The 144,179-nt window shown below is 42.5% G+C and overlaps 2 protein-coding genes across 4 annotated transcripts; both read left to right on the forward strand.

Annotated features, from left to right (window-relative positions):
• Nucleotides 1-22,804: 22,804 nt before the first annotated feature.
• DSP (desmoplakin) lies at nucleotides 22,805-67,774 on the forward strand. Of its 2 annotated transcripts, none has more exons than XM_518227.7 (24): nucleotides 22,805-23,378; nucleotides 36,976-37,078; nucleotides 39,361-39,509; nucleotides 40,473-40,647; nucleotides 43,883-44,011; nucleotides 44,963-45,013; nucleotides 46,588-46,749; nucleotides 47,604-47,708; nucleotides 48,586-48,681; nucleotides 49,013-49,138; nucleotides 49,669-49,821; nucleotides 50,418-50,572; nucleotides 51,668-51,794; nucleotides 52,608-52,809; nucleotides 53,067-53,293; nucleotides 55,306-55,472; nucleotides 55,877-56,015; nucleotides 56,516-56,709; nucleotides 57,516-57,678; nucleotides 58,180-58,263; nucleotides 59,000-59,107; nucleotides 59,660-59,758; nucleotides 60,471-62,765; nucleotides 63,833-67,774. In XM_518227.7, exons 1-24 carry the CDS (start codon nucleotides 23,209-23,211, stop codon nucleotides 67,067-67,069), a joined length of 8,616 nt encoding a protein of 2,871 aa, XP_518227.4. In that variant the 5' UTR covers nucleotides 22,805-23,208; the 3' UTR covers nucleotides 67,070-67,774. The 2 variants fall into 2 exon arrangements, with proteins under 2 accessions (XP_518227.4, XP_001165361.1); XM_001165361.6 differs by having other exon boundaries at nucleotides 60,471-60,968.
• Nucleotides 67,775-69,070: 1,296 nt separating this feature from the next.
• Nucleotides 69,071-93,334, forward strand: SNRNP48 (small nuclear ribonucleoprotein U11/U12 subunit 48). Of its 2 annotated transcripts, none has more exons than XM_001165716.7 (10): nucleotides 69,071-69,200; nucleotides 71,352-71,611; nucleotides 74,842-74,955; nucleotides 75,207-75,267; nucleotides 76,137-76,211; nucleotides 82,777-82,965; nucleotides 84,064-84,185; nucleotides 86,853-86,941; nucleotides 87,486-87,650; nucleotides 90,290-93,334. In XM_001165716.7, exons 2-10 carry the CDS (start codon nucleotides 71,456-71,458, stop codon nucleotides 90,336-90,338), a joined length of 1,020 nt encoding a protein of 339 aa, XP_001165716.3. In that variant the 5' UTR covers nucleotides 69,071-69,200; nucleotides 71,352-71,455; the 3' UTR covers nucleotides 90,339-93,334. The 2 variants fall into 2 exon arrangements, with proteins under 2 accessions (XP_001165716.3, XP_054542589.1); XM_054686614.2 differs by having other exon boundaries at nucleotides 69,102-69,200; nucleotides 71,207-71,611.
• Nucleotides 93,335-144,179: the final 50,845 nt, after the last annotated feature.

The following is a 144,179-nucleotide window of genomic DNA, read 5'->3' on the forward strand; positions in this document are numbered from 1 at the left end:
CATGGAGGACACCCCGTTCCATCGGGGAACCCAGATCAAGGAGTAGTTTTATAAATAATTTTAGTAAAAGACAAGGGAATAAAGCTAAGCAGTATAAAATGTTTATAAGTTAAATGCATGATTACAACTTTAAATTGCCATTGGATTGTGTTTTTTGTTGTTGTTGTTGTTTTGGGTTTTTTTTTGAGACAGGGTTTCCTTCCGTGGCCCAGGCTGGAATTCAGTGACCTGGTGCGATCTCAGCTCACCGCAACCTCTGTGTCCCGGGCTGGGGTGATTCTCTTGAGTAGCTGGGACTACAGACGCGCACTACCACGCCCGGCTAATTTTTCTGTTTTTAGTAGAGACAGGGTTTTTCTATGTTGCCCAGGCTGGTCTCAAACCCCTGGGCTCAAGTGATCCACCCACCTTGGCCTCCCAAGGGGCTGGGATTAGAGACACACACCACCACACCCAGCCTGATTGTGCTTCTTGTAATGGGATGTTGGAAACTGCCAGCACGGTTTCCACCACCTCCCCTCCCCCACCCTCAGACTATAGTCAATGTCTCCGTTAATTCGATTTCCACTTATTCTATGAATAGCTAAATTGAAAAATGTATGATGTATATGGAAAAATATACAACCAGGGTGGGGAAGGGGCACTAAATAAAAGGAAAAGAAATCTAACCCCAGGCCATGAGCTTACTTCTTTAAAAAAGTATTTACCCTTATCAAAAACAATTTTTTTTTTAAGGGAAGGGGTAGGTTTCCTGCTTCTTACAAGTGTGTTTCTAGAACTATTAAAAACTTGCCTTTACAAAATAGTTGGTAAAATGGCTCTTCTGGCTTCTGCAAGAAGGCAATGCTGAGATAATCGAGGGTACTCGGTTGAGGATACTCACCAGATTTGGCTGCTTTCTCTCCTGCTTCCCCAGAGTCTGGCCTCTTCTGGTTTTAGCATCTTCATTTTCTGCAGGTGAGTCTGATTTCATAGTTTTGCTCCCCCTTTCCCTTTTGTTTACACTTTCTTACTTTTATTGTTTGTATATTTTAAAATCAGTTTCAGCATCTGCAGGAACAGGTTTGGATACCATCTTGCCAGTCTCTCCATGACTGTCTCTTGAGCTGAACTGCTCCTTTTCCCCGGCTTCCTGGCAGTGTTCCGGGCCGGCACTGCGAGGGCCTTTGCAGAGCTGTCCTGGCTGCAATTCTTGCCACCCCTAAGCTGCTGGGACCCTTAAAACTTCTTAAAAGCATCAAAACTCCTTTTTTACTTGCGAAATCTTGCACAGAATCCTGATATTTCATAGGGATAGAGATGTAATTGTCCCTGCTGAAGTGGGAGTAAGTACACTTTTGTGGAATGCTCATACCCTTGATCTGGAAATTCCACCAGTCATCACATGATGCTGACAGATTTTTACCTTTGAATATGAAAAATGATTAAGAATACTTTGGGGGATTTTCTTTTCATAAAGAGAAATTACCAGTCACTTCTCCCAATTCTTTTTATTTTTTATTTGTATTAATCTAATTTTACAGAGATGGAGTCTCACCGTGTTGCCCAGGCTGGCCTCAAACTCCTGAGCTCAAGGAATCCTCCCACCTTGACCTCCCAAAGTGCTGGGATTATAGAAATGAGCCACCATGCCTGGGCTCCCAATCCTCGAAGTTGGAGAAAACGGAAAAAAGGTGATATTGATGGTGAGGAGTTTGGGAACAAATAGCCCTCATGGTCCTGTCTGCTCATGTCAATGAGGGAGGGGATCCCTGGTGGAATACCTCACGGGAGAGGCAGGAGTCAAAATCTGACTGGGTAAGAATACACGACCCCGGCAGGCCCACGTTGTATTGGCCTCCTTTATCCATAAAGGGTGAGGTGGAAAGTGAGAGGAAGGAGCATTTCCTCCTGAGAGAATAGAGTTGTGACCCAGCCATATTTGACCTGGTCATCTCTGATGGTCTATCAGGTGCTACGTAAGACCAACAGAAACTACTCACTGAGCCATCCCTATTAGGTGACCCATGACCTTAATTAATGACCACTAATCTGTGTTCATTGTTTACCAGCAGGTTAATAAGCCCTTTAGTAATACCAGAGAAGAAAACAATTAGGAAAGTACAGGCTAGATGACTGTATGACCTGCAGAGAGCCTAGACTTTTATCTGGCCCATCAGTTTGGGCTCCATAGTAAGTGTAGCACAATATTTCCTTTAATAATTATGTAGGACTAACGTCTCATCTCCCTGGGAAGCTCCAAACACTTGACTTATGAATAGGCTCTCTTTCTCTTCATTGCTAGAATTCCATCCATCACCACCCTCATTAAAGAAAATATATATAAGTTTTGAAATTGCTTGTGTTTTTATAGAGATTCAATTGCCAATGAAATAATCTTGAAATTTCTAGATAGCACTGGGCATGGTGGCTCACGTCTATAATCCATGCACTTTGGGAGGCCGAGGTGGGAGGATTGCTCGAGCCCAGGAGTTAGAGACCAGCCTGGGCAATATGGCAAAACCTATCTCTACAAAAAATACAAAAATTAGCCAGATGTGGTGGCAGGCACCTGTAGTCCCAGCTCCTTGGGAGGCTGAGATAGGAGGGATCACCTGAGCCCAGAGAGGTTGAGGCTGCAGTGAGCTCTGATAGTGCCACTGCACTCCATTGGGCGACAGAGTGAGACCCTATCTCAAAACAAAACAAAACAAATGTCTATGTAGGCATTTTGAGTAAGCTTTTTACTAAAGTGTAATATTCATATAGAAATACATACAAACCGTAAGCACAGAGTGGGATGAATTTCCTCACTCATCAACACACCATGTCCCCAGGTCAAGAAACAAAACATTACTGTCATCCCAGAAGTCCCCTCTTTGGACCCTTTTGGTCACTCCCTACCCAAGGTAACTATTACCCTAATTCTTTTTTTTTTTTTTTTTTGAGACAGAGTCTCACTCTGTCACCAGATTGGCGTGCAATGGTTCAATCTTGGGTCACTGCAACCTCCGCCTCCCAGGTTCAAGTGATTCTTGTGCTTCAGTCTCTTGAGTAGCTGGAATTACAGGTGCATACCACCACACCTGGCTAATTTTTGTATTTTTTGTAGAGACAGGGTTTCACCATGTTGGGCAGGCTGGTCTCAAACTCCTGGCCTCAAGTAATCCGCCTGCCTCAGCCTCCCAAAGTGCTAGTATTACAGGCGTGAGCCATTGTGCCTGGCCACCACTACCCTAATTCTAACGCCATGTATTCATATCATCTGTTTTTGAATGTTTCCTTTTCAAGTTAACCAGTTTAAGTTTGTTCCTGTGGACAGAAAGCTGTCTTGTCAGTATTTTTATCTCATCATCAGTTATAATGATAAAGAATGCTATTTTTTTTTCATCTTTTTCCTTAGTGCCCTAGAGTGATTGGACGAGCTTGATATAAAGCTGTAGAGCTCAAAGGCTAAAACATCTTTCCCACAGATGCCATCAGTCTTTTCGTTTAATCGTTTGACCTAGAGGGGCTGTGAACATCTCTGTTCTGGTGTATTTTACAGAGAACATCTCTGTAGCTGGTGTATTTTAGTGCTTATTTGTGGATCCAATTCAAGTCATATATATTTGCATATTTTACTTTTATGCACGTGTGAAATGTGCACATACACACACAGAGCTTCCTGTTCTTCCTGCATTGATTTCTCCTTTCCTATTTCTATCCTCAGTAGACATCCTTCTCTACCCCACGCTATCCTTGCCTTGGGCTCCTCGTACAAACCTTCCTCAACAAATCCCACTCTCCAGAATCAGCCACCCCTGTACACACTGCCTTAAAATGATTGACTATTTATCATTCAAAAGGTGCACACAACCATGGAGAATCCGCTTTCACTTCTACTTTTGACGTAAAGACCATAAGAAATCCAAGTTTGGAAGGGGAAACAGTGCAGTTAAAGCAACTGGGAGAATGTGTGGTTTTCACCATCTGCCTGAAGTTCCATTCTGAGTTTTTCCTGAATGAGGATGGGATGTCTGTGTTCATACATTTTTTTCTTTTTAAAATATGTCTCAGGCTGGAGTGCAGTGGCTATTCACAAGTGCAATCATAGTGCACTATAGCCTCAAACTCCTGGGCTCAGGCAATCCTCCCACTTCAGCCTCCCGAGTAGCTGGGCCTACAGGCAGACACCACTGCTTGTGGTTTTGTGTTGAGACATTTGTTTGCTGAAGTGACAGGCACCCCATTCATGAGCTCATTCATTCACTCACTCACTCATTCATTCATTCAACACATCTTTCCTGAGTCCTATTATGTGCCTGACATTGTTTGAGAAGCTGAACTTCTCAAGGGAGAGATCTGTTCTTCAGACCAGAGGGAAATTTGGAAGCCCAAATAGAGAACAGTATTTCTAGATCTGACCTTTAGACTGTAAGAGGCACCTAATTCCTTAAAATAGAATATTGTTGCTTTTCATTATGCCATGCACATGATAAGGGCTCTGTATGTATTTTGGGATGAGGGCAATAGTATTGTCCATGTTTCTCTAAAATAAACTGGTAAAACTCTGAATTGTTTAGATTGAAATGAATAAGATCATTATTACTTTTTAAATTAAGTCTAATCTCTTAGTTAAGTCACCACAACGTATTTGCAGTTGTTTGTGTATGGGCCTGTTTCTTTCTTGGAATAATACTCCTTTTTAGGCTGCCACCTTTCCTGTTAGTTCTACAATGATGGTGAGCATCATATTCTACCTTTGTGTATTGCCTTCCATTTTAAAGGCTTATGGCAGAAGGATCTGAGGCATCCTTAAGGAAGAATTAGGTAGATGTATGAACAAAATACTACATATCCTTTTTGTGTTATGCAATAAATCATATAGTTCTTGCTTCAGATGATTTCTTCCAGACTCACTCAGCAACACTCTTTACCCAGACTATATAGCCTTGACTTTCAATAAAAAACAAAGATGAGGCCAGGTGTGGTGGCTCACGTCTGTAATCCCAGCACTTTGAGAGGCCGAAGTGGGAGAATCACCTGAGGACAGGAGTTCAAGCCCTGCCTGGCCATCGTGGTGAAACCCCCTCTCTACTAAAAATACAAAAATGAGCTGGGTGTGGTGACACATGCCTGTAATCCTAGCTACTTGGGTGGTTGAGGCACAAGAATCACTTGGACCCAGGAGGCAGAGGTTGCAGTGAGCCAAGACCACTCAAGGGTGGTGCCTGGGTGACAAAGTGAGACCCTGCCTCAAAAAAAAAAAACAAAAACGAAAACCAAAGATGAGTTACCAAAAAAGTTTTAACAAAGGGCACAGGGGAGAAACTCCTCGTCTTCCCGTGGCCAGCATTCTGTTACCAGTTGATAGTTTGCACACAGCCAGCTTTGACTGAACTCACCCCTGTTAGTTCAAATTTCTCTGAGATCTGAACTGGAAAGAGGAAAGAGACATTAAAAATGAGCTCACTGAGTTGTTTTTAAATTTGTCGCACTGAACCCACGACTGTTAATCCCAATCCCGGCTGTGGTAATTATATCGCATAATCAGTGAGGGGAGACCCTCCCCCTTTTGTACTCTTATTGAATAGAGAAGACAGAAAAATGTCAGAGCTCCGCCGTAAACTAAGATTCCTTCCCACAAAAGAATTCTGGACTCAGAAGGGAAGCATGATCCTTTACAAGGTGAGCTCACCCTGTCCACTCTCAGCTCAGGGGTAGCGAACTCATAAATCAGTGATTCCTAGTCTATAGGACATGGATGCCTGATGAGGCATTTAAAATTGTGGGGCTGCAAGCATTATCTATAGACTGCATGCATAATATTTTACACCTACTCATACTATTCTAAAACATGGGGAAGTGTAATTGCAATTAATAAAATACAAGTTTGCTCGAAGGCATCACTAAATTCATGACAGTTTTAAAAATAATACTAATACATAATATTTATTCCATTAGTTATTGTCAGAAGCTTTTCTTTGCTTAGAAGCAAATTAGGAGTTTCTAATAACAAGATGGCCCTTGTAATTTAAAAGTTTGGGGGTCACTGTTTGAGACTATTGGTGATCTATGTTTAACTCACGGATGACCTCCTCCTAGTTCTATAAAATATTGAGGTGTTGACATCCCAAACCTGTTTTAACTGGAACATACATATGAATCCCACTCTGCACAAGGCATGATATTCTTGATTTCATCCTTTCCTAACTCCCTTTGTCTCATGGCATTTACAAATCTTTTTATTTGAGACGGAGTCTCGCTCTGTCGCCAGGCTGGAGTGCAATGGCATGACCTCGGCTCACTGCAACCTCCGCCTCCCGTGTTCCAGCGATTCTCCTCCCTCAGCCTCCCAAGTAGCTGGGACTACAGGTGCACACCACCACGCCCAGCTAATTTTTTTGTATTTTTAGTAGAGATGGGGTTTCACCATGTTGGCCAGGATGGTCTTGATCTCTTGACCTTGTGATCCGCCTGCCTTGGCCTCCCAAAGTGCTGGGATTACAGGCGTGAGCCACCGCGCCTGGCTCAGCATTTACAAATCTAATTGAAGAAATATGAAATAAGTGCACACAGAAGTTACCTAATGAGTTAAGAAAATGCAAGGAGAAAACATATAGTACATGATCAATTGCGAAATGCTGTGAACTCAAAGAGACAGCAGGAGGGAAAGGTAGAGAGAGAGGGAGAGGAAGGTGAGTGGTATGGTGAGAGGAAGCGTGTTCCCAGGGCGGACATCAGAGCAGGTTTTTATAGACTCGCATTCCTGGCTCTGCTGATTGCCACCCGAGTGACCATGGATAGATAACCTGACCCCGCTAAGCCTCTGTTTTATCGTCAATAAAATCAAGATTATAATTATAATACCTCTCATATTGTGTTATTGTGAAGATAATTTATGACAAAAGATATTAAATGCTTTGTACTATAGCTAGTGTATAATATGTGCAAACTAAATGGTAACTAGTGTTTATTCTATTAGACTGTGAATCCCTCCGGGATGGGAAGTATGACTTACTTATTTTTGCTTCCACAGAATCTAGCACAATGCTTGACTCATAAGTACTCAGTAAAAGGAAAACATTTGTTGAATGAAGGGAAGGATAAATGGATAGATGGCAGGATGAATTTTTTTTAAATGAACTATGGGCTTTGGTGACATGGAAGGGTGTCATGGAGAGCAAGAGGTGAATCTAACCGTGCATGGAGAAGAGAGGAGGGCACTGCAGTGGGAGAGGGCAGGAACCAAAGCACAGAGGCAGGAAGGCACCTGGGATTGAGTATTGGGATTCGGCTGTGGAGGGAGTGGCCTGCCAGGCTGCGGAGTGTGTATCTTACCTGTGGATAGTGGGAGCCAATGAAGATTCGTGAGGAGGAGAATGGCATGAGGAGGGAACTTTTCAGAGGGTTAGCCTGGTGCTGGTGTGGAAAGGAAGGGGGCAATCCATACTAAGCCAGAAGTGGTCAAGTTCCTGACCAGAGTGACAACTATGGAAATAGAGACAAAGGACTGACTGTGGAGAGGTCAGAGGTCTCACATCTCAATTCATTTGGAATTGGTAAGGTGGTCACTTAAACCATCTACCAACACGCCTGCTGACTCTTGAAAGGCCACATTTTTGGCTGGGCACAGTGGCTCATGCTTGTAACCCCAGCACTTTGGAAGGTCAAGGTGGGCGGATCACCTGAGGTCAGGAGTTCGAGACCAGCCTGGCCAACATGGTGAAAGCTTGTCTGTACTAAAAACACAAAAATTAGCTGGGCGTAGTGGCACACTCCTGTAATCCCAGGAGGATGTACTCGGGAGGCTGAGGCAGGAGAATCGCTTGAACCTGGGAGTCGGAGGTTGCCGCGAGCCAAGATCATGTCATTGCACTCTGGCCTGGGCAACAAGAGCAAAACTCCGTTTCAAAAAAACAAAAAGAGAAAGAAAGACCACACTTTTGAAAATCACTGTGGGTGAGTACTGAGTTAGAGAAGAGACATTGGAGGGATGGATTGATGAGAAGTGTGGAGCCTGCTGCATGAACTGAGTCAAGGAAAGGTGATTTGAGGGGTAGGCTTTCTTTTGTTTTTGTTTTTGTTTTTTTTTTAGAGACTTGGGAAGATCAACAGCGGTGAGTATTAGAATGGGCAATGGAGAGGGAATAATCTATAAACGTGGAACTGAACTCGGGGCTAAACTGCCAATGATGGAGACTCACTTGCCTGAACAAAAGTGAACTGGAAGTCCAGCAACGGGGGCAGAGCCTGACGGCTCTGCCTGTGGTGGGGCCGAGGGCACAGGTGAAGCCTGGTGGTTGGAGCCACACTGGGCCACTCCCCTTCCCTGAGGAGGAAGCAGAGCTGTGGTCACCTCCCTTCCCCCTCCAGCCTCCATGGAGATCTCCCCTCCCTCCTCCACATCCCGCGGATACTTCCCTTCCCCTCCACGGTGCACGGAGACCTCCTCTGCCCCCTTCAATTTCACTTGACTAGGAAGACACAGTGGAGCTAGCGCAGGTGGCCTGCTTCTTTTATGTTTTTGGAAAAGCGGTCTGTCTTTCTGGAGGAAGTTATTTTTTCTTAGATAAAGGGACTATCTCTGGGGGAAAAATGATTCCAAAAAAAAAAGAAATAAAGAACAAAGAAAAATAAGGACTCTCCTTTCTCCTACCCTTGGGGGGAATTCACTCATTCATTACCACATTTAACTAAATTGAAAAAATAGCCACTTTCTTCTTCCAATAACTACTATTGTCGGTGACTACTTGATGTTGTCTTCTGTTAACCACATGACATCCTCTGTGAGTTTGTGGAGCACCAGGGAAGAGGTAAGAACACCCAACTCAGTACTGCTTTTCCGTAACACAGGAAGATGCTGTTAGGGCTAGGTATTCTCTGGGGTTCTTAAAAATTAGATCAATCCAAGAAGACTGAGAAAAATCACATGTATTTCCCCAAAGAACTTTACAAAGGGTAAGATGCTCTAGCCCGGAACTAGAACTTTAGCATAAATCTGGTCTGAAACCTTGGTTAAGGATGTAACAGTTTATATTGGGGAATCTGTATGTGGATCTGAAAAGCAGGCAGCTTTCTAGGTTTCTTATTCACAACTGGTGCAGATATAAAGTGGTGCCACCATCTGAGATGACACTTTGGCCTTTTTGTGTGTGAAAATTGACATACTCTATGTGAAAATTCATATATTCTATGGTCTAACCTTCCATCCTTGGGTATATACCAACAAGAAAACCCAGGAGACATATCTAAAGATGTTCAGAGTAGACCTTTTTGTAATAGCAAAAATGTATAAATCAACCAGTTGTCCATCAACAGCAGAAAAGATAAATCCAATGTAATACATTCATACAATGGAAGGTTATTAAATCATTAAATGGCAGATGGTCTTATAGTGACACGCAACAAAGTGGATAAATCTGAATAATATAATAGTGAGAAAGTTAAAGCCGGGTGCAGTGGCTCATGCCTGTAATCCACTTTGGGAGGCCGAGGCAGGCAGATCACTTGAGGTCAGGAGTTTGAGACCAGCCTGGCCAACCTAATTAAACCTAACTCTACTAAAAATACAGAAATTAGCTGAATGTGGTGGCGGGCATCTAATCCCAGCTACTCAGGAGGTTGAGGCACGAGAATCACTTGAACCCACGAGGTGGAGGTTGCAGTGAGCTGAGATCACACCATTACACTCCAGCCTGGGTGACAGAACAAGACCCCATCTCAAAAACAAACAAACAAAAAAACAAAAATAAAAAAAGCAAGTTAAGTCCAAGAATTACACACGACATTAAGCTCCCTTCACAATGTTAAAAACAACTAAAATGAAACAACAAAGTTTTCCAGAATAGGTATATTTATGATAAAACTATAAAACACACATATACTTAATAGGAAGTGAATAGTAAACCAAAAACTCAATATCCAGGAGAGTTCGCTCAGGTGAGCAGATGGATATAAATTACACTTGTTTTGGGTGGTGAGCTGGTGGATGTTCTTTATCTTGTTTTACAAATAGGGTGATGGGGAATGCAGGGACCGGTGATGAGTGTGTCATGAGCCATGACGTATGATTAATCCAGTTCTGCACATCTGAGTGGGGTAGGGGTTGTGGGAAACCATCGCAGGTCTTGTGGGACACAGACAGACCTGATGACTTTTCAGATAGAATTGCAGGCTGAGTAGGCGGAGGAATGGAGTAGATATATTATTAGAGTTTGTCATCCAGGGCCTGGCAGGATAATCAGTGTCATGAAGGGCAGCACTCCTGCCTGGAGGAGTTTTCAGCTTATTCCAGACAAAACAACAATGGAGACATTGAGTCTGAGTTAAACATTATGGCCATGGAGTCTACTGTTTTTATTTTTCTAAAGATAAAGATATTGTAACTCAAATGTCTTTATTTTATTTTTTCTGTCAAGAAAGTTATTGCAGAGACAAAAATTTGGAAAATAAAGGATAAAAAAGAAAATATTATTCCAATATCCAGAGATCATCACTGTCAGCCTTTTGGTGTGTTTGCCTCCTGTGGACTGTGATAGATAAGAACCACTAACTACCCACCCGTTGTATATTTTCTGACCGAGGCGACCTAGCAAAACTGTTTAGAGCTTAATTCTATGGAGTGAGAAGAACTGAATTTGAATCCCAGCTTTGCACTTACCAGCTCATGGCAAGCCAACAGCCTTCCGTAAACCCCAGCTCGGTGATGGCACTAGTGGGATTTGTTTTGAGGATTAACCAAGAGGAAACGTTTACAGTGTCTGGCACACAGTCAACCTTCAATGAGAGTTGTGAGTTATTATTAAGATGATGTGCCTGGTTTGGGGCAGTGAGGTTCATTTAGTTAAAAGATGGGGAACTCCAAAAAACACCCAAACAGTGGAAGGGATCCTAGGGTTGTGAAGGTGGAAAGGGCTGTGTTATGTTTGATTTGAAGACAACCTGACGGGTGACTTCCAATGTGTGAAGAATGAAGGCTGTCTCAGAGGATTTGAGAACCCAGAAAATAAGCTTAATCCTGCTCTTTCAGCATAATAGAAAGTTTATTTATCCTCCTCCAGTGAGAAAAAAAAAAATTAACTTCAACATGAGAAGAGGAAAGGGCAGGGGAGGAAATGACAGGGACAAGCAGTATCATCTTTTGAGCCTTTGTCTTGGCCACAGCAACTCTCTGAGAATAATAATATACTCTATTTCTCCTGCACTGGGGACCGAACAAGGGGGTATCTAGGTTGAATGCCTCCAAATTTATGTTCTAAAAGTGATGGGACATCCTCACCACTGAAGGTTTTATAAAATGTACAACGGACCAGAGTGGCCTTGGGCTTCTCAACAGCAATTCTGCAAACAGCAGATAATGGAGCAATGCTTCCAATAGTCTGAGGGGCCATTATTTCCAAACTTAAATTTGATATCTGGCCAGATGATCAATGAAGTTTGTAGTGGAATAAAGACACTTTCAAACACACAGGTTCTCAAAAACTTTACCTCCCATGTCAGTGGAAGATGTGTGCCACCCCACTGAAGGAGTAAACCAAGAAAGCAAAAGACACTGGACCCAGAAAAGAGAGGATCCAACCAACACGCAGCAGGCAGAGGGGATGACGGTGAAGGAGACCCCACCTCAGCAGCTGAGAATCAGGTCAGGTCTGGAGAGCAACCAGTTCAGATTGGAGCCAGCCAGAAGATGCCAGGAAAGATTGCTTTGAGCAATGAAATTAATAGAATAACTGATACGAATGTATTGAGAAAATCTTTACTCAACTAGGGGAGAGTGTGGGGATAAATTAATAATAGTAACAGACTACTAAGCAAAAGGGGAAAAAAAGACAGTTCTTAACACTGGGTGATGGGGAAATTGTAATGAAAAGGAAAGTTAAGGCTGGGCGCGGTGGCTCATGCCTGTAATCCCAGCACTTTGGGAGGCCGAGGTGGGTGGATCACCTGAGGTTGGTGGATCACCCAAGGTTAGGAGTTCAAGACCAGCCTGGCCAAAATGGTAAAACCCATCTCTACTAAAAATACAAAAAAAAAAATTAGCCCGGTGTGGTGGTACGTGCCTGTAATCCCAGATACTCCAGAGGCTGAGGCAGGAGAATCGCTTGAACTCGGGAGATGGAGGTTGCAGTGAGCCGAGATTGTGCCATTGCACTCCAGCCTGGGCAACAAGAGTGAGACTCTGTCCCCCCCAAAAAAAGAAAAAAAAGGTAAAGTTTATAGTAATTTTACTACTTAGAAACAACATAGCAGTGTTATTTACAGTATCCAAAAAGTGGAAGCAATCCAAATGTCCATCAATTGATGACTGGTAAAAAAAAATGTGGTGTATTCATACAGTGAAATGTTATTTAGCCTTAAAAAGGAGAGAAATTCTGACACATGATATAACAAGGATCAACCTTGAGGACGTTGGGCTAAGTGAAATGAGCCAGACACAAAAGCACAAATACTGTGTGATTCCGTGTTCATATGAGGTCCCTGGAGTAGTCAAATATATTATAGAGACAGAAAGTAGAATGGCAGTTACCAGGGGTGGTTGAAGTTGGGGAATGGGGAGTTTGTGGTTTTTGTTTTTGAGACAGGGTCTCACTCTCTCGCCCAGGCTGGAGTACAGTCACAGCTCACTGCAACCTCCGCCTCCTGAGCTCAAGTGATCCGCCCGCCTCAGCCTCCGAAGTAGCTGGGACTACAGGTGCACACCTGTATTTCTGTAGAGACGGGGGCTTGCCCTGTCATCCAGGCTGGTCTCAAACTCCTGAGCTCAAGTGGTCCGCCCGCCTCAGCCTCCCAAAGTGCTGAGATTACAGGTGTGTGCCATCGCGCCTAGCTGTGAGTTAGTGTTTAATGGGGACAGTTTCTATTTGAGATGATGAAAAAGTTCTAGAAATGGATCGTGGTGATGATTGCACAACAATGTGAATGTACTTAAAGATCACAGAACTGTACACTTAAAATGATTAAAAAGATAAATTGTGTTATTTATATTTTACTGCAATAAAATATCTGTGCAGAAAACCCCAAAACACCCGGTAAGGTGCTGTACAAATGAATTGAATTACAATTATTTTTCTCATAGTGATATCAGATTTTAAAGACTCAGATATTAGTGAGATCCCAATACCTCACTTTGGTAAGGAAAAGGAAATTACCTTTTCCCAACAAAATCACATATCTTTATTTTTAAAATCTATAATTCGAAAGGCATACCCTAACAAATAATCCTGTATATCCATCTTCCAGTGATAACCCCTATGCCTCAAGATCCTTTATCTGTCTCTTCTAACATATAATTTTCAGTGTAAAAAAAGTCTGACCATACTACATATATGGTTTAAAAATTGCTTTCTAAACAACTTTACAATATATTTTGCCTTCTTTCCACATCTATGTTTATATGAACACACTCATTTTTTAACTTATTTTTGGGAACTCTGGGATCAAGGTATATTTTATATTAATGTAAGTCCCTCTTCTAAAGACAAGCCCCTCTGTAGTTAGAGGTTTTCAAAAGCCTCCTTTGTATGTTTTCTATTGTCTCAGAGACACATGAAATAAAAATATTTATTTTTGTTTTAAGAACACAGAAATTCCAATTTTAGATCATGAGATTATTTTTTCCTTATTCAGTAAAGCAAAATAAAAACCTGTTTAGAGATGATGGTGATGTTTCTTCTGTGTGCCTTGGTGGGAAAGGACTCCGAGTTGCTTTGTTCATTTCCACCTGAAGCCAAACTGCTAAGCAGTTAAAACTCAAGGAGCCGTCGGACAGGTTTAACGAGAGTGAAGTGTGCCGCTCCACACCCACCTTTGCAAGACAGAACTGCTTCACGGGTTTGTTGAAACTGCTGTGGAACTGTGCTATAACTTCTTCCTATATTGGAAATGTTTCTGTCTCAAGCCAGCATGGTTTAAATGTTTCAGATTAAAATTCTGCAAATTAGTAAAAAATGCACACATTGAATCAGGTTAAATCTGCTGTCACGTATATTAACTTATTATTGGAGAAGAAACAATCCCTGGGTCTGTTCTCCTGATTTGCACGACTTTTTCTTGAATCCAGCTCTTGCTGAAGGGAGGCTTTCTCATTTGGAGGTTAATTTATTAAATTGTGAGGAGCTGGTTAAAGAAAGTAGAAGTATGCCGGTTTTCTTAGAGTTTCCTAAGTATGAATGGCTGGTGAATTTCTCAAAGTTTAAGGAGGAAACTCTCCTGTTTCTGACGTTTGCAACCCACCCTTCATTGAGGTCTAAGGAAGCATTGCTGGGAAGATTCTACAAGGAATTGTCTGCACCCCGCAGGGCTGGATTGTTTTCCTGAACACCATTTGGTGGTGGTTGTAACTCCCACCACTCAGTGATTGCCACTGCCTCACCCCTTCCTGTTTCCCATCCATAGCGAATGCTATTTGCCATTGATGTGAAAAGTTCTAGAACAGGAGTGGATCACTCGCATGGAAAGCTCCAGGACCGGCTGGGTGTGGTGGCTCATGCCTGTAGTTCCAGCACTTCGGTGGTATCGCTTGAGCTCGGGAGTTTGAGACCAGTCTGGACAACACGGCAAAACCCTGTTTAAAAAAAAAAAAAAAAAAAAAAAAGTTCCAGGATCTGTACCTTGTCACTTTCAGAGCCTTTTTAAAAAATCAAATGCCACCAGGAAATATTATGCACCTTTAAAAGCAATGCTAACAAGACATTTACACGAGGTTGGAAAATGCTCATGATATTATGATCAACTAAGAAGCTGAGGCTGGGCGTGGTGGCTCACACCTGTAATCCCAGCACTTTGGGAGGCTGAGGCAGGTGGATCACCTGAGGTCAGGAGTTTGAGACCAGCCTGGCCAACATAGTGAAACCCTGTCTCTACTAAAAATACAAAAATTAGCCGGGCATGATGGCAGGAGCCTGTAGTCCCAGCCACTAGGGAGGCTGAGGCAGAAGAATTGCTTGAACCTGGGAGGCGGAAGTTGCAGTGAGCCAAGATCATACCACTGTACTCCAGCCAGGGTGACAGAGCGAGACTCTGTCTCCAAAAAAAAAAGAGCTGAATACAAACTTGTATATAACCTGACATTGGTTGGTTAAAAAGTTCATTAGGGGAAAAAACTGGAAGGAACCTTCCAAAAATATTTAGAATGATCACCTTGTCTGGTTGATAATTTGCTTTGCTTTTCTTTGCTTCTCTCCATTCCCTTCTGCCTTTTCTGAGTATTTTACAGCAAATACATAGACTTTTATAAGCAGGAGGGAAAAAAATCCTAACTTCAGGTACATCCTTCTAAGCAAGCCTCTTAATTGATTTGCTGAGTGAGCTCTCAGCTCCAATCTGGGCTTTGCCCTTTACAGACTTGAGCCTTGGCAAGTAATGCAGGTTCTTTCTCATGGCCTCACTTTTCTTAGCCAGTGTATGATAAGATGAGGAGTTTGAATAGGGTTTCTTCCCTGTGATCTGTGATCTTACCAAGCTTCTGACAAAAACAAAAACAAACAAAAAAACAAAACAACCATAAAAACAAAAACAAACCAAAAACCCCAAACTTTTTGGGACCCTAGATGAGGGGAGTCAGTTGAAACTTGAAACTAAAGACGACCTTCCCCCAGCTCCTGCTCTATTTAAATGATCACTTTCTTTTTTCTTTTCTTTTCTTTGAGACAGGGTCTTGCTCTGATGCCCAGGATGGAGTGCAGTGGTGATCTCAGCTCACTGCAGCCTCTGCCTCCCAGGCTCAGGTGATCCTCCTGAGTAGCTGGGCCCACAGGTGCGTGCCACCATGCTAGCTGATTTTTGTATTTTTTGTAGAGATGAAGTCTCGCTATGTTGTCTAGGATGCTGTCAAACTCCTGTCCTCAAGTGATCTGCCTGCCTTGGCCTCCCAGTGTTGGGATTATAGGCATGAGCCACTGCACCTGGCCTAGATGTTCATTTTCTGTGTGTTGCTATTATAACCAGTGGGTTGTTTGATATTTTGTCTCCTGCTTTAAATGTTAAGATCAGTGAAGACAGAAATCTGGACGTTTTTCTTATTCTTTAGTCTCCCGTATACCTACACCTCTATCTGTAGCAGGGAAACAATGTATGTGCAATAACTAGCTCATGATGATAAGATACAAATGGTTTATGAAATTTGTTGTTGCTGATGCCTAAGATTTTGAAAGGTGGTCACTTTGGAAACCAGGTTACATTTCGTTGGCATTACAATCATCCAAAGTCAGATCATTTATGGCTTAGTGTCCATTTTGATTTCATGTTGTTTAGTATATGAATCTCTAATTTCATTTTTTCTTAACAATGGAAGCTACATTCAAACAAAACAAAACAAAACATGCAAATACATGCACTGTGATTTGAGGACACCAAGAAAATCACCACAGCTTTGGGAATACAACTAAAAAAAATAAGAGTAGCTGGATGTGGGAAGATCACTTGAGCCCAGGAGTTTGAAGCCAGCCTGGGCAACATAGTGAGATCTCTAAAAATAGGTAATAAATAAATAAATTCATTAATTCAATAATAACTGTAATGCATTTTGGTGTGACTTCTGCAAAGCAGGCTTATTACTCTAGTGGAGGAAAATAACAATTGAGGTTGGGTGTAGTGGCTCATGCTTGTAAACTCAGCACTTTGGAAGGCTGAGGCAGGAGGATCACTTGAGGCCAGGAGTTCAAGACCCGCTTGGGCAACATAGTGAGACCTCACCTCTACCAATAATAAAAAAATTAGCTGGAGGTGGTGGCACATGTCTGTGGTCCCACCTACTCAGGAGGCTAGGTGGGGGAATCGCTTGAGCCTAGACAGTTAGGGTGCAGTGAATCCTGATTGCCCCATTGAACTCCAGCCTGGGCAACAGAGCAAGACCCTGTCTCCAGAAAAAAAGAAAGAAAATAACAATTGATGGGATAATTTCTTGGTTTCAAGTTGATACCAAATCATTGCTCAGAAATGTGTTCTTTCATGACTGATGGGACAGGAATTTTGACATAATGGAAAGGGCATGAGACTAGAAACAGATGGAATTCTGCTATTTTAGGTATCAAGTAACTCACGGACGTTTCTTAACTTCTTCAGGACTCACTATTTTCTGTTTAATTAAAAGGTGAGTTCTGGTTTATATAGTGCTTATGTTGGGGACATGCCTTCCTGGCCAGAGCATGTGTGGTCCAGGTGCAGCGGGTGGGAAGTGTCCTACAACCACTCTGGCACCACCATGATCTGTTTCCACTGGTGGCCATGCTCAGGGGGTTTCATTTGGAGAATGAGTTCTGAGGCTTTACAAGTTTTTAAATAACTGGTGCAAAAGTGTTTTAAGCAAGCTTCTGTTTCTGAAATTCTCTATGGAATATAAATGTTGAGTGCCTTCAGTAAAGGATGATTAGCTATTCAAAAGTTTCTTCATGTAACCATTAGCACATTATATCTCCACGTGGTGTTTGCTGATAACTGGGTTTACTAGCAATAATCTGCATCTTGCATTTGTATATATATAAGTTTGAGTACGTGTTCCAATCCTAGCATGTTCTATAGATTGACAGTCCCTCACAATCATGATAAGCTTAGAAAATTACTTCCAAAGTATTTTTAAAAGGTAAACTTACTTGGCTGTTGTATTATATTTATTGACTGTGTGGCTTACCCACTAAAGTAAGTGGGAGTTATTGTTTAGCTTTAGATGTCACTTGGCCATGGGTGTGAGTGGCTCCTCTGTGGTCCATAGCGGTACTTGCCCTCACCGGGAACTTTAACCTCCAGCCTCGCATCTTGCAAATCTGGGTGCTACATGAAAACAGGATCAGGCAGGAAAGTATGGATGAATCCCCAATATCCATGCTATCCAATGAAAGGCAGTCAAAAACTTACTCTATTTTTTTTCTTTTTGGAGACAGGGTTTCACTCTGTCACCCAGGCTGGAGTGCAATCGCTCAATCTTGGCTCACCGCAGCCTCAACCTCCTAGGCTCAAGCGATCTTCCCACTCTAGTCTCCCCAGTAGCTGGTGTATACGGCCATGCCAGGCTAAGTTTTGTATTTTGTATTTTTGTAGGAAGGGGGTCTAACTATATTGCCCAGGCTGGTCTCAAACTCCTGGGCTCAAGTTATCCTCCTGCTTCGGCTTCCCAAAGTGCTGAGCTTACAGGCATGAGCCACCGTGCCCGGCCCAAAAAACATATTCTTAAAGCACAATGGATAGCACAATTTACCTGTGCCAAACACAAACCAAATGGCAACAACAATAACAATAAAAACTCATCACTTCAGTGACAAAAAATGAGAAGTTCCTTTGAGCTATTTAATTTCCACAAAGTTAAGTACCCTCCCCCAGCAAAAATGAAAAATCACTGCAAACAGACAAACTCCCCTGTTCCTGAATGACACTTAAACCAAGTAAACCAAAGATAGTTTGGGGTTAATGTATATATTTTACAAACATTTTCCTATTTTTGAAACGAGCTTTGTCAAACAGCTTTCTTCATTTTCACAATTTTAATTAGGAGAGGCCAATCTTATTTTTGTGATAATTCAGATCCTAGATTCATTATTTCTGGAGGATTCTAATTTATTCAGACAAATGGAAGAGAAAAGAAAGAGTAAAATATACATATCCATTTTATTATTAAGATTTTAATTGTCTGACATTTTAATAGGCATTTTCTTTTCCTTCACATTATGGTTCCAATCCTAGCTTCTGCCTGTAATTTTGACTTATTAAAATACTACTCCTTGGCCGGGCACTGTGGTTCATGCCTGTAATCCCAGCACTTTGGGAGGCCAAGGTGGGTGGATTGCTCGAGCCCAGGAGTTCCAGATCAGCTTGGGCAACAAGGTGAAATCCTGTATCTACAAAAAATACAAAAATTAGTCCAGTGTGGTGGTGTGCGCCTATTGTCTCAGCTACTGGGGAGGCTGAGGCAGGAGGATGACTTGAGCTCAGAAGGCAGAGGTTGTAGTGAGCCAAGATCATGCCACTGCACTCCAGGCTGGGCGACAAGAGTGAGACTGTCTCAAACAAAACAGAACAAAACAAAAACCCCAGAACTACTCCTCTGTTAGGCAGAACAGTTATTTTAACTCATGGGCTATAAATCTTCTTGTGATGAAGAGATATCATTTACCAACACAAAGATATAGAGAGTTCCCATGGGATTTTGAGCAAGTAAATGATTCTTCTTAATCTCACTGAAATCGAAGTGTCGTTTTCTTTTAAAAATCTGCTCTGAATATGACTGATTCGTCTTTCCTAACTGCAAGGTGATTTCTAAGGTCAGCCAGAGAGAAAGTTGCCTGTCAGTGATCTGTTTTATCATTACAAGGGGAGCTATCTATGAGTGGCAGGGAAAAAATAGCTGACCTTAGGTCAGCCAGTGAAGACTCTGCCAGACTTTGGATTCTGATTTTTTAAACCAAGTTGTAGGAAAACAAGCTACTTTTAAACCTCTTTGCTGCGCTTTCAAAATTCTATAAATGTATCTTCATTATAGCATACTTAATGTTGTATTGTAATTATTTGTTTTGCTACTGCAGACTTTGATATCCTGCAGAAAAAGAGTCATGCTTTATTCATCTTCATGTGTCTAGCATTGAATCTGTTGTGTAACATGGTAGATGTTCAATAACTGCTTTCTAAATGAATGCATCTTAAATGTGTCCAAGAGGGAGGTTTACTGATTTACATGTGGGATAAAGACAGGAACATTAACGGTTAAAATTTCGCATCCAGCAAAGAACTTTTGGCTTAACAGGTGGTACCTTAAGCTTTATATGTTTCACAGTGTTCAAGAATGTTCACGTATTTTATCTCATTTGACCCTCACTGTGGATTTGGAAGGTTGGCAGAGCAAGTGTTATTTCCATTATACACATGAAGAAATTGAGCTCTTGCATAAGTAAATTGTAGCACTAAGATTATAACTATGGGCAAGTTATCCTCGCTCTTCACTGTGTGATGAGCCAACCTGGACAACTGATGTGTGTGTGTGTGTATGTGCATGTGTGTGTGTGTGTTGAGGTGGGGGGGGTTCCATCTGTCGGGCATGTCAATCTGTTTATTTTATCCTCTTATCTTTCTTTATCACCCTTAGAGAAAGATAAATGAAAGCCACTGTCTTCCTAGAGCAGGCATGTTTGGTAGCTGGAAGCCGTTCGTGTTCTTGGGGATGCCTGGAGAAGCCCAGGAAGCAGTAAGATGGGTGAGGAAGCAACACAGCCAGAGGTGTGATTGGTGGCGTGGGCTCTTCGCCTCCTCCTCTGTTTTGCCTGCAGATTGAACAGTTTTGTGAGTCTGGGTGGTGTTTGGGTCTGTGTGGAGCCTGGTTCCTATGACCGTAAGGGGACCCTTGGCTAACAAGAGCTTTTGTTACCACTGGGGGGTGGTTAATAGATATGTGGTTTTTTTTTAAAGGATAATTCTACCGTGCAATTGTGTAGCCTTTTTATTACACATTAGGGAAGAATAATCCCTGAATTTTTTTTTTTTTTTTTTTTTTTTTTTTTTTTTTTTTTTGAGACAGAGTCTTGCTCTGTTACCCGGGCTGGAGTGCAATGACACGATCTCTGCTCAATATAATCTCCACCTCCTGGATTCAAGCGATACTCGTGCCTTTGCCTCCCAAACAGCTAGGATTACAGGCGCCTGCCACCACACCCAGCTAATTTTTGTATTTTTAGTAGAGATGGGGTTTCATCATGTTGGCCAGGCTGGTCTCGAACTCCTGACCTCAAGTGATCCACCCGCCTCTGCCTCCCAAAGTGCTGGGATTACAGGCATGAGCCACCGCACGGGCCCCTGAATTTCTTAAATCAAAGTTTTACTATGATATATTTAAGGGCAGTGACTGGACCCTATTTATCTTTATATGCTGCAGAGTATTTCCATATCCTAGGTTATAATTATTTGCTGAACAAATGAGATGTATAGAGGGAAAACATCCTAAATGAAATGTTGTACATTATGCACTGACATCTTCCCTCCATGCATGTCTTTCTCTCCTCCACCAATGGATGTTATGGGCCGTTTGTGCAGAGGCTGACTTCCAGCCATTGATTTTGTTTGAGAAAAACCACTGTCTTGTCTATAGATCAGTGTTTGTACAGGTTGAGCATCCCTAATCTGAAAATCTGAAATCCAAAATGCTCCCAAATCCAAACTTTCTGAGTACTGACATGATGACCACAAGTGGCGAATTCCACACCTGACCTCATGTGATGACTTGCAGTCAAAGTGCAGTCAAAACTTTGTTTCATGCACAAAATTATCTAAAATATTGTATAAAATTACCTTCAGGCCATGTGTATAAGGCATATAGAAAACATAAATAAATTTCATGTTTAGGCTTGAGTTCCATCCCCAAAGATCTCTCGTTACGTCTATGCAAATATTGCAAAATCCAAGAAAATCCAGAATCCAAAATATTTCTGGTCCCAAGCATTTTGGATAAGGGGTACTCAATCTGTATAATCATTTAAACACTTGACCACTTTGGTTTTATTAAAGATTCGAGGAAATTGAGACTACGATGCAAATTACTGGTTGTGCTAACAGTGATAAACTTTTATCTCATTATATGTGTTTACTCCTTGAATTTAAGACGTTCAGCTGTAAAAAGAAAAAGAACAAGACATTTTGTCAAAAATTATGCCTAAAGGGTCAAGTTGTCATGAGAAGTGCTATAATACGACAAATTTTAGAAAGTCCCCCCCACTCCCTTTACAACATAAAAATGTAGTTTTTTATTTTTGTTTTCAGTTCATAAACATTTTGGAAACGCACTGTATCAGAAGGTAATTAGCGGCATTGTTTGGAAAGATGAAAAATTTATTAGAAAAGATCTTTAAATGGCTTTTACTAAAGCGTCATTTAACAATTTTCCATATTATAGAAACAGCTTTTCATGGATGGTGTGACTGGGTCTGTATCCAAACCCGGTTCGGTTCCTGGAGCCAACGGTGTAGTTAACACTCAGCCTCTTGCAGTTAACACTCAGCCTCTTAACTGGGAGTGGCCCTGGAGCAAGTCGCTGGAATGTTCAAGCTCCGCGTCACTCATCGGTACCAAGTTGATGATCTCTGCCTAGGGTTCTTTGCCACCCTCAGGCTCAAGTCCCAGGAGGCCTCCTCCGCTGACTTGGGTGAACAGCTCTGAGTTCCGGAGAGGGTTCGGTCTGCGGAGAAGCGCGCGAGAGACAAGCATCCGCAAGGTTCTGGTACAAAATTTGGAAACGACCTGGCGTTGAAATCTTTACTCCTCGTTTAAAAAGACCATCGAAAGGGAAAAAATAAAAGAAATTGCAACTTATATTTTTGTTATCCCATGAAAAATTAGCAGCAGTGTTTTCCTCTTCATGCCAAAGAGATTAATATTTACGGTGAAGACTTTTCCAGGAAGTCGTGGTTTTCTGTAAAAAAAGGTTTTACACATCAGAAATCGGACTTCTGGGGCAATTTCCTGAATTCCTGGAATAAAACAAAACAAAACAAGCCCCCAAACAAAACTCTATCATCTAAAGCGTTCCCTCCTCACTGTGGTCCCTAGTCAATGCGTGGTAGGCAGCGTTTCCAGTGATCAACAAAAGTAAATATTTGACCAGTAAGTCTCCAATCGAGAGGCCCCTCCATTCCAGCTATTTCCGCCCGGGGACCGAGGAAATCCTCAAAAGCCGGGCCACGCATTCCCAGCCCGAGAGGCCCCAGCGCAGAGCGCAGCAGCCCCCGCGAGCGCACGTCCTCCCCGGGGTGGCTTCGCCCAGGGCGCTTGGGTCTCGGGGACCCCGCCTCCGCCCCGCCCGGTGTTACTCAGGCCTCGGTGGCGCAGGGCGGAGTCGCGGGCGGCGGGCGCAGGTGGGGAGGGGCGGCCGGAGCGCGTCGGTGACACCCGCGGGGGGGCGGGGAAGGCGCGGCGGCCGCACCCCACCCTGGGAAGAAACCGGCCAGGTGTGGCCTAGGCGCCCAGTGCCAGCGGGGAGGAGACTCGCTCCGCCGCCGACCAACACCAACACCCAGCTCCGACGCAGCTCCTCTGCGCCCTTGCCGCCCTCCGAGCCACAGCTCTTCCTCCCGCTCCTGCCCCCGGCCCGTCGCCGTCTCCGCGCTCGCAGCGGCCTCGGGAGGGCCCAGGTGGCGAGCAGCGACCTCGCGAGCCTTCCGCACTCCCGCCCGGTTCCCCGGCCGTCCGCCTATCCTTGGCCCCCTCCGCTTTCTCCGCGCCGGCCCGCCTCGCTTATGCCTCGGCGCTGAGCCGCTCTCCCGATTGCCCGCCGACATGAGCTGCAACGGAGGCTCCCACCCGCGGATCAACACTCTGGGCCGCATGATCCGCGCCGAGTCTGGCCCGGACCTGCGCTACGAGGTGACGAGTGGCGGCGGGGGCACCAGCAGGATGTACTACTCGCGGCGCGGCGTGATCACCGACCAGAACTCGGACGGCTACTGGTGGGTACCTGCCCGGAGAGCGCGGGCTGCGGGGCTCGCGGGACAGGGAGGGACCATCCTCCTCTGGACGACTGGGAGACTCGAGTCCCGAAGGTGGAAAGGTTTTTTTGCCCCAGGTCCCGAAAGAACTTCCCGGCCGCGCTGGGAGCAGGACCGGGTGTCCTGACGCGTGCGGGGACAGGTTGGCCCCTGTCCTGCGAACAGGAACTCGGTCCTACCTTTCTCCCCTCCCGCGAGCCCGGGCGGGTGGTCAGAGGGGGCGTCGGGCCCGCGCGGGGCTGTCCCCTGCCTGCTGGACACGGCTGCAGCCGCCTTTGTCCCAGCCCGCGAATGGGAGGTCAGGCGAGGTGGGGCTGCGACCACAAAACCCAACCTCTCCAACCGTAATCAAAGTAAAAGAGGAAAGGAGCGGGGCCCCGGTCCTGTCTGGTGGCCGAGTGGTGCTCGGGGCTCCGCAGTCTCTACCGGCTCACCCCCAATCCCCAGTAACCCCGAGACCACGACTGCAACGACTCCTGGACTCCTCGGCCACCCAAGGACGTTTGTATCAAGGCTGCGCGTCCCGGTGGCGCGGGGTCCTGTCCCGAGGAGGCGCTTCGGCTTCCCCTGTCCGGGAAACGAAACTTCCCCGCCGGGGCGGCTGCCGGGCCCGGGTCTCGAGGTTCGGCCGGGACGTGCCTGTTCCCTTCGGTCGTCCGCGCCGCAGCCCCCGCGGGCGAGCGCACCTGGGGCCCTGCCTCTGAGCCTTTTGTTTCCTCCTTTTTAAAAACACCGGATGAAAGACCCCAGTGTGCCTTGGATCGCAGAGCGCCGGCCGCATGTCTGCTTTGATCCAGAATGTGTGGGCAGGGGAGTGGGGGGGTGGGGGAGGACGACGCTGGGGGTCCGCCCTGGCCTAGGTGCCCCGGGAAGACCCCCCGGTGAGAGGGTCAGCTTCTCCGGATCCTAGCGGAAACAGACCGAGGGCGTCATTTGGGTGGGTGGGGAAGAGATCCTGTCCCTGCTTTGACCGGGTCTCGGGAGCTGGACTAGATGCCCACGTGAGCCGTGCGCGTTTTGCAGCCCGCCCCACCTCCCCGCCCCCTGCTAGTTGTTCCCACGTCGGGCGTTTGGGAAAGAGGCCCTGAGCGCCGGGACGTTATTTACCAGGCGTTGTGGCCCTAGGCCTGGGAGGAGCAACCTGAATGCGCTCCAGGGAGTTTTGTTTTGCAAGCAGTTTTGAAGGCAGGGACTACTCGAGTTGCAACCTGTTTTCTGCTTAGATTCATTTATTTATTTCTGGGGCATCCTGAAAATCTATTTTCGCTTTTTTTTTTTTTTTTTTTTTGAGTTAGCAAAGAATTGTCTCAATCGTGGAGTTCTTTGTTTCCTGAACAAAATGTGTCTGGGGATTTCCAGGGAAAATGTGCCAAGCAATAGGAGGAATGAAAACTTGGGTTTTCATTACATTTGTTTTAAAATTTTGCCAGCCATTTAAATCTGAAATTTAAATTTTCTCTCGCAGTCCTCCAGGATTTGAGACGCACATCCTTTAAATGTGTGGGTTACACACAGTTTAAATCCAAGTCAGAATAGAATGTGAAGGACTCTTTAGTAGCTCTTTTTGGCGTTTTCATGAACCAAGTATTTATTTTGATTATTATTTATAACTATGCTTTTGCTAGCCTGGATTTCTTATCTTTTAAATAGACAATAATCAGTACTATTAATCGAATGTTTCACTCCCTTGGCTTCTTATACCTTTCGTAGGGAAGTAAAACTTTAATAAATTAATTGGTTAATGAACTGCATCAAGATACATGTTTTATTAGGATTCCCCATTGAAACATTTAATTTTGGGCAGGCTCCATGTTTTTTCCTTGTGTAGTATCATCTCTTGTGCTCTGTTTTTCCAACTTAAAGCCTACTTATAAACTTGTCAAGTCTCACATCTCTCTGGGAAGGGGAAAGAGACCCAAGTGAAAAATTACCTGACTTTGAGGAAGGATGTTTTTTCTTCTCATTAATGTTGCTCTGCCCGGCAGCAGGGCGTCAAGCTCAGGGCTTGAGTCGGGAGGCGGTCATTCTTTCTGGGGATCCTGGCAATGGAGGTTCCTCTCGAGCTTGACCCAGCCTGCAGTGGTGCTACTGACTACAAAATAGCCCACAAATGCTGACTTCTGCGTTTTCAAATAATAGCGACTGCCTGAAGGCAGGGCATGTCGCAGTTTTTCTGGTGGCATTCTGGTTTTGTGTGGAGGGATATGTTTGGCTGTGGCGTGCACTTTGTAGAAGCAGGGTGCCCTCTGTGCCCAAGGGAGCCACTGCTCTCTGCTAAGTGAATGATGATTAAGAATTTCATAAGTATTTTTCTGACCCGAAGGTTTTCTAAATAAAGGTTTTTGTGGTTTTCTTTTCTTTCTTTCTTTTTTTAGCATGAAAATTAGTATAAAAACTATTGGTTGACTTTAAACTCATTTATTTCAAAAACTGCTACTTTATGGCTGAATTATTAATAGATTGGTGATTTTTGAGATGAGTGTTTTGTATCTAGCCCTTCCCTGAATAAAGAAATTTGAATGTGTGGAGGGCCCAACTCTTAGTTTTCCTTTGAAAATGACTTTAAAACATCTCTCTCTCTCTGTCCTTTCCACGAACAGCACTTACCCGTTTTTAGGACAGTATTAGATCTCATTGTATCCTAATTCCCTCTTTTTCCCCCCCGACCACCTACCTGTTCTTTGTGTCTTTGTTTTAGATTGAATGGAATCTGCAACTACTTAATTTTGTTAACATTTGGTAAATGTTACAACCTTGATAATGAAATAATAGACATGTACATGTTTTGAAATGTAAATTTTGGATTCTTCTTGGATAGGACGTTATATTAATACTGTTTTCAATTACAGCAGAATTACTCTAGTCTTATTCCTGTCATTAAAACAAATTACAAATAGTGAAATTTGTTACCAAAGTAACAAAGTCTCACAGTTAGATCTTTCTTTCACCCATCAAAGGGTGAATTTGTGGGAGGATTAAAAGCAGAAAATAGTCATTAAGTTTCAGAAATATGTGGTTATAATATTAATGCTTATTTTTCTTCAGATCTCATGATTTCAAAACTGAGATACATGTGATCATTATTTCATATACATTTTAAAGTTAGTCTTAAATTAGGTTTTAAGAGAAGCTTATTTCTTACTATGAGACAAACAGGTCAGTTTGCCTGAATTTTAGAGCAAGGGGGACCCCTAAGGATCACTTAGCCTAGGCAGAAACCCCACACGCACACGTCAGAGACAGGAAGCTGAGGACGTGCCCAAGATCCTAGAATCCACTTAGGGCTGGGTTGGCCTGAGGACCCAAGGATCCTCACCTTGGTTTTCCCTGTGCCTTCACAGCCTGACTTTTAGAATGGACAGGCCTGTAATTACACCATGAAAGTATCTCAAATTCCATTAATTCCTTAATTCAGCAAGTATTTACCGAGCATTGGCTGCATTCTGTGTTAAGTGTCAGGGGAGATCAAGGCGGAAATCTATAGCCTTGAAAGGAGTGTAGGCCCTTCCAAGGAAGATAAGTACAGGAAGACTAGCACGCAAAAGCGGAATGCACAGGAGGGGTGGACGTGACTTCAGAGACTTCACAAGGAGGTGAGAGAACATCTGTCCTGGGGGCACTGGGAAGACTTTATAAAGGAAGTGGTGTCGAACTAGACTTTGGAGTATTTCAGCTGTGTCAAGATGGGTGGGCAGAGAGCCTTCCAGGGGGAGAGAAGAGCATGAGAAAAGTCTGTGAAGCCTGTGGAGTGATCTCCTTTTTGAGCATTCCCTCTGAGCAGGGAGGCAGTAAGATGAAAAGAGGAAGCATCCTTTTTGACCAAGGCATTGGAGACCTTGAATGCCCTGGAGAGGGATTTGGATAGGCAGAGGGAAGCTGGTGCAGGTTTTCATTGAAGCCACTGAAAGTCTCCTTCATTGGAGGAGCAGGGAAGTGAGACAATCATAACTGAGCTTCTGGACTGTTTAGGCGTTGGCTTAAGGGAGCCATTGCACCAGTGAAGGAGTGAGGGAATGAAAGCCTGAACCAGGGTGAGGGCGGTGGATGGGAAAGTAGGTATTGCCAAGGTGGAGTGACAGCTTCAGCTAAGAATTGGATGCGAGAGACAAGGGAGAGTCTGAGAAAACAGGCCCAGAGCTCGAGTGACTCATAGCGTAGATAGTCTAAACACTTTTCTGGGAAATGATTGCAAAGCAAGATTTAGTTTCGCTTAATATATGGCAGGTAACATTTACATGGTTATTAAATTTAACTTGTATATTTTATAAAAATATCAGGTCTGTGGTTAATAATAGTTACCATTACCCAGCAAATACCTGTGATGTGCCTTGTATAGGATGTTTGTTATCTCAAGCCTCATAACAAACTTCCCAGTTTACAGATGGGAAGCTGAGGTTAAAATATTTAAATGGCTTGCCTAAGGTCACTCAGCTAGTTAAGTTGTTAAGCTAGATTTGAATCCAGTATACCACAATGACCCAAGAGAAGATTAAACCTGCAGTGTGAGAATTCACTTTTTCTACTTGTAAACCCTTTTCTATATGAGTTATTACTGATTTTTAATCTGTTGAATTCCTCAGTCTGCGTTCCTGTGAAATATTTCATAATCATTGTATTCTTTCATTAATACTCTTGTAGAGTTTCTATCTGCTTAGGAAAAAAGAAACTCAATTTGATTCTGCATTAAGCCAACTAATTGTTAGTCAGATCTATTTAATGGGATAATACAGCTTTCAACAGTCATTTTTTTCTCTAAATATGGGCATAATTTCATGGTTCAGGTAATGGAAATGTCTTGGAAAGGGAAAATCTGCTGATGCCCTTGATGCCTCAGTGCTGACTTCTTAAGGTGGAGCAAAGGAGGGCTTGGGTGTGAGACTTGGAGAGTGTGTCTTGACTCTCAGCTAACCAGTCTTTCCAGACCAGGAGGTTCTAGAAGGAGTGGTTTCAGTCTGGAGGCCTTGTTGCTGCAGCTGGGAGCAGTGCCCCACCCCTTGATTTTCTCCATCTCGCTCCCGCTGGGCTGGTCCCAGTGGCCCTGCCGCTTGAAAACGTTCAGGTGTGGTTCTGATTTTGAAGTCACAGCCCCACAGATCCTAAGACTCAGACATGAGCTGCTCATTTGAGGTGACATCTTGTAAAATACTAGTGTAGTCCAATAATTTATGCCTCACCACCGACACCTTGGGCTGGAAGGGCTCATGAATGTGAAATCTACATTTCATGAAAATGAAGACAGTTTAGTGAGAAGCTGCAGCAAACAGATAAAGGTTCTGCTTGGAATTACATTTTGTTTGTTTGTTTGTTTGTTTGTTTGTTTTGAGATGGGGTGTTGCTCTGTGGCTCAGGCTGGAGTGCAGTGGCATGATCATAGCTCACTGCAGTCTTGACCACTCAGGCTTAAGTGACTCTCCCACCTCAGCCTCTCGAGTAGCTTGGGACCACAGGCGTGCGCCACCATACACAACTAATTAAATTTTTTTTTTTTTTTTGTAGAGACAAGGTCTTGCTATCTTGCCCAGGCTGGTCTTGAACTCCTGGGCTCAAGTGATCCTCCCACCTTGGCCTTCCAAAGTGCTAGAATTACAGGCAAGAGCCAGTGCACCTGGCCTTTGAATTTTCTTACCCTCAATAAGTTTTTCTCATGCTGTTAAAGGGTATCACTCTCTATGAATTGTCTCAGTTATTTTTGAGTCTTGTAGGGAACCTGAGGAACTCCTGAAATGCCTCACACTTAATACCCAATACATTTCTTCCTTCTCCTCTTTCTCTTTTTTTTCTTATCACCCCACTTCCATTTTGCTGCAGGACATCCTTAAAGTTATGGACTGGGGCAAAGACAAAACACAAAACAGCCAGGCGCGGTGGCTCACGCCTGTAATCCAGCACTTTGGGAGGCCGAGGTGGGCGGATCACGAGGTCAGGAGTTCCAGCCCAGCCTAGCCAATATGGTGAAACCCCGTCTCTACTAAAAATACAAAAATTAGCTGGGCATGGTGGCGGGCGCCTGTAGTCCCAACTGCTCAGGAGGCTGAGGCAGAAGAATCGCTTGAACCCGGGAGGCAGAGGTTGCAGCGAGCTGAGATCATGCCACTGCACTCCAGCCTGGGCAACAGAGCGAGACTCCATGAAAAAAAAAAAAGAAAGAAATTTCAGAACCATAACAACAGCAGCAGCCTCCGCAAGTAAGAGCTATCACTAAGTGAGGTCTCCGCCTCTGCAGTGCCCCTCTGAGCCTCACCTCAGCCCCAGGAGGGGGGTGTTCTACCTGTCATAGAGGCAGAAGCTCCAGGCACTGCCAGTGGATGTCACTTTAAGTTGCTCAAGGTCACAGGCTATATAACTGGAAGTGGCTGAGCTGGGCGTGGACTCCAACTGTGCCCTACTTCAAAGTCCTTCTGAAGTGAATGATATGTGATCAGTTTTCCACTATCCCACAAACACAATCTGCCAAACACACAGTGTGAAAATCGAGAAAACCGCCTGAAAAAGAAGCAGAACTTTTATTAGAGTACTGTTTCTGTAGCTCCTGGGCGAAGACAAAATGCAGGATCAAAGGAGGCTGTCTTTCTAAAATCTATAGAGACAAAAAATCCACCATGTTTGCTCACTGCTGGAGTGGGAATGGGGAGGGGAGAGCTGTGCTCTCTGGTTGAGCTTTTGAAATCAGGGTAATGAGATGAGCCATAATATCCTCAGATGGGTCTTTTGTTTGCCTTTGTTTTTCTTCCACTTTACTAAGCCAAACAAACATGCATTCAGTACCTTCTGTGTGCCGAACCTTATTTATGTTGTTAGGTTAAGTGTTTGTAGGAGTCCAAGATGACTAAGACATGGGACTTTGCTCTCCAGGAGCAGGTAGCCAGGTGTGTTTAAACTAATGCAAGAGAGGAGACGATGCAGAGGTGTGATATGGAAAGCTCCTTGCAGAAGGCTGTAACTTTTGAAGTTCTGAACTTTTGAAGGATGGCTAACACGGCATTTCAGCTGAAGTATATAGAGGGTGTTCAATGAATTTTTTTTTTTTGAGACGGAGTTTTGCTCTTGTTGCCCAGGCTGGAGGGCAATGGCGCGATCTCGGCTCACTGCAACCTCCACCTCCCAGGTTCAAGCGATTCTCCTGCTTCAGCCTCCTGAGTAGCTGGGATTACAGGCATGCGCCACCACGCCAGGCTAATTTTGTATTTTTAGTAGAGACGGGGTTTCTCCATGTTGGTCAGGCTGGTCTGGAACTCCCGACCTCAGGTGATCCTCCCGCCTCAGCCTCCTGAAGTGTTGGGATTACAGGCGTGAGCCACCGTACCCGGCTAGTGAATCTTAGAGGTAAAGTATCATCCTTAAATGAAGTATTAAAAATGTATTTTTCTTTTTATGCAAGATCCTTTCAAGAAACTCAAACAAAATAGTATATGTGAAAAATGCTTTGAAAATTATAAAGAGCTAAGCAAATAGGCCTCACGGTCAATATTAAAGCATTATATAACTATCATAATTCCTAACACGCATTTCCTGAGTTTTTCCTAGGCAATTATTCTGTGAACCTGAAAACAGAGAGACATATGAGTCTTTCTGGCATATGTACAAGAGCCTGTGTTGACTGAATGAACAAAAGAAGAGGAGAGAGAGGAAGGGAGAGATGGAAAGAGGAAGGAAGGAAAGGGGCCCAGTTAGAGAGAAAATATATAAACAAAAAGAAAGGCAAAGTTAGGGGGCATGGTCCAAGTGTCTAATGAGCAACGTAGTTATTATAAAAGTATTTTTATAAAACAAAGAGAGTAACTCTTCATTTAAAAACTTTTTTTTTGCCTATAATGTCCCTCTTTGAAATATTTGTCTTGTTTTTTTTGTGTTTTTTCTTTATCTTTTTGAAAGTATGAACTTTTTTTCCTTTATCTTTCTGAATATTTTTATTTTTTTAAGACAAGGTCTTGTTCTTTCGCCCAGGTTGGAGTGCAGTGGTGCAATCTCGGCTCACTGTAGCCTCTGCCTCCCAGGTTTAACCATCTCATCTCAGCCTCCCATCTCAGCCTCCCGAGTAGCTGGGACTTACAGGCGTGTGCCATCATGCCCAGCTGTTTGTTTTTTTTTTTTTTTTCTGTAGAGATGGGGTTTCGCCATGTTGCCCAGGCTGATCTTAAACTCCTGGGTTCAAGCAATCCGGCGGCCTCTGCCTCCCAAAGTGCTGGGATTACAGGCATGAGCCACGGCACCCAACCTTGTCTTGTATTTTTAAAAATAATATTTTTGGCAACACATGTAAAGCTAATGCCTTAGGACAGCTAGTTTTGGAGTCCTATTTTTAAAGAAAAATGTTTTTTTGAAGGTAGTAAAATAAAACCTTGAAATCTTGGTAATATTGTTCACACATTCAAGTGGTCCGTCTTTGGATTAGAATCCAGAACTTGTTTTCTTTTTAACCACTGATGAAGGGCTCTCTATGCAAATATTTGGAACACTTACTTGTTTAAACAAGTTTTAGGATGAACTTAAAAAAAAAAAGTATGTGCAGGTAGGTTCTTTGTAATATGACTCATTTATCTCTCAGAAGAGTTAAAAGCTTTTAAGGATGAGTTATTTTTTTCAAGGGCACCTATTAATTTTGGTTTAGAAGTCAATATTCTTTTGATACATTTGACCCAAATGAGTTGTTTTCTTTTTTTTTTTTAAAAAAGCACAGGACATCTGCCATCTTCTGTGCCACTGAAATGGGATTTAAAAATTGAACTTCATGGCTTGTTAATTTAATTCCTAACATGATTTGAAAATCTCTCAACCCCTAACACCCATATGTAGCAGTATTAAAAATTTCTTTGAGGGTAGGGATTTAAAAAAATGTGTATACGCTTGTAAGTACATCATTTTAAAATTATTTCTTTATCCATTATAGAATTTTGCATTTTCCCAAACTGCACTATATGAATTAAATTTAATTCAATTAGCATGAATAAATTTATTTACCATGAACTTAACATAGACATTTGTATTATTTTCAGTAAGGAAGAATGAGTTTGGTCATTTCCTAAAATTGAGTTACAGAATGAATGAGGTGAAGAAATCTTACGTACCATTTAGCCCAACACATGGAGATAGAAATTTCTGAGATTAAAAAAAAAATCTAAAATTGTGTGGTCAATAACATATATATATATATATATATATATATAATCTGACTTAGAAAGGTTTGAATTACAGCTTTTTAAAAAATGCATGTTTCCTGGCTGGGAGCAGTGGCTCCCATCTGTAATCCCAGCACTTTGGGAGGCCAAGGCGGGCGGATCACTTGAGGTCAGGAGTTTGAGACCAGGCTGGCCAAAATTTGGTGAAACCCTGTCTCTACTAAAAATACAAAAATTAGCTTTGCGTGGTGGCAGTGTGCCTGTAATCCCAGCTACTTGGGAGGCTGAGGCAGAAGAATCACTTGAACCCAGGAGGTGGAGGTTGCAATGAGCTGAGATTGTGCCACTGCACTCCAGCCTGGGCGACAGAGTGAGACTCCTTCTCAAAAAAAAAAACAGGCATGTTTCCTGAAGCAAGCTCTCCTGGCTCTCGTGCTGAAGAATCCAGTGCTACACATACAGCTGGTGTATGTCTGACATCAGACTGACCCGATGGGTCGAAATCCTTTCCGCTGAACTTCCTCCCTGATTAAGTACAGCGAGTTCTGTGTGGATTCTTCACTGGGCTAAGACAAGCAAACTGACCTGGCAAGGTGGATTCCCTATACCTTAGTTGGCCTGAGTCTCCCTCTGTCTTGTTTTGATGGACCGAGCCATTCACAAGGTGTATACCTAGTTCCTTTTCTCGCCTTGGTCTGTTTCCAAAGGGAATTCTTGGCCACACCTAAGACTGAAGTTGGATTCTTACAGATGAAAGATAGAAGTAGACCTTGTTTTAAGGATCAGACGCGGTCTTGAAAAGTTGTGTATATGATGAAATTTGGTTAATCAGATCACACTTCCCAATAGACAAATAATGATATCAAAGATTCTTTATTTCATTGTTCCAACAGTTAAGCTTTTTATATTTTCAACCCTTCAAAGGATTAGATTTCTGTGCATTCCCCATTCCTATACAGTTGTTAATTTATTTACTAAGATGCTGTGCAAAACATGTTTTTTAGTGGGTATCAGGAACATATGAGACAGGGCACGGTGGCTCACGCCTGTAATCCTAACACTTTGGGAGTCCGAGGTGGGCAGATCATTTGAGGTCAGGAGTTTGAGACCAGCCTGACCAACATGGTGAAACCCCATCTCTATTAAAAATACAAAAAAAAATAGCTGGGCGTGGTGGTGCATGCCTGTAGTCCCAGCTACTCCAGAGGCTGAGGCAGGAGAATCACTTGAACCCAGGAAGTGGAGGTTGCAGTGAGCCGAGGTCATGCCACTGCACTCCAGCCTGGGCGACAGAGCAAGACTCCATCTCGGAAAAAAAAAAAAAAAAGAACATATGGAAATGGAAATCCTTTAGAAAACCACGAAGAATTTATTTGGTATTATTAGCAGCATATGAAGTTACCTGTTGTTTTTTGTTTTTTTTTTTTTTGAGTTCAAATATGGGTAGGCAAGAGGCAAGGTGTCTTCTCTTTATAGGATGTCAACTGATCTCTAGAGAAATAGGAATGTCTTCTAAAACTAGGGGGAGGGAATTAAAAAACAGAGCAAACCCACCAATGTTTTAAGCCAATGTTTGGTTGCCTTACCTCCTTTATCCTGGATATAATTCGTTTCTAACTGTGGTATAACTAACCAGTCTAGTTCTTGGGTAAAAAGAAGTTGGCGAGTTTTATATTTTGTGGTCAAATGAATTTGGTCTCATAAATTCACTTTTAAAAATGTGTATGTACACTTCGGTGCGTTCATTCACAACTGTATTTGTCCTCCCTGTCTCCGTTTTTTAATACATTTTAATTCTAGAATAGTTTTAGATTTGCAGAAAAGTTACAAAATAGTACAAAGTTTGTGTATACCCTCACCCAGTTTCCCATGCCTCCATCATTTTATTTTTTTTTAACAGCTGGGTTTTATGCTGTGTTGCCCAGGCTAGTCTTGAACTCCTGAGCTCAAGCGATCCTTTTGCCTTGGCCTCCCAAAGTGCTGGGATTACAGGCATGCCCCACCCTCATCTTATAGCTCAGTTTGTGATTGTTTTTACAGTGGCACACATTATTAAATCATTTAGGAAACTCTGACTTTCCATTGTGCTAAGAGACAACTCTTTCATTTATCTGCTTGGGACTGGCATTCTTTGTGGGAATCACCTTCGGAGCCAAATTGCTGAACAGAATTTCTTAATGTTTCAGAATAAAGGTATTCCTATGTCCCTTCAATGAAGAAAATAAAGATAATTACACAGGACCTTCCTAATTTTTTAATTCATCCTAGGGTTCTAAGTGAGGTTGCTGGGCTTCTTAATGTTTTCCTTTGTCTCTTGAATTTCTTTCCTCTGTTTGATAACAGGTACGTTTTGGAAGGTGTTCTAAGTCAGTTGGAATTCTGCACAAGTTAGGACAACAAATGTGATCTTGCTTGTGCCTCAGCAGTATGAGAAACGGACCTCATTTCCTGTATAATTCGGAGTGGAAGACAGAGACTGGTTGCATTGGTGGTGGGTGGGGGCAGTCCTGGTTTTCAGAGCTGGATGGCTCTGGCACCACCTCCCCTGGGCCTGCCTGGAGGAGCCTGTGTCTTCTTCTGGGAGTAGTTCCCAGGGAGGTCTGGGCTCCTCACCCACATTCATCTAGTCCTGGCTTGTTGGGGAGCCTTGCCTGCAGGGAGGAACCCCAAATGGGTGGCCAAAAAAGAAATGCTTTCCCATGGTGAGACAGTGCAGCCAGGTGCTTCGGGAGAATTCCCACATTACTGTGATCTTATCCCATCTATGCATAATGCAACCATTGTTTGTCAAACATTTTTTTTAAACAGTGAAATTCTTTCTTTAAAACACACACACACACACACACACAGTTGGTTAGACAGGCATCAGATAAAAGCAGGCTCAGGCTGGCCCTGGCTGAAGGTAGGAAGAGCCAACTTCTTGTAGCACATCCGTGAGGACTTTTCACAGACGTTAAATAATCACTTGGTCTGCTTTAAATCTCTCTGAAAGCAAACTACAGTAGGCTGTGCTGTGGCATAGTATATCTTGGTAAATTTAAAAGCCAGACTTTGGTTATACCTTGCTTGAAGAGCAAATGAAACTCTGTCATCTCTTTCTTTAAGATACAGACCGTCTGCAACATTTTCCGCCAACACCACCGTTGTTTTAAGGTTTCTGCTAGGTGTCTTCCAGAAAAGTGCCTCATTTGAAATGTACATTGAATGAGCTTCACTGTAGAGAAAAATAGGTATTCTAGGAACATCTTGAAAGGAGAATGGGTTTGTTTTGCGATAAAGATAATGTATTTAAATTTTCCATCACTTTCTTCACACCATGATTTTTTAAAAAAAATTATTGTCTTTTACAGGAATTACAGAAAATATATATATATATATTTTTACAGACAGGGTCTCACTCTGTCACTGAGGCAAGAATCCAGTGCTGTGATCATAGCTCACTGTAGCCTCCAACTCGTGGGCTCAAGTGATCCTCCCACCTCAGCTGCCTGAGTAGCTAGAGCTACAGGCATGCATCACCATGTTTGGCTAATTTAAAAACAATCTTTTTTTTTTTTGTAAGACAGGGTCTTGCTATGTTGCTCAGGCTGGTCTCCAACTCCTAGACTTAATCAGTCTGCCTGCCTTGGCTTCCCAAAGCACTGGGATTACAGGTGTGAACCACTGTGTCCGGCCAATACTTTTGTAGAGTAAGCTTTTTTCTCCTCTCCTACCTTTCCTTCAGCCCGACTTGCCAGTGAAATCTTCATGCTCTGTGTCTGACACCATGAGGTCTTCCTGCAGAGGGACTTGTGGTGTTGGGGACTGTCATTAGGGACCACTGTGTGATGAAGCAGGAGTGAAGCTGAAATAGCTCTGTGTCATTGTCATTGCCAGAAGTGTGTTTTTATAACTCAGAGAGATATATTTCTGGATTGGATCCTGGACCTGGGCGGGGAAAACTTGCTGTGAATGACATTATTGGGCTAATTGGTGAAATCTGAACAAGTTCTATAAATTAGAAAATTGTTTGTGTCAATTGTAAATTTTCTGCTTCTCATCATTGTATTGTGGTTATATATAAGTGAATGTTTTTATTCTTAGGAATGATATGCTAAGATATTTGGGGGTTAAAAAGCCATGTTTATTCTCAAATGATTCAGAAAAAAATAATATGTATACATAGATAAATATATGCTGAAATATTTGGGGGTAGAAGGGCATGGTTATTCTCAAGTGGTTCAGAAAAAATAATATATACACACAGATAAATACACACACATCTATGGAGAGGGGAGAAGGGGGATAAAAGAAACACAACAAAATGTTAACAATTGGGATTCCGGGTAAAGGGTCTCACAGGAGTGGTTTTGTCCCGTTTTTGCAACTTTTGCAAGTTTGAAATTATTTCAGAATTGAAATAGGTTATTTGATGTCTGGTTTCTCTGTGTTTGCCTCCTTAGTCAAACCGGCACGATGTCCAGGCACCAGAACCAGAACACCATCCAGGAGCTGCTGCAGAACTGCTCCGACTGCTTGATGCGAGCAGAGCTCATCGTGCAGCCTGTAAGCTTTCCCTGTTCCCATCGCTTCTCCCAAAGCCTTGGCCACACCCGGCTGTCCTCTGGTTAGCTTCTGCTGGCCGGGGCCTATTCACTGACCTCTTTCACGTAGTGTTTAGAGACACGCTTTTTCAGAACAGACTACAGAGAGATGTGTGTCTTCTTAACCTATTTGTAATGTTGGTTTAACAATGGGAACCAGCTTTCAGACAGTTCCCCGTCCCCCTCCCAACAAATGTTTACACTACAGATTGCCACCTTTTTGGAAATAAAGCAATTTATGATTTACGTGACTTTTTGATACTTTCCCTTCTGAGAAATGCAACCTGGCATGTTTCTGTTCCTGGGTTGGGATGGATCTTCATGTGCACCATCAATTTAGTATGATTTTTTTTTTCAGGGAAAATGACTATATTGAGATAACAATTCTATCTGAGAAACAGAAAAATGGGGAAAAATAGGCAATGGAAAATGGAGGAGAAATGGTAACATTTGTGAGAACCTTGCGATGTTTCTTAAGATAACTGAGACATCCTAGGATCTCATCGAATCCAGATTAGAAATCATGGAGTTCGTGGTATTTGCTGTGTGAAGTCTTCATTTTAAAACACTAGCATTCACCTTTGCTCCGAGTTTGCTAAAAACAGAATAGAGAATGGTGGGGCCGTAGCCATCTTTTCTATCCCTTTCCTGAGTCACTGAATCTTTTCAGCGAAGTCTCCCTAATGCTGACACTGGTATCAAGGTTACATCTGGCATCTGCCTCTTCACAAAGTACCCCTTCTAAATAGCCTACATTTGAAACAGATTTTAACCAGATGAATTTATGGGCTCTGTTTAGATAATATTTTAATGTTCTAATTTCTTAATTTAGATATTGTGTGGGTTCTAGTTCTGAATTTCTTCATCCAGTTAAAAAAAGAATGTCACGTTTGTCCATGTTCAGAGATATTTGGGGCTCAGCAAACTAGCTTGGCTCCAGTTCTAGTTGTTTCGAGTGTCTGATTTGAAACATACTCCTTGAAATGTTCCTCGCAGTGGCCCGATTCCTTTACACAAAACAAAATAGCAGACACCAGTGACTTAATAGTGAACATACACACACACACGTCATTTGTAGTGACTATGGATACGTTTTACATGTAGCTCTGAAAATTTTGCATGGCCTCGTGTTCTCAGTTTATTTTTGCTTATATGCATCAACGTGCAATAAAAACAGGTTAGGGAAATAGTGTCATATTTGCTAACATTTCTGTTTAGAGAAAAGAGGTTCATTTGACTAAAGCCAAGTAAAAGCAGCAAATAGAAAATTCCAGAGAAAGATCAGTAGGTGTTACTGAAGCAGAGGAGGAAGCTTTCTGTTTTTGTTTTTCTGAATACAAAACCCTTTTTAAATTTTGAAGTAGTTATAGACTCATAAGAAGTTGCAAAAATAGTACAAAGGGGTCTCTACCCAGCACCCAGCTTCGCCCAGTAGTGACATCTTATATGATTATAGCGCATCATCAAAACCAGGACATTGATTGGCCCAATACAGTTAACCAGGCAGAAGCCTTCTTTTTAAGAACTAAAACGTTGGCCAGGCGTGGTGGCTCACGCTGGTAATCCCAGCACTTTGGGAGGCCGAGGCGGGTGTATCACTTGAGGTCAGGAGTTCAAGACCAGCCTGGCCAACATGGTGAAACCCTGTCTCTATTAAAAATACAAAAATTAGCCTGGCGTGGTGGCACATGCCTGTAGTCTCAGCTACTCAGGAGCCTGAGGCAGGAGAATCGCTTGAATCCAGGAGGCAGAGGTTGCAGTGAGCTGAGATCGTGCCACTGCACTCTAGCCTGGGCAACAGAGCAAGGCTCTGTCTCAAAAAAAATAAAAATAAAAATAAAAAAAGAACTAAAACATTATGTTCTCATAAGGTATAGGAAAAACTCTGTGCGTAAGAGGCCCCATCTGGCATAATGGTGCAGTGTCCTTGTCACAGTGAGATTCCCATTAGATGAGACTTGTGTGTAAATATGAAAGATCAGCATTTAACATACTGAAGCAAGGGGAAGGTTAGCATTCAGCAAATGTGACTTTAACAGCCAAGTGCAAATTTAAAAGACAGTCCACAAACTTTGGTTCATGAATCTCCGTCTGTTTACCTTCTTATCTCAATAAGATCATTTTCACTGGGGAAACTTACAGTTTTTGTCATGTTTACAGTGGAAGCTCTTGCTTCCATTAATGCCCATGAAGGTTTTCTTCCTGGTAGTATGTGTTTTCCTTCATGTGAGTGTTTTCTTTCAGGAATTGAAGTATGGAGATGGAATACAACTGACTCGGAGTCGAGAATTGGATGAGTGTTTTGCCCAGGCCAACGACCAAATGGAAATCCTCGACAGCTTGATCAGAGAGATGCGGCAGATGGGCCAGCCCTGTGATGCTTACCAGAAAAGGTATTGTCCACAGAGCATGGATCGGGCAGTCCCCATGAAAAAGAACACCACATAACCAGTTACACTCAATTCCATGACCCAGGTCTTCCTTTGAAGGCAGCACAAATGTTCCCAAGGAAAGGTTTGCTTACTTGGTATTTTGCAGCTTTATTATGTATCTCTAATACAAAGTGACCATTTCATTATAGGTGTTAACTGTACCTCCCTTTAGAGGACAGAAAGGCCTTTGGCATGGCATTTGACTTTTTTTTTTTTTTTTTTTTTTTTTTGAGACAGGGTCTCGCTCTGTCACCCAGGCTGGAGTGCAGTGGCACAAATGTGGCTCGCCGCAGCCTCAACCTCCTGGGCTCAAGCAATCCTCCCACTTCAGCCTATCAAGTAGTTGGGCTATCGGCATGTGCCATACCTGGCAAATTAAAAAAAAAAATTTTGTGGAGACAGGGTTTTGCCGTGTTGCTTAGGCTGATCTCGAAGTCCTAGGCTCAAGCAATCCTCCGTCTTGTGCTTCCCAAACTGCTGGGATTACAGGTGTGAGTCACTTAAGGGTCTAATATCAAGTCAAGCTTAGTTTAATAAATATACAAATGAGGCCCTTAGAGTTGGAAACAAAGACTATAAGGCAGAAAAATGTAGTCTGAATTTGTTCTACTACTGCCTGGGGCCCAGGGTACTAGGAAAACTCCCAGGACAAAACGCAAGAGAAAATGAAAGTTGCTCCCAGGTTAGGCAAAGGCAGTGACGCTTTCTATGCTGTTACGCACTTTGAACCTCTTCCTAAGATTTAATTTTTTGTATGTGATTAAGACTTAAGTCCTGGGGTAAAGAAAAAAAAATCTTCAAATACCATAAAACATTTATAGCTTCTCTATTGACACAAAAGACTCAGAAAAGGGGAAATTTGCCCAGAACGGGTTTTCATAGGCTGTTTTCCTGCAGTGGTTTAAAGGTTTTTTTTCTTTGCAGGCTTCTTCAGCTCCAAGAGCAAATGCGAGCCCTTTATAAAGCCATCAGTGTCCCTCGAGTCCGCAGGGCCAGCTCCAAGGGTGGTGGAGGCTACACTTGTCAGAGTGGCTCTGGCTGGGATGAGTTCACCAAACATGTCACCAGTGAATGTTTGGGATGGATGAGGCAGCAAAGGGTAAGCAGCTTCTTGAACAGCCCAAACCTGTGCAGGCCAGACGTTCCAGCACGATGAGGTCAGCCCATGTGTTTGTGTGACAAAGAGTCTTCTAGACCTCAGGTGGCAGCAGCAGCTTGCTGTTTGCAGGATTTTCCTCCTATACAATTTGAAAAGTGGTCTTCTATTTTGGAATGAATGAGATTTCAGTGTGGTTGGAGAATCAGCCTCAATGCTTTATAGTCATCCTTTATCACACAGGTCATATTTAACGTGTGTAATTTAGTTAGTAGACTTTGAATATCCAGTTCTTATATTGACCACCGGAAAAATCTGTTGTGGGAGTTTATGTGCTAAATAACTTCATTGTTCTATGTGAGTGGCAACTGACCTCATCTGTTTTACTCATAGGTACTTGAAAAAATGGCCATGGTGGCAGTTCATTTAAAATGGTCACAGATTGGAGGAGCTGGAAACAGTGAAACTAGCCATTCTGGTTTAGGCTCATTGGTTGCTTACCTTAGACTTTTGAAGTCTCAGTTGTCTCATTGTGCAACCATCACGTCACCAGTGTGGGAGTGAAGTAAAATAATGTTGGAAGGATATGCTGATCCTTTCCCTAGAACTGGAGTTTCTGCAAAGTATTTTTCAAGACTAATGATTGTTGTGTTGTTTCATGTAGTCATTATGTCCTATAATGAACAGGTGGTGGTAGAAATATGCCACAATCATGTAGATGGGAATTTTATAATGAAAACCTACTCCTAACCCTTCCCTTGAGAATGTGGATGTATTAGAGTGATAAGTTGTGGAGAGATTGTTACGCAATTTAGATGTGGTTGTAAGAAAGCTTGGTTTGATTAGTTGTTAGACTAATTCAGCAGTGGTTCTAAAATTTCTCAACTCCTTTAAAATTTTTATGTATTCTTTCCTAAGTAGTGAGGACTTCAGTGACTAAACGTTTATTCATTCATTCAGTTACCTTTTTCTCCCATTTATTATAAAGAATATAAGCTATTACAGAAGGTAAGGCTTAGAAAGAACAAAAGTCAGTTAAAATATCAGAAACCTAAATACAAATCTATTTGTATGTTTTTCAAATTTCCTTCTAATCTTCGAGCACATTTCTTGAGGATTTTATATGTAGTGGCACCCAAGGGTACAAAGATTATGGTCCCTAGTCCTGAAAATGAATGTTATTGAAGAAAACAAGATGCATACGCTCAAATGCCAAATTTCTGTCTAGATCAGCTATAATACATTCTTGCTTAGTTAGAGGGGAGGGTGGCCAGCTCCTGTGGAGTGGAACAGTCACAGGAAGACATAGCGGAGCTGATGGGGCTTAACTACATCTTAAGGATCCACAATGATGGGCAAAACAGCCTTCCAATCAAATTAGTTATGAAATGTCATATCTCCTAAAGTTTTCTTAGTATGACAGTTATAAAAAAAGACAACCTGTAATTTGTCTTTTTTTTGTATTTATATTGGGTGTAGCTTAAGAATGTAGTAAATGCTCAATGTTTTTAAATTTTGGAAAAGTATTACCACATGAATTCAGTTTTATGTCATTTTCTTTTTTTTTTTGAGAGGGAGTCTCACTCTGTTGCCCAGGCAGGAGTGCAGTGGCATGATCTCGGCTCACTGCAACCTCTATCTCCTGGGTTCAAGCAATTCTCCTGCTTCAGCCTGCCGAGTATCTGGGACTACAGGTGTGTGCCACCACGGCCAGCTGATTTTTTGTATTTTTAGTAGAGACGGGGGTTTTGCCATATTGGTCAGGCTGATCTCGAACTCCTGACCTTGTGATCCGCCCGCCTTGGCCTCCCAAAGTATTGGGTTTACAGGTGTGAGCCACCGCGCCCAGCCAGTTTTATGTCGTTTTCTAACAGAAGCAATTGATAAGCGATGCTTTCCGGGTTAGGCACGCAGCCCTCATGGTTGCAAACAAACTAAAAGCTGTTTGATTGCTTACTGCAGGTTCGCTCTGGGATTTGCTGTGGCTCCTTTCCTCTTATCGCTTGTTCCCCTGCATGCTTTACCTCGTTCCCAGGAGACTGAGCTGCAGGGCCCAGCTGATAAGGGAACTGTTGCCCCAGCAGCCAGTCAGGAGGCAGGCACTCCTGAGCCAGGTTTTTGTTTTGTTTTCCCGATTTGTGTTTGCCGATGGACAGGTCAGATACGATACACCTGGCTGGTAATGAGAGGCGTGAGCTGGAGCCTGGTCACGTTGCTAATGTCCCACTGCACGCACCTGGCTGTCTCTGGTTTAAAGCCGAGACAGCTGTGGGAGAGAAGGGTCAAAGTCCCGGGTAACCTTCTGTTGTCTGACTCTGAAATGGCTCCCCTTTCTGAAGCCTTGCCAAGTGTATTAGAACATGGATGTGGCTTAGAACAATGTGTTTTATGTTCTTGCTGCAATCCCAGATTGGAATGTTTGCCCTTGGCATGTCCAAGAGATGACACAGGTGATTTGGAAATTTACATGTACTCATGCAAAAGAAGGGTGGACTTGCCCCAGTGTGGAACTGGCGGAACAGTGTGTGTGATTCTTATTGTGAAACATTCTTAAATTTGAGGCTCAAATAATAAATTTAGTCAGATTTAATTTTTTAAAAAAGGTAACTTAAGTCCACAATCCTAATATTGCCAACACTCATGGAAATTGAATCCTTGAGTAGATATAGTGACTTCCCTTTGAAATGGCCCATAGGGAGTTTTGCATCCTAAAAGGGAATGGTATATCATGGATTTTAAAAAGCCAATAATTACATCCATCAAGACAATATAAAGAAATAAACAATGAAAGATGCTTTTAGGTCGACTATTTAGTTTGGGGAACAGTGTATGATTGCATTTATTTAATGATTTTTTATGCACATTTAAGAATGATTAAATGAGTATTTTATAACATATCATACATATATATGCACACATATGTTCTGTGCACATGCTTGCTTGCCTGTGCACAGGTAGATTTGGTTTTTTTTTTCAGAAGACATGATCTTGGTTTTCAGGTTCCCATTTCTAAATTTCCTTCTCTGCCCATCTTGAGCTGGGGTCAAGCAAGTCGAAGGAAGTATTTGGCAACCCTGCATTAGCCATTTGGGAACCTTTAAAAAATATTCTGGCTTCAAAAATACTCCATATTTACATCTTTGGTTCTATCTGAAATAAAGCCGTGATGCCGTATGTAAGTGAAACAGGTGCAAAGGGGCAAAAACAAAGGGCGCCTCTCTTTGTCTTTGTGTCGCAGGCGGAGATGGACATGGTGGCCTGGGGTGTGGACCTGGCCTCAGTGGAGCAGCACATTAACAGCCACCGGGGCATCCACAACTCCATCGGCGACTATCGCTGGCAGCTGGACAAAATCAAAGCCGACCTGGTACTTGTCTGTGTTTCATTTTAGAGTCTTCAAAATATCTACCGAAGGATCGTGTAATTACTCAATCCCAGGGAGTTTCTTCTGAAACATTGCGATTATTTCTTTCCCAGAAGGCTGGAAATGTTTAGAAATCCCACTTCTTAAATGGGGAAGTGGAATCAGTAGCCCTATTAGAGATTATGTTAACACTTGAAGAGGAGTTAAACCAGAGGCTGAGGGTGTGCAAACACTCATTTGCAGTTTGTGAATAAGTCTCTTTAGGGGTGGCGGTTTGTTTCTGCGGTAAGCAGAACATCTTTTTGAATAGGGGAAATGCAACAGTCTTATACAGTAGTTTGTGTCATTGGTGAATCCTTTCCTAGGTGGTAATTAAAACATTATTTCTACTGAGCAAAGCCATATGTCATCCCGACACCCGCTCTCCCATGCTGAAGTCAGACTTGAAACTGGGTTGAGAATTACAGCATAAAATCGTAACTGATCTTAAGTGCTTAGTTTCCCCCAGGTCTCTACACCTGTAAATCACTAAACTTTTTTTTTTTTTTACCTGAGACCAAAGCTTCTCATCCTCATTTCTTCTTCTGGCTTTTTGGGGGCTTACTTTTGTCCACCTGAGCACCTGACCAACTTTCTCCTTCATTTCTCTAAGACCTAGGGAATCCTAAATGATGTCTTTAAACTTTAAGACAATTTTCTAACAAGTGAGTCTTTAAGTGACCCTGATCTGGGCTTTCCTTTGTGGAGACGGTGCTGCCAGGCCAGCAAGGGTTTGCTTTCCAACCGCCTAGGAAAAAGTCCCCATGGGTGAAATATCTCATAGAGCTAGTACTTCTTTCTTTCTATGGAGGGATCTGAGGCCAGTATCTGAAGAAAAGGAGGCTTAGAAGGGCCACTCTTTTCTATACAATCCACAAGGGGATTTATATCTACCTGCTTTTTATTGTCTTCTAGCGTGAGAAATCTGCGATCTACCAGTTGGAGGAGGAGTATGAAAACCTGCTGGTAAGCTGATTTATTTCTCAAGTGCATCGACTTTCTGTTGCTTTCCAATTCAATTCAGTTCGAGAAATACCAAGCACATCCTGGCGGGGAGGCGCCTGTTCATCGATGCTAATGTTGTTGCTGCTGCTGAGTTTCCTTTAGAAGTGAATTTTAAAAGTTGTTCTCTTTTCTTTTTTTCTTTTAAGTAGAGACAGGGTTTCACCATGTTCACCATGTTAACCAGGGTGGTCTCAAACTCCTGACCTCAAGTGATCCGCCCGCCTTGGCCTTCCAAAGTGCTGGGATTACAGGCATGAGCCACTGCGCCCGGCCTAAAAGTTGTTTTCAGAAGTCAGTCCCTACTGCTGTTCTGTTTTCAAGTTGTGTCACATAAATGGCACTTGTTAAATACTTGCAGTTGAAGCAAGAAAACGTTGCCACTTGTGAATTGTGGTCTTTTTTATGAAGTGGAAGCAAAAATAAGAGTTATTTTTCTCAAGATAGAGGTCTACCAGATCGTCATCACAATTTTATGACACTCTGTCATATCAGTTACTTGATTCATAAGAGGAGAGATATCCATTCTTCTGCCTATTTGTGTCATCATATCTTTACTTTTTAATGTTTCCATGTTGGCAATGATAATTTTAAAATAAAGTCACTCGTGGTGACACAGTGATTTTCCTATTGGGCTGGGGTGTGACTTATGGCACTTTGAATTTTTGGGGGGAAAGTAGGAAAAGCTTGATTTCTCTAAGAGTCCATTTTCCCCCTTATAGTCCAAAACTAATTATTGATGGGTACAAAAATACAGTTAGATAGAAGGAGTAAGTTCTAATATTTGATAATACAATAGGGATATTAATAGTTAATTATAATTTATTGTATATTTCAAAATAGCTTGAAGAAAATATTTGTAATGTTCCCAACACACAGAAAAGATAAATGTTCGAGGTGATGGATATCCCAGTTATCCTGATTTGATCATTATACATCGTATACATGTGTCCAGATATCATGGGTACCCCCAAATATGTACAACTGTATCAGTAAAAAATACCAAAAAAAGACCTTATTTAGAAGAATAAAAAAAATTTAAGGCCAGGTGTGGTGGCTCACGCCCATAATTCCAGCACTTTGGGAGGCCGAGGTGGGCGGATCATCTGAGGTTGGGAGTTCAAGACCAGCCTGGCCAACTGGTGAAACCCCGTCTCTACTAAAAGTACAAAAATTAGCAGGACGTGGTGGTGCATGTCTGTAATCCCACCTACTCGGGAAGCTGAGGCAGGAGAATCGCTTAAACCCGGGAGGGGGAGGTTGCAGTGAACCGAGATCGCTCGTGCCACTGCACTCCAGCCTGGGAGACGAGAGCGACAGTCTGTCTCAAAAAAAAAAAGTTGCTGCCTTCTTGTTCATTGCAAATTTGGATGGGTCTTTTCCCATACCAGGTGGTCAGTGAATGCACAAGGTTAACATTTTTCCTATCCATGTGATTTTTTTTTTTAAAGGGACCACAGGGTTAATCTTTAAACCTGCAGAGAACACCAGTCACTGCATATTGTTATTTTAATGCTGCCTTTGAACTTCCTGTGCAGAAAGCGTCCTTTGAGAGGATGGATCACCTGCGACAGCTGCAGAACATCATTCAGGCCACGTCCAGGGAGATCATGTGGATCAATGACTGCGAGGAAGAGGAGCTGCTGTACGACTGGAGCGACAAGAACACCAACATCGCTCAGAAACAGGAGGCCTTCTCCGTAAGTTCACCCCACGCGGCTGTAGACGCTTGTCTTGAGCCTGTTGCCTTGAAGAGCTGGGGTCTCGGGGAATGAATGGTCTATTAATAATTTAATCAGCCACTTGCAATTCAGCCTCCTTTGAAATGGTCATGAAAAATCCTTCCTTCCTGAAAACTTCTCCGTGTGGAGGCCATTATCCTTAGCAAACTTATGCGGGAACAGAAAACCAAATACCACATGTTCTCACTTAGGAGTGGGAACTAAATGATGAGAACACATGGATACATCGAGGGCAACAACACACACTGGGGCCTTTCGGAGGGCAGAGGGTGGAGGTGGAAGGAGGGAGAGGATCAGGCAAGATAACTAATGGGTACTAGGCTTAATCGTGGGTGATGAAATAACCTGTACAACAAATCCCTATGATACAAGTTTACCTGTGTAACAAACCTGCACATGTATCCCTGAACTTAAAATAAAAGTTAAAAAGAAAAAGAGGGGCAATACCTTGTTTAATATCCCAGAAGACCGTAGTTTGTTTAGAGAGGGTAAGAACTGGTACATTCAGATAACCCAGGGTGTGTGTGGCACTGCAGGCGGGTGGGTGGAAGCCTGGGATTAGAAAACCTCAGGATGGATGTAGCTCTTCTTTCCTCCCGTGTCATCTTGAGTAAGCCTCCGCCACATCCTCTCCTGTAGCAAACATCCTTTTCAGCCTTAAAAAATGCTGTGATTCTTGAGGAAAACAGCGTGATTCTTTGGCATTGTTCATTTCCAAAATGCAGTTTTGTATTTCACTTTTAAAAAGTACTGTGGGGGTGATGGAAGTTTAATGATGACTTGCTGCAAAGGATTTATTTCTTCATTCACAGATACGCATGAGTCAACTGGAAGTTAAAGAAAAAGAGCTCAATAAGCTGAAACAAGAAAGTGACCAACTTGTCCTCAATCAGCATCCAGCTTCAGACAAAATTGAGGTAGGCTTCATGAGGTTTATATTTTTGTTAGAAAAAAAAAAAAAAACTTTTCACAAAGTAAGACTAACCAAATGAGTAATTCTTATATGACTTAAAGCCGTGCCAACTTTATTTTCTATTTTGGGATCAATACCCTACACCAGGGGTTGGCAAACTCTTTTCAGGAAAGGACCAGACAATCAGTATTTTAGACTTTCAGGCCATTTGGTCTCTGTTACAATTACTTAACCCTGCTATTATAGTGCAGAAGGAGGCATAGACACTGTGTAAATGAATGAGTGTGCCTGTATTCCAATAAAACTTTATTTACAAATAGAAGTGGGCCACATGTGGCCCTTGAGCTATAGTTTGCTGACCGCTGCCCTAAACTGCCATCTTTGGGCCACGCTCAAGGCTGACATTAGCTGGTACCACTGGTATGGCCATACTGCTTGTTAAAAAAACACAGAAAGTTCCATATCAGTTGGTAAGAATCACTGTCTTGAGCCCCCTAAGCCCTTTGCTTGGATGCCTCGAACCTCCCCATGATTCAGCAATCCTCCAGGAACAGGGCTTGGTGTGGCAAAGGGATGCCACTCCAGTGCCAGTCCCAGTGACAGTTCTGATTGGTCAGTATCTCTGCTATTTGGGTGATACATATTTTGACTAAGCCTCCTCATGGTGTCTATTTGTGAAAGCTGATTTTAAAATTTAGTTTTGACCATACCAAGAGATATATGGTGAGAAATTCTCTTTCCAACTTTTAGAAAAATATCTGCTTGACTTAGAATGAGATAAAAACTGCTTACTAGCTTTCATGCAGGCTCACCTATCTCTTGGTGTTCATGCATCTGTACAACTGAGCTAGGCTAAGACAGCTGACATTTTCTTGTTTCAGGCCTATATGGACACTCTGCAGACGCAGTGGAGTTGGATTCTTCAGATCACCAAGTGCATTGATGTTCATCTGAAAGAAAATGCTGCCTACTTTCAGGTTTTTATATTTAGTGATAATTTTGTTGTTATTTAGGTCTTAATACCTAATCTTTTGAGTGTGTTTTATAAAGCACTGAAAATAATCTTCAAAATGTTGCATAAATCCTCTTCATTGATTTTGAGTGCAGAGTAGCATAGATTTCTAACCTTGCCATCAGTCCCACAAATAGTTTCCCGCTGTCACATACCTAAATAGTTTCTGCACGAATTTTTTCCTTTAGCCACCTGTCAAAGAGACGTTTAGGGATGACAGTCCTTGAAACAGAACTACTAGATGAAATTGCTTATTGAGTTGCTGTTCATTCACTGATCACTCTCATCCTTCACAGTTTTTTGAAGAGGCGCAGTCAACTGAAGCATACCTGAAGGGGCTTCAGGACTCCATCAGGAAGAAGTACCCCTGCGACAAGAACATGCCCCTGCAGCACCTGCTGGAACAGATCAAGGAGCTGGAGGTATCGCCTCAGACCCAGAACCTCAGCAGCTGTGCCTGGTCAGGGAGATAAAACACATTCCTTGGATGCAGCTGGCTCTGATTAGTATTATTGTACAATGCACGCCCAGAGCCAAGCAAGCATTTTCTTCAGCTTCCAGTGGCTTTTCTCAAAATTAACTTCTTTACATGCCCAACTACTCTTGACAGTTACTTTTGCTTCAGTCTGGGCAATTTGTTGAAAATAAGAACAGGGAGAACATTACTTCACATGACAATTCCTTTGGGAACGCATACTTCAAATTTTATCATCATAGCCCTTTCACACAAGGATGTTCTTCCCTGCCCACTTAATTCCTGCCTGCATAGCTTCTGGAGAGTGTTGTCATGAAAGGTTCTCATGTTTCCTGCCGACGAATTTGTGATTTTTTACAGTTGATGCAACTGCAGTGATACTCAGTGTGTCATGTAGCTACATTAATGCAGGTTGAAAATCTCCTCTAAAACTCACAGGGTATCTATGTTAAAGTATGATTTTATTCACAATTGCAGAAAGAACGAGAGAAAATCCTTGAATACAAGCGTCAGGTGCAGAACTTGGTAAACAAGTCTAAGAAGATTGTACAGCTGAAGCCTCGTAACCCAGACTACAGAAGCAATAAACCCATTATTCTCAGAGCTCTCTGTGACTACAAACAAGACCAGGTGTGTACTCATTTAGAATGATACAAAAGTTTTCCCTGTCTTTACACACAAATTTTTGTCCATCAAGAAAGCAACATTTAATCTAGAGTTCAATAATCACCACAGTCAATGTCTTTGATCTATGAAAGCAGCAGCTATGGAACAAAAGCAGCAGCTCTGTTCTGAATCATATGGTAGTTGTCAATAATAAGGACAGTAGTTATTTTTAGAACTTTTAAAAATTCGTAAGGCTTAATACTTTTCTTCTAGTATGTCAAACTTGTCTGTGATCACTCTCATCTTTAAATTTCTGATAAAAGAAATGAGAAATGATGCTTTTATGTTGCATATAAAGTGAATGTCACTCACTATGGGTGACACAGTGAGACCAAATAAATAAATAAAATGTAGCTCACTTCATGTATACCTTTTAGGCTCACATGTATTATTTAAAGCATCGGTATTGTTGGGTTGTATGATGATCAGCTTCATTTGAGGGGAAAAACGTAAAAGCTTTAATAATTTGCATGTGTTCATCTCTGTGTCTATCATTGAGAAAAAAAATAAAAACACATACTTATGAATAAAGCCAAACCCTGGGGCTGCTTGCCTTACAGAAAATTGTGCATAAGGGGGATGAGTGTATCCTGAAGGACAACAACGAGCGCAGCAAGTGGTACGTGACGGGCCCGGGAGGCGTTGACATGCTCGTTCCCTCTGTGGGGCTGATCATCCCTCCTCCGAACCCACTGGCCGTGGACCTCTCTTGCAAGTAAGTCATCCAAGTTCCCAAAGCCACGCATGCACGCATGAATGTGAGGGCAGAGGAAGAGGGCAGGTGTTTATACCTGAAGCTTAGACACACGATGCCTTGCCATAATAAACACCTTCTAAAAAAAGGAACCTTGTGAAGGTCACCTTCACTTTGTCTTGCAATTTTATGTTGAATAGACAGTCGTTATTGAAGAATAAAAGGGAATATCTGGCCAGGTGTGGTGGCTTATGCCTGTAATCCCAGCACTTGGGGAGACCGAGGTGGGCGGATCACCTGAGGTCAGGAGTTTGAGACCAGCCTGACCAACATGGAGAAACTCTGTCTCTACTAAAAATATAAAATTAGCCAGGTGTGGTGGTACATGCCTGTAATCCCAGCTACTCGGGAGGTTGAGGCAGGAGAATTGCTTGAACCTGGGAGGGGGAGGTTGCAGTGAGCTGAGATCGTGCCATTGCACTCCAGCCTGGGCAACAAGAGCAAAACTCCATCTCAAAAAAAAAAAGGATGTCTGACTGTAGGGGGGCCAGAGTGAATAATACTTGTCATGCACTTCAAAGGCATCATTTTAAGGTTCTCCTTTTCTTAGAAAATCAGTTGTTTTACATGTAGCCACAAATACAAAATGCCTTTAATATCAATATTCACTCATTGTAGGAAGAACATTCATTTAACAGATTGTCCATGGCAAATTCCTTTAAACCATTTAGTATGGAAATCTTCAACCACACACAGAATAGGGAGAGTAGTGTAGTAAGCTGCTGTGTGCTCATGACCAAGCTTTGGGTCATTGGCATCTAATGCACCTGCCATCCTGCCTTAGACCTCTGTCAATTACAAAGTTGCCAAAAAACAAGACAACAACAAAAAGTTGTAGTATATATGTCAGCCAATAATGTAGATAATTCAGAATGTACTTCTGGGGAGTAAATGAATCCAAATCCATGGACTGTTTTCAAAGTTATACCTCTACCTGTTACTTTATCAGTGACTGTTGTAGGTTTATTGTGCAGTGGTGTGAGCGTGTCCAGGTTTCCCATTTGGGATGAAGTGTGAAAGCCTGGCTCTAGCATGTTTTCCCTTTGTGCCTCTTAGGATTGAGCAGTACTACGAAGCCATCTTGGCTCTGTGGAACCAGCTCTACATCAACATGAAGAGCCTGGTGTCCTGGCACTACTGCATGATTGACATAGAGAAGATCAGGGCCATGACAATCGCCAAGGTATGTCCTCAGGGCCACTTAGGCTTCCTGGAGGGAGGGCAGCGCTGCCCCCCGCAGTGCCTGTGTCGAACAGTTCAACCTTCTTGCTGTGTAGCAGTGCTTTTGTGTCTCGTCAAGCAAGTCAGCTCAGCCCTCCTTAGAGGTTCTGGTCTGTCCAATAGAGAACGGGAGGGATTAGCATATGGCTGATTATGAGAGAAAGAAGCAATACTAATTCAGGTGGCCTGACAAGCAAGCCAGAAGTGCCTGTGGAAAAGCCATGCACTCCTGTAAGATTCTGGACCCTATGCTCCTTTGATGTAATGGAAAGTTAGGTCATAAAGGATTAACTGGGTATCACAGAAGTAAAAGGTGGGATAGAATTCTTGGAAGAGCACCCAAAGCATTACTTACTCTAAATCAGTTGTTTTCAGATCGTGGTCTGAAGAATCCTAGGAGAGGGAGATCCTTTAGGAGTGACAGGGATGGAAGTGAGGAGAGGGGCACTGAAAGTACCTTTTGGGGTCCCCCGAGCCCTTTTCCTCTTTTTAGTTGGAGCAGCTTTGCTGGGCTCTGCTTTACATTTAGGGCTTCTGAATAATATTTCATTTGAAGAAAAATATTCTGTAGGCAAAAAAAAAAAAAATTAGCAACCCATTCCTGTGGCTCTTGGGAACAATGTCTAAAACCTAAAAGACCTTTTACATCTTCATGAGCCTGTGATGAGTGTTGCTTTGAGTCCCATCTAGTGGGTGGCATTTTTTGGCCAACTCTTCTTGATTGCATTGTGGGGCAGTCATAAATCCCAAATCACTTCTGCCTGTCTCCTTTCAGCTGAAAACAATGCGGCAGGAAGATTACATGAAGACGATAGCCGACCTTGAGTTACATTACCAAGAGTTCATCAGAAATAGCCAAGGCTCAGAGATGTTTGGAGATGATGACAAGCGGAAAATACAGTCTCAGTTCACCGATGCCCAGAAGCATTACCAGACCCTGGTCATTCAGCTCCCTGGCTATCCCCAGCACCAGACAGGTCGGCTTGGGACATCTTTCTCTTTGTATCAACCATCCATACCATTTTAAAAAGAAAGGAGTTTGCATAAAACTGGTTTCAGAACCATTTCTCTGAATGCTATATAGCCAGTGTTCTTCATGCACTAAATTTTCAGAATTGATTCTGAAATTCAAAGGAAGAAGGTATACTTTTAGGTAGTGTGGATGTTTTTTGAGGCCTAGCACCTTGATACCTAGGTATTCTCTGATTTTTGTGGCCCTAACTTCTTTTTACAGTGACCACAACTGAAATCACTCATCATGGAACCTGCCAAGATGTCAACCATAATAAAGTAATTGAAACCAACAGAGAAAATGACAAGCAAGAAACATGGATGCTGATGGAGCTGCAGAAGATTCGCAGGCAGATAGAGCACTGCGAGGGCAGGATGACTCTCAAAAACCTCCCTCTAGCAGACCAGGGGTCTTCTCACCACATCACAGTGAAAATTAACGAGCTTAAGGTAGGTATCTGCTAGTATTTTGCCTGGTTACCCTGTATATTTTTATTTACCTGCAAATGAATTTTTAAAAATCCTGGTTTAAATGTTTGTAGACAAAAATATTAATTTTCAAGAAAACAGGCTTCTGGCAGGATTTCCTTATGTCTTATGTTTCCAAATTTGTAGACGGTTATCAGGCTGGGGGTTAAACTGTTCGTTTGTGTGTTGTTGAATCAGGCTACCGTCCATCTCAAAAGTTTTCACAACCATTAATTTGGCTTCTTGCAGAGAACAACCTATGATATGGATTAGACAGGGGGAATGATCTTTATTTGTAGACATGACACTGACATGAAGAGATTTGGTTGGTGAGATACGATCTCAAAGCCATAGACAGAGTGTGACTACAGCCCAGGTGTGTCAGCTGCTAACTCAGTGATGTTTTCTGCTCAACCAAGCCTGGGCACACTGCACTGGAAGGCCTAAATAGAGATATTCTAAGAGGATCACATTTACAATGCTAATGAGGCCATACTCAAGAAAGAAATAGAAGGTCAACTCCTCTCTCTTCCTTGAATCCTTTACTTTTAGTGGACTTTTTAAGGGCAAAAATGATCATAAGATTCACACAGCTACAATGCAGAGTACTAACCTCTGTGTGATCAGTATGCCAAAACTGTGGAATGTAGTTGTGTTGCTTAATGACAGGGGCACATTCTAAGAAATGCATGGTTAGGCGATTTTGTCATGCAAGCGTCATAGAGCATACTTACACAAACCTAGATGGTATAGCCTACTATACACCTAGGCTACAAACCTGTAGGGCATGTTACTGTCCTAAATACTGTAGGCAATTGTGACACAATGGTAAGTGTGTATCTAAATATATCTAAACGTCTAAAAGATACAATAAAAATACAGTATTATAATCTTATGGGGGCTGGATACAGTGGCACATGCCTGTAATCCCAGCTACTTGCTTGAGCTCAGGAGTTGGAGGCTGCAGGGAGCTATGATTGTACCACTGTACTGCAGTCTGGGCAACAGAGCAAGACCCTTCTCTTTAAAAAAAAAATGTGTGTGTGTGTGTGTTTATATGTATGTATGTACACGTGTGTGTGTGTATATCTTAAGGGACCGCCATTGTGTATGCAGTTCATCATTGACCAAAACATCATTAGTAGACACATGACTATACACACACACAGTGGGGTACTATTTACCTTTAAAAAAGAAAGAGATCCTGGGGCCAGGTGCGGTGGCTCACGCCTGTAATCCCAACACTTTGGGAGGCCGAGGCGGGTGGATCACAAGGTCAGGAGTTCAAGACCAGCATGACCAACATGGTGAAACCCCATCTCTACTAAAAGTACAAAAATTAGCTGGGTGTGGTGGCGTGCGCCTGTAATCTCAGCTACTCAGGAGGCTGAGGCAGGAGAATCGCTTGAACCCAGGAGATGGAGGTTGCAGTGAGCTGAGATCACGCCATTGCGCTCCAGCCTGGGTGACAGAGCGAGACTCTGTCTCAAAAAAAAAAAGAAAGAAAGAGATCCTGCCATTTGCAAAAGCATGGATGAATGTGGGGGACATTATGCTAAGTGAAATACACCAGACACAAATACTGCTTGATTTCACTTATGTGTAAATTCTAAGAAAAAAGTTGAATGCATAGAAACAGAGAATAGGATGGTGGTTACCAGGGGTGGGGAGGGAGGAGGAAATGGGAAGATGTAAAGGATACAGACTTGCATTTGTGTGGGATGAATAAATCTAGAGATCTAAATTCAGCGGAAGACTACAGGTAGTAATCTTGTAGTGTGTATTGAAATTTTGCTGAGAGTAGATTTTAGGTGCTCTTACCACACATACAAAAAAAGATAACCATGGGAGTTGACTGATGTGTTAATTTACTTACCTGATGTAATCATTTCACTGTGTCTATGTGTATTAAAACAGCATATTGTACACCTTAAATATATACAGTAATAAAAAGAATCAGCTAAATCAAAAGAGCTTCCCTTCATTTTTGACAGAGTGTGCAGAATGATTCACAAGCAATTGCTGAGGTTCTCAACCAGCTTAAAGATATGCTTGCCAACTTCAGAGGTTCTGAAAAGTACTGCTATTTACAGAATGAAGTATTTGGACTATTTCAGAAACTGGAAAATATCAATGGTGTTACAGATGGCTACTTAAATAGGTAAACTCAGCTAACACTAATCTCATATTTTCCTTTTCTCAAGCTTCTTTTTCTGGGTCTTCATTTGCTTTAGATGCTTGCCTTACAGTTTCTCTGTTACTAGAGATTTACTTACATCCTTCTGTGGTTTGGAGAGCATGTTAATTCCGTTAGCCTCGCATGTTAATTCCACTATTCTGAACTATAATGTTATCTTAGAACTAAGTTATGCTCTAAGGGCCAGAACTTGAGAATTCTTCAGCGAATACAGAATGTTGGTCTGAATCACAATAGACCAAAAAATAGACAAAATAAATTTTTATCTGCTTTGACGTTGTTCTCTTTCATTACTAGCTGTGAGAGGCAAATCTTCACAGACTAATTATGTCACTGGCAATTTTATGTGCTTCTTTTGCTCTTTCCAGCTTATGCACAGTAAGGGCACTGCTCCAGGCTATTCTCCAAACAGAAGACATGTTAAAGGTTTACGAAGCCAGGCTCACTGAGGAAGAAACTGTCTGCCTGGACCTGGATAAAGTGGAAGCTTACCGCTGTGGACTGAAGGTAACTTGAAAGCTTATAACAGTGGCCCAACTTACAGGAACGAATTCAGAACTGAGCTCCCAATTATAAAGCCTCACTGGGTTTTCACGAGTTTTGAGGATTATTGGGTTTCAGTGGCCACACAGGTTGACATCAGTTGTCATCTCTGTAACTCTGTTTTCCAGACTGTGTTAGCAGGAACTACATAAGAAAGTAATTCGTGATGGGATTAGTTTGGGGAATGCTGAGTTAAACTGGTTTCTTTACTGTGGGACTTCTTAGAAACTTTAATATGTTCATATTATTATTATAACAGGATATCGCACAAGGAACTAGATTATTGGAACAAACACTGGGAAATGCAATTCAGTAAATATATTTCCCTGGATTGACTGTTAGCACTTTAAATTATGAATATTCTAAAGTGTTTTATAAACTTTGCCCCCCAATTTGGTGACTTGTAGTGTAGTATACAATGGGAGAAGGGATTAATTTGCAATCTTTTTTTTTTCATCTTGCAGAAAATAAAAAATGACTTGAACTTGAAGAAGTCGTTGTTGGCCACTATGAAGACAGAACTACAGAAAGCCCAGCAGATCCACTCTCAGACTTCACAGCAGTATCCGCTTTATGATCTGGACTTGGGCAAGTTCGGTGAAAAAGTCACACAGCTGACAGACCGCTGGCAAAGGATAGATAAACAGATCGACTTTAGGTATGCCAGCCTCCTCCTGCTCCTTCCCCATCTTCTCCCCTTTTGGTTGTTCACAAGATAATGTCACTTGAAGGGAACCACTGTAGAAAACAGAGGTTTAGTTTTTTGTGTAAATTAGGCGTAACAGATGCTCTTTTCATGGACTGCCTGTATGCAGCTTTGTTAGAAATGGAAGGAGAATGCATCACGATAGCCAACCCTGTGCAGGCCAGGTGCCATCCAGGGTCTTAGAGAAACAGCAGAAGCCCTTTAGCCAGCTCTTTTGTGTCCTATAAACTCTTGTTATGACTCTTGGAAGGAGTAGCTGCCTTGAGTTAGCATTCTCCAAAAGTTTATGAAAATTCAATCTTAGACCAAAAAAAAATGCCTTTCTGCAAATAAGAGTTTAAAAAATCTCTGGAATATGAATCTGCCTATTCTGGAAATTTTATATGACTGGAATCATACAATATGTAGTCCATTGTGACTGGCTTCTTTCACTTAGTATCGTGCTTTCAGAGTTCATCTGTGTTGTATCATGTTTCAGTACATCATTTTCTATTTTTTTCATGTGTTTTTATGATTGAATAATATTCCATTGTTTGGCAGTGCCACATTTTGTTGATCCTTTCATCGGTTGATACCTGAGTTGTTTCCAGTTTTTGGCTGTGATAACAAGTGCTGCTATGAACATTCATGTATAAGTTTTTATGTGGGAATATGATCAGTTGTCTTGGGTATATATCAAGTGAATTTCTGGGTGATTCTATGTTACATATTTTAGGAACTAATAAGATAATGATTTTATTGTATCTATTTCCCCCCAGATTATGGGACCTGGAGAAACAAATCAAGCAATTGAGGAATTATCGTGATAACTATCAGGCTTTCTGCAAGTGGGTCTATGATGCTAAACGCCGCCAGGATTCCTTAGAATCCATGAAATTTGGAGATTCCAACACAGTCATGCGGTTTTTGAATGAGCAGAAGGTATAAGCCAACTTTTTGTTCCATAGCTGTTTTGAGATTAATTGGGTGTAATTCATGTTTTCCTCTGGTTTTTGTATCAGTGCCTAGGTTAGAAATGATGAATATTTAATATTACTAATCCATTTTGTGAAGGCTTAAAGAATGCCCAGAGGAAAAGCAACTGAGATGTTTACAAGGAAATGCAAATTATGAACATAGAAATAACGTGATATTGTTCTCTTCATGTTATCATAAATCATCTTTGTAAATTGAGGGGATAGGCCCAGAAAACAGGCTACTAGAAAGTAACCGCTTACAGATAGTAAGTTAAAGGGCTTGCTTCTCTTCTCTGAATGGAAAAAATGCTCATCTCCTAAGCTGTAACTATAGGAATATAAGACAAGTACATGTAGTAATAAACTGAAAAAAGGGTACAAATAACAGTGGTAAAAGAGTGAAATCACATTTATTTAAAAATATTTGTATGCATTAACATTGGTAAATATTTCACTTTTTGTATAGAACTTGCACAGTGAAATATCTGGCAAACGAGACAAATCAGAGGAAGTACAAAAAATTGCTGAACTTTGCGCCAATTCAATTAAGGTATGTTGGTTTCATAAAGAATGTTGGTATTTCACCAAGATTATTATTAACTGCATGACTTGCTGATTTGTTGTAAAGAGTATACACTTCCTGAGGATAGCAATTACGGTCTGTATATATTCTTTTCTGAACAAACCATAAAAATTAAAAATCTATTAGCTTGAATTCATTCCACATTGGCAGTATCCATTTGAATGGCTGGTTTCTATTCTTTGACTGGTGGTAGGTGCTGCATTCTCCATTTAGCATACAAAGATGTACTGCTTGGTTTAATAATGGTGTTTGTTTGTTTGTTTGTTTGTTTGGAGAGAGTTTCGCTCTTGCTGCCCAGGCTGGAGTGCAGTGGTGTGATCTCGGCTCACCGCAACCTCTGCCTCCTGGGTTCAAGTGATTCTCTCACCTCAGCTTCCTGAGTAGCTGGGATTACAGGCATGCACCACCATGCCCGGCTAATTTTATATTTTTAGTAGAGACAGGGTTTCTCCGTGTTGGTCAGGCTGGTTTTGAACTCCCGATCTCAGGGGATCTGCCCGGCTCGGCCTCCCAAAGTGCTGGGATTATGGGTGTGAGCCACCGCGCTAATGTAGTATTAGTTGCTTGGCCACTAGTGGCGCATTGTCTTTGGAGTGGGCAATTAGACATGCAGCCCAGTGATTTAAAACTGTGGAACTGTGGCTGTTAGTGATGCTTTTTAAGTCTATGAAGGACACTTTTCTTAAACTTCATTATGCTGCAGGATTATGAGCTCCAGCTGGCCTCATACACCTCAGGACTGGAAACTCTGCTGAACATACCTATCAAGAGGACCATGATTCAGTCCCCTTCTGGGGTGATTCTGCAAGAGGTATATATGTTATCACATATCTCTTAAAACCTGCCCCTCCTTCTGCTTCTTCCCTTTTCCCTGTCTCCTGCCTGTCTTCCTTACCATTGCTGATTTCATCCCATTACAGGGTACCACTTTAAGAGGTTTAATAGCAGGTTATGTGCCCTCCAGTGTGAGTCATTGATGTATGATACATTTTCAGAAATGATCAGGAATCTGTTATTTAGAGTCTTTGTAGAAATTGGACTTAAATTTCTGGGTTTGATGAGAGAGACTTCTAAAAAGTGGAAAATACAGAAATTTCTAAAAAACAGCCTCTTCTCAAAGATGTCAGAGACTATCGTACCTGTCAGATGGTTTAGGGGAAACAGCCTGGAGAGATGAGAATGGGATACATTTTTGGCCCTTTGTTTTGCTGTACTTTCTTTTGCTGATTTTGGAATGAACACACTAAAGAAGAGAATTCACTCTTTATAATTTCACTATTTTAGAAAACAAAATCGGTCAAATTACATAGGACTTTTTTTTTAATGCAATATCTTTTTCTTTCTTTCCTTCCTTTTCTCCAAGGCTGCAGATGTTCATGCTCGGTACATTGAACTACTTACAAGATCTGGAGACTATTACAGGTTCTTAAGTGAGATGCTGAAGAGTTTGGAAGATCTGAAGGTAATTTATACTGTCTTTTCTTGGAGCATCAAAAAAGAAAATAGAATAGAACCTTATTATTACTTCCACATTATAACATGGATTTGGACATATCCTGGTGAAACTGTATTTCCTCTAAAGGTTTAGTGTAATACTGCTTGTTTGTAAGTCTGGGGTTACTTCCATGCTCCAATACACTGCTTTAAATGAACTTAAGTAATAGTTATAATATTGCAACAACTTTGCCAAACAAAAGTCACTTGATTTAATGTTTGGTTAAGGAATTTGCTTTATTTCTCTGTGTTAAAGATAACATCTTGGACTAGGTATATTTGAATTTTTTATATTCAGTGATTGTTCCCTTTATTCCTCATTTATGATACTTAAATTGAGATTATATGTAAACTTATTTTAATGTAAACTTGAAATAAAGGGAATATAATTTATGAAATCATAAGCTTTTGATTTTGAAAGAAATTACCTCATTTTACAGATGAGGTAGCTCAGACTCAAAGATAATATATCATTTGCTAAGATCATATGAGCAGCTGGTGCAAGAATTATGATGAGAATCCAGATGTCTTGAATTTTTGCCTAGTCACTCTTTGCATGTATGTCCGTGTGTGTAAAGAGAAATGAGAATGCACATTGGTCTGGGAGGGGAAAAGTACTGCTTCTTTCTTGGAATGTGAGGTGTTTTTCTTTTGACATAATTTCTGATTTCATTCCACAGCTGAAAAATACCAAGATCGAAGTTTTGGAAGAGGAGCTCAGACTGGCCCGAGATGCCAACTCGGAAAACTGTAATAAGAACAAATTCCTGGATCAGAACCTGCAGAAATACCAGGCAGAGTGTTCCCAGTTCAAAGCGAAGCTTGCGAGCCTGGAGGAGCTGAAGAGACAGGCTGAGCTGGATGGGAAGTCGGCTAAGCAAAATCTAGACAAGTGCTACGGCCAAATAAAAGAACTCAATGAGAAGATCACCCGACTGACTTATGAGATTGAAGATGAAAAGAGAAGAAGAAAATCTGTGGAAGACAGATTTGACCAACAGAAGAATGACTATGACCAACTGCAGAAAGCAAGGCAATGTGAAAAGGAGAACCTTGGTTGGCAGAAATTAGAGTCTGAGAAAGCCATCAAGGAGAAGGAGTACGAGATTGAAAGGTTGAGGGTTCTACTGCAGGAAGAAGGCACCCGGAAGAGAGAATATGAAAATGAGCTGGCAAAGGTAAGAAACCACTATAATGAGGAGATGAGTAATTTAAGGAACAAGTATGAAACAGAGATTAACATTACGAAGACCACCATCAAGGAGATATCCATGCAAAAAGAGGATGATTCCAAAAATCTTAGAAACCAGCTTGATAGACTCTCAAGGGAAAATCGAGATCTGAAGGATGAAATTGTCAGGCTCAATGACAGCATCTTGCAGGCCACTGAGCAGCGAAGGCGAGCTGAAGAAAATGCCCTTCAGCAAAAGGCCTGTGGCTCTGAGATAATGCAGAAGAAGCAGCATCTGGAGATAGAACTGAAGCAGGTCATGCAGCAGCGCTCTGAGGACAATGCCCGGCACAAGCAGTCCCTGGAGGAGGCTGCCAAGACCATTCAGGACAAAAATAAGGAGATCGAGAGACTCAAAGCTGAGTTTCAGGAGGAGGCCAAGCGCCGCTGGGAATATGAAAATGAACTGAGTAAGGTAAGAAACAATTATGATGAGGAGATCATTAGCTTAAAAAATCAGTTTGAGACCGAGATCAACATCACCAAGACCACCATCCACCAGCTCACCATGCAGAAGGAAGAGGATACCAGTGGCTACCGGGCTCAGATAGACAATCTCACCCGAGAAAACAGGAGCTTATCTGAAGAAATAAAGAGGCTGAAGAACACTCTAACCCAGACCACAGAGAATCTCAGGAGGGTGGAAGAAGACGTCCAACAGCAAAAGGCCACTGGCTCTGAGGTGTCTCAGAGGAAACAGCAGCTGGAGGTTGAGCTGAGACAAGTCACTCAGATGCGAACAGAGGAGAGCGTAAGATATAAGCAATCTCTTGATGATGCTGCCAAAACCATCCAGGATAAAAACAAGGAGATAGAAAGGTTAAAACAACTGATCGACAAAGAAACAAATGACCGGAAATGCCTGGAAGATGAAAACGCGAGATTACAAAGGGTCCAGTATGACCTGCAGAAAGCAAACAGTAGTGCGACGGAGACAATAAACAAACTGAAGGTTCAGGAGCAAGAACTGACACGCCTGAGGATCGACTATGAAAGGGTTTCCCAGGAGAGGACTGTGAAGGACCAGGATATCACGCGGTTCCAGAGCTCTCTGAAAGAGCTGCAGCTGCAGAAGCAGAAGGTGGAAGAGGAGCTCAATCGGCTGAAGAGGACGGCGTCAGAAGACTCCTGCAAGAGGAAGAAGCTGGAGGAAGAGCTGGAAGGCATGAGGAGGTCGCTGAAGGAGCAAGCCATCAAAATCACCAACCTGACCCAGCAGCTGGAGCAGGCATCCATTGTTAAGAAGAGGAGTGAGGATGACCTCCGGCAGCAGAGGGACGTGCTGGATGGCCACCTGAGGGAAAAGCAGAGGACCCAGGAAGAGCTGAGGAGGCTGTCTTCTGAGGTCGAGGCCCTGAGGCGGCAGTTACTCCAGGAACAGGAAAGTGTCAAACAAGCTCACTTGAGGAATGAGCATTTCCAGAAGGCGATAGAAGATAAAAGCAGAAGCTTAAATGAAAGCAAAATAGAAATTGAGAGGCTGCAGTCTCTCACAGAGAACCTGACCAAGGAGCACTTGATGTTAGAAGAAGAACTGCGGAACCTGAGGCTGGAGTACGATGACCTGAGGAGAGGGCGAAGCGAAGCGGACAGTGATAAAAATGCAACCATCTTGGAACTAAGGAGCCAGCTGCAGATCAGCAACAACCGGACCCTGGAACTGCAGGGGCTGATTCATGATTTACAGAGAGAGAGGGAAAATTTGAGACAGGAAATTGAGAAATTCCAAAAGCAGGCTTTAGAGGTATTCACAAATACTTGATCACAGCTTCACTGTTTCTCAAATTATTCATCACATTATTATCTCATCTGAACTGTGCTCTTGCTGCTTAAATAGATGCTTATAGAAAATCTAATTTTTCTTTTTATTGCTCTACTACTTCCTGTCATAATCCAGGTAACTGCTTTAAAATAATTTCAGTGCTGTGTGCCCTGCTGTTCTTTAATTGCATCAAATGCTGATCTCTGGGTAGCCTGTGTTTGGCCCTGCTTTTAAGAACACTAATACATGTATAACTTCCTCCGAATGTTCCATTCTACTTCTTAGAAGTTAGCTCTTATTTAGTGAGCTATGACATACATTTGTAATGAAAATTTTCTTAAATAGAAGCCATACTAAAGTGTTTCCCTATGCAATTTTTAAAACACTTTTTCTTTTGCCCGCTTAGATGATTTTGTTGCATGGATTATTTAGTGTTCACTTTTGATCATGGCCCTAGTGTGTTTCCTTTTGTTTGACTTTCCTTCTCCTAACCCTTAATTTAAAAATAACTTATTTAACTTCTACAGACAATATTTGTGTGTGGCTGGGTTGGTGTGTGTGTGTGTGTGTGTATATATATATCTATATATTATATATAATTATATAATTACATAATATATATTTATCTATAATATATATTTTATATAATATATATCTTCAATATTTGTATTGCTTCATTAAGTATGTTCATCTAGCTGTAACAGGTGAGATGTAGGTGTAGCAGGTATGATAACCTGAAACAAAACTCCCCACATTTTTTCAAAGCATAATTATTGTTAAGAGTAAGACAGGTCTGCAACTTACAGTTCCTTCTATAGAAAAAAATAGTAAGTATGAAGCCATTTATTGAAGTGGCAACATATACAGAATTTTTCCCACAAATTTGTAAAATAACAAGCTCACAGTGTATCCAGGGACAATATAGAAAGAAAAAATAAGCAAGGCTTTTTTTTTTAAAGATAGACACACAAAAGAAAGTTAAGTCGTAATAGTAATATGATATGATTCAAAACATTATTTTTTCCCATTTCTTTCTTCTTCAATTCCAGGCATCTAATAGGATTCAGGAATCAAAGAATCAGTGTACTCAGGTGGTACAGGAAAGAGAGAGCCTTCTGGTGAAAATCAAAGTCCTGGAGCAAGACAAGGCAAGGCTGCAGAGGCTGGAGGATGAGCTGAATCGTGCAAAAGCAACTCTAGAGGCAGAAACCAGGGTGAAACAGCGCCTGGAGTGTGAGAAACAGCAAATTCAGAATGACCTGAATCAGTGGAAGACTCAATATTCCCGCAAGGAGGAGGCTATTAGGAAGATAGAATCGGAAAGAGAAAAGAGTGAGAGAGAGAAGAACAGTCTTAGGAGTGAGATCGAAAGACTCCAAGCAGAGATCAAGAGAATTGAAGAGAGGTGCAGGCGTAAGCTGGAGGATTCTACCAGGGAGACACAGTCACAGTTAGAAACAGAACGCTCCCGATATCAGAGGGAGATCGATAAACTCAGACAGCGCCCATATGGGTCCCATCGAGAGACCCAGACTGACTGTGAGTGGACCGTTGACACCTCCAAGCTGGTGTTTGATGGGCTGAGGAAGAAGGTGACAGCAATGCAGCTCTATGAGTGTCAGCTGATCGACAAAACAACCTTGGACAAACTATTGAAGGGGAAGAAGTCAGTGGAAGAAGTTGCTTCTGAAATCCAGCCATTCCTTCGGGGTGCAGGATCTATCGCTGGAGCATCTGCTTCTCCTAAGGAAAAATACTCTTTGGTAGAGGCCAAGAGAAAGAAATTAATCAGCCCAGAATCCACAGTCATGCTTCTGGAGGCCCAGGCAGCTACAGGTGGTATAATTGATCCCCATCGGAATGAGAAGCTGACTGTCGACAGTGCCATAGCTCGGGACCTCATTGACTTCGATGACCGTCAGCAGATATATGCAGCAGAAAAAGCTATCACTGGTTTTGATGATCCATTTTCAGGCAAGACAGTATCTGTTTCAGAAGCCATCAAGAAAAATTTGATTGATAGAGAAACCGGAATGCGCCTGCTGGAAGCCCAGATTGCTGCAGGGGGTGTAGTAGACCCTGTGAACAGTGTCTTTTTGCCAAAAGATGTCGCCTTGGCCCGGGGGCTGATTGATAGAGATTTGTATCGATCCCTGAATGATCCCCGAGATAGTCAGAAAAACTTTGTGGATCCAGTCACCAAAAAGAAGGTCAGTTACGTGCAGCTGAAGGAACGGTGCAGAATCGAACCACATACTGGTCTGCTCTTGCTTTCAGTACAGAAGAGAAGCATGTCCTTCCAAGGAATCAGACAACCTGTGACCGTCACTGAGCTAGTAGATTCTGGTATATTGAGACCGTCCACTGTCAATGAACTGGAATCTGGTCAGATTTCTTATGACGAGGTTGGTGAGAGAATTAAGGACTTCCTCCAGGGTTCAAGCTGCATAGCAGGCATATACAATGAGACCACAAAACAGAAGCTTGGCATTTATGAGGCCATGAAAATTGGCTTAGTCCGACCTGGTACTGCTCTGGAGTTGCTGGAAGCCCAAGCAGCTACTGGCTTTATAGTGGATCCTGTTAGCAACTTGAGGTTACCAGTGGAGGAAGCCTATAAGAGAGGTCTGGTGGGCATTGAGTTCAAAGAGAAGCTCCTGTCTGCAGAACGAGCTGTCACTGGGTATAATGATCCTGAAACAGGAAACATCATCTCTTTGTTCCAAGCCATGAATAAGGAACTCATCGAAAAGGGCCATGGTATTCGCTTATTAGAAGCACAGATCGCAACCGGGGGGATCATTGACCCAAAGGAGAGCCATCGTTTACCAGTTGACATAGCATATAAGAGGGGCTATTTCAATGAGGAACTCAGTGAGATTCTCTCAGATCCAAGTGATGATACCAAAGGATTTTTTGACCCCAACACTGAAGAAAATCTTACCTATCTGCAACTAAAAGAAAGATGCATTAAGGATGAGGAAACAGGGCTCTGTCTTCTGCCTCTGAAAGAAAAGAAGAAACAGGTGCAGACATCACAAAAGAATACCCTCAGGAAGCGTAGAGTGGTCATAGTTGACCCAGAAACCAATAAAGAAATGTCTGTTCAGGAGGCCTACAAGAAGGGCCTAATTGATTATGAAACCTTCAAAGAACTGTGTGAGCAGGAATGTGAATGGGAAGAAATAACCATCACGGGATCAGATGGCACCACCAGGGTGGTCCTGGTAGATAGAAAGACAGGCAGTCAGTATGATATTCAAGATGCTATTGACAAGGGCCTTGTTGACAGGAAGTTCTTTGATCAGTACCGATCCGGCAGCCTCAGCCTCACTCAATTTGCTGACATGATCTCCTTGAAAAATGGTGTTGGCACCAGCAGCAGCATGGGCAGTGGTGTCAGCGATGATGTTTTTAGCAGCTCCCGACATGAATCAGTAAGTAAGATTTCCACCATATCCAGCGTCAGGAATTTAACCATAAGGAGCAGCTCTTTTTCAGACACCCTGGAAGAATCGAGCCCCATTGCAGCCATCTTTGACACAGAAAACCTGGAGAAAATCTCCATTACAGAAGGTATAGAGCGGGGCATCGTTGACAGCATCACGGGTCAGAGGCTTCTGGAGGCTCAGGCCTGCACAGGTGGCATCATCCACCCAACCACGGGCCAGAAGCTGTCACTTCAGGACGCAGTCTCCCAGGGTGTGATTGACCAAGACATGGCCACCAGGCTGAAGCCTGCTCAGAAAGCCTTCATAGGCTTCGAGGGTGTGAAGGGAAAGAAGAAGATGTCAGCAGCAGAGGCAGTGAAAGAAAAATGGCTCCCGTATGAGGCTGGCCAGCGCTTCCTGGAGTTCCAGTACCTCACGGGAGGTCTTGTTGACCCGGAAGTGCATGGGAGGATAAGCACCGAAGAAGCCATCCGGAAGGGGTTCATCGATGGCCGCGCCGCACAGAGGCTGCAAGACACCAGCAGCTATGCCAAAATCCTGACCTGCCCCAAAACCAAATTAAAAATATCCTATAAGGATGCCATAAATCGCTCCATGGTAGAAGATATCACTGGGCTGCGCCTTCTGGAAGCTGCCTCCGTGTCGTCCAAGGGCTTACCCAGCCCTTACAACATGTCTTCCGCTCCGGGCTCCCGCTCCGGCTCCCGCTCGGGATCTCGCTCCGGATCTCGCTCCGGGTCCCGCAGTGGGTCCCGGAGAGGAAGCTTTGACGCCACAGGGAATTCTTCCTACTCTTATTCCTACTCATTTAGCAGTAGTTCTATTGGGCACTAGTAGTCAGTTGGGAGTGGTTGCTATACCTTGACTTCATTTATATGAATTTCCACTTTATTAAATAATAAAAAAGAAAATCCCGGTGCTTGCAGTAGAGTGATAGGACATTCTATGCTTACAGAAAATATAGCCATGATTGAAATCAAATAGTAAAGGCTGTTCTGGCTTTTTATCTTCTTAGCTCATCTTAAATAAGCAGTACACTTGGATGCAGTGCGTCTGAAGTGCTAATCAGTTGTAACAATAGCACAAATCGAACTTAGGATTTGTTTCTTCTCTTCTGTGTTTCGATTTTTGATCAATTCTTTAATTTTGGAAGCCTATAATACAGTTTTCTATTCTTGGAGATAAAAATTAAATGGATCACTGATATTTTAGTCATTCTGCTTCTCATCTAAATATTTCCATATTCTGTATTAGGAGAAAATTACCCTCCCAGCACCAGCCCCCCCTCTCAAACCCCCAACCCAAAACCAAGCATTTTGGAATGAGTCCCCTTTAGTTTTAGAGTGTGGACTGTATAACCCATATACTCTTTGATGTACTTGTTTGGTTTGGTATTAATTTGACTGTGCATGACAGCGGCAATCTTTGCTTTTCTTTGGTCAAAGTTTTCTGTTTATTTTGCTTGTCATATTCGATGTACTTTAAGAAGGTGTCTTTATGAAGTTTGCTATTCTGGCAATAAACTTTTAGACTTTTGAAGTGTTTGTGTTTTAATTTAATATGTTTATAAGCATGTATAAACATTTAGCATATTTTTATCATAGGTCTAAAAATATTTGTTTACTAAATACCTGTGAAGAAATACCATTAAAAAACTATTTGGTTCTGAATTCTTACTAGAAGGTGGTCTTTTGAAGTTAGTCCTTTCAGTACTTCTCAGATGCTTGTCATGTACCCGATGGAGTCCTTGGAAAGAAGGCCTGTGTTAAGAGGCCAGCCTGGAGGTCAATACCCTGTTCTAGTTTATTCTGGACATTGAGTACCAAGTAGCATTGGCAAAAGTCACCATCATAGCATTGAAAAAACATGAAGTTGCTAAGATGCTTTTGGGGTATCCTCAAAATAGATAGTGTTTCACTTTGTCCCGTAAGAGGAAAGAATTGTCCTGGAACCCGTGAAAATGATTTCTGAAGAGTTCTTGGCTCTCTGTTGAAGGACAAGGAAGTATAAGCCTATTCCTTTGGATCAAAGAGAAACTACTGAAATTCACACATTTGTCATTAGATTAACATGACTTCACTGAATACCTACCATGTCTAGTATCGGGTTAGGTACTATGAAGACTGAGTAGAATTTACAAGCCCCCGACAACAAAGCATTGGCAATATGGGTGGGGACAGAAACAGATAAAGCAATCAGTGGGACAACTTTCAAATGTCAGCAGTATATATTAATACAAATTTTATAGTACAGATAGAAAATAGGAAAACATGCTAATTGTATAGAACAAAAATCAAGATTAGATTTATTATTGGGGGCTTTTGGTACTTAGGGTGAAAGTCACCTCCATTCTCATTGCATGGGCTATTTTTCCTCCACAGCACTCTTTTCTTCCTTATTTCACCTCTTCTTCCTCTTACTCCCTCTCCTAATTTGGAGGAGTTGAAATTAATTTTATGCATTAAATACTGAGTTCGCGTGCCATGCATTGTGCCAGAAGCCATGGAGTCTGTGCTAGAAATACATGGTGAAAAATAGCCCTCATAATCCAAAAGGAAGAAGAAAATGTGGTAAATGCTGTATTGGGAAAAATGAAGGAAATTCCTTATGCTAGAGCTGGGAGACTATATTAGTCACCTCACCCTGCCATAACAAGATGCCACAGACTGTGAGTGGCTTAAACGGAAGTGTATTTTCTCACAGTTCTGGAAGCTAAAAGTACAAGCTCAAGATGCAGGCAGGGCTGGTTTCTAGTGAAACCTGGCTCATGGGTGGCTATCAGTCTTATCTGATAGAGTACCCACCCCTCCTTTATGACCTCATTTAACCTTAATTACCTCTTAGGGCTCTATCTCCTTATACAGTCACATTGTGGGTTAGTACTTAAACATAGGCATTTTTGAGGGACCCAATCCAATCCATAACAGAGGCCTAGCCTAGAACAGGAGTCTGGAGACCACTCCAGGTAAGTGATATCAAAACAGGTCAGCAGCATCAGTGTAGAGCAGTTCCTCGGGCTGAAACAGTAACTAGAGAGTACAGTCAATTGACAAATCTTTCCTACTCCCTCCAGGCTTGTGCCAATGTTGTCATGAAGCTCTGAGATGACACGGGGCTGTATCCTGAAGAGAGGATATGTTTGACGTGGGCTAAGTTTTAATTTGGTTCACATATACAAACAGGGAAATATACACTAGAACTTTTTATCAGGAGTCATGTCACATCAGAAATAGTCTCACATTTTTCCAGACCCCAGCTAACTATGGAAATGCAAATAAAAAGTAAGGATACCGAGCTGGGCGTGGTGGCTCACGTCTGTAATCCCAGCACTTTGGGAGGCTGAGGCGAGCAGATCACAAGTTCAGGAGTTCGAGACCAGCCTGGCCAATATGATGAAACCCCATCTCTATTAAAAATAGAAAAATTAGCAGGGTGTGGTGGCATGTGCCTGCAGTCCCAGCTACTCGGGAGGCTGTGGCAGAAGAATTGCTTGAACCCGGGAGATGGAGGTTGCAGTGAGCTGAGATTGTGCCACTGCACTCCAGCCTGGGCGGCAGAGCCAGACGCCGTCTCAAAAAAAAAAAAAAAAAGGATACCGTAGGCAGAGTATGAATACATTAACTTCATACTCCTCTCTTACCAGCTTCTAGCCACTTCTGTATTTTATGGTGCTGCCTATTTATAGTCTTATGACTATTTTTTTAAGTGAGAACCATGCTATTTGCCTTTAGAAATAATTGTTCACCAAAAAATTCCCCCACAGTTCCTTCACACGGGTAAACAAAGTGCAAAAGGAAACCAAGGTTTGACACTTGGGCTTGAAAAAATTTTAAAAAGTAATATAAAATGGGTTAGATTCTGGGAGTCAAAACCATTTGGGGAAACTACAAGGGCTAATTCCAGGTGTTGGGTAGGAAATGTACAAAGTTAAGCTTGTGTTATCAAAGCAAGAAAGCATTCAAGGACTAATAGGGATACATGAAAGACACAGATGGCTTAATGTGGCTTCCACTGGCCACATTTGGGACAATTTGAGCATCAACAAGAATTATGATGTTAAAGGAGTATATAATATTGAATTTAAAAAAAACCTTAAATCAATAACTTTAAAAACACCTTGATTCCCATAGTGAAGCAAACACTAAAATGGAGGTGTGGAAAGAATGCCAGTTAATAAACATAAAAGGCATGATACTATTACGGAATCATTTATAACTCCTAATGTAACAACAGATTCCGTGAAGGACTGTATCAAGGAGTTGGGGAACAGGGTATTCTTATGGACTTAAGGTATAATCCACAGATTGCTTACCAATTCCTAAGAGGAAAATGTACTATTAGAATGAAGAGATGTAGCCACCACCTTTACCAAGTGATGAAATTTAGCATTACTAATATAACTGAGTTATGTGTCCCCGTGAGTTGGTAACATCTCTTAGGTAGTATTGCAAAAGTGCTCAAACTGAATCTAATCATGCGGGAAACAAAATCTGACAAATCCAGAATGAGAGAGATTCTACAAGACAACTGGCCTAGGCTCATCACAACATGTAATGATTTAATTTAAAAAGGAGGGTGAAGGAGGCTGATCTGGATTAAAAGAGACAATAACTAATTATAGCTTATGAGTTGAAAAAATAAAACTGCTATAGAAATAATTTTGGGGACAATGGGGAAATTTGAATATGAACTGTATAATAAATGATTTTATGGACTTACTAATTTTCTTAGGTTTGATCATGTATTGCGGTTACACAGGAAAATGTTCTTATTCTTAGAACATGCATGCTAACATATTTGGGGGTGAAAAATCTGCAACTTACTTTCAAAGAATTCAGCAAAAATCATTGGGTGGGGCTGTGAATGTGGAGAGAAGAGACGGAGAGAAATCAAACCTGGCAAAATGTTAACAATGAGCTGAAGGACGGCTAAACGAAAGCTTATTGTACTATTTTTAAAACTTTTCTGTAGCTATAAGCCGTTTTTTCTGAGGAAGTCGAGGAGGGCGAATATCTTTCTGGATAAGGCCAGAGCAAATGCACGCAAGAGCTGAGAAAAGATTGGAAAACGCCTCTCAAAATAACAGTCCCGCCCTTCCCGGGACTCTTCCCTATAGGCTGTTCAAGTCACGTGGCGACTGTGACCCCGCCCACAGCTCCCAGAGGCCTGCGCGTGCGGTCTGCAGTTCGACCGCTTCCTCTTGGCGGGTGGGCTGCAGCTATGGAGGGCGAGCCTCCACCTGTGGAGGAGCGGCGGCGGCTGCAGGAGGAGCTGAACGAGTTCGTGGAGAGCTGCTGCCGGACGCTGGAGGAGGTGACGGCGTCCCTGGGCTGGGACCTAGATAGTCTGGATCCCGGGGAAGAGGAGGCGGCGGAGGTGAGGGGCGCGGCCGCGGGGCCCTTTCGGGGACTATCGGCCCGGGGTCTTCTCTGGAAGAAGGGAGGTCCGCACTGGCAGCCGCGGAGGGAAGGGCGAGGAGTCCTCGTCCGTGTGCAGAGCCGCGATGGGCGCCTGGGACCCGTGGGGCGCCGCGGGCCCTGGAGCAACCCTGACGTCCCTGGGTCCCGGGCTGGAGCGCGCGAGGGACTCCCGAAGGCTCCACATCGACCTCCAGTGCGGCGCTCCTCCCGCGCAACTTCGAGTTTAAAGAAAACCGGGGGCCGGGCGCGGTGGCGCACGCCTGTAATCCTAGCACTTTGAGAGGCCAAGGTGGGAGGATCCCTTGAGCCCAGGAGTTCCAGACTAGCCTGGGCAACATGGTGAAACCTCTTCTCTACCAAAAGTACAAAAATTAGCCGGGTGTGGTGGTGTGAGCCTGTGGCCCCAGCTATTTGGGAGGCTGGGGTGGGAGGATCGCTTGAGCCCAGGAGGTCGAGGCTGCAGTGAGCCGAGATCGCTCCACTGCATTCCAGCCTGGGCGACCGAGCAAGACCCTGTCTCAAAAAACAAACAAACAAAATCCAGGAAGATGTGTTGAGTGAGGAGGGAATGGCAGATTTGGTATTTATTTAGAAAATAAGTGAATGTGTCTCAGAGCGCTGCAGAGGGATTGGCGGTTTGCATTGTCATCTGTCATACGGATTCCGCAGTTGCACCAGATTCGGTGTCAGGAGAGCTGGGAGTTTGCCAGTTCGCCTTTCTATGCCTTAAAATTGGACACTTCTGACTGGGACAGCACCAATTCTAGGATTATTAAAGGTTGTCACCAAGAGATGGTAACTGGCAACTCCTGTGGACATTAGAATTGCTTTTTTAAAAATGTAGGCAAGTGTATTTAGAGTGAACATTCGTGATTTTTGTTTTTTTGTGGGGTATTTTCGGTGGAATGAGAGGAAGGGAAGTGCTCCAATGTGGGGTAGTTCATTATCTTTACTATTACTTCTGGGTTTACCATGCTGTGATAATTTCTCCTGGGTTTAAGTTACATGACTGATTCCTCAGAGACATTTAAAATATATTTGATTTCTGTATATACCATTCATTATTTATTGTATTAAAAGCACAGAAGAAATTTAAAAATCTTTAATATTCATTTAGAGGGGTATTTGAAGCTGGGAATTCCATTGAGTGGGGCTTACCAGACCCTTCCATACATTGTTTACTCAGCATTGCGGTAACATTGGATTCCTTGTATTAACGTTTAAATAGCACTTTGTTTGCCACTTACATTACTTCATTTAATACTCAAAATAACCCTATGAGGTAGGTATCTTTGGCCACATTTTATAGACGAGGAAAGGAACACAGAGGTGATAATTTGTCGAAGGATACACTGCTAGTAAATGGCAGTTAGGATTTCCGCCGGTGTTTTAGTACTGAAATTTACTGAACAACAGTTACAGTTCCTAGTCCTCACAGAGCTTATTGTCTGGTGGTGATGAGGGGGAATGGATAACTGAACCATTTTATCATGGGTCTGTGATGGGTGGGGTTGGAATTGCTATAGTACAGTTTATTGTAGGCGGTGGTGGACAAAGTGGTGGCCAACAAAGGCTTCCTGGACAAAGTGAATTCTAAGCTGATAAATAAAAGTGAGTTGGCTTGGCTAGGGGGTTGGCGGGTGCGGGGAAGAAGCATCAACAGCATGTGTAGAAGTTCAGAGACAGGGAGTGACCAGATCGGGAAGCCTCAAGTAGTTAAGGATAGCTAGAGCATAGGGTGTAGAGTTAGAGTAGAATGATGATGGTGGGTAGAGGTCAGATCTTAAAGGTCCTTGTCAGCCATATTAGAAAGTCTAGATTTTTTTGTTTGTTTGTTTTAATGAAGGCAGTGGGGAGGTATGGAATTATTTTAAGCCAGGGCATATTATAATCACATTTACCTTTTAATAAAATAATAGCATACATTTATTGAATGCTTGCTATGTACCAGGCCCTATTTGAATTCCTTTATGTGTATAAACTTTGGTATACTTTTTTAAATCTTCACAATCACTTTGTGAGAGAGGTCCTGCTATTATTTTTATTTTATATAGTAGAAAATGAGGCAAAGAGAGATTAAGTACCTCACCCAGTTTCATGCAGCCAGTAAGTGGCAGAGCTGGAATTCAAACCAGCTACAGGATGGAAACTGAAGGGGAGGGCAGCAAGACTGGAAGCAGAGAGAGAGAGCAAGAGTGAGAGAGAGCGAGCGAGCGTAGTCAGGAGATGGTGTTGTATTCCAGGAGAGAGTTGATGATACCCTGAGTTGGGGAAGTGGCAGTGGGGATGGAGGATGTTGAGGGATTTTCAGAAATATTTAGGAGTTAAATTGGCAGGACTAGGTGATTGATTGGATGTGGGTGATGAGGGAGAAGAAGTAGTTTCTTGCTTGAGCAAGGGGGACCTTTCACTGAAATAGAAAAGTACAAAAGGAATAGATTTGAGGGTTGGGAGATGATGAATATAATTAATTTATTTTTGTTTGTGTTGAACTTTTAGTGTCTTTAATATACGGTACTGGAGAGAAACAAGGTTTAAAGATCTAAATTTTGGGAGTCCTCACTGTATAGTGAGAGTTGTAGCTTTGAGATCTTTCAGTAAGCATATATTAAACAGCAAAAGGTCAGTGGTTATATTAATACTTACATGAAAACCAACATCTAAAGGGGGACAAATAGAGCAAGGAAGACAGATATTTAGGATATTTAGAGGAGACCAAGTAGAAGAAGCCAGAGAGGTAGAAAGAACATGAGGGGTGTGTCAGAATCACAGATGGACAATTGGAGTGTGACCTTCCAAGAGTTCAGATAAAACAAGACAGTGACATGTTTTTGGCTTTAGTAACAAGGTTACTAGTGACCTATTGACTGGTTTCAGTGGGGTGATGGTGGCAATGAGTGAGGAATCGTTATAGGTGAGGTGAGGTTGTTTAGACAGTGAGTGTAAATACACCTTTCAAAGAGTTAGGCTTTGAAGGAGTGGAGAGAGGACAGGGGCATTTAGGGAGTTAGGGGTTGAAAGAGTTTTATTTTTCTTTAATACACAACTACATGGGGGTTGAGAGAGGCCTGTAGAAGAGGATGCACTATACAGTGCTGGTACATAATTAAATGGTAAACATTTAATGGTAATTATTTATTTAAATATTATGTACCTATTTTCTTTGTTTCTGTTTGATTTTTATAGGATGAAGTTGTGATATGTCCATACGATTCCAATCATCACATGCCTAAATCATCTTTGGCAAAGCACATGGCATCTTGTAGATTGAGGAAAATGGGCTATACCAAAGAAGAAGAGGTACCATATATTTACTATATTATATATACATATATGTCATGCATTTTACACATTAATTCACAATTTTTGGAAGTTACAATGTGAGGTTCACTGACAAAATAATAGCCCTTACTTGAAGGGTTGGTTGGTACTTGCCTAATTGCACAAATTATTGTGAGAAATAATTAAGTGATACTAATCTATTGTTTAGGTCAAGTCTTAAAATAGTCAATTATCTGATACTTAAGAACAGTAAGATTCTTTTTTTTCAGGATGAAATGTATAATCCTGAGTTTTTCTATGAAAATGTGAAGATACCTTCGATTACTTTGAGTAAGTATTAAGTTATTATAATTTAAAAATATCTTAGTGTAGATATTGATTTTTCATTTTTGCATTATGAAAAGAATGGATTGTTTAAGCATGCTTATGACAAGGACATTTAGTACCTTAAGAGAATGTAGAATTAATTAATGTACAAGGCAACTAATTCACATAATCTGAAGTTTAGAGACCAGGCTTGTATTAATAGGCAGTGAAAACCTTACAAAGCTTTGTATAGTAGAGCAGACACCTTCTTTCTCAGTTACAACAAAAATTTGAGCATGTGACACAGATTGAAGGGTGAGACTGAAGATGGACATGTGTTCCAGGGATTCACAGCATATATAGAGGTTAAAGTCTTGGGCTCTGGAAAAAGAATGTCCTGATTCAACTCCTGTTTTTATCATGAAAGATGTGACTTTCAGCGAGGTAATTAACCTGTTTGTTGCCTAAATTTCTTTATAAAATGGAGATGGTTATAATAGCACTTTGCGAAGATTAAGTGATATATATATATAATATTCTTAGAATAGTGTCAGGCACTTAGCTGGAGTCAGCTAGAGGGTCACAGAGTTGTGACCATTACAGCACAGGCTTCAAGAATGTTAGCTATTATTGGTCAGTAAAATTTGTCGCTGCTACTGCTGCGTGCCTAATTATAGGCATGAACTGCTTGAAGTCTGATTACTTACTGGGCTGTAGATAAATCTGAAAGGATTCTGTGTTCAGATTTCATAGACAGGGATGTGGATGTTTCTTAAGATTCTGGAAGGTTTGTCCACGTGCCCAAAGGGCTTGGATCAGAAACCAGTTAATAATTTAATTGTGGTCACTGATGATTCATATTGCATTTATGGATTTTTTTTTTTTTTTGACAGATAAGGACTCACAATTCCAGATAATTAAACAAGCTAGAACTGCAGTTGGGAAAGACAGTGATTGTTATAATCAAAGTAAGTGGCATTACAGTTTAAGTGAATTAAAGAATGAAATTATTATTTTTCTCATAAGCATGTTACTAATTTTCTTCAAGAAAAACCTGTGAAAACTGTTACATGGGAAAGGTAAAGTTTTACATTTAACATTGGGCTAATTTGCTTCGTTTCAACTTCATTTGTTAGATATTTCCTGTTGAGATACACCAGAGTCTCACTAAGACACTATCTTAGCTAGGGGTTCATCCTTTGGAATTACCTGGCGATTTATGGGTGAGATTGTCTTGTGGCTAATTAAAAAAATTATTATTTAGTAAATACAGATGGTCCCAACTTAATGATGATTTAATTTAGGATTTTTTCAATTTTATGGTGTTGTGAAAACAATACACAATCACAAGGTTTTAGACTTTAAGTACTAGTGATTCTTTTATCAGACGCTGGGCTGCATTTTCAACTTAACGGTATTTTCAGTTTATGATGGGTTTGTCGGGATGTAACCCCATGTAAGTCAAGGAACATCTATAAATGCCACTGAGTGAGGCTCTTTTACTCTTGAGATTTCCTCTCTTTAGAGTGTTGAAATGCAGTGTAAAGAAAAGGCTTAGGCTAAAAGAGATTAGTCTCCACAGCTACCCTCAGATTGCTTGCTACCCAGTAAGTGAGTTGGTTTGAGGTGATGAATGCTTGGGATCCCCTTCTCAGAAAAAAAGTACAAACACAAAAGTTTTGCATATAATTTCAGAGGATTCATATTAATAGATCCTTTCATGCCCAGCTTTAGAGCTGGGTTAAAGAGTTTCTCCCTGGGAACCTCAGCAGAGAGTAGGTTAGAAGTTTTAAGCATAAGCTTTTAGGAAATTGAAAGAAAACTTAATCCATCAAAAACATAGACATAGGCCAGACACGGTGGCTCATGCCTGTCATCCCAGCACTTTGGGAGGCCGAGGCGGGTGGATCATCTGAGGTCAGAAGTTCAAGACCACCCTGGCCAACATGGCGAAACCCTGTCTTTACTAAAAAATGCAAAAATTAGCCGGGCATGGTGGCAAGCACCTGTAATCCCAGCTACTCAGGAGACCGAGGCAGGAAGAATTGCTTGAACCCAGGAGGTGGAGGTTTCATTGAGCCAAGATTGCGCCATTGCACTCCAGCCTGGGCAACAGAGCGAGACTCCATCTCAAAAAAAAAAAAAACACATAGACAAACGAGTTAATAAAAGTTTAAATTTCTAATGAATGTAGATATGACATCTAGCCAAAACCTGAACAGCTTCTCTTGTAAGGATTTCTGCATTGTCTTCTTTGAACCTTCTGTAGGTAGCTTTCTCTGGACAACTTACCTTTTTTTCCTCATTCTTTTTTCTAGCTGAATTATATTTACCAGGCTGTAGTCATGGTTGGTTTTCTCCCTCATTGAAATTGAGGATCTTTACCAAATACTGTTCTAAGCCAGTATCTGGACTTGATTTCTCAGAGTTGCGCTGTGGCTTCAGAAGAAAGACCATCTTATTCTTAGTTGTCTATATTACATGGGTTCTCTACAACAGCCAGAAGCACATTTCTTGTATTTTTTGTTTTGAGGTTCCCACTTTTGTCCCTGTCAGGGAAATTCCAGGTTTTTTTCTTTGAGGGAGACAGTTGACTCTCATTTTATTTATTCGGAGAGATTACTGAGCTATGACTAGTCAAGCCTTTTTTGGCCTCTGCTATTGGTTCTACTCATATCCCCTGGTAGTGTACCCATAAAAAAGTTGAGGTTTTTGGTTTTTGAAAGGGTTAATAATACTTAAAGGACTTTATTTGAGTCTTAAGTGGTTAGATTACTGAATTTTAGAGTTGAAAGAGAACTTGGAGATCATCTAATCCAGTGTCTGCATTTTACAGATAAGAAAAACTCTGTCTGATAGAGACATGATAAAGTTCTAGTGTGTTTGTTCTAAAGGTTCTCCGTGTTTTTATTTTTTAAAAGGTTATTTTTTTAAAGCTCTTTTTTTTTTTTTTTTTTTTTTTTTTTTTTTTGAGACGGAGTCTCGCTCTGTCGCCCAGGCTGGAGTGCAGTGGCGCGATCTCGGCTCACTGCAAGCTCCGCCTCCCGGGTTCACGCCATTCTCCTGCCTCAGCCTCCCGAGTAGCTGGGACTACAGGCGCCCGCCACCACGCCCGGCTAATTTTTTGTATTTTTAGTAGAGACGGGGTTTCACCGTGTTAGCCAGGATGGTCTCGATCTCCTGACCTCGTGATCCGCCCGCCTCGGCCTCCCAAAGTGCTGGGATTACAGGCGTGAGCCACCGCGCCCGGCCTAAAGCTCTTTTATGAATTACATTTCTCTTTCACAACAAACTTGTGATAAGTTGAACGATATTTTCCCCTCCATAATAGGTGAAGAAACAGGCACACAAAAGTGAAGTAACTCACCTCTGCTAGATAATAGCAAAGTGGATCCAGAACTAAGTTCTGAATTTTGACACAAACTCTGAACTGAGTTGTTTGATTTTCTGTTAGAAACCCTACATTTAGTAAAATTTGTGGACCAGGATTCTAGATATTGCTCAAATTTATTTATGATGTCTTTCATGATTAAGTGGAAGAATATCACAAACTTCATATCTCTGCATATTAATCATGACTATCAGTGCTGTTCATTGTTTATTCTGCTTTGTGTAAACCTGTTTTAAAGAAATAAAAGTAGCTGCTTGGCCATGTATTAATGATGATAACTGAGTTTTTGTTTCCTTATCTGTAATACAAAACTCTCATAGAGTTGTTGAGAGGAACAGAGATAATGGATGCTAAACAAGCCCTAGCTCCAAAAATTGGTAGCTTCTATGGTCTAAGTGAAAATTAATATACAGAAAGTAATATTAAGATAATGAAATGGATGAGTTTTATATATATGAGTCATTTTGAAAATGTTCTGCTTTTTAATTTTTATAATGGTAATAAGGGAGATTTGGACATTGAGCTTAGTTCTTTTCAAAAGCAAAGAATTACTTTGAATGAATAGTTAAGAGGAACTATTATATTATTTTGATAATTAAGAGGAACTTTAATTTTGAATTCTTACACTATCTTAAATTAAGATTTAATTGTTAACCGTAACCTTTTTTTTTTTTTTTTTTTTGAGGCGGAATCTTGCTCTCTCGCCCAGGCTGGAGTTTAGTGGCACAATCTCGACTCACTGCAAGCGCTGCCACCTGGGTTCACGCCATTCTTCTGCCTCAGGTCCCGAGTAGCTGGGACTACAGGCACCTGCCACCACGCCTGGCTAATTTTCTTGTATTTTTTTAGTAGAGACGGGGTTTCACCGTGTTAGCCACAATGGTCTCGATCTCCTGACCTTGTGATCTGCCCACCTTGGCCTCCCAAAGTGCTGGGATTACAGGCGGGAGCCACCGCGCCTGGCCAACGGTAACTTTATATGATCTTCAACCTTCTTTAGAAATTTTTTTTGGCCACGTGTGGTGGCTCCCGCTTGTAATCCCAGCACTTTGGGAGGCCCAGGTGGGCAGATCACCTGAGGCCAGGAGTTCAAGACCAGCCTGGCCAACATGGTGAAACCCTGTCTCTACTAAAAATACAAAAATTAGCCAGGCGCTATGGTGCGTGCCTGTAATCCCAGCTACTCGGGAGGCTGAGGCAGGAGAATCACTTGAACCTGGGAGATGGAGGTTGCAGTGAGCCAAGATGGCGCCACTGCACTCCAGTCTGGGCGACAGAGTGAGACTCTGTCTCAAAAAAAGAAAAAAAAAATTTGTTTTATATCCTCTGTAGAGTTATGCAATTTCTCAACAGATTATTTTTGTGGCTCACTTATGTCTTAGACATTTTAAGATCTTTTCCCTCAGGACAGGACTTTCTTTAAATATCTTATTGATGTATTTACTTATAAGGGAGAATGACTAACATGAAAAATTTTACATTTCTCCATCTAATTCGTATTTTGTTTGTTACACACTACAGTGTAAGTTTTTTGACAAGGTTTTATATGTATGTTTTCATTTCATCTGTCATGTCAGGCCTAAACTCAGTGTACAGAATTCTCAATCTTAAACTTTATGAAAGCTCATACAGCTATTCAATCTATATACTTATTTTCAGATATAGTTACTTCGGTTAATTTTTTAACCAAGATATTTCAATCATAAACAATCATTTTATGTTTAGTGGTTTATCTTTTTCTTTCAATATTAAATATTCAGGTTGTATACTTCAGTATTGTGAAGTGTGTTTGAGTCATGGCCATGATATGAAGATCAGTGTACTATCAAAGAAACTTAAAAAGACAGGATAGGATGGGCTTTAGATCCAGTCTGTTCCTATCACTTGTGAGACTTTGGGCAAGTCATGTTACTTCTATGACACTTAATTTCTTTATCTGTAACGTTAAGGAATTGACTCTGAATGAATTCTCCCTAAAATTCTGAATTTGTATCTTTGTGACAACACCTACTAGTACTATTTAATGTTGAATGTTATATGTTTAAGATCCCCTTTGATGACAAAAGTAACAAGAATGAGAATTGGCATTATTAAAACAATAGATTAGAGTTTCAATTTGGGGTGACGAAAAAGTTCTAGAGATGGATAGAGGTTGCACAACAATGTGAATGCACTTCATGTCTCTGAACAGTACACTGAAAAAATGGTTAGAATGTTAAATTTTATGTTATATATATTTCGCCACAAAAAACCTGCAAAAACAGGCAGCCAAAGGGTCTTCGAGTTATTATAATTACAGCACATTCATATGTACCTTTAAATCATTTAGAAACATGCATTTTGAAAATTTACATTTTATGTAAATGTAAGTTTATTTAAGTATGTTTATCCTTTTTGTTGTCAGAAATATCTATGTTCCGAATGAATTGAATGCAGTTTGTTGCTTAACCTTTCCTGTACTTTTTCTTTTTCAGTAATTGGGGTGAGTATAAAGAGGAATTAGGAACCTGAATGTACTCCTTATTTAAAGATATGCAGTATCCTTTTTGCAAATGATATCCTTTTAAAAGTATCACTCAAATTTCTAAACTTTATCTTAATACCTGTCACATATTATAGTCTTGAATTGGAATTTTGGTTGAATTACAAGGAATTTAAGTATCAGTCTTCATCATAAAGAAATTTAAGATGAATAAATTGAAGAAAAGGCTAAAATAATTTAAGAAGGAAATTATATTTCTTTGTTTAAAAATAACAGGCAAAGGTTTATATGGAGCTTGTTTGTAATACATCATTATTTTCTAATCTGTGTTTTTCTCCCAAATTTTTATAGCCTATATTCAAAGGAATTAGGCTTATCAAAGCTGTTTTTATAACTTTGTATTATGAAATGCCTACTATAATTAGAATAAAATTGATTGACTTGAAAGGGAACCCTTTTTTCCCCATTAATTCAAAACCCTTTGACGAGTAAAAATGGCCATATATTGTTATGTATAGCCGTGTTAAACCATGGCCTCAGATTCACTGCAGCTCTCCTCTTAATATGTAGACAAGTAGTACCTCTTTTTTGTTGTAATGCTTAGTTCATAGTATGCTCTTATTTGAATTCTTTTTGCCTCTACCTAGGAACTTAATGAGGTTAGACTTTATCAAATATAAGTATCTGGAAAGAGCTACTGATTTTATGTTGTTCTATGAACCAGTTACTACTTTAGAATAAGTTAGCAAACAATAAAAGGATTCCTTTAGTAGCTCATGTTCTTTGTTTGCATTAGTGAGTAATGAAGTCTAGAAAGAATTGTTTTAAATTGCTTTTTTTACAGTTCCAATCATTTTTTTATTTGAGAAAATTTGAATCTCAAAACAAAAATTTTCTTCAATGTTTAATACATCATATCAAGGTATTGTATTTACTTTTTTTCACTAATGAGCAGATTTTAGAAAATTCTGTAACTACCGGGGGGCACTGCTATTAACTTTTTTCAATTAATTTGGTTAAGCCACTATGCTTCCTCCTCAGGAAATTAAAATGAGTTTAATTTAATCTGTGCTTTCCTGGCGTGAGGAGGTGTGGGATTTCTGCTACTTAATTATTTTGTGGCCCCTAGCTCTAAGTCCTTGCACAAGTGGGATATATTTTGAATATTGACCATCTAGCTTGATGTCTCATTCAAAAAGATATTTTTTACACAGTTTTTAATATTTCCATAGTTTATTTTCAAAGGGACTGTAATGGCATATTACTTATTAAAAGCATTTTTTCCCCCAACTTTGATGGGGAAAAGCATATCAACAGATACCTACTTTTGTAGATGGCTATAAAAATTGTTACCCAAAAGGCTTTCTTAGAGCAAATTGTCTCTTATGATTATTCCTGCCTGCCTCCATGGGATCTGTCTTTATATTGTTGGAGAGAATAGCAAACATCCATAATACATTTTTTTCTTTGTGGATGTAACATTCAGGATAGAATTGTTTGTCATTTATTGCTTAGATTGATATTTTGTATACTTAGGGATTATGGAAAAAGTTTGTGTTAATATTGCATTATTAAAGCACATGTTTAAAGATAATTATTAGATTTTAAGTTCACAATGCTTCATGTATTGTTTATTCTTGTGATTTTATTTTTACTTTAGGAATTTATTCTTCATTGCCTGTTGAAGTTCCTCTGAATCACAAACGGTTTGTTTGTGATCTAACTCAAGCTGATCGTCTTGCCCTCTATGATTTCGTAGTTGAGGAGACAAAGAAAAAGCGCTCTGATTCTCAAATTATTGAAAATGACAGCGATCTCTTTGTAGACTTGGCTGCCAAAATCAATCAAGGTTTGAGATGCACATCATAGCTTTACATTTCTTCATTATCATTTTATTCTGTGAGTGTTATTAAGATGATTTAATTCTTGGGCCACTTTGAGTTAGAGTAAAATGGTTTTGTATCATTTAATATTGACATGAAGTTGGCCCTCTGTGTCTGTGGGTTCCATATCCATCAATTTGACCAACGGTGGATTGAAAATATTTGGAAAAAATAAAAGTGTGTGGTTGCCTCTGTACTATACATGTAGAGACTTTTTATTCTTGTCATAATTCCATAAACAATATATTAACAACTATTCATGCAGCATTTACATCGTATCAGGTTTTTGGTGTTTTTTTTTTGTTGTTTTTTTGAGACTGAGTCTTACTCTGTCACCCGGGCTGGAATGCAGTAGCGCGATCTCAGTTCGTTGCAATCTCCGCCTCCCAAGCTCAAGCAATTCTCGTGCCTCAGCCTCCTGAGTAGCTGGGATTACAGACATGTGCCACCACGCCTGGCTACTTTTTGTATTTTTAGTAGAGATGGGGTTTTGCTACGCTGGCCAGGCTGGTCCCAAACTCCTGGCCTCAAGTGATCCTCCTGTCTTGGCCTCCCAAAGTGCTGGGATTACAGCGTGAGCCACTGTACCCGGCCTGTATTAGGTATTGAAAGTAATTTAGAGATGACTTCAAGTGTACTGGAGGGTGTGTGTAGGTTATATACAAATACTACACCATTTTGTATCAGAGACTTGAGCATCCATGGATTTTGATACCCTTGGGGGATCCTGAACAAATTCTCCATGGATACTGAGGGATATTTACTCAGTACCTGAGGTTTTACTCTGACTTTTACATTAAATGTACCTTCTTTCTGTAAAAATATTACAACTGTGCTGTTACTTTAATCTATGTACCTAAGCACTCTTATGTTCAACTAATGGCTGGAGAGAAGAAATGACATAAAACTTAGCCCGTGTATATAAATAATATACAATTTTTAGAATGTTTTTATGTGCTACTTTGAAACAAGTTGAAATATAGGATTGTGATGTATTTATTTGATAATTCATAGAATTTAAAAGCTTTGAAGGATATAATACTTTTATTTTATTCTTTCATTAGATAATAGTCGAAAAAGTCCAAAATCCTACCTTGAAATCCTGGCAGAAGTACGAGATTATAAAAGAAGACGCCAGTCCTATAGAGCCAAGAATGTTCACATAACCAAGAAATCATATACTGAGGTAAGTTTTACATAATCTTTGTTGATAAGAATTTCCCTTAGGTAATTTTCTAAATCTGTTCTATGAATTTCCACAATTCTCTGGAAATTTTCTGAAAGTGTCTTCAGGGTGGCCACACCTGATTTGTATCTGTTCCATCACTTCTAGATCCACCCTTTAGCAAGCAAAGGCTTTCATAGTACAAGAACCTTATATAAAACAATTGTACAATCTTAAAAGATATCTCCTTGTGAGAAAGTAGTAGTGTATCATGGTAAGAGCATGAGTTTGGGCTTTAGGTAGACCATACCTTGACTTTTGATTCTGCTGTTTCTCATTGGCTCTTTGACTTGAGCAAGTTATTTGAGCTTTTTAGATTGAATGTTTTCTTTTCATAATAATAATAATATAATCTTTGCAGGGTTGTTATGAGAATTGACTGACAGAATGTATGCAAACACAAATTTCTTCATGAATATTAGCTATTATCTTTTTTGGCAGAAAGCATGTTTTTATGTACTCTAGTAAATATTTGGACTTAAGAAATGTCTTGATATACATTATTTATGTATTAGTCTCTTGGTGTATGTCTAGACTTATTTTCAGATGCCATTTAATGGCTCGTTAGAGTTGATGAATTTTTTTGGTATGTGAATTACCTTGCCCAGACTCTACAAATAATTTCCTCATTGATTCCCTAGTTGTTCCCATATTATTTCTTACTTCTCTCTGATTTAAAAGACCTTCCGTAATCTGGCCTCCTTTTCCCAAGCATTTCTTTTGCTTTAGTCAAGCATGTCTCTTAAACTATATCTGATTGCATATAATTATTCTTACCTCCATGCCCTATTACCTGTTACTTTCTTACCTGAAATGCTCTGTTTTTGCCATTTTAAATCTTGTTGAGTTTAAGGGCCACCATTTCCATGAGGTGCTAGTTGACTAATCTATCACTAGTTTATTGTACTAATACTCTGTACCACACAGCTTAGCTCTAAATTTTATGCTGTTCTTTTTACAGTTAAAATCTGTGTTTTAGACTTACCTTAGCAAGTAGAGACCTGGGTCCCTGTCATACTACCTTGGTGATTCTCATAGTCCCTAAGATACTTGGCTCATCAGTTATTTCTTCTCTCGTCTCATAACCCTTGTAATCAAGCTTAAATGTTGCTGCTAGCATTCTTTACGGTTTTATAGTTGATATTTTATTGTGGAAATATTCAAACATATACTAAAGTGGATAGCATCGTCTAAGGAACCCTTATGTACCCATCACCCGGCTTCAAAAATTGAAATAAAAGATTGGCAAGGGCTTCATAGAGAACAGCATTTGAGGGAAAGGGAGAAGCAAGGAGGAATAAAGGAATGTCTGCTTATTGACTCTTTCCTATGCGGTGGAGCCTGAGCTAGGTGGATTCTGTGCAAATAGCAGGCTTCAAGGCGCTTATGTAGAGCTGCTAACAGGGAGGCTTGTAGGCCTGCGAGGGAAGTGCGAGAGCTGGAACTTGAGATAGGTGTGTGTGACTCCTGTCACTCCGCTAGGTTGGACCTTGGCATATCTTAGGTTTTCCATGGGAGAATATAGTGGAGGAGGAGAAGTGGTGGATAAGGATTTTCCGGGTGGAAGAACTAGCATTCTGAAAAGCAGATAAAAGTATAGGAGTTTTTCAGAGACTCATTAGTAACCCAGGGTGGCTAGAGCTTAGGGCTTCTCCGTTGAGAGATGAGGCTAAGTTCTATCTTATGTAGGAAAATCCTGGAGGGCTCTGAAGGCTTCATTAAGGAGTTTGGATATTGTTCGATTTTACTTTGAGAGCCATTGAAAGTTTCTTTAAGGTGGGGAGAAATGCAGTCAGGCCTGAATGAATAGTGTTTCTGAGATTGCCCCGTGTCCCCTATACCTTTTTTCTGAAAACATTTTCTATTTAATCATGAGGGAAGTGTAAACTCCTATTTTAGTTTTGTCTTTGCCTCTGCAGTGACTAACCCTGTGCTTGGTGGCATGGGTAAATAGGAAAGGAAAAACTTTCAAGTGGTTTTTACCTATTTGAAAGTTTCTTTATAGAGTCATTCAGAAAGTATCTGTGAAGTGACTGTATGTTTCATATTTTGTCTTATTAAGTCATATGATTAAGTCAAGATGACTTAATTATAAGGTTTTAAAAAAATCATTTGTAAATAAGCTCTAATAGAGAGATAAATTACGAAACTAAAAATCGTACCAAGAACTCCCATATTGCCTTTACCCAGATCACCCATTGTTAGCATTTTGCCACATAGCTTCTCATTGGCACTCTCTCTCTCTCTCTCTCTCTCTGCACATTTTTCACTCTCTCGATCTCGATCTGTACATATTTTTTTCCCCTGAATTCTTTAAGGGTTAAATTACATACCTCATAACCCTTTATCCCCAGTATGTATTTCCTAAGAACAGAGATATTTTCTCACATAAAGGTAGTACAGTTATAGCAACTTCAAATTTAATATTGCTGTAAAACTTTTATCTACTATTCATATTCCAGTTTGACCATTGCCTTTTCTGTGTTCTCTAAACTGCACAAGTCCCACAGTCCATTATGTCATAGCACTTAGTAAATATTTGATTGTTAGCACTGATTTTTCTAGTGTTACAGTCTTAATTTTTTGAGCAGTTTTCTTACCTGAAGTTCGGTGCTTACCTCTCCCAAGGTGATTCGAGATGTGATAAATGTGCACATGGAAGAACTCAGCAATCATTGGCAAGAAGAGCAAGAGAAGGCAGAGGATGATGCCGAAAAGTACGTCATTATCTTTATTGGTGAAAATACTCTCTCTTTGATAACAGATAACAATTAACTTATAATTGTTAAATTTTAGCATTTCCAAAACCCTTGATAGCACACAGTAAACTCATGAAAATGCTTTTTGTTTTTCGTTGTCAGTGCCCAGGGTTATTGTACCAGAGTTGTTCTGACATTACCCTTTGACAGTTTTCAGGGGATAGCCATATTAGTGAAATATTTAAATAGCAAAACATACTAACATTTATGCCTAGTATTCCATTATGGGAACACCAAGCATGTGGGAGTTATTTATGTCCTACTGCTCAAGGTCATCGCCAAGGTCTCATTGCAAAAATTAAAAAAATGGCAACCTCAGGCATAAATGGGTTAAGAGCTGTGTTTATCTGTCCTTTTATATGGGTTATAGGATTGTGCATATTTAGAACATACCTACCATTGGTTTGATATAGAATATTACACTTTAGACTGGTGTGTCTATGTGTGTATACTGGAGACCAGTGGTAACACAGACTGATTAACATTCTTTTCTATGTTTTAGGAATGAAGAAAGGCGATCAGCTTCAGTAGATTCACGGCAGTCTGGTGGAAGCTATTTGGATGCTGAGTGTTCACGACATAGAAGGGATAGGAGTAGAAGCCCACATAAAAGAAAAAGAAATAAAGATAAGGATAAAAACTGTGAGTCGAGAAGAAGGAAAGAGAGGTGGGTCTAACCCTGCATCATCCAACGTTGAATTCTGTACTTTTTAAAAATAGAACAGGTTCTTCTGTTGTAGACCATGCTGAGAAAATAGATTTTAAGAATAAGCTGAAGTAAGGAGAGTAAACAATTGACAATGATTCTTAACATTCATTATAGTTCAGTTCAAATAACCACCACTCTAGTGACATAGATCTCTACATGTGTGATTGGATGTTTTTTTCCCTTTTTTATCTCTTACTTGCTTGCTTCCTAAACAGGACATATGAAAGTATTGTCTAGGCAGGACATTAACTGTTAAACACGGTTTTCCTAGATCCCTTTCTTCTGCTCATTCCTTCCTTCCTCTTTCTCTTATTCTTTCTTTCTTTTTCCTGCTAATTCCTCAAATAAGGGTATGTAGGGTCAGAGAGAACATCTAAATTTTGACAGTCAATTTTGCCTTTGTTAGTAAAATTTTGATAGCTTGAGAGATGTGAATTAATACCGAATTAGTAAATGTAAATCATTTGAGGTCTATTTCTGTAGTCCAGCTGCTTACAAGGCATGTACCTGGATCTCAAGTTCATCAGGTCTAGAACTAAACTTACCTTTTTCTCAATCTGCTCCTCTTTCCCCAGCATTACTGTCCTGGTTAAAGAGATGACTCTCATCTATTAACCTAAGCCAGAAATCAAGGAGTCATTTTAGATACTTCCTTCCACTCCTTATCATCTGGTCAGTTCCTAATGAAATGATGGTCATTTTCCTAATTTTTCTACTTGTCTCTAAATTTACTGCATATGATTCCATTCCCTTGTATACTGCTAGAGTGAATAGTCACCTCATAGAACTCTTCCGTGGCGGTCTGGCATGGTGGCTCATGCCTATAATCCCTACACTGTGGGAGGCTGAGGCAGGTGATCACTTGAGCTCAGGAGCTCAAGGCCAGCCCGGGCAACCTGGCAAAACCTCGTCTCTACAAAGAATACAAAGATTAGCCGGGTGTGGTGGTGCATACCTGTGGTCCTAGCCACTTGCGGGGCTGAAGCAGGAAGATTGCTTGAGCCTGAGAGATTGAGGCTGCAGTGAGCCGTGTTCTCACCCCTGCACTCCAGCCTGGGCAACAAAGTGAGACCCTGTCTCAAAAAAAGTGAGAACTCTTCAGTGGCAAAATTCACATTCTTTTGAATGGCTCTCAAGACTTCTGGGATCCTGGCTCCTACCTACTTCTTGTAGTTTGCTACTACGCCATGAAATGCATAACTTGTGCTCTAGCCAGCCTGAGTTACTTAGAGTTCCTCATCCACACTGTGCCACATCTATGCCTTTCCACTTTTGTGTTCTGCTGCCCACCTCTTTTTAAAAGCCTACTTGGTAAACTCCTCCTCATCCTTTAAGACCCATCTCAGCCATTTCCTGAAGCCTTTTTCTCACTTGTTCAAGCAGAGCTGATCATCTTTTCCATTTTGTTGCCACCCTACCTAGCTTATAGTTGTTCTTGAGCTTAATAGTTATTATTATCGCTGCTAGACTGTGAGCTCCATGAAGGCAAGGTCTGTATCTTACTTAGTTTTATACACAAAGTACTTTCAAATATTAGGCTCTCAAATAATATCCTGTCTCTCCAGGGCCACTGGTAATCAGGAATTAAAGCTTATTGTATTGGTTTGGTAATTTTGTTCATCTTACTATCATTCAGTTAATTAGGTTTAAAGCCACCTATGACTTAGTCCTTTTCTTATACAAATGAAATATTTGCTTAGTAATCCTTTTTGATTCATATGCTGTTTTATAATAACTATAGTGCTTCTTCTACTTAAGTAATTTTTGACATCTCTAATCAATCCCTGTTGACTTAAATACATTAGAAGTCCTCAAAATCTAAACATTAAATAGTTTTTATTTAAAGAAGATAAACTGGATATAAGTAAGAAATACTTCTCAACAGGCTAATCTTTGATATCCAACCCTGGGGTGGACTGAATTATAGGGATTTGGTTTATCTGACGTAAACCAGAACAAGTAAAACATTCATTTCGAATTAAAGTGTTTTTTTTTTTTTTAAGAGTATGTATGAAAAATGCATTATTAAAACTAAGAGACAGGCCGGGCGTGGTGGCTCATGCCTGTAATCCCAGCACTTTGGGAGGCCAAGGCGGGTGGATCACCTGAGGTCAGGAGTTCGAGACCAGCCTGGTCAACATGGTGAAACCCTGTCTCTACTAAAAATACAAAAAATAGCCAGATGTGGTGGTTCGTGCCTGAAATCCAGCTGCTTGGGAGGCTGAGGCAGTAATCGCTTGAATCCGGGAGGCGGAGGTTGCAGTGAGCCGAGATCGTGCCATTTGCGCTCCAGCCTGGGCAACAAGAGTGAAACTCCATCTCAAAAAAACAGAAACAAACAAATAAAAAAACTAAGAGACGAAACTGAAATAGGAATAATCAAAGTGATTTTTTTTTAAATTACGCTTTGAAATTCTGCTTTAAAATTAACTTTGAGTATACGTAAATGATAGATAACCAGAAAATTCTTTTCAAATAGAATGTTAAGGTAGCATATTACTGTTGAAAGTGGTGTATTACTGTTGAATTATTTTAAAGCTCTGATATTAAAATGTCCATCATTTATAACCATTTTTTTTATACCTCTTTTATTTCAGGGATGGGGAAAGACACCATAGTCATAAAAGAAGAAAGCAAAAAATATAAATGAAGTACTTGTACCTATATTAATTATGCTTATGCCATGATAACCAATATACAGATATATTAATTGGAATTCCTTTGCATAGGAGAATGTTTTTATGATCTGTTTAGTGCTTATTATTTTCCAGTAAATATGCTTCAAACCATGAGTACACTATTAGGCCCTACAACTTTGTTTTCCTTATATTTTATTAGATGATTTGCTTCCTATAACTGATCTTGTTTTGTTCGTTTTGCTAATATATGTATCTCAAAATTCTTTAAGTCAATATTTATCATATGTAAATTAAACATGAATACATTCTCATCTTATAACTACATCTTATAAATAAGGCTAATAACCCTTAGAACACCACCTGCGGTTCTGTCCTCACCCCAGTGGCGACTACTGTTTACCACTACACTGGTGAATTGTAGTAGGGAAAAACAATCTAAATATTGAAGAGGAATGGCCTAATTAAAATATGATGTAGTCATAGGATAGATTATTGTATTGGAGTTAAAAGAAATAATCTAGATCCATATTAACCTGGATTGGTCTCAAAAACATAATGCTCAGTGAAAATAGCAAGTTGTAGAAAGTTATATACAAATTATATATATGTACAAAACAATACTATGCATTCTCTATGGCTATATAATGTACGTAAGTCTATTTTTAAAGGTTCAGAAGAATCCATACCAAAGTTCTAACAGCGAGTAGGAGGTATAGATGAGAGATTAGGGGTGCAAGTCAGGATTGGGAGGGTGGTCAGAGGGAACTTTAGCTTTATCCATAACACATTAATTTTTTTAAAAAATAAGGTCTTAATGTTTCATTTAATTTAAAATATACTGTCATGTTGTGTTTTGTAAATCAACTGAATTGAGGTACTATTTACTTAGATTTATTGCACCCTTTTTAAGTGTGTATTTTATTGGGTTTTGACAGATTCATACCTCTGTGCAGCCACTATCACGATCAAGATACAAATATTTTCATTGCCCCCAAAATTCTCATACCCCCTTTCCCAATCAATTACTCTACCCCTAGCCCTAGGCAGCCACAGATTTGCTTTTGGTTACCACTGATTAGATCTATCCATTGTAGAATTCATGTAAATAGAATACTGTAGTATGTACTCTGCCTTCTTCCTCTCTGCAGATTTTTGAGATTGATCCCTGTGTGTCAGTTGTGCATTTTTTTTGTTGCTGAGTAGTATGTTCTATCGTATGTCAGATCATTCACGTGAGACTTTGGCATGAAATGTTAAGCATCCGACGTCTAAATAGCAATATTTTGAATACTGGAAACTCAGGTTAAAGATTTTGTTTCCAAGTAGAAATGAAATCTTATTATTTTAATAAGTAGCTGACAATGACAGAAAGATTGGATTTGGATCAGATTGGCTGTTAGGCTTCAGGTATGGGAAACAGCTCTCAGATTTATAAATTGGAAATCACCAGGTTACTTGCCAATATATAGTCATATTGCTGCCATTGTACTTAATTTCTAAATATATAAAATCCACATTTAAAAATTATAAAAGCAAGGACTTGGGAGTGACTGATGAATCATGAAATTGCTGCTTTTATAGATCAAGACTACTTGAATCATCAGGAATTTCATATTTTTCATATTGTGTGACAACTTATAATTTTGTTTTAAATTGTGATTTCATTGATTTTACTAACTGGAAGGAAGAAGAGTAAAATTGGCATATTTAGGTTTTTTGTAGAAGAAAGATACAAGTGAAAATTAGGAGTGGATTGGAGAAATTGGGGGAAAATAGAAGAGTACGGAGAAAGGAAGAGATTGAAAATGTTACCAGAGTTCTTTAAAGCTCACATTTTATAGTATCACTGCTACAAACTATTTAATAAAATGTGGCATCGGGTGAAAAGAGGCATTTGTTTGATCCTTGAACGAATTAATCTTACATACTTCCCTGTTTGTGTTTTGAACCTTTCACTGGATATGAGCTACTTGAGAGCAGGGTTTATACCTTCCTCAGTGTGACCCCTGTGCCTGCAACCTCATAGTTGTTAATCTGTAATTTTAAATTTTGACAAAAGCATTTTCACAGCCCTGTCACATAAGATCTAGTTTTTATTTCTAGAGTGCTGCTATGAATAATTACTATAGCTGCTGTCCATCTTGCCCATCCATTAAGGTACCTTCTCACAAACATTTCTAATCTACTGGCTGGAGTGCAGTGGCGCAGTCTGTAGCTCACTGCAGCCTTAAACTCCTAGGCTCAGGCGATCCTCTTGCCCTGGCCTCCCATGTAGCTGCAACTATAGGTGTGTGCCACTACACCTGGCTAATTTTTTTAGTTTTTTAGAGATGGAGTCTTGCTATGTTGCCTAGGCTGGTCTTGAACTCCTGGGCTCAGATGATCCTCCTGTCCTCAGCCTCCCAAAATGCTGGGAGCCACCAGGCACCAGGTGTGATCTACCACACCTGTCTAAAAAGTATGTATTTTTAAATTTTTTTGTAGAGACAGGATCTCACTATGTTCTCCAGCTGGTCTCAAGCTCCTGGCCTCAGCCTCCTAAAGTGCTGGGATTACAAGTGTGAGCCACTGTGCCTAGTCACTTTAATTGAGATATTGGCAAGTCAACTGCCATGCAGAGCCCAGGGCACTGGTTATATTCAGTAAGAAACTGAACTCAGCACTCAGAATTTTAAATTAAATCAATGATCTTCAAGTATTTGCCACTTTCAAGTACAGCTAATTGGATAATCTCAAACCCTTTCGTGAAAATTCATTGTCAAATGGTAAATTTGAGATAAAATATCTTAAATGCATTGAGAATATTTTCTAATTACCTGTGTATGCTACAGTACAGACATTAATTCTATAAACATGTTCATAGGTCTTCCCCCTCGCCCCGCCCGTCTTCTAAGGGCATTTTCTGTTTCCTTTTAGTGAGTTCATGAATGTTTAACGGTTCTGGTGCAAAGCTTTCTTGCATTCTGAGCATAAAAATAATAAAACCCACTTATATTTGCTTGAGTGTGTTTACAAGTCAATTTCCTTTTATGTAGCTTGCTTTTTCATTTGCTATAATTGATCCTGCAGGTGTGTGAATTATTAAACTAACGCTCTTTTAAACCACACTTGTTTTATTAGTGATTTTACTTCCTGCTGTGGTCACAGATTTAGGAGTTTTTGGTGTTACAGAAAGTGCTCATAGCTTTTGGATATTTGGACTGGGACCAGTGATTTCTAGAGCTCCCTTTCAGGAAAGAAAAAATAAGATTTGCCAGATGTAAGGGGCTCTGAGCTAGATTCATCTCTATTGAATAAGTCAAGTCACTTTCCCATTTTAAAAACGAGTCCGCCTAAGAAAAAAGAGGCAGCCTTAAAATAGAATATAAATTCCTAAACTAGTTTTTAGTCCTTTGTTTTAGTATTATAAAGCAGGGGCACTTGCTACATACAGCCATTGGGAGAATGGTAAATGAAGAAAGGCTGCAGGCTCCAGGGAGTCCTTCCTTAGGAGTTTCACATCTTGTGTCACCAATTAAGGGATCTGGGTTTGAGTTACTTGAGTACTCTTTATGAGGATAATTTCCCATGATTGTGGAGCTTTAGTAACCCATGTTCCTCCAGCTGCAAGCCATGACTCCTAGTCTAGAATGAGAAAGGTAATTAAAGGGAGCGTCAGGAATACAGAGATGAAGCAGGAGCCTGGGCTTTATTCGGTAATGCCGACACAATTAAAAAACCAATACTTCAAAGTAATAAATTCTTCACATACTGACAGAATAACTGATCAAAGAGGGCAGTAAGATGAGTCAGGTACAATACAGGCTGTGTAACCCTAGGCAGACTCTTAGTCTCTCCATGCCTTCTCCATACTGTATGCCCTCAGAAGATTGTCAGGCATAATGTGATTTGGCCCATGCAGTGTCTGACATGTCGCAGGTACTGAATGCCCACTGTTACTGTGATTTGTTACAGATGTGAGCTCATCCTTTCTACTCTGGCTCCTGTGACTGGTTTGGATTCTCAGATCGGTGTTCTCTCTCATTCTGCATGCTCTGCCCAGCAGCTGTGACCCACTCTTAGTTTTAACTATGCCGACAACCAATTCCATGACTTCAGCCCAGACCTCTCCTCCAAGCGCCGTGTCTATGCGTAAAATAGCACAGCTTCTCCTAGTGCTGTCCACATACTTCTGACTCCACACTGCAGAACTACAGTTACCACCCTTCCGTCAAACCTCTGCCTCCTCACTCTGTCTTTCTGCATTTGGTTCACATCACCATCTTCCTTTTCAGTCATGCTAAAGACCAGAGAGCTGGCGAGGTGCAGTGGCTCATGGCTGTAATCCCAGCACTTTCAGAGGCCAAGGCTGGAGGATCACTTGAGCCCAGGAGTTCAAGACCAACTTGGGCAACATAGCAAGACACCATCTCTATGAAAAATTAGCCAGGTATGGTGGTACATGCCTGTAGTCCCAGCAGCTGGGGAGGCTGAGGCAGGAGGATCACTTGAGCCCAGAAGGTTGAGGCTGCAGTGAGCTGAGATTGCACCACTGCACTCCAGCCTGGGTGACAGAGTGAGACCCTGTCTCAAAAAAACAAAAAACAAAAACAAAAAAAGGACCTGAGAGTCATTCTCGATTTCCCCATTTCCATTACCACTGTAGATTACCTCCTAAGTATCTTGTACAGGTTGAGTATCCTTAATTTGAAAATCTGAAATCTGAAATACTCCAAAATCCAAAACTTTTTGAGTGCTGACATGCTCTTGAGCCTCAAGAGGAAAATTCCACACCTGACCTCATGTGATAGGTCTCAGTCAAAACTTTGTTTCATGCACAATATTATTTGAAATATTACATGAAATTGCCTTCAGGCTATACATACACGGTATGTATGAAACATAAATGAATTTCATGTTAGATTTGGGTCTCATTCCCAAGATATCTCAATCTGTATATGCAAATATCCCCTAATTTGAAAAATATCCAAAATCTGAATTGGTCTCAAGCATTTCGGATATGGGAAACTCAACCTGTACTGAGCCCACCCTGTCTTTCCATACTACTATTTTAGTAAGAAAAAGCCAGCGGACTGTTCTCTCTTACTATACTCTCACCACAGAACACTTTTGTGACCAGATGTGCGTGGATTTTCCCCACTCGTCACTTCTCTGGGGGACACGAGCTGGGCATCCTGCAATTTAACTGATTTCTGACATTGTCTACCTGGAGTTATCATCAGATCCCACAAGTTAAGGGCTCAGTCCCACAAGACTAATCCCCACTGCAGATACAGTCAGATGCAAGTCTGGGCCCCTGGTACTTCTGACGAACTGGCTATAAATTGGGGGTTCCCACAATCCCCTTTGCAGTTTGATCATTTGCTAGCGCAGCTCATAGAACTTGGGAGAACAAACACTTTACTTGCTATTGCCGATTTATTACAAAGAATATTTTAAAGGCTACAAATGAACAGCCAGATGAAGAAATACACAAGGCAAGGTTGAGAAGGGTCCCGCTCACAGGACCCTGCGTCCCCATGGAGTTGGAGCGCACCACCCCTTCTGAATGTAGATGTGTTCAGCAACCCAGAAGGAAACTCTGAACCCAGTTTTTTTAAGTTTTTATGGAAGCTTCAATAAGTGAGCATGGGCGGGGCGTGGTGGCTCACGCCTGTAATCCCAGCATTTTGGGAGGCTGAGGCGAGTGGATCACCTGAGGCCAGGAGTTCGAGACCAGCCTGGCCAACATGGTGAAACCCCGTCTCTACTAAAAATACAAAAATTAGTCAGGTGTGGTGGTGGGCGCCGGTAGTCCCAGCTCCTCGGGAGGCTGAAGCACGAGAATTGCTTGAATCCGGGAGGCGGAGGTTTCAGTGAACCAAGATTGCTGCTGCCCTCCAGCCTTGGCAACAGAGAGAGACTCTGTCTCAAAAAAAAAAAAAAAAAAAAAAAAAAAAAGTAAGCATGATCGATGATATCACTGGCCATTGGTGATCAACTCAACCTTCAGCCCCCCTCCCCTCCTCAGAGATGGGGCACAGGGAGGGCTGAAGGTCCTAACCCTGTCATCATGCTGCCAGTTCCCCTGGTAACTAGCCCCCATGCTGAGGCCATCCAGGAGCCCCCAGCCACCCGTCAGTTCATTAGATACAAAAAGACACCTATCACTGGAGATTGCAAGGAGTTTGGGAGCTATGGCTCAGAAAATGGGACAAAGGCCAAATATATGTTTATTGTAAATCACAGTGTCTTACTACCCTGCCTCGTTCGAGTGGCAAACATCTCTTGCCTACATTACTACAACCGTCTCCTCATTGCTTTTCCTGCCTCTTTTTGCCCTCAGGCCAGCCCCACTTACAGTTGCCTAAGTAATTGCCTGAATTCCTCCCCCGAGCTCTTCCCTCTGTCTCCATTACGGCCACATATGCTTTCGGAGTCTGAACAGTTATCACCTCCTCCAGAAAGCCTTATGGACCTACCTGGAGAGGCTAGACAGGGAAGGACTGACTGGGAAGATGCTATTTAAGATGAGGCCGGGCCTGTAATCACAGCTACTTGGGAGGCTGAGGCAGGAGAATCACTTGAACTAAGGAGGCGGAGGTTGCAGTGAGCCGAGATTGCACCACTGCACTCCAGCCTGCGGAAGAGAGCGAGACTCCACCTCAAAAGAAAAAAAAAAAAAATATGAGGCCGGAAGGATGAGGAGCACATTCTTCAGAATACCTGCCATGCCTTTAAAAACATATACTCAAAATTGACTTTAGCCTTTGCCATTTTCCCAAAGGTGCTCGCTAAGGGTTGTTTGGTTCATACACAGCTGGCTACTGCCACCTTATGGCAAAAAGTTGAACAGAAACTTCCATGCATAAAATTCTGCGAACTTATAAAAGCCTGACAATTTTCCAGTTCATCTCACCTGGTACAGTGGATGAATTATTCTGCATTTGATCTAAGAATATCACCTCTTCTCATGTGCTGGAGACCGTCCCCTCTCACCTGCTCAAAGATGTTGTTCATAATATTTCCCTTTATCTTGCATCACCGACTGTCATCTCTATTGACTCATTCTCACCAGCACTCAAACCTGCTGATAGAATATCTGAAAACAAAGAAACAACAAAGACCTTCCCTTAGCCCTACCTTTCTCTAGTTACCACCCCACTTTTCTGCTCTCCTTGATGGCAAGCCTCTTCAAAAGAGTTTTCTATACTTGTCGTCCTCACTTTCTGTTTTCTTATCTCTTGAGTCTATTCTCAATCAGATTTGCCCCAGCACTCCACTCAAACTCTCAGCTAAGGCCAGAAATGGTTTCCACACTGCCAAATCCAGTGGGGGAGTCTCAGTCTTTGCCTTGACCCAACCATAGGTGGCGTTGCTCTCTCCCGGTTCTCCCTCCACTTCACAGGCTGTTCCTTCTCACTATCTGTGGCTCGTTCCTCCTCTTATCTCTGAGCTTTAAGCATGGTAATGCCCACAGTTCACTCTTTCCACCTCTTCTCTGCATTCTCTCCCTAAGCCCCCCACCTCCACTTTTTTTTTTTGAGACAGAGTCACTCTGTTGCCCAGGCTGGAGTGCAGTGGCCGATCTCAGCTCACTGCATCCTCTGCCTCCCAGGTTCAAGCGATTCTCCTGCCTCAGCCTCCCGAGTAGCTGGTACTACAGGCGCCCACCGCCACACCCAGCTAATTTTTGTAATTTTAGTAGAGATGGGGTTTCACCACGTTGGCCAGGCTGGTCTCAAACTCCCGACCTCAGGTGATCCTCCTACCTTGGCTTCCCAAAATGCTGGGATTATAGGCGTGAGCCACCATGCCCCGCCTAAGCCGTTTTTGTACTGACTAATCCAAACACCACCAGCTTTTCCCCCTGAATTCCAGACTTGGATACCCAATCTGATTGGCATCTGAAAGCAAATACATTTAACAGCAATTTTTTTATTTCTTCTCCACTTCCCATCCTAACCAGCCTTTCTCTGGTTTTTCTCATCTCAGTAAATTGCAATTTTATTCTTCCAGTGGCTCATCTTTCACTCTTTTTCTCATATCCGCCTCTAATCCGTTGGCAAATTCTACTGATTTCAGTGTTTTCCCATTTCTTACTACCACGCTTGCCATCAGCCTAATCAAAGCCAGTATCATCCCAGACCATCGGAAAACTTTCTTCTGGGTCTGTATGCTTCCAGCTTGTCTCCCTTCTTGTCTACTTCTCTGTGTAGGAGCCAGGAGCCTGCATGGTCCTGTAATAATGAAGGTAAGACCATGTCACTTCTCTGCTCAGAACCCTCCAGCGGGTCCCCATCTCACACAGAGGAAAGTCCAGATTTCTCACCAAGACCTAAAAGGCCCGCATGGCCTGTGACCACCCCTCGCTCTAACCTCACCTCCCACCGTGGCCTCCCTCACCCATCCTGCATCCACTCCTTGCTCCCCAGGTGCGTGAGGTTTGGTCCCATCTCATGTTCTCGCTCTTCCTCCTGTTGAAAATCTCGTTCTTCACGTCCTCTGGTTCTCTATTCCAGAGTCATCTTTTCAGAGCCGCCTTTCCAGACCCTCCTATTTAAAATTAAACTTTCTCCACCCTTTCCCCTTCCATTGTTTTCCCCTGTAGCACTTTGTAGCCTAACATAGCTTATGAGATTGTAAGTTTCACAAGCGCAGGGACTTGGTTTTTCTGCTCCCTGCTGGATGCCCAGTGCCTGGCAGATGGTGGACGCGTCACAGGTATTTGTCAGATGAATGAATGAGGACCAGTGTCCAAGGCGATCCAATTTCAAAAAAAAGGAACATATTCTCTCTAACCTGTATACGTCTGGTTGACTAAAGCAACAGTATTTTAAATCAATTTTTAACTAATTGATGACTTATTTATATGGAGAGGAGCTGCCATTGCTCATTGTTTCTCTGTCGGGATGGAGACAGCAAGGCAGATTTTCTCTGTCCTGGGAAGAATGGGGTGAATACATTTGCTTCTGTGGACGTGCAGCAAGCTTTGTTCTAGAGGGGTGGGCCAGGGCCTCTTTGGCGACTTCAGGAGGCTGTCCCTTTCTATGGTCCCTCCTTCAAGTGTAGGGAGATAAGGAACTTCCTTTGAGGAAGGAAATGAAAACCCCAATCTTCTCCTTTTTGAGGTTGAGCATTATCCAGACTTCTACATTTGGAGATAGTGCCTGCTGAGGCGGGTCTACTGACAGAAGTAAGCTCCAAGGCCTCCCTCAGACAGCTAACCTGGTGACCTGGGTTCCATGGGACGCCCAGATTGTCATGGACATGAAAAAGGTTGTGGGCAGTGCTGGGTGGAGCACCTCTCTGCCTGGGGTACTTGCTTGTGAGTAGGAGCCTGGGGATCAGGCTTATTCTGAGTGTGGGACTTCCTGGGTGGAAATATTCTGGAAAAAGTGGAATTTTGCTGCCTTAAAGAATCACTAAGTCTTGGAACCCGCAGTAGTGCCCACGATGTCTTTGAATTAGACAAGAAGAGTGCTTGATTGTAGCTCTTGGAATCCTCACTGCCTGGCAGGGCAGCTCATTCCGGAGCAGCGTCGTTCTGGGGTAGCTGTGGTTTTCTTCAGCCCCAAGGGCATTTGCTGAGTTTTGCTTTATGTGACTGGATGGGACTGGCCTTGGAGACACTAATAAGCACATGGGGGTTTTTGGACAATGCGAAGAGTTGGTGCCAAGCCACAAGTGGGAGATGTTGAACTTCCTGCGAATCTGGTGTGTTGTAGCCTGAGTCGGTTTCAATATGAAAAATAAAAGTGACAGTGCCTTCCCTGTATGCTAATCTGGCGAAGTGGCTCATGCTGGCCATGTGACAACCTGGCAGCCTCCTACAGAAGCAAGTGGGGTGTGGCATTCCTGCTGTCTGCATCTTCTGTTTGTCACCTCGCCCACTCTGTGGCCATATCCCTTGTCCTGATGGCTTCCATCACAGCAGCCGGGGGCAACTCAGCCTGGACTCATCCAAGCCTTTCTCTTTGTTCCTACCCGTGTGCGGCTAGAGAGCATCAGAAGACCCCAGCCTGGTACCACAAAGGGGTAAGGACCCCAGTCACTCCCCTCCACACCTTTAACTCCCTGCTTCCTGTCCTCTTTGCTTTCCTCAAACTGACAGCCTGGCCACTTCCCACCTCACTTAGAAAATAGAAACCGGCAGACACAAACTTCTTTCCCACCCTGCCACAAAGGCTGCTCCTTTCTGGGCATCTGGGATGATGAGAGCTGATGGGTACTGAGTGCCTCCAAGGAGCCAGGGCTGCCCTCCAGGCCTCACACGCTAACTCATTTAATTGTTTGTTCTCTCCTACATAAAAACCCCCAACCCCAAACCAACCAACAAAACCCAACGCACAGAGAGATTAAGCAACTTGCCTGAGCTCACACAGCACTGGGATGAGACCTCAGGCAGCCTGACTCCAGAGCACCCAGCACCTGCTACGGAGCCTAGAACACAGAAGGCACCCAGGAAAAACGGGTTGAATGATTCCATGCAGGAATCTAGGAGGCTGAACTTCAGCTTTAGAGTAGAATGCCCGTCAGCTCAATATCAAACACAAACGGAAAATGATGATGATTTTGGGGAGGAAGAAGTGGTGAGACACAGTAAATTTATACTTAAATTTTATTTTCCAATGAAAAAAATATCTTCTAAGTGAAGAACGTGACAAATTTGCACAAGTATAAGAAGGAAAATAAAGCCACTAGGAAACACAGTACACTTTGTTCCGTTTTGAAATCCAAATATCTCTGGGAAAAATACTTCTACAGGCCACTCTCCTTTACATCTTTGTCACAATGAATTTCAGATCCCCACTGACATTACTGTGATAAGTGTTTAAGATTCAGAGGTGCCAAAATGGAGATCAAAGTCCTAACTGTGGCAGGATGCGCGGTGGCTCACACCTTTAATCCCAGCACTTTGGGAGGCTGAGGTGTGTGGATCACTTGAGCCCAGGAGTTCGAGTTCAGCCTGGGAAACATGGCAAAACCTCGTCTCTACAAAAAAACAAACAAACAAGCAAGAAAAAAAAAAAAACCAACAAAAACAAAGTCTTGATTGTATTAATGACAGCAAGGCAGGTGCTCACTCAGTCTCAGGTTCTTGTGAGACCAACTTGGAGACTGAATGTGGACTTCTCACGTCCTCCCTCAGTTTGAAACTGTGTGGCTCTGCCCTGGGCTCACTCACTATATTTGTCAGGGTTTTTCCAGAGAAATAGAGTCAATAGGGCGTGTGGAGAGAGAAAGAGAAAGAGAGAGAGAGAGAGATTTATTTCAAGGGATCAGCTCATGCAATTGTGGAGGCTGACAATTTCGAAGTCCACAGGGTGGACCAGCAGGCTGGAGACCCAGGGAAGAGTTGATGTTACAGGTGAAGTCCAAAGACCGTTTTCTGGCAGAATTCCCTCTTGCTCAGGGGACACCAGTCTTTTTGTTCTGTCCAGGTCTTCCACTGATTGGATGTGGCCCACTCACATCCAGGAAGGAGATCTCCTTTACCCGAAGTCTGCTGATTTAAATGTTCATCTTGGCTTCAGGAACTGTGGGTTATGGTGCAGACATAGGCAAGTTCAAGAACAACACTAAAAACAATCAGTCCTGAAAATAGTACAGAAACACATCAAGAAATCCTGATCACAAAGATTGATTTCTTAAAGGGATGGACCCCAAGTTCCCGAGGAACATGCACTTCGCCTAGAAGCACAACGAGAAGGGCCTGGAGAAGCAGGACAACAACATGCGAGCTGAGGCTATCGAGGCCCCCCAAAGCCTATGGAAGTCAAGCCCAGGGTTCCAAAGAGCGCCAGCCGCAAGCTCGATTTGCCTGCACTGCCCACCCCGAGGCTGGGAAGCACGCTCGGGCCCACATTGCCACGGGTCTCAGGCTCTGCTGGCCAAAGGCCGAGGCCAAGAATCAAACCAAGGCCCAGGCCTCGGCTTCAGCTGCAGCTCCAGCTTCAGTTCCAGCTCCTGCTCAGGCTTCCCAAGGTGCCCAGGCCCCCACGAAGGCTCTGGAGTAGAGAGCTTCATCTGCCAATGTGAGAACAGAAGGACTGGTGTGACCCCCGGGCTGCTGTCTGCATGGGGCTGGTGTCCTCCTGTGCTATTTGTGTGAATAAACCTGAGGCAGGAAAAAAATGCTGATCTCGTCCCCAAACACCCTCACAGAAATATATAGAATAAGTTTTGACTACACATCTGGGTACTATGGCCTAGCCAAATTGACACATAAAGTTAGCTGTCACACTTAGCTAGCTGCAGGTGTCAGAGCTGGGAAAAGATCCCCTTCCACGATCAGAGGCCCTGGCTGGCAGGGAGGGGGCTACCACATGGAGGCTAGAGGTGGGGAGCTCATTGTCCTTCAATTCGGGTGGTGTAAAGGCAATAGGCTATGCTGGACAAGGGCAGGTCCTACTTGGACATCTTAAATAGAATTGGGGGCAGATTCCATTTTGGGGGGGCCCTCTTTTTAAGAAAATAATACAAAATTAGGGTCTGGGTGCAATGGCTCACACCCGTAATCCCAGCATTTTGGGAGGCTAAGGCGGAAGGATTGCTTGAGGCCAGGAATTCAAGACCAGCCTGGGCAACATAGGGAGACCCTGTCTCTACAAAAAAAAATTTTTTTAAATTAGCCGGATGTGGTGGTGTGTGCCTGTAATCTCAACTCCTTGGGAGGCTGAAGTGGGAGGATTGCTTGAGCCTGGGAGGTTGAGGCTTAAGTGAACCATTATGGTACCACTGTACTCCAGCCTGGATAACGGAAGCTGGAGTGACAGAAACTAGGTGATACAGAGTGGGAAAAAAATTAGGTATCAGACCTTGAAAGGAACTCCAAGCATAAATTTCATTACCCCATAGTAAATCATCTATGAGAAAGAACGCAGATAGAAAGGAAAGACGAGAGTGGCCTACTTCTCCAGCATTCCTGGAGCAGGTAGAGAATAGGTTATCAATAATTGCATTTGAATAGGTGACTGAGGGAATGAAACTTTAAGGGTGAAAGTTGGGTGAAGTTTTTGGTCATTGGCCTTGCCGTGCTTCTGAACCATGACTCACCATCTCCATGGATGGACCAGTGTTTGAGCTCGTCCAAGTTCATATGTCTTTCCTCTGAATCAGGGGTTGGCAAGCTTTTTCTGTGAAAGATCAAAGGGTAAATATCTTAAGCTTTGTGGGCCATACAGTTTCTGTGGCAATGACTTGACTCCGCTGTTGTAGCACAAAGCAGCCAGAGACAGTTGGTAAATGAAGGTGTGCGGCTGGGCACCAGTGGCATTTCATTTACCGAAAGAGGTGATGAGCAAGATTTGGCCCCCAGGCTGCCATTTGATGAGCTCTGCTTTAGGTCACTGCTTTTCAATATTTAAAAACAGGATATTTTCTTCAAATCACCTTCAAGAGCATCTAACACATAAGCCTGATGAAAACAGTTGCTGCAGTTTAAGTTTGGGTGGGTGGGGGTCAGCCTAGAGCCCGGTCCTTCTCATGGTGACACCAAAGGAAACTCCATGGAGCTCCCTGGGTTCTGAGGAACCCGGAGTGAAGTCCACTGCCCCACCCCACATGGCCTGTCCCCAACACGCTTCCAAATGATCCTTCCTACATTTGTTGTGATGTTACTTATTATCCCCACAACTAGACAGTAAGACCCTTGAGAGCCTGGGCCAAGGCCTTGCCAGCTTTTCCCCTTCTCTATGGTGCCAAGCATGAGCCGAGACTCAGGCACAGCTGTTTAACGTGGAATAACCTGGGAACTTGGTCTAACCTGAGTTAGTCCCTGACTCGAGGTAATCAGTCGCTGAAGTACAGATGCTAGAGCTGGAAGAAGGCAGGGGTTCACTTTCTTCTCCGTGTGGGCCCCATCCCCCAATTTGTCAAGTGAGAGAATGAAGCCCATTCATTCATAATGTCATTCACATCCAAATTTGTGCTCTGACCAAGATTTTACTTTCTCACAGATATTAAGTTTGGGTTTATCCCCAACTAGGTTTATCCCCAGTGTTTTTGGAAATAAGCTCTCAAGGTTATTATGGAATTATTAGAAGAAAAACAGTGGGTGGCAGTGGTGGTATGTGTGTGAGTGGGTTGGGGTGGGGTGGGGAAGTCGGTCAATGTGTGCAGTTCCTGCAATAGGAAAAGAAGCATGTGCTTCAGGTGAAGGGAATGCCGCTGACAAGGGTCCTTACTTATGCCTAGAATGATGCTGGGCAGACATCCTCAATATTGGGAGAATTAAATGGAATGGTAGCCTCCAGGAGCCCTCACTATCCTGCTACTCATTTTCTGAGTTCCTGAAGTTATAGAGTTAGTTACACAAAAAAGCAAAAATAGACACATCATGAAAATATTTAATGACCACAAATAAAATCTTCCCCTGCTCGGCCAGGCATGTTGGCTCACGCCTGTAATCCCAACACTTTGGGAGGCAGAGGCGGGTGGATCACTTGAGGCCAGGAGTTCGAGACCAGCCTGGCCAACATGATGAAACCCCATTTCTACTAAAAATACAAAAATTAGCCGGACATCGTGGCATAAGCCTGTAATCCCAACACTTTGGGAGGCAGAGGCGGGTGGATCACTTGAGGCCAGGAGTTCGAGACCAGCCTGGCCAACATGATGAAACCCCATTTCTACTAAAAATACAAAAATTAGCCAGGCATCGTGGCATACGCCTGTAATCCCAGCTACACAGGAGGCAGAGGCAGAGAATCACTTGAACCTGGGAAGTGAAGGCTGCAGTGAGTCGAGATTGTGCCACTGCACTCCAGCCTGGGAGACAAAATGAGACTCCATCACAAAAAAAAAAAAAAAAAAAAAAAAAAAATTCTTCCCCTGCTCAAACAACTTGTGTCCCAGATGCCAAATATCTCTGATGACAGTCTGGTGTTGTAAACACTCAATGCCATGATGCCAGAACACAGGGACTGCATAATGACAAGGTCCATCTAGCAAAACAGGTAGGGGTTTTTCATGAAGTTGATGAAAATGATGATGGATCACTGTTCAACCCCCCTGCAAAGCTGTCATGATGCAAATGAGGCTCCGGAAGAGGGAGAGACAAGTTGAGAAATGAAAAAGAGAAAGCTGACCAAAAAATCAGGATGGATTCTTGAAAAGGGGATGATTTGAACATCAAAAGATGCAGAGAGACCCTCGGAAGAACTCATAAAGCAAATTTTTTTTGTTGCTGTTAAAATGACCGTGCTGTAAAAAATAAAGGCAATGATCTTACACAATCATAAAATTTTATCAGAAATATTACCTTCTTTTGAAAAAGTCTGATTTACTTCTTGTTAATTTTGAAAATTAGTATATGGTTGAAATTATAACAAAAATTTTGTTAGATATAGGATTAAAACACATTTAATTTCATGTCCCCCATAAAATTTCAACCAAAACTCTTTTTTGATTATTTCAACCCAAAACTCTTTTTAAAAATTATTTGTTATGAAAACATTTTACCCCTTTTAATGGAGCTCACTCTAAGCCATCTTTCCTTGGTACCGAGTATACTTGGATAATGAGGACTGTTTTCCATAATGTTGGTGTAGAAAAAAACCTTCTTATAAGCAAGACACAAAATGCCAGAGGAAAAGACTGTGAGAATTGATTAGTAAAATGTTAATACTTTTGCGTGATGAACTAATAGGCTACAACACCCTGGGTGAAAATATGTATAACAGATATAATCACAGAGCGGTTAATAGCCGTGATACAGAGAAAGCGATACGAGTCAAGAAAAAGAAAAGTAACCTGGAGGCAAAATGGGCCACAACCATAGTTGGTGGATTCACAGAAGAGGAAAAAGGGAGAAGGACTGGAGCACGGTTAACAAACATGTGAAAAGATACCCACTCCTACAGGTAATCAGGTAAGGGCAAAATAAAGTATCAAACACCACTTCACCCATATGTGTGTGTCCTTTGACTTCACTACTAGAAGTAGGAATGTATCCCCTAGAAGTACTCACACAGAACTATTTACAAGTTGTTAGCATATTATAATAGCAAAAATAGGAAATATTGTATTACTATTGTGAAAGTTGTCATAATCAAAATGAAGTCACTAATGTTAAGATAACTTCAACAAATAGAGCTGAGGAAGGCCATGAAGAGAGGGTTTTCATGGTTGTATACCTGATCACAATAAAGACGGAAAAAACCACAAAGCTTCTTGGATAAAGTTCTCTTGCACAAAGGCCATCACAACCCTATACAAAAAATACTTCCTCAAGGACATCTGCCCAGCAACTGCCTGTCCAACCACAGACTGGTATCATCCTTGCTGTTGATCTTTGTGGCCAAGGATAATTACTGAAAACAATTATGCAATCTTCCTCATTTTTTCCCTTTAAAAATCTTTGTCTTCCTTTACCTCCCTGAATACACACATGTTTTACTATGGCACACATATTCCTATTGCAGTGCTTTACTCCCAAATAAACATCTTTTCTTTTCAGGAGCTGCTGTTTGTTATTTTGGTTGACACTATTCATAGCTGATACTTGCATAAGGCCTTCTATGGGTGGGCACTTTTCTAAGCACTTTACATAAATGAGCTCAATCCTCCATGACAACCCTGTAAGAAAGTACTTTTATTACCCTTAGTATGCAGACAAAGGACCCAAAGCACAGAACGGAGTGGTTTATTCAGGGTCACTCAAACAGCAGGAGGCAGAATTGTGATGTGCCCCAGGCAGTCTGGCATGCGTCTGTGCTCTATACTTCTTACTATACAACTTACACCCAGGGTAGGATTGGCTAAATAACCCATAGAAAATCCTTACAAGGAGTAACAACACATATTGTAAAAGGAAACAAATGGGTGGCAGTGTAATCCTATTTTTGAAATATGCAAACTGTGTATGTGTGGTTTATGGGGTGTGTGTGTGTGTGTGTGGTTGTGTGTGTGTAAATGCATGGATGACAGCAAATGGAATAAAGACACAAACTCAATAGTGGCTGCCTCTGCTAAGGAGCATGTGATGGGGGTAGATGCTGGGGGAGGCGGGGTGCTGGTATAGAAAGACTTCTAATTTCTGCTGCATAAATTTTTGGATTGTTGAATTTTTAGGAGAATGTGTATTACTATAGATAGATTTCTTTTCTCTTCTTTTCTTTTCTTTTTTTCCTTCCCTTCCCTCCCCTTCCTTTTCTTCTTTTCTTTTCTTTTGGGATGGTCTCACTCTGCCACGCAGGCTGGAGTACAGTGGCATGATCTTGGCTCACTGCAACCTCCGCTTCCCAGGCTCAAGTGATTCTCCCACCTCAGCCTCCCGAGTAGCTGGGACTACAGGCACGTGCCACCACACATGGCTAATTTTTTATATTTTTTAGTGGAGATGGGGTTTTGCCATATTGCCCAGGTGGGTCTTGAACCTGAGCTCAGGTGATCCACCTGCCTTGGCCTTCCAAAGTGTTGGGATTACAGGCATGAACCACTGTGCCCAGCCTGTATTACTATATAATTTTTAAGATGTGCAAATGAAACACGAAGGGGTTATAGGCATGCCTGACCTGGTCTATGAATGTTGTCATTTGAGGCTCAATGATTGTTTATATGTTTTACCCAGGGATGGATAGCTGAGTGCAGGGAGGAAAACCTGGGTGGCTGGGGAAGTGGCCCAGCTGGGGGAGTGGTGGGCGGGCAGCTCTCTTCCTCCATCAGTACTCTTTGATTGGATTAAGCCTCAGTCATAGGGATGAGAGAGGAAATAGGGATGTTTCTCATCTGGGAGATGTGTTAACTCTAGTGCCCAAGCAGGCAATGACATGCTTAGTATAGCTATGCCATTGTGGATTGGCAAACCCAAGGTCATTTACAATTCCCCTTGCCTTCCTCAACTATACAACTATAGACCTGTTTTTTTGTTTCGTTTTGTTTTTTTTCCGAGAAGGAGTTTCACTCTTTGTTGCCCAGGCTGCAGTGCAATGGTGCAATCTTGGCTCACTGTAACCTCCACCTCCTGGGTTCAAGCGATTCTCCTGCCTCGGCCTCCCAAGTAGCTGGGACTACAGGCATGTGCCACCACACCTGGCTGGCTAATTTTTGTATTTTTAGTAGAGACGGGGTTTTGCCGTGTTGGCCAGACTGGTCTCAAACTCCTGACCTCAGGTGATCCACCCCACTCAACCTCCGAAAATGCTGGGATTACAGGCGTGAGCCACCGTGCCCAGCCTAGAGATTTGAAAACAAAAATATCCACTTTCCCAGACTCCCTTGCAACTAAATGGTGGCTGTATGACCCAGTCCTGGTCCATGAGATGTACATTGATGTCACTGCTTGGACTCTCCAAGAATGCTTCTTCCAGGTGCAGACTAGACTGGAATGGTCCATCAGATGTTTGCTCTTTCCCCCTTCCTCCTGACCAGACCACAGATGTGATGCCTAGAAATGTAGTTGCCATCCTGTGGCCATGAGGATGAAAATCACACACTCTTTTGGTGTCGTAGGGCTGCTGTAACAAATTGCCACAAACCTAGTGGCCTGAAATGGTAGAAGTTTATGGGCCGCACGCGGTGGCTCACGCCTGTAATCCCAGCACTTTGGGAGGCCGAGGCAGGTGGATCACGAGGTCAGGAGATCAAGATCATCCTGACTAACACGGTGAAACCTTGTCTCTACTAAAAATACAAAAAATTAGCCGGGCGTGGTGGTGGGCGCCTGTAGTCCCAGCTACTCGGGAGGCTGGAAGTCTGAAATCAAGGCATCGCAGGGCCATGCTGTCTCTGGAGACTCTAGGGGAGGATGCTTTCTTGCAGTGTTCTCCCCAGCTCCTGGTGCTGCCAGCAATCCTTGGCTTGGAGATGCATCACTCGTTGCTCCAGTCTCTGCCTCCTTTGTCACGTGGCTTTCTCCCTGTGTCTGTATCTCTCTTGTTCTTATAAAAGGCATCAGTCATATAGATTTAGAATCTCCCTGACTCCAGTATGACCTCATCTCAACTTAATTACATCTGCAAAGACCTTATTTCCAAATAAGATCATACTTACAGGTACCAGGGGTTAGAACTCAAACATAATCTTTTTGGAGGATGCAACTCAACTCACAAAACACACTAAGGATGGAGAACGGGAAGACAGAAGCCCCTGATAGCCTTGTGCAGCCACTCCCAACCTTGGGCAGCCTACTTGTGACTTCTTGTTGTGTGATTCAAATAAATTCCCTATTTACTGAAGCCCCCGTTTAGGTTTTCTTTTGCTCGCAGTTGAACACATTTCTAACTGCCACACTTTATCCATCCATCCATCCATCCATCCATCCATTCCATCCATCCATCCAGTCAATCAGTTTTTAGGAAGTACCTATATTGTGCTAGTGATGTCTTACTCAGAGTTGAGGCTGGCACAGAGAAAGTACTCAATATTTATTAGTTAAGCACATGAATGGAAGGCAAATTCCTTTCATGGAACATAGAGTTTGGACATACACACAAAAAATAGACAATTGAGGCCGGGCACGGTGCCTCACACCTGTAATCCCAGCACTTTGGAAGGCCGAGGCAGGCAGATCACGAGGTCAGGAGATCGAGAGCATCCTCGCTAACACGGTGAAACCCCATCTCTACTAAAAATACAAAAAATTAGCCGGGGGTGGTGGCAGGTGCCTGTAGTCCCAGCTACTCAGGAGGCTGAGGCAGGAGAATGGCATGAGCCGAGATTGCACCACTGCACTCCAGCCTGGGCAACACAGCGAAACTCCGTCTCAAAAAAAATAAATAAATAAAAAATAAGACAATTGAAATGTATGCAGGGCCTTGTATAATACCTAACTCTGACTTGGGGCTTAAGGAGTTTTCCTGGTGACTAAGAATGGTGGTAGGAGAAAGTACAGAAGCCAAAGAGAGATGGAGAAACAGAAAAACTGACTGTGACTGACTCATGGAAGGCAGGGAAGTGGGGAGTGAAGAGAGGGAAAGGGGAGGTAACGGAGGGAGAGAGAGAGATTGTGTGGGTGTGTGACTATTAAAAGGTCAGTCTGGAAAGATGAGGCTAGAGACAGAAGCATGAACACTTGGGATCATTCTTTAATATCTAAGCCCTTGAATGCAGGACTACTATATGTATTTTAAGGGCAGGGGGTCTGTGAGTGGGATGTCTTTTAATCTGTAAATTACCTGACTAATATGACAATATGTACAACGTATCACAGAGAAGAAAGAACCTTACGGTGTGAGCATCGCTCTTTCGTATGGTTGGATGCTGCCCTGGTAAATATGTGATTCTTGGGTCAATAGCGTCTGCAAAGCTCAAGTTGTGTATTTTATGTAGCATGTGTTAATACTTAAGGGCTGTTTCCAGTAGGTCTTGCTCTAGCACATCATCCTTATGCAGCTGTGTTTTTTGGATGAGGCCATGGAGAGCTGGTTGACGCCAAATGCTCACTCTGGATACTCGGATTCTCGCCTCGCTTCTGGCTTGACAAAGGGACAGGCATAGACAGCTATCCTTCCGTGGGCTTCCTTTTCTGCATCTCTAAAATTAACTTAAAAATTTCAGAAAAAAGACATAAAACAAACAGTGCCTTGTGCGTAGTAAGTGCTAAAAATTGATTAAAAATGTACGTAATTTAAATTTAACATCATCTATAATCCCATATAATCCCTTATCATTGTGAGAGGGTAAGCAGAAAACAGGTTGCTTTTGTGTCCCACGGCTCCTTGTGGTGAGCTGGTCCCTGCCCTGGCCCTGGATTAATACTCAGGCAGGATGGTGGCTTTTCTGGTCATCTTCACTGGTAGTGACTCAAGGATGTAGCATTGGTGTGCTCCAGACTTGGCAGATGTTTAAAGCTGAGTATTTCTCTTGAGGGTTCTTTTGTGGGTTCTTGGGAGAACCCCCATTAATGTGGATCCCTCACCTTCATTCTCTTGACAAAGTTGTAGCCCCTTCACAGCCCCTGGGCATCTGCTACTCCCCTCTGGACTCTTGTTTTGGGGTCTTCTTGCCCCTGTAGAGCAGCCTTTTTGGGGCAGGATCTAAGACAGCACCTCCCAGCCTTATCTCACCCATGGCCCCTCCTCTGCCCATCACATCCTTTGCTATGTCAAGTTCAGGGCTCTCAGGCCAAGCCAGTGTGGCAACCTCTCCTTGCCTCTGCCCACAGCTCAGGAACTAACCCTGCTCGCTTTAGACAATGCAAGTCAGACACCAGTCCTTTGGGTCCCCCAAACTACAAGGGACACACTAAATGCTTTCTAAGTGATCCCACTACTCCATTCTTTAGGCTTGAGGCAAGAGGTAAGCATCCCCATCCTACCCCAGTGAGGGAGGGGTAGACAGACAGCACGTCGAGAACTCTCTATACATCCCCCTTTGTCAGCACCCCCTGCCCTTCCACTCTCCATGTGGTTGAGGAACCCAAGAGTCATGGAACAGTTTTGAGAAATTTATAATGTACTGTTGTGTCCTTCCAAAATTCATATGTTGAAATTCTAATTTCCAAGGTGATGGCATGAGGAGGTGGGGCCTTTGGAAGGTGATTAGGTCATGAGGGTGGACCCCTCGTGAATGGGATTAGTGCCCGTATAAAAGAGGCCCCAGGGACCTCTCTTGCTGTTTCCACTGCTGTGAAGACAAGAGGAGAAAATGACCATCCACAACTGGAAGTGGTCTTGGGGCCATCTGGGCAGGGATCCCAGGGTTCTGGGTACCCAGAGCATAGAAGATCATGGCCTCTGAGGGGGCATGTTTCCTTAGTCTTATGGACTCATCACCCTGTGAGATGGAGCATGTCTAGAAAGCCAGAGAAGGGCCCTTAAATCATGGGGCTCAGGGCAGTGGATCCTCTTACCTGAGTCTAATAGCCATTCTTGACTGTCAAGTAGGGTTCCTAAATGAAGCTATATTTCAAGAGAAGATACGTTGGCTGCTGAAAAAAAAAAAAAAACCACACACACAAAACAACAGACAAGAAAGAAGGCTGGAAGAATTGGCAGGATGAATAGCTCAGTTTAGTGGAACCAGGTGCAATTGTTCCAAGTATGGGGTGAGGCTGTGCTGGACCAACCCAGCAGCTCTTCTCTAGCAGCCCACCCTGGACCTGTGAGTGCTGGGAAATAGAGGATTTTCACAGAAGGAAAGCAATCATATCCAACCTAATTGCTCAACAGCTCTGGCGTGGGGAACCCCTCTGAAAGAGCTGGCCATGCAGATCAGGAAGCACCTTCCATAGGTCCGAGGAGGAGCGCTGTGGAGGCTGGAGGTATAGCAGGCTGGTGGGTATAAGGAAGGGAGGGGCCTAAAGTTAATTGGGCCCGGGGAGGCAACAATGAGAGGGCAGAGAAATAACAGTCAGTGGGGCAGAAGGTCAGAGAGAAGCTGGTGGACCCCGAAACAGGGCCTGGAGAGCTGTTGGCAGCAACCCTCACTGTAGGTGAACTTCTTGGGACACTAGAAAGAAAGGCTCAGAACAACCTGGTGAGAATCCCTGTGGGGAGTTTGGGGACCACTGAGAGGAGGATTCTGGGGAAAGACAGGCTTGTTTGTAATTCAAGGTGATTATTCAAGCGCAGACTCTGAGCTTCTAGATGTGGAGCCAATCGAACTTGATTAATGTGAGCACCTAGGCCAGTGAAGACTGGGGTTTTCTAGTTTCCTATGCTTTTTCTTGGGTAGGAGGGGAAGGTAACCTAAAGAATGGACTTACGTTTTATAAAGAGGATCTGGGTGCCTTATATACTCATAATATATTCTTATTGATGGTTTGTGGAATAATGGGGCAGATACACAGCAGAAAATGCTTCCTATATCCCGGAAGCCCCTGAAATGGATGTTCCTCAGTTGTATCTCAATCCTCACTTGTAACCTTTCTCCAGTTAATTCTCAGAAAGACAGATGTTTCCAATTTAGCCTTGAAAAGTACACAGTAATAAAATAATCTTCAAATTAGCATGTCGGCAGGGCCTAGTGTTTACAATCCATTTTGAAAACAAGTCCCCGCCTTCGCCTGTTTGCATTTCCATCGGGAAGATGGGATTGCCAAGCAAGCATTACTGTGTTATCTTTTCAGGTTTTATGTTCACGTTCTGGTTCAGACATAACATTCTTCCTTTGAAGCTCTCTGCAGAAGCTGACCAAGTATTTATACTTTTTAAAACATAAAGTTCCTTCTTCTTTTTTGGTGATCAAAAAATCTGCCTTTCTGATAAGACCTCATTACATCTTATTTGAACAATTTTGAAATGCTTTAGAAGATGGTAGAGACCTGTTTGATTGGTTAAGCCTTTAAAGATGTGAGAGATTCTCAGAGAGGTTCTTGATCTGTTTAACTTGAAGGAGGTTTGGATGAGTGGTGGAGAATGACAGAAACTGCGTAAGGATAGGAACCTGGCCGTCGTTAAAGGTGTCCCATGGAGCTACATAAGAGAACGTGACTTCTAGCACATGGCCTCTGCTTCAGATGTTTGGTGGAAAATCCTTTCTAGGCTGAGGCCAACCACCCCAAGCTTCTTGGGAGCAGGATCTGAGTGCAGCTTGCAGTCCACTCACGAGAACTTTGAATTCTCGTTCTCTTGTGCCTCCATCTTCATCCGGGCTCCAGGTCTGTGCTCATCCTCAGTGGGAGGGCCTTGTGATGGATGCCATTTCTTTGGCACTTCTCCTATCAATAGGTAGTGTCAACATTCCCCTCCTTGAATCTGGGCTGGTCCATGACAGCTCCGCAACAGAGTGTGATGGAAGTAGTGCTATGGCAGTTCCAGGCCTTGGCTTTGAGAGGATGACAGCTTCCATTCTGGTCTCTTGGAGTCCTGGGCTGCCACGACTCCAAAAAGTCCACCTACTGTTTTAAAAAGACCACATGGCAAGGCCCTGAGACCACACAGAGAGAAAGGGGGGGTCCAGCTCAGCTCAGTCTTCCAAATGTTTCCATCGAAGCACCAAGCCTGTTAGTGAAACATTCTTAGGCTCTCCTGACCCAGACCAGCCTCCAGCTGAACACCATTTAGTGACCCCAGTCAATATAGCATGGAGAGCAGAAGAATCCGCCAACCGAGTCCTGCCCAAGTTCCTGACCCACACAATTGTGAGCAGTAATTGTTGTTTCAAGCCATTGCATTTTGGATCATGTATTTATGCAGCAACAAATAACTGGAACAGGCATGGAGGCCACCCAGGAAGTATGCAGAGAATTGAGACATCGTTATGTTGCATGTTCGTGGAGCCCATTCGTGGGGATTGCACTGTAGGAAAACAAACCCAGGAAGAGGGATTCCTCTCAACATTTCCCCTCTCTCCAGGGGAGAGTCACAGACACCAAAATTGAAGGATACTAGCATCCAGGTTACATGTGTCTGCCTAAGTCTGTGCTTTTTGCTAAGCCTTAGCCTCTCTACAACTAGACTCCAAGTGGATGGGCTCTAGCATTCCATCATGCTGTGCGGGTCTGAATCTTGCTGGTACATACAGCCTGTGCTCAAGCCAAAATCTGCTGTCAAAACAGTATCTCTTCCAAGAACAAAGGTCTATTAAAAAAAAAAAAAGAAAAGAAAAAGAAAACAGTATCTTACTTGTACCCAAGTCAGCATCTCTGATCTGTCAAATGCTCCTTCTCCATTACCATGAATCAAATGACTCCACCATTACCATGGTGACAGAGGAGTGTAGGTGACATTGGTCTCCCATCAAATGTAAACCTGATCTATATCACAATTGTCTTTGGCTGGGAGTATTCACCATAAGAATCCTCATAACAAGTACGGCTATTGTTTGTGGGAAAGAAAAGAACAGTGGAATGCAGCTTTGTAGATAAGAATACAAAATATTTTAACGAAAATGTACCAGCTGTTCGACCCTCAGTATATATCACACAGACAATAAAATAAACACAATCAGCATTATTTACTCAGTGTGAATGACTCCTGGCTCTGGCACCCTGGCTGTTGAGTTGAGTTAAGCTGGCTTTAGCTGGGTTGTGTCTGCCAGGTTGCCTTCTGAAGGTAATGGCTTATAAAACTGCATGAAAAAATCTTAAGGAGTAGCCTTATTTTTAAGGCAATAATCCTCACTAAGGAAAACTGTGTTAAATAGATTAGTGTAATGAACTCAACTTAAGGATTTTATCGATTCTTTTTCCATTGTTAGGAAAGGTAGCGTGACACTGAATTTTCTCTCCATTATTATTACTGTGTTTTTGACAGAGTCTTGCTCTGTTGCCCAGGCTGGAGCGCAGCGGCGTGATCTAGGCTCACTGCAACCTCTGCCCCCTGGATTCAAGGGATTCTCATGCCTCAGCCTCCCAAGTAGCTGGGATTACAGGTGTGCACCACCACATCCGTCTAATTTTTTGAATTTTTAATAGAGACAGCATTGCACCATGTTGGCCAGGCTGCTCAAACTCCTGACCTCAAGTGATCTGCCCACCTCAGCCTCCCAAAGTGCTGGGATTACAGGTGTGAGCCACCTTGCCAGGCTTCCATTAATTGTTTCACATTTATTTTTTGCGACTTTTTCTGTACTGAATAGTAACATTTTGATGTGAAGGATTTCTGGATAGAAAGCAAAACAAACAAAAACTCAACTGGTTTAATTTCCCCAGAAGTGGTCTCAGATCACCTTTGTTATGCTTTTCTGTTCAGTAGGAATGTTCTGGCAGTGTGTTGAGTTGGCATATTTGGCTTCTGTTACAGTAGTGTATATATTCTAGGAGACTCATGAGTTCTCTGTGAGATTTTTATATTTTCTGTTTTAATTTATATCACATAAGAAAATTAATATTAGCGTATCTGAATGTTCTGACTACATAATCACCAAATACTGCCACACGGTTTCAATTCTGGTACTAATTTGAATTTAATATATTAATTTGTTTTAATTTTATAGTTGTATAAAACAATAGTTATGCTTTAGTCCTGTCTATATGTTTGCATATTTGTTATTTTATTAAGCTTTTTTCTTTGTGCCAGGTGCAGATCTAAAAACTCTACATGTATTATCATTGCCTTGCTAGTATTATTTCTTTATTTCTTTTCTTTTTTTTTTTTTTTTTTTTTGAGACAGAGTCTCACTCTGTCACCCAGGCTGGAGTGCAATGGCTCCACCTAGGCTCACTGCAAGCTCCGCCTCCCGGGTTCACGCCATTCTCCTGCCTCAGCCTCCCAAGTAGCTAGGACTACAGGCACCCGCCACCGCGCCCGGCTAATTTTTTGTATTTTCAGTAGAGATGGGATTTCACCACGTTAGCCAGGATGGTCTCGATCTCCTGACCTCATGATCCACCCACCTTGGCCTCCCATTGCTAGTATTATTTCTATATTGTATATGAGAAAACAGTGACACAGAGTGGTAAAATTTAAGTAACAGAAAACTCAACTCAAAATTTCTTAAATGAGAATAGAGGTTTGTCTACTCATATCATTGAAAAGTCCAGAGGTAGAGTGAGTTTCTAGTGTGGTTTGGCTGGGGCTCTGCCTCAGTTTCTTAGCAGTGACTCTGGCCTGATTCTTTCTATGGGTCGGCTTTATTTTTTGGTAGGTGTTTCCTGGTTGGGTAACAAAATGGCTGCCTTTGTCTGTCAGGACCACATAGTTCCTCACCTACATCTAGGGAGAAAGAGTCACTTCTACAGCTACTACCGGCTTTACTGTGATTTGCAGTCACATGGTCTGGGAGATGCCCTGCACTGATTAGTTTAGGCTTGATGTCATCACTCTGCCCATGAGGTTGGGGATTATCATGATTGGGATTGCACTGCAAACCCATGGAGCTAGAGTCTACCCATGGAGTTTGAGGGCAATTTATTCCCACACGAACTACCTAGCTGCTACACAAGGGTGGTCTGCTGAAATGGAGGTGAGGGTGGACGCAATCACAATTTCACCCTACTTAGGAAGTTGCCCAAGGTCATGTGGTTAATAAGTGGTAGCTGGGATGCCCATCCAGCAGAACCACTCCAAGGTCAGCAATCTTAACCACTATCCTATAGATCTAAATAACTTCACATTAAAAATTATTTGAGTGGCCGGGCATGGTGGCTCATGCCTGTAAACCCAGTACATTGGGAGGCTGAGGTGGGTGAATCACTTGAGGTCAGGAGTTTGAGACTAGTCTGGCCAACATGGTGAAACCCCGTCTCTACTAAAAATACAAAAATTAGCCGGGCGTGGTGGCAGGCACCTGTAATCATCAAGTCCATTCAATACTCGATTTTAAGAAAGACTATGGGAGAGAATATTTTATAAGAAGAAAGAGAAAAGATTAATAATCCTGTATCAGTTATCTATTATAATGAACAAATCATCCCCAAACTTAGTGGCTTATCTTTTATGGTTTCTGTGGGTTGGGAATTCAGGAAGGGCTTTGCCGGGTGTTTCAGGCTTCCATCTCTGGTGTTGTTGTGATCAGACAGTGGCTGGAGCTGGAACAGCTGGGGCTGGTCAGACATCTCTCTTTTTTCACATCTTTCTTTTTTCACCAGGGACTCTCCATGTGGTTTCCCTGGAGGGGAGAGTTTGTGCTTCCTCCTAGCATGGAGGCCTTAGAGCAGGTAGATGGCTGACGTTGTGACTCAGACCTCCAAAGGCAGGAAGTCCAAGAAAACCAGGGAAAGCCATAACATTTTTTGCAAACTAGTCTCAAAAGTCATACAACATCCCTTTCATCACTTACAAGCCTACCCAGACTCAAGAGATTTCACCTCTCTGTGGGAGGGCTGTCAAAGTCACATTGCAAGAAGAACATGTGGGATGTGAGATAATTGTGGCCGTATTTGGAAAATACAATCTGCCAGAATTTCTGTACTTCTGTTACTGATGGGTTCTCATGATCTTTAAAACAGAATTAACACCTAATGAGTAGCCTAGACAGTTGTTTATGGACACCCTATTGCTTGCTTTCAAATTTCAAGTGAGATCTTTAAAACGTGGTTTCAAAGGAGTGTAGTAATTTCTTCCCCACCACAGTCATGTCACGCCAAAATGTACTTCTGTGTACCATTTTCAACTGCAAAACTTTGTTTCTTATGTTTGCAATTTAGAAAAGAATAACATTGGGAGGTTGGTGTCTTAGCTCATTTTTTGTTTCTTCTAACAGCATACCTAAAACTGGGTAATTTATAAAGAAAAGGAATTTATTCCTCACAGTTCTGTAGGCTCAGGAGTCTAAGGTTGACGGTTTGCGTCTGGCGAGGGCCTTCTTACTGGAGGGGACTCTGCAGAGTCCTGAGGTGGTGCAGGGCATCACATAGTGAGGGGCTGAGCATGGTGGCTCAGGTCTCTCTTCCCCTTCTCTTAAAACCACCAGTCCTGGCCGGGCGCAGTGGCTCACGCCTGTAATCCCAGCCCTTTTAGGAGGCCAAGGCAGGCGGATCACGAGGTCAGGAGATTGAGATCATCTTGGCTCACATGGTGAAACCCTGTCTCTATTAAAAATACAAAAAATTAGCCGGGTGAGGTGGCACATGCCTGCAGTCCCAGCTACCCAGGAGGCTGAGGCAGGAGAATCCCTTGAACCCGGGAGGCAGAGGTTGCAGTGAGTCGGGATCGTGCCATTGCACTCCAGCCTGGGCGACAGAGTGAGACTCCATCTCAAAAATAAATAAATAAAATAAAACCACCGGTCCCTATACCATGATAACATATTAATCTACTAGCCCATTAGTCTATTAACACATTAATCCATTTACCCATCAATCCATTAATGTATTAATTCATGCATGAGGTCAGGGCACCCATGATCCAATTACCTCTTAAAGGCCCCACCTTTCAAAACTGGCACATTAGGGTGACTCAACATGAGTTTTGGAGGGGACAAATTCAAACCATAGCAGTTGGAAATAGAAATAGAAGATAAAGTGAATGGCAGACCAGGAAGAGAGGTTTTTTTCACTAAAACTTGGGAAAAAAAAAAGGAAGGGAAAGAAAGTTTAATCTGGGATTTAAAATCTGTCCATGGGATGGAGGGAGCTGAGACATTAATCAGAGGAGCTGACAGCTCCAAATTAGTCTTGAAGTGATGCTGGGCAAGTTAAGGCTGCATAACTCTGAGTATTGGGAAAGGATGTTAAGAACGTGTACTCACCCATGCTGCGGGAGAATAAGAAATACCTACTCAACCATGCTGCTGTTGTGCTCTGGGGCCAGTATGAAGTACAGCAAGTGTGACTTACACAGAAGCACTGCAATGTTACCACTGTCTATCTGAGAACCCGGGAGGCTGATAAGCGATTAATAGGTGGGTACCGAGGACGGCATGGATCTGCTTAACAAAGGATGACTCATGGCCCAGGCAGGATGGCTCAAAATTTCATCATGCTGCTTAGAACGATGTACAATTTAAAACTTAGAAACTGTTTATTTCTGGAATTTTCCATTTAATATTTAAAAACTGCCGTTGACTCTGGGTAAATGAAACCACAGAAAGCAAAACTGCAGATAAGGGAGGACTACTGTATTTGCATACAATGGAATATTATTCAGGTATAAAAATAGAAGGGAATCCTGTCCTAATCTACAGCATGGATGAACCTGGAGAACATTATGCAAAGTGTAACGAACCACTCACAGAAGAACAACTACTGCATGATTCCACATATACAGGGTGTCTAAAGTAGTCAGCCTCATGGAAACAAGAAGAATGGTGGTTACCAGAGGCTGGGGAGAGGGGGAAATGGAAGCTGTTATTCAGTGAGTATAGTGTTTCAGTCATCCATGATGAAAACACTCTGGAGATCTGCTGGACAATATTGTGTCTACAGTTACCAACACTTAGAAATGTATCAAGACGGTGGGTTTTATGATATGTGTGTTTCACCACAATAAAAACATCATTGGTCATTTATTTACCCCGTATGTTGCCTTTCTGCTTATTTTTTGTGAATATAAAATGTTATAATGATATTCATATGTTTCCTTGTAATTTCTCCCTTCCACCTTATTTTTGCCGTAGCATTTCTCAAAATTAAGCCATACCCTGAGGCTCTTGGAAAACTAGCTCTCTGTGTCAACTAAACACAAAAGGAAAAAAGATAAAGAAAAGTAGCTCTTACCCCACCTCACAGGGATGAGGTGCTACACTAATGCCAGCTTCTTGTGGGTAACTATATGTGGCTGTAATTTTTTTAAATTTAATGAGTAGTGCATCTGAGTCTATAATGTGACCAATTTTCTAAAAGAGTTGGTTGTAGAAAACATGGAATTAAGTGGGAGCTCTTTTAATTAATTGCTTTCATGGTTGGTTACTCCTTCATTGCTTGTGTTTACAACCAATTTCCAGAAATAATTTTTGCACTTCAACGTGAGCACACAAGGTCAGGAGAGTGACTCAAAAATATAAGCCTGCAAAGGCAGAATATCAATACCATTAAAGAGATTTCATGTCTTAGAAAAAGGCTTCTGATTAAAGTGATTTATTCTTTTTTTAGTACCTAATGCTTTAAAAAAAATCTACCGTTCACTTCTCCACAATAGAATAAACAACATAATTTTAGAACATGAGAAACTTTTTGACATTTTCAGAATAGACCAGTGACCAAGAACTTTCTGAACCGGAAAGTTTGTCTCCAATTTTATAGATTTTCCCTTCCTTTGAAAATGGATCTTATCATCTATAGCAGGGCTTTGTAGTTTTGAAAAAATATAATTATCCAAACTATTTTCTAGGTCAAGAATTATTAACAAGGAACCACTGAGGATGGCTAGAATGCATTTCAGGTTTTTAGGCCCACAAGGATAATCTAGACCCACAAGGATAATCCATTCCTATCTCTTTTCTTTTTCAAACAAAGAAAAGTGGACACTTAGTCTGGGGCCTTATCTGACAATGCAATAGAATACTGGAAATTCAGATTAGAAACCAGGGAACCTGGCACACTTGGTTGCAGTAATTGTGATCTTGGCTTCTGTATTAGTCAGCTTGTGCTGCTATAACAAAGTGCCACAGACTGGGTGGCGGCTGCAACAACCGAAGTTTGTTTCTCACAGTTCTGGAGGCTAGAAGGCTGATCTCAAAAAGTACTGTCTGATCTGGTTGCTGTGAGAGCTCTCTCCCTGGCCTGCAGACAGCTGTCTTCTCACTCTGTCCTCACAGGGCCTTTCCTCCGGGCATGCACAAGGAGAGAGGGCTCTCGGGCTTTTTCCTCTTCTTATAAGGGAACTAATCCAATCTTTAGGGTCCCACTCTCATGGCCTCATCTAACCCTAATCCCTGTCTGAAGTCCCTGTCTCCAGATTCCATCACGCTGGGGGCCAGGGCTTCAATATATGAATTTTGGGAGACACCATTCAATTCATAGCAGCCTCCTTTATTACCTTTTTTTCTGGAATATATTCTAAGCTCTGAGAGTATCTTCTCAGCATCTTGGTTTTAATATCTGAAAAAATGAATCTTACTAGCAACTTCTCAGGAATGTCGAAGTTTATTTAGAAAATAATTGCATGTTATAAAAGACCAAATCTATTCTGATGCCTTAGATGTAAAAGTAAACCTGAGGAATATTTTAATGATTATTATCGCTTTGATTGGGAAATTGTTGCTACAAACACACATTCTTGTTATCATTCCCTTTAACTCGTGGGGTCCCCTTGGTGTAGTAGATAGAATGAACTGTAGTCTATGTCTCGAAGCTCAGGTTCTAGCTCTGCTCTGGAACTTGCAAATCTAAACTGTCAGTCTTTCCACCTTTTTTTTTTTTTTTTAAGATGGAGTCTCGCTCTGTCGCCCAGGCTGGAGTGCAGTGGCATTATCTTGGCTTACTGCAAGCTCCGCCTCCCGGGTTCACGTCATTCTCCTGCCTCAGCCTCCTGAGTAGCTGGGAATACAGGTGTACGCCACCATGCCCGGCTAATTTTTTGTATTTTTAGTAGAGATGGGGTTTCACCATGTTAGCCATGATGGTCTCGATCTCTTGACTTCATGATCTGCCCGCCTCGGCCTCCCGAAGTGCTAGGATTACAGGTCTTTCCACCTTTAAGAAGTCCCTTCCCTCTATAATATTGGGGAAAGAGGGGTGGATGTCTCCCATCTGCTCTCAATTGACCTCTCAGAGTTACATTCTCACCTTTTCAACTTTACGCTTCACTTCCTTCACTGCTGGTCTCAGTCCGGAACCCACTGACTACAGTGCCCTTGCTCTTTGCATATGCACGTGTGTGTGTATGTGTGCCTATGGGTGTACATGTGCATGTGTGTGCACAAGCATGTATGTGAAACGATGCTGATTAAACAGGATGATTATCCAATACCAATCAACTTGGATAATCTGATTATCCAAGGAAACTCAGAGGAATGTATTGACTCACATGAAAAGTAGTACAAAGGTTCTTTATCACTGGAGTCTGGTGAGAAAGAACAGTCGCATGAGTCAGGCAAAGCAACTTTATTTCTCACAGATAGGTGGTGAGGATAAACAGAAGCCTAGGATCCACGGCAAGCCAGTTCCCCCAGGCTCAGTGGGGCTGCCCAGGGTGGCTGGAGTCTTGTCTGCACATGACCCATGTTGCATTGCAGCTAAGGGACCGCAAAAGCACTCCACTCTGAGTTTTATGCCCTTGGTGGAACTTGGATCACTGAGTTCAAGTACTGCAGGCCATCCTGTTCTAGGAGGGATGAGGACACAGCCCAGGCAGTTCTGGACAGTCGCCCCTTACCTTAGGATGTTGCAGTCTCTGTATATTCTACAGTTATTCCAAGAACTACCAGCAGGAGTAGGGAGAGCCGGGTAGTACAAAGCCATCTGGGCACCTGTCCTCCTGTAGATAGAAAACACGGGGTCACCCACAACTCAGGCTCTGTCTTTCACCTCTTTCTTTCTACATGCCATTGTTCTCCTAAACTGTTTCACTCCATAGGATTAAAATTACAGCTGCTGGCAGCATTGGGCACAATCTTCCCAACTTTCCCACCTGATAGGAAAGAGCTTCTTCCAGCTTTAGCTGAAAAAACCTGAGCAAGGGTTCTCATTGGCCTGGCTTGCCTCCTGGGTCAGCTTGACGAGCCTAGCTAGGGCCAAAAGCCTCCTCTGGACGCATGTGGTCATGGGAGTGGTCCCCTGCAGCTGGCACATGGATCACCTGCTACAGTGAGGCCATTTCACCAAAGAAAGGAAGGTAAAGATACAACCACCATGTGGATGTGAGCTGGGCAGTCACCCTCACTTCTCAGTTTCTGCTCTAGTGGGACAGGTTTTGCAGCCCTCTTTTGGCTCTGCAGAGGTCCTCTTTACAGCCCACCACACATAGCTACCTGGGTAGATAGGATTTACTGAAGGACTGGGGAAAACTAAAGGGAATGACAACACATAGTGGGAAGAACTGCAAACCATAAGCTGGCAGTGCCCATAGTCTAAGGGCAAGCATGCAAGGCAGTCCACCTCCCACAGGGACCCTGTTCTGACGTATTGGTTTCTTTTCTTTTTTGTTTTTGTTTGTTTGTTTTTGAGACGGAGTTTTGCTCTTGTCGCCCCGGCTGGAGTGCAGCTCACTGCAACCTCCGCCTCCCTGGTTCAAGTGATTCTCCTGTCTCAGCCTCCCGAGTAGCTGGGATTACAGGCATGGGCCACCATGTCAGGCAAATTTTTGTACTTTTACTAGAGATGGGGTTTCACCACGTTGGCCAGTCTGGTCTCGAACTCCTGACCTCAGATGAGCCACCCTCCTTGGCCTCCTAAAGTGCTGGGATTGCAGGTGTGAACCATTGTTCCCGGCCTGTTGTTGTTGTTGTTGTTGTTGTTGTTGTTGTTGTTGTTGTTTTTGAGACAGAGTTTTGCTCTTGTTGCCCAAGCTGGAGCGCAGTGGCACAATCTTGGCTCACTGCAACCTCTGCCTCCCGGGTTCAAGCGATTCTCCTGCCTTAGCCTCCAGAGTAGCTGGGATTACAGGCGCCACCATCCCCTGACTATGCCTGGCTAATTTTTGTATTTTTGGTAGAGATGGGGTTTCGCCATGTTGGCCAGGCTGGTCTTGAACTCCTGACATCAGGCGATCTGCCTGCCTTCACCTCTCAAAGTGTTGGGATTACAGATGTGAACCACTGCGCCCAGCCTGAGGTACCCAGTTTCTGCCCTCAGGCCCTCAAGCCTCTGTACCATGCACCTCCACCCTCTAAGCTCCAACTTGACTCTCCTGCCATTTGGGAAACCTTGTCACATGCATTGTTATGCCTCAGCATACACCTTCCTCCTCCCAGCAGAACTTCTGCAAAGTCTCAGCAAGTCAGTCTGGAAATAGCATCCCAGTAGCTCAGGGAGGGACAGGCTGTGGTGGCCTTTGCCATCCAAGTTCTGCAGAATTGTGCAGGCGATGGACTTTGGTTTTACTGCTCCTGAATATGCTGTGTCAGACTCTCCTATGAGACTGCCTGGCAGACTTGTTTATGCCCTGCCTAACAGTGTGAGTTGCAGATGTGGATATGGTCAGCTCTCCATATCCGTGGGTTCCACATGCATTGATTCAACCAATTGCAGATTGAAAATATTTTTAAGAATCGTGTCTGTGTGGAACATGTACATTTTTTTCCTTGTCATTATTCCATAAACAATATAGTATGCCAACTATTTTCATAGCATTTACTTTGCATTAGGTATCACAAGTAAACTAGAGAGGATTTAAAGTATATGAGAGGATGTGCATAGGTTATATGCAAATACCATGCCATTTTATATCAGAGACTTGAACATCTGTGAATTCTGGCATCCTTCGGGGGGCCATGAACCAATGAACCAATCTTCAGTGGATACTGGAGATAATTGTATTTATTTTCCTGTCTAGCAGAGAGAAAGAGATCAATACTTTCCTCACAGTTCCATCACTGCAAGTCCTACTTACTCACAATAGGATTCTGTTCACCTTGCATTTTAAATTGTCTCCCTGTGGGTCTGCTGGGGATAATAAACAGGCCCATTGCTCAGCCAGACACAGTGGCTGTTCCTTGGCTATTAAGAACACCTTGCCAAGTCACTGAGCTTTCTGCTGAGAGGATTAACTTCTTAGATGAGGATCATCCTTCCTCGTCTCTGCCTGAAAGAGAAAGTTGTTATTAGTATTATTATTATTTTGAGATGGAGTTTCGCTCTTGTTGCCCAGGCTGGAGTGCAATGGTGCGATCTTGGCTCACCACAATGTCCGCCTCTTGGGTTCAAGCGATTCTCCTGCCTCAGCCTCCCGTGTAGCTGGGGTTACAGGCATGTGCCACATGCCCGGCTAATTTTGTATTTTAGTAGATACAGGGTTTCTCCATGTTGGTCAGGCTGGTCTCGAACTCCCAACCTCAGGTGATCTGCCCGCCTCGGCCTCCCAAAGTGCTGGGATTATAGGCGTGAGCCACCGCGCCCAGTCAACAAAGGTGTTTTTTTTTTCCTCTTTGTTATGCAAGTTATTTTAGTTTGGGTCTCCACAGCAAGCTTGAATATTTCTTTGAAATTTATGGCTTATCTTAAAATTATTGTAAACTTTTCAATCTACTCCATTATATATCTGTTTGTTATATAAGTAATGTTTTAAATTACTTTCTATTAAGCAAAATAGATTTTCTGAAAAGATATGCCATATTTATCTTTTGATTCTATTATTCTCTAGCTGTGAGTTCTTCTTGGCATTGAGCTTGAGCATGAACATACGGAATTACAGCCTGACTACCCACCACCCGCAACCCCAATCCTCTGGAGCAACTTTGAGAGCTTGAGCCTTTGTAAAATTGCATCTTTGGAACACACAACCATATCCAGCTCTTAGAGGGTGACAAACGGAAAAGAACTTTCCAGACAAGCTCAGGACAGTCAGAGTCACTGCAATGCCCTGTGGCATATGCAACATCCATGCCTTCTTTCAACAACTTCCTTCCTGATTGGGACGTTGGCATCATGTACTCACTGGCCTCAGGTGAATCACTGATTTATTGAGTTCTCAGCTGAGTGCAGCAGCACCAGCTCCTGGTCAACCTGAATGTTATTTAGAAAGCCAGGGATAGAGATCCTGGGCTGGGTGGGTGTGTGAGTCAGGATGTCCCCACGCCTCTGGATCTGGTTGATGTGCCTTACTGCCCAGCATCCATTCACTCTTCTCTGATAACCACACCCCAATATCCTTCTGGGGAACCACCCCTAATGCACTTCCATTCTATCTCCTTCAGGTGGCCTTGGCTTCTTCGGGGTGTGGAACATATGACTGAGGTCTGAGCAATCAGGATATTTCAGTTCCCAACCAGGGACTGAATATGACACAACCAGGGCAAATAAAGTAAAATCCTATTGAGCTTAAAGCCTAAAAGATACACAATTTAGATCTTCTGTAGAAATCTCAGGATCAGGAAGACAGACTCTCTGAAAATAAGGCCAAAACACAGAATAGGCCATGGCTAATTGACCATGTGCTGAAGAGAAGCTGGGTCCTGGTTAACAGGGGTTGGTATTTGCAGCAAACTACCCTTGAAGCCAATGCTACCCCTGAACTTTTCTGTTATCTTAGCTAGTAAATTACATTTTTCCAAAGGCCTAGTTGGGTTGGATTTTTGGTCTTTTGGAACCAAATGTATTCTAACTATACGTTCCATGTAAGCATGGCTCTTGCTTCCATGGGCTATGGAAGAAAATGGGGAGGGGGGAGCCTCCCAGGGCATCCAGGCTGCCTAACCAAGGATGAAAGTCCAATGCCAGGCAGTAATTCAGTCTTGTTATTCTTGTTGAGCAGGCCATGACATGTGCTCTGGATTGGTGAATACTGTAAATTTTTCTCGTTCTTGCCTTTCCCAAGTGGTGGCTTTATGGCCATTCTCTTGTTCTCTCTCCACCATGGTACATTGAATGAATTAGGGGTTGTCAAAATTATTATGAGGCATGATATTTTGCCTTGACTGATAAAATTGCATATCATCCAGAGATCTTAGGCTTGATGCTGGAATAGACTTGGATGATTTTTTTTTTGACAAGTAGGGAGTTTATTTTAAGTAAGTACAGAAGCTTGCAAGGTGTGGAAGGAAGGATGTATGTGTATGTGTGTTCCAGGCAGCCAAAAGAGGGGATGTAATGGATTTCAGTTGTATTTTGCCACCCAGTCAGTATTTACTCTTATTCTGACAACTCTATGTGATTTCCCCTGGGGAGGTCACCTCATCCTGATTCCCTCGATGACACATTCATATCTAGATGTGGAACATCCAATTTGGTATCTACATGTGACCCAAAGAAAGCCAAAGATACACCGTGGGGCTTTTTCTAAACTCTCTGGGAAAGATATTCTTGCTCTTTCTAGCTGGAATTGAAGCTTAAAGAAGAGAAGATCTGGAATGACTATAGCCATCTTATGACCACAGAGAGAGAACTTACTTGAGTATAAAGCCGACCATAAGGAGGACAGCAGATCTATCTGAGCCAAAAGATGGCGATGTGATATTTTAAATCCATGCCTTATAGTACCCGAAGTCAATTCCATCCTTAGACTTTTCAGGTAAATGAGGCCACCCTTTCCAATTTATCAAAATATATTTTCTGCGGGTTTTCTGCCATTTTCAACTGGAAGAGTCCCATCTGATATCCTGGACAAGTACCACACTCCTGGAGATGATGTCCTGAAAGAAGAGCTTGCTCACTTGAGAGCAGGTAGTTTATTTGGAAGATAATCCCTGGAAGTAGAAATGAGGGGGTAGGGAGAGTAAGACAAGAAGGATCAACCCTTCTGGGGATGTTCTGTGTAGAATGTAACTCAAAATTGTCCCACCAGGAGAGAGGGAGCCTCTGACATTTATACACTGGCCCCTGTCCCTGTTATTTGAGGGCTGCTTTCAAAGGTCTTAACTCCAGTGTATGGATTGCAAATAACTGAAGCAAAGCTGATTACGATAGTTTTGGGGAAAGCTCTGAGCCAGCAAAGCAGAAGGACCCTGAGAAATGCACTTGGTTTGAGTCACTGGCAGCACACACACGTCACAGTTGCACTGAAACTAGACAAACCAAAAGGAAGGGACATGGTGTGCCACAGGCATCAGCTATGGAATCTACTTCTGATTCGTCCCTTTCAAATTTCTCCAACAACAGACTTAAAATTTTTTTTTTCTAAGAATTGAAAGACCTACTTACCTCACTTTTGGGCTTGACTGTTCCAATGGAATGCTTCCACATCTTCAAACTGATATCTCTAATACCATGGTGGTGAAGCAGGCCTTCATAAGAGGACTCCCAAAAATGTACCGCTCCCAGGCCTACTTCTCAAAGATGCTGGTTTGATTAAGGTAAATATATCGGTGGGATATGAGACATATATAAAAATCAAAAATCTTCTAGCAGTGACAACCCAAATTTGGATGAGTCCAGGGCTCAATGACCATGGAATCTGACTATCTGTATCTGAAGAAGCTGAGACAAGCCAAGACAGCCAAAGCTCCCATGAGACGAGGTGAGTTCTGTTCTTGAAAGACTTGCCTTCCAAATCTAATCTGTGCTACTGTAAGCTGGAAACCAGGTCAAGAGCCATCACAACAGAATGTGGGGAGGTGACTGTAGGCTTTTGGCTTAGGCTCCGTCCCTCTGGAAAAATAACATGTAATGAATGTCTCTTCCCAGCAGTCTGAAAATAATTGTGTGTGCCTATGCATCAAATAATTAATCAATAAGTTAAAAATATTTTTATGGCTAACTTGACTCACAGCTGGCTTACCAATCAGATAGATTTGTTTCTATCTTGTCCTTGAGATAAGTCTGAGAGGGGAGCGGGATGAAATCTGTGCATGAAATGATGAGATCATGACTTCAATTGTATGAGCCTCAAGGCCTCTAAACTACCAGGCTGTAATTTACCTAACTCCGGGGTGTGAAAGTCTGCCTTGGGTAAATGGCCAGTGGGATAGCAGACAGGGAGTAGACTGGGTACATGTGTGCATGTGTGTGTGTGTTATTAAGGCTGGATGTTCCTCTGGGCAGACCTATCAGGCTGCCTCCTACCCAGCTGATGGTGAAGATAATGTCTCATTGGCAGCCAAGCCTTCGCAGATGTTACTGTCAAAGTAGAGATGCAGCCACTTAGTGGTATCTTCTTTCTTCCCTCCTCTTTGCTGGTTTCAATGCTTTTGCTTTTAAATGGCCTCAGTAAAAGTGAAAGCAATCACATCCTGCCATGAGAGTTGTTTTGTCTTTAGTCAAAAATACTTTGTGGTGAAGTAGAAGCACATGGCACCTCTTGTAGGATTAAGTTACTCCCTTTCTCTGTCCCTTCTGAACAGGGAGCAGGAGGAGGTCCTACTTCAGTCTAAAAGATCTCTAAACTCCCTGCCCCCAAAGTTTAGACATTCATCTCACCATTTCAAGTCCTGAGAATATTCTTCTATAGCCCCCAAAGGAGCCAACATTTAGGAAGGGATTGTTTGGCCAGATAATCAGTTAATATATCCAGGGAAAGAAAAGCCTAAGCTTCAGAGTTGCAGTTCTGCTGTGATATGATGCTACTCGGCAAAATATTGATTGTGGCTTGCAGAGCTTTCTGGAAGCTCCACATCTGGGATGATGCCCTGTGTTACAGTAACTGTGACATTTTCATCTAGGACAATGGAAGACCCAGAGAGCCTCATTCCTGAATCCTCAGCTCTCTTGGGAAACATCCACCAGGATTTCACGCTACTTCCTGAACCCGCGAGCGTATTCAGCAATGTCACGCCACCTTCCAATGATGGCTTATATCATCACTGGCTTCTACCCAGTCCAGCCTCATCACCTGTAAATAAATATAAGATTCTTTTTCAAAGAGCTCTCCAGCCATCCTATTATGGCCTGCAGTTTATATTCTAGCTCTGGAAAGTTTTGTCCAAATTCTATCATGTCTTCAAATATATTCTGGAAGAGTATTTCAATAGCTCTATTAATAATAGAAATTGGACAGAATCTCTGTAACAGAAAATCTTGTGGGCCAACCAAGAATAGCTGCAGCACATTCTTCAGGGCACTAAGAAGCTGTTCGGAGCATGAGGCTCCAGAAAACAGGAGAGATGATTTAGACAGGAGAAGTTGCAGGCTTTCTTTTTTTTTTTTTTTTGAGACGGAGTCTTGCTCTGTCGCCCAGGCTGGAGTACAGTGGTACAATCTCGGCTCACTGCAAGCTCCGCCTCCCGGGTTCACGCCATTCTCCTGCCTCAGCCTCCCGAATAGCTGGGACTACAGGTGCCCGCCACCATGCCCGGCTAATTTTTTGTATTTTTAACAGAGACGGGGTTTCACCGTGTTAGCCAGGATGTTCTTGATCTCCTGACCTCGTGATCCGCCCACCTCAGGCTCCCAAAGTGCTGGGATTACAGGCGTGAGCCACCACGCCCGGCCACTGGCTTTCTTACTGACACTTGTCAGGGACATATACCACCTGCTTACACCGGCCTTTGCTGAAAACTGTTTCCAGGGACGATTTGATGTACGGAGGCAAAATCCACACCCCTGCATCCTGCTTGACCCATTTTCTCCTGTTTTCTGGTGGTCTCCTCTATCGCTACCCTCCACTCATCCTTTTGTTCAGCTCTGTGGAACCAGAATACATATTGGAAAAACCCTCTAGCTCTGTTAGCACCGTGGTGTAGTTACGCAACAAATATTTGACTAATAAATGAAGACGTGTTTATTTGCATATTTTGGTAGACATTTATAACATTCCTAGACATCTAGTGCATTAAACAAAATGCACCTCACCTCTTGAATTTGGGGCACTGAACTAACACACAGAATTTATCTGGGATGCTGAATGATCTTTCCCGCTTAAAGGCTACTCAGGGTACATCTCTCATCGCTCATGCCTGATCCTCCTAGAGGACACATCTCTCAGAAGCACTGGGTGACAGCACTTCACCTGGGTTGTATTTTCTTAAAAGCAATTGCATTCAGTTTTATAGGTGTCCATTTTTAGTTTTAGGTACAAGAAATACGAACTAAAAATACAAAAGGAAACCAAGCACTTCTGCCTCACCAGCGGGACAGTTTCGTAACTTTCTATGTATAAGAGAATCTAGACCAGCCTCCTTCATTACAGAAAATCTCTTTCATGTAAATAGTAGTGATTTTTTTTCAGTCTTTTAATTTACCTGATAATTTCCCAGGCTGTCTCCATATCTCCTGCCTAGTGTTGGACTTGCTTTTGATTTTCATTTTCTTTTTGTTGGTATTGTTGTGCTGAAGCTGATTTCTGGATTTTCCTATCACTGCTCCGAAATTCAGACTATGGGCTGAGCAGAAAGTGGAACTACTGTTATGTTCTCTATGTCTATAAATGCTAATCTGTGGCCTCAGCTAAAGACAGATACTGATGAGCATGTCCCCTAACAGTGGATGATTTCCTACGTGGAAGAGAGTGGTATTGCTGTCTCCAGGTGCATTTGTCTGTTCTATTCAATAATATAGGTAGTCGCAACCTGCCTACATTAGAAGAGCCAAATAAGCAGTATAGGTCTTAACATATTAATTTCCAACTTAGTAATGAAGCAATTTAATTATTAGGCTCAGAGGAGGTGTTGCCAGTGTTTAGGCAAGACAGTTCTTTGATGGGATTATCTTATGCACCACGGGATGTATAGCATCTTTGGGTCCTCTTCCGGTGCCTGTAATACTCCCCGTTAATGTGACCACTAAAACTGCTCCCACACCTCTCAAACACTTCACCTGGCGGAGGAGCATTGAAGGACAAAGGACTTACTTTCGGGAGCCTGCCTGGGAATTACATGACAAATCTATACTTAGCTTTGGGAAGAACCCTGAGGATAGACAGCAGATAAATAATGCCTTCATTGTCCACTAGAAGTAGCTCATTCTGTGTAATGTGATTTGGGCTCTAAATTGGTCAGGCTTTTGATTCAACCCTAGAATGGCTCTAAGAAATTTTTCTAATTTCATTAGAGATGCCAAATTTCATTTCAGGGCTTGACTTTGATTCTAGAGTTTATTCTAAGCTAGTCTCCTTACAGGAACTGGAAATAGATACATGGGTTGAAAATGGGGCTTCCCCCCAGACCAGGTCTGATCTGCATGGAGCTTGTGCTAGAGTCTCTGGACCCTCCTAGCCTGGCCCAGTTTCCTGGAGTGGGGCACTAATATCCCTAGTTCACTTTTTGTTCCTCTGTAGGCATCCTAGTATAGGACCGCTGTATTATATGGGGGGAAGAATGATCCTGGCTTTGTTAGGATAAAAAATTTTCAAAACTAATGGAAATGTAATGCTTACGATATGTGATTATTAAAGTGAAGCATTGTTTTAGAATGCTGTTGACACAGGTCTTGGAACTGCATGTACATAAACATAGCGCTCTCATGGGTGGAAGAAATTCCAATCTAGGTTATTTTTGGAGAAAATTGTAGTTCTTTGTTTCTCCTAAAATAGAAAGGATCCCATTTCCAATGTCTTTGTGGCTGTATCATGTTAATGAGGATAGTGAAATATGTGGCCCTAGCTGTGGTTAGATAGAGTCCTCATTCCAGAGGGCTGGCGGTAAGCACACGCAGAGCTCCTTTTGAAAGGCTCGACACTCATGTATTGAGTATGTATTATGGCTAACACAGCGCCAAGTGCTCACGGAATACAGAGAGGCAGGCTACATAAGGTGTATTTGTTCCTTTCCCATCAGAAGTTTCAATGAGCCACATGCACACAAGGGATGTTAGGAAGCAAAGTCAGGCAGTGTAGGATCATGTGCCATCAGGAAGGTCAGTGTGGCAGTGTTCGGAGAGTCTTCTGTTGGCCATTGGCCATATCACAGTAGCTTTATCTCCAGGCCACGTTACCATAACTCCCACGTTACTGGCTACCTGCAGATTCCAGCTACTGCATCTGTAGGGGTCATTCCAACAAATGCTTCTAACAGCAGATTCAATGCTTTGAGATAAAACCTTCTACAATATAGTAAAAAAAAATAATTCAAATAAATGAGAACCTGAGCTATCCAATACCCTTACATTGTTCTGGATGGCCAAGTTTCCCAGATAGGTATGGGTCCAGTCCTTTGAGGGGTTGAGGTGAAACATTTTCTGCAATTTGTCACCCTGGGATTTCTGATTCAGCATTTCTGGTCACTTCAATCTCAATTAAATTCAGCAAACACTTAATGAATGGCAGTTCTAGGTAACGCTGCTATGGGAGATACAAGGATTACTTAGTGAGCCTCAGGCTTTCCAGGATCACAGGCTACACCAGTGATTCTCAACCCTGGCTATCTAGTAGAATCATCTGTCAAGTTCGAAAAATATATAGATGCCTGGGTTCCATTCCAGATTAGTTGAATATGAATCTCTGAGACTGGGAGCTAGATGTCACCCTTTTTTCTTTCTTTTCAAATAAACAGCTCCTTAGATGATTCCAATAGGCTTCCGGGGGTGCTGATCTAGGCAAGCACAGATCAAAACAACAACAACCTGATAAATAGTATAGTGTAAATAGAAATAAAATGTAAGATTAATTTCAAATAGGAACATTGAAGAACTTTGGAGAATGCAAGTTTGGAGCTGAGCCGGATTCATTTTTTTTTTTTTTTTTTTTTTTTTTTTGAGACGGAGTTTCGCTCTTGTTGCCCAGGCTGGAGTGCAGTGGCACAATCTAGGCTCACCACAACCTCTGCCTCCCGGGTTCAAGCGATTCTCCTGCCTCAGCCTCCCGAGTAGCTGGGATTACAGGCATGTGCCACCATGCCCAGCTGCTGACATTTTTGAGTTCTTATGTCTGCCTTTCATAATTTTTTTCCTATCAGTAGACTCTTAGCTGTCCTTCTCACAGTTGTAAGCGTATGTCTATAGCAGCCCATTTCTAATGTAATATTTCTAAGCATCTGCGGCTAGGAAATTTAATTTCTAAGTTTGTTGGAATTGAATGTAAATTAAGAATAAATAGGTTCTACTTCCCACCAAAGGAACTAAGACTCCTTGGAGAAATGGCTGGTTCCAGGTCTGGGGCAGGAAATGTATTTGGTGAACCCAGGGCAACTTGTTATATCAGAGAGCAAGGAAGCTATCAAGACTAATGGGGTCATGTCACAAGTACACAGTGCCAGCTGGAGTTGGCATCTCCCCCAGGCCAAAGAAGGGACAACTGGAGTATCCAAAAGGATAATGACAGCAGTGGGCCGAAATATATTAAATACATAAACACCCAATGGTTTGTAATGATACCAAAACAAACAAACAATAAAAGCAAAACCACCCAAACCTCAGTGTTGAATTGGAATGCTAGAGCACTAATTCCTTATTCTGAAAATTCATAAGGAAAGGAAAGTATCAAGTGTTTGTCCTTTCTTCTACTGGCTCTTTCAGGGTAAACAAATAGCTATTAGGGGAAGATAGCTGTGTTTGCCTAGATCAGTACCCCCAGAAGCGTATTGGAATTATCTATGGAGCTGCTATTTTTTTTTTAAATAGCAGATTTCTAGTTAATTACATGAAGAAGAAATTAGAAAATCACATTTTACAATCCTAATGAGCCTAGGCACAGTCATCAATAGATGCTACCTCAGCCATCTATGGATACGTCACAAACCACTGTCACATGGTGGCAGTTGGGGTCACTCATGCAACCACATTCTTCTGGGAGCCCAGCCAGGGCTAGAATGTCCACAGTGGCCCCACTCTTGATATGGGGCCTTGGTGCTTGCTGTCACCACAGAGCCTCAGTTCTCCTCCAGGTGGCCTCTTAGCATTCAACAGTTTGTCCTGTGCCTGACTTCCATGAGAGCACAGGCGGAAGCCATCAAAGCTATCAGGTCTCTTAAGGACTAAACCTACAGGTGACACATCGTCACCTCTGTCACCATCTATTGGTTGAAGCAAGTCACAAAGTCAGTCTAAATTCACAGGTGTGGGGAGAATAGACTCCCACTCTTGATGGAAAATGGCTCTCCCTGGGAACAATCTACTGCTGCCTGTCTCTGGCCACAATGATTCATGTCCATTCCACATGCAAAATACAACTACCCCCTCTTACAACTGTCTCCATTTTGGCATCAGTTTGGCATCAGCTCAAAGTCCAGGATCTTGTCATCTAAATCAGGCCCTCATGTGCAGCTCCTATTGCTCTGAGACCTATGAGGTAAGAGGACAAGTTACCTCCCCATCCACATACCCAATGTGCAATGGTAAGACTGCAGTAGGTACTCCTGCTCCAAAGAGGAACGAATGGGAAGCACCTAGCAGGCAATTCTGAATCCAGGTGGACACGTGTCACCAGTTCCCATGATTCTGGGGCCAGAGGTGGGAGCAATTGCTGGTGGTCATCTTTGGAAACAATGCTCACAGATACTAAAGTCTTTGGGGGAACGTGGGTAGAGAACTGTATGCTGGAGAGATGAGGCAGACACCGTGTGAGTCTAATGACCAGCCTCGGCAATACTCACAGTGGGGCAACCAGAACTATGAGCATCATAAGGTGGTACAATAGGAAGTATATACATAGCATCACCTGGCCAGTATTCTTGTCTTAAAATTGACCCTGAATCTTCTCAGAAAACTAGACTCTATGATTAATATACAGGACACACAAGAGCTAGAGGAACGGGTTAAATGGCGCAATGAAGCAATTAGCTAGACCCTGAATGTAGCACATCCTACAGGATGAAGGGCTGTGTTCCTCAACAAATCAATACATGCAAAGCACACAGAAAGGAGCTGTTAGAGAATAAAACAGAATTAAGAGGCATAACAATCAAACGCAATGTGTGGACCTTATGTGGATCCTGATTCAGACAAAACAACTGCAAAATCTCACCTTCGAGGCAATTAGTAAAATGTAATTGCAGTCAGGTATTAAATGATATTAGGGAATTATTGCTAATTTTATTAGGTGTGACAGCAGCATGGTGATTATGGGAGGAAAAGGTCTTTATCAGTTGGAGATGCATACTAAACTATTTGTGGGTAAGATACCATAATGCTTGGGATTGGCTTTAAAATGTTCCAGGCAGGCTGGGTGTGGTCCCTCATGATTTTAATTTCAGTACTTTGGGAGGTTGAGGCAGGGAGAATCACTTGAGCCCAGGAGTTCAAGACCAGCCTTGGCAACATAGAGAGACTCTAGATGTGCAAAAAAAAATTAAAAAATTAGCCGGGCATTGTGGTGCGTGCCCGTAGTCCCATCTACTCAGGAGGCTGAGGTGGGAGAACCATCTGGGCCTGGGAGGTCAAGGCTGCAGTGAGCCGTGATGGCGCCACTGCACCCCAGCCTGGGCAGCACAGTGAGACTATGTCTCAAAAAAAAAAAAAAAAAATCCAGGTAAAATAAATGGGGTAGGGTGAGGGTAGAAAGGCAAATAAATTAGGAAAATCGGTAATTTTTTAAGGTGGGAAATAGGTAAATGGGGGTTTTCTCCACTTGCATGTGTGTGCACGTGTGTGTGTGTGTAAGAGATGAGGTCTTGCTCTGCCACCCAGGCTGGAATACAGTGGCAAGGTCATGGCTCACTGCAGCGTCCAGCTCCTGGACTTAGGCAATTCTCTTGCCTCAGCCTCTGGAGTAGTTGGGACTATGGGTGGGTATCACCATGCCCAGCTTCTGTGCATGTTTGAACATTTCCACAAGAAATTTTTAAGAAAAAAAAGAATAATTGCTTCTGAATGAAAAAACTAGATTTGAGGGTCTCTTAAATAAATCAGTGAAGCACCAGCATGCTGGGGCAGCATCTTGGGTAGGCAGGAGTCCCTGTAAGGATCGGGGCCCTGGCTTTGCCTTGCTTCCTAATGCTCAGCTGGTCATGGGAGGTGGGGGCTATGGTGAAAGCAGGAAGGGAAAAGTTGTGAGTTATTTGGTGGTGAGAGAATTTACTCCTTCTTCCTGGCATTTTTTATTGAAAATAAAATAAACCATTGGTCTATATTAGACAAGTCAGTCAATCAGTCAATCAATTATTTATGGAGCTCTTGTACTTTTATTTTTTATTTTATTTTTATTTTTATTTATTTATTTTTTGAGACAAAGTTTTGCTCTTGTTGCCCAGGCTGGAGTGCAATGGTGCCATCTCGGCTGACTGCAAACTCCGCCTCCCGGGTTCAAGCGATTCTCCTGCCTCAGCCTTCTGGGTAGCTGGGATTGCAGACATGTGCCACCATGCCCGGCTAATCTCGTATTTTTAGTAGATGTGGGGTTTCTCCATGTTGGGCAGGCTGGTCTCAAACTCCCGACCTCAAGTGATCCGTCCGCCTCGGCCTCCCAAAGTGCTGGGATTATAGGTGTGAGCCACCGCGCCCGGCAGCTCTTGTACTTTTAAAAAGTTAATATTTGTTATCTAAAAGTGACACATGTACATAGTTATGAAAAGTCAAATAGGTCTACACAGTCTACAACGAAAAGAACAGCTCCTTCTCCCCCTTCCTTCCCTGAATTTCTTCTCACCAGAGCTGCTACTTCCAATCTTTTTAGTTCTTTTTCATGGCGCTTCTTTTTGTCTGTCAAAATAACTGGCTTGGCTGGGTGCCGTGGCTCATGCCTGTAATCCCAGCACTTTGGAAGGCCGAGGCAGGGGATCCCATGAACTTAGGAGTTCGAGACCAGCCTGGCCAACATGGTGAAACCCTGTCTCTACTACACTAAAAAATACAAAAAATTAGCAGGGCATGGTGGTGCACACCTATAGTCCCAGCTACTCAAGAGGCTGAGGCAAGAGAATTGCTTGAACCCAGGAGGCTGAGGTTGCAGTGAGCTGAGATGGCACCACTGCACTCCAGCCTGGGCAACAGAGCGAGACTCTGTCACTAAAACAAACAAACAAACAAACAAATGAAAATCCCGGGCTTATTGTATTTTTCTCTTTTATTTTTCAACTTTAGATATAATCTATTGGCTTCTGAGTGAAGAAAGTAGGAGTTAGCCCTGTCATGTCACCCTCCACACATACAAGCTAGCTTCTCTTTCTATTTTCCTAATAGCTTCATTTTTTTTTTTGTTAAATCAATATTCAGTGTTTGCTCTATGAGAAGCAAGCAAATATACATATTCTGAGTTCACTACCCAGCCAAGTGGTGAACTCAGATTCTATTTTGTTTCTTGTGTAATTTTTGGTTTCTCAGATGCTAATAGTTGTTTTATTTCTTCTTCTGTTCATTTGCTTGGTTTCGTAGGTTCCTAAGGCTTCAAATTCCCTGTCGGAGCTGTGCAAGCCTAGTATGTTCTCAACATGCTTAAGCACTTCAGGTAATTATGGGTTGCATTTTCTTCCCCTTGGAGACACCCCTCTTTATCCTCCAGCTCCAAAATGAGCGGGTCACTCCCCAGGCCCTCTTCCCAGATGCCCGCTGGAGCTTCCTTTCACCTCTTTCCTTTGCTGGATTCCTGCTTCTTGGATCCCAGGCTCTTTCCTGGGTTTTGGTGGGCCCCATATTCTTGCTGTTTCTTGGGAGAGAGCACAGAGAGGGGACTGATGAATATTACATTTGTGGTACATGTCAGAGAAGATGAAGACTCCATTGTCACAAGGTGGGTTCCTTGATGGAGATGAGTGTATGGGAGTTTACTAGGGATGTTCTTGGGATCACCGCTCTGGAAGGGAAGGAGTCAGAATTGAGTGAAGGCAGAAGCTGAGCTGAGCTGCCATCTCAGTGGTCCCCTAGGTTGTTCTGGACCTGGGATGGGCCTTCAGAGTTGTCCCTAGTTGGGGCAAGGGGCTGGGCCTTTATATGCATATAAGAATCAATCACTGGATTTGGGGCACTCTGGGAAGTGGTGTGACCTCACACAAAGCACCTCTCTTCAGCAGAGGGAATCGCTGTGTGGGCTGGAGGGGTCTGGGCAGCACGTCACAGCATCCGCCACAGTCCGCTCCCAGGCTGCTCGCATGCACTTTCTTGTATAAGGATTGGGTGCAGTTCCTCCAGGATTCCAAAGGGCCTCTGGGAAATTTAGAAGATGGAAGTCAGTGGAATAAACTGCAGCTCTTGCCTTTGACACTGTTCTAATGTTCATTGACATCTTCCTCTACTCTCCTCTTGAGATCCCTCCTTTAAGCTAGGACCTTTGCTGGTCTCTGTGGCTTAATTGGGGCCATGACCCAGCCCTTTATCCTTGAGGATCTGAACTTCTGGTCACCGTGCCTTTCTTAGGCTGTAGCTGCCGCATTTGTTCATATAAGTAAAAAAAATCAAGAGAGGATCAAGATGTCCAAGCAGATAGATTTATTTATTCCTGATCCTATTGTATCATTATGGCCAAACCTCCTGACAATCAGGATTAATATCCCCTGCCAGGATGGTCACCCCTCTTCACACCTGCCAATCTTTTGGCAGGAGACGGTCTAACAGGCCCAGTTTTCAATCATAGCTTGGAGTTTAATTGGACTTGCTGTGTCCACTGGGAGAACATTTCCCCCTTTGGGATCCTCTAAACTTGCAGAGCCCAGAGGTGCAGGGATAGGAGGAGCAAATTCCCCAGGTGGGAGTGATGGTAAATAGGGAAACCCCGCTTCTGCCCTTTGGTTCTTGGATCTATGTATTCTTTCAGTTGAAAATGCAGCACCATATAAAGGTCACTTGTTTAAAGTGTACACTGCAGCTGAGAGGATGCCACTTAGCCTCATGAGATATTACCGCCAAGCTAGCACATCAGTTTTGTCTTCCACATGCCATAGCATTCCTCTCTTAGGTCAGCAGCTTCTCAGAGGGACAGTTCAAACTTTGGCCAGTGGATTCCACAGCCATGTGCTCACTCCACACACCTTTGCTATAAAGTGGATCCCTTTTTCTTATAAGATCCCTTTTTCTTATGTGGACTCCTATGCTGCTGGATGTAACCATCTGATAGCTCTTGGGCCGTGGTGTTGACTGAGTGCCTCCAAGCAGAAAAGACTGTCCCATATCCATAATATTTTCTGTTCCTGCTAAAATGAATCATTGTCCCTTCTTGGGCAGAAGGGATCCAGTAGTAAACACACTGTGTAGAGGCTGGTTAGTCACCTTGAGGGATAGCACCACATCAGGGGGCTCAGCATTGGTCTCTGTGCTGCTGCTGGCAGGTCTGCCATTCAGTATGGCAAAAGCTAGATCTACTTGGTACGTGGAAGCCTGTGCCATTGGGCATGTGCTTAGCCTCCACCCCTGCCACTCTGCTCATGTGCCCATTTTGCTTATCCAGTTCATTTAGCATGATGTCATAGATATGGTGGACCAGGGTGCTGTTCTGCAGGATGCCTACCTGGTCCTGGTTTCCTCGGACTTTATTGTGACAGGACATGGGAGCATTAACATAGCCTTGTACCAAGGCCATAAATGTAACATGGTTCACTCTTCCAGGTGAATGTGTTTTAGTCCATTTTCTGTTGCTTATAACAGAATACCTGAAACTGAGTAGTTTATAAAGAAAAGAAGTCTATTTCTTACAGTTCCAGAGGCTGAGAAGAACAGTCGAGGGGTGACGTCTGGTGAGGGCCTTCTTGCTGGGGGGGATTCTCTGCAGTGTCCTGAGGTGGTGCAGGGTATCACATGGTGAGGGGGCTGAGCAGGCTGGCTCAGGTCTCTCTTCCTCTTCTGATAAAGCCACCGGTTCCATCCCCATGATAACCCAGTAAATCATCAGCTTATCAGTCCATTCGTTTATGGATAGGTTAATCCATTTAAATGAGGCAGAGCCCTCATAACCCAATCACTTCTTAAAGGCCCCACCTCAATACTGCCCCATTGGGGATTAAATTTCAACATAAGCTTTGGAGGGGACAAATAGTCAAACCATAGCCATCTGTTTCTAAGCCTTTTTTTTTTTTTTTTTTTTTTTTTTTTTGGGATGGAGTCTTGCTCTGTCTCCCAGGCTGGAGTACAGTGGCACGATCTCTGCTCACTGCAACCTCCACATCCCAGGTTCAATTGATTCTCCTGCCTCAGCCTCCTGAGTAGCTGGGATTACAGATGTGCAACACCATGCCCAACTAATTTTTGTATTTTTAGTAGAGACAGCATTTCACCATGCTGGTTAGGGTGGTCTCGAACTCCTGACCTCAGGTGATCCTCTTCAGCCTCCTAGAGTGCTGGGATTACAGTCATGAGCCACCACGCCTGGCCTAAGCCTATTTTTTTTGATGAGGATAGAGGAGAATGCATCTGCCAGGTGAAAGGCCACATGTCATGACCTGAGGCCACGTTACATCTGCTTAAAGACCCTTTGGGTCTTTTAAGACTGGCAATAGTCTCAGCCATTCTCCCTGGGGTACATTATTGTTGTCTGGGGAGGGGCAGTTTCTAAAGCTTCTACTTTGCCTTCCCTACTAGGAGAGCTCTCACCCCATAGACCAAGGAACAGATGGAAGAGACTACCAGGTAAGCCTATTGCAATTACACACTCAGATATCGGGCAAATGACCCCTGAGTGGGTCCTGGAAACCAGTGCACTACTGCGAGCCAGGCCAAGGCTTCACGTGTGTCCCTCTCTAACAGTGAGTGGGCATGATGCCACCTTGGGTTACTGGGTATCAACATCAACTTGGACCCTGAAACAAACAGTCTTGGGATGTTTGATCATTCCCCTTTCTCTAATGTCCATTTACCTGAGTAAATGGCTGCAGGTCCCTCTGGAAGAACTGGGAGACTCATTACCATGTATACTTCCTATGATTGCTCAGCATTCTTCTCCCTTTGGACTCAGGCTTTCTATTCATCAATGGGTCCTGGGTCTAAAAACTGTCTTAGGTCTAGAAACAGAAAAATTGATCGTGACTGTTTTGGGGGCAACTGTCCTCAGCCTCCAACTCATCCATCCTTGATTTCTTTTGTTTGTGCAGAGTGAGTTGTGTCCTGTGGCTGCCCATCTACTTGGCTTCTAGGGACACTGTGTCCTATTAATTCTTTCTCTAACTCTCTGTGGGTCGGGGTCCCTGGCTGCCCTTCTGACCTGCCACTCACTGTGATCATTGCATCCGCGTGGCTTTGGACAGTGACATGCCACCACCTGGCCTCTGTTTGGTGCAGGGGGAACTCACCACCCCTTTCCTACCAGTGACCCAGTTCTGTGTCAGCATGTCCTCAGCACCACCATTGATCTCCAGAGGGCCATGGAGCATATTGCCCCAGCAAGATCCTTAGTGCTTGGAGAACGGTGTGTCCTCTGGGATTCTCCCATAACAGAGTTCACCCCAGCACACCCATTTCTCTGAGCTTTTCATTCCCCCTGGCCGCCATCTGCCATGGAGTCTCTGCAATTTCTACCTCACTCACTGTGGACCATTGCTTTTTTCATTGCTTCCAGGGTGTGTGTGCACCATCTCCTGGATCCTTGGCAGTATGTTAAATCCTGTATCCCAGAAGGGGGCTCCCAAACCAATAAACCCTCATCCAGCCTTGAGTTCTGACTCCCCGGGTAATGCACCCTCAGGGTTCAGCCTCAGTGGTTCTCCCACCTTCTGATACTACATGAAGGTGAGGTACTGCTGCTCCTCGTTGGTACAATTTCTTTCCATTTTTAGCAGACCCAGCACATCCGCAGCCCTGTGAGACAGAGACTTAACCCTGCTTCTTGGCTCAGTGGCAAGAAGGGGAAATGGGACTGACTCTCAGTGGGAAAGGGGAGGCACGTTATCTTGTGGAAAGAAGCCCTTGTGTAGTTTTCAAGCACGTGGGGAGTGCCAGCCCTTAGCAGAGAGAGGTGAGCCACTCTGAGGGCTCAGAGGCTTTAGGGAAATCTGGAGATGTGAGAGTTTTGGGTGCATCAACTCAGATGTCCTCATCTCATGTATCAGGGTCCTGTTGTTTCTCAGACCGTGCCCCGACCTTGATGGAGGTGACCTGCCTTGGTGCTCAATCTTCTGTTGAGCTCCGTTACTATTATAACGTGAACCCCAAGTCTAGTTTAGCTTTCTCTGCCCCTCCACTACAGGAGAGGAGAATATATTTTGGCCTTGTTTTCCTTTTAACATGTTTATTGTGATATAATTAACAAACCACACATTCACTTATTTAAAGTGTACAATTTAATGTTTTTTAGTATAGTCCCAGGATTGTGCAATCATCACTACAATTTAATTTAAAAACATTTTCATCCACATTAAAAGAAATCCCATACCCATTAACAGTCATTCCCTGTTCACTCCTTCCCCTACTCTCTGGCAACCACGGATCACTTCCTACCATGTAGATTTGCCTATTCTGGACATTTTATGCCAATGGGATCATATAATATTTGGTTCTTTGTGACTCTCTTCTTTAATTGAACATAATGCTTTCAAGTTTTATCCATGTTGTAGCATGTATCAATACTTCATTTCTTTTTATTGTCAAATAGCATTCCATTGAATGAATTTACCACAGTTTGCTTATTCATTCATCAGTTGGTGTACATTTGATTCCACTTTTCGGCTATTAGTGAATGACACTGCCACAAACATTCATGTACAAGTTTTTGTGTAGACATACATTTTTCATTCTCTTGGGTATATACCAAGAAGTGGAATTTCTGGATCATATGATAGCTCTATGTTTAGCATTTTAAAGAACTGCCAAACTTTTTCAAAGCAGCAACCCACAGGCAAAAGCTGGAAGAATTCCCCTTGAGGACTGGAACAAGACAAGGATGCCCACTCTCACCACTACTATTCAACATAGTACTTGAAGTCCTAGAGCAATCAGGCAAGAGAAAGAAATAAAAGGCATCCAAATAGGAAGAGGAGAAGTCAAGCTATCTCTCCTCACTGATGATACGATTCTATACCTAGAAAACCCTAGAGACTCCGCCAAAAGGCTCTTAGAAGTGATAAACAACTTCAGTAAAGTTTCAGGATACAAAAATCATTGTACAAAAATCAGTTGCATTTCTATACTAATAACATTCAAGCTGAAAGCCAAATTAAGAATGCAATCCCATTTACAACAGCTGCAGAAAAATAATAAAATATCTAGGAATACATTTAACAGGGAGGTTAAAAAGTTATACAAGGACAAACACAAAACACTGCTGAAAGAAATTGTAGATGATACAAATGAAAAAACATTCCACACTCATGGTTTGGAAGAATTCATATCATAAAAATAGCCATA

Source organism: Pan troglodytes, chromosome 5, assembly GCF_028858775.2.
Source record: "Pan troglodytes isolate AG18354 chromosome 5, NHGRI_mPanTro3-v2.0_pri, whole genome shotgun sequence".
In the NCBI taxonomy this organism is placed as follows: domain Eukaryota; kingdom Metazoa; phylum Chordata; class Mammalia; order Primates; family Hominidae; genus Pan; species Pan troglodytes.

Coding starts and splice junctions, on each gene's coding strand:
- SNRNP48 (XM_001165716.7), top strand. CDS start 71,456: ATGGAGGGCGAGCCTCCACCTGTGGAGGAGCGGCGGCGGCTGCAGGAG. Junction 76,212..82,776: donor CAGTGATTGTTATAATCAAA/GTAAGTGGCATT, acceptor TTTTTACTTTAG/GAATTTATTCTTCATTGCCT. Junction 84,186..86,852: donor CCAAGAAATCATATACTGAG/GTAAGTTTTACA, acceptor ACCTCTCCCAAG/GTGATTCGAGATGTGATAAA.
- DSP (XM_518227.7), top strand. CDS start 23,209: ATGAGCTGCAACGGAGGCTCCCACCCGCGGATCAACACTCTGGGCCGC. Junction 49,139..49,668: donor AACAGATCAAGGAGCTGGAG/GTATCGCCTCAG, acceptor TCACAATTGCAG/AAAGAACGAGAGAAAATCCT. Junction 58,264..58,999: donor TTTGCGCCAATTCAATTAAG/GTATGTTGGTTT, acceptor ATTATGCTGCAG/GATTATGAGCTCCAGCTGGC.